Source organism: Tenrec ecaudatus, chromosome 7, assembly GCF_050624435.1.
Source record: "Tenrec ecaudatus isolate mTenEca1 chromosome 7, mTenEca1.hap1, whole genome shotgun sequence".
Classification (NCBI taxonomy): Eukaryota; Metazoa; Chordata; class Mammalia; order Afrosoricida; family Tenrecidae; genus Tenrec; species Tenrec ecaudatus.
In genome coordinates, this window is record NC_134536.1 from 32,180,363 (window position 1) to 32,324,541 (window position 144,179).

At 45.8% G+C, this 144,179-nt stretch overlaps 2 protein-coding genes and 1 non-coding gene across 3 annotated transcripts; all 3 read right to left on the minus strand.

Moving 5' to 3' along the window:
• Window positions 1-14,221: 14,221 nt before the first annotated feature.
• SLC35D3 (solute carrier family 35 member D3) lies at window positions 14,222-17,551 on the minus strand. Its single transcript, XM_075553903.1, has 2 exons — window positions 17,113-17,551; window positions 14,222-15,872 (listed from the first exon to the last, which is right to left on the minus strand). Exons 1-2 carry the CDS (start codon window positions 17,549-17,551, stop codon window positions 15,040-15,042), a joined length of 1,272 nt encoding a protein of 423 aa, XP_075410018.1. The 3' UTR covers window positions 14,222-15,039.
• Window positions 17,552-28,550: 10,999 nt separating this feature from the next.
• PEX7 (peroxisomal biogenesis factor 7) lies at window positions 28,551-116,403 on the minus strand. The gene is made up of 10 exons (XM_075554483.1): window positions 116,207-116,403; window positions 113,446-113,503; window positions 110,040-110,190; window positions 88,026-88,103; window positions 87,379-87,487; window positions 78,393-78,499; window positions 76,455-76,568; window positions 75,518-75,573; window positions 53,672-53,771; window positions 28,551-30,928 (listed from the first exon to the last, which is right to left on the minus strand). The coding sequence occupies exons 1-10, from the start codon at window positions 116,319-116,321 to the stop codon at window positions 30,854-30,856; spliced, it is 963 nt and encodes a 320-aa protein (XP_075410598.1). The 5' UTR covers window positions 116,322-116,403; the 3' UTR covers window positions 28,551-30,853.
• On the minus strand, window positions 80,575-80,681 carry LOC142453940 (U6 spliceosomal RNA). Its single transcript, XR_012785494.1, has one exon. It is a non-coding gene; the product is annotated as a U6 spliceosomal RNA (small nuclear RNA).
• Window positions 116,404-144,179: the final 27,776 nt, after the last annotated feature.

A 144,179-nucleotide genomic window follows, 5' to 3' on the forward strand; every position in this document is an offset into this window, starting at 1 on the left:
TTCTCGCCAGCCGACCTCCACGCACGCTGCACCAGGCCATCCGCTCCTCTGTCTTCTTGCGCAGACACTGCACGGCTGGCTCCTTAGCCAGCAGATTCAGTGGCCACATCTGATTTGTCCAGAGTAGCCCTGGAGGGAAATCGGGCTATCCGTCCATCTTCCATGGAGTTGAGAACCCGCTGTGGTTTCCAATTGATTCTAACACCTGAAGTGGTACTTGGATGACATCCATTGGAATTCTTCTGTCAGTCAGACAACAACTCAGTGCTAGACCACAGAGAGGGGCATCAGGAAGGAGGAAAGCAGAGAAGAAGGGGGAACACCTGCCTTTGTGGGGCCTGTTGTCTGCCCTACTGCCTCCCTTGCCCCATCACCACCTGCCCCCCATGTGATGATGGGATTTAAGAAGGCCAGGATGTGCTTGCATCCTGTTCATCATCTCTGATGATAACAGCAGCACTCTGGAAGGCTTAGGTCATATTAAGCAAAGTGGATTTCCCTTTATGCCATTGCAATGACTGTAAGTGCCTACAGAAATGGCCGCTTACCAAGACAGTAATAATGTTTATAAAATATATCGCAGATTTTGGAAGACAGCCACTAGGTGAATTGCAAAATGTAAATTCCTTCCCTTTTTGCCTGCCGCCCAATTCATCTGAAAATTGAACGGTATTCCTTAAGGGAAAGCAGGGAGCTGGCTGTTTGAACTGGGTTGCACACTCCGGACTGCTCCCAGGGTAACTGGGGCAGGAATTATTCATGAGAAAGAATGGTAGCCCTGTGGGAGCTGGGCCATCAGTGTGAAAGCACTCTCCATGCGTCTCCGGTACTTGAATCCTAGGCCTGACATATGTGAACTCTCACTAATCCAAAGCAGGAGCTCAACCCAGCAGAGACTGGCAGCAGTGGTGTTATAGTCAATTGACCAGTAGATTCACACGCTAGATGCCACAAGTGTGTGGTCAGCCAGCCCTGTGGAGCAACACCATCTCTCATCCATCAAGACATCCCTGATATATAAAGAAATTTGCACACACTGACCACAGGGAGCCAATTAGCCAGAAGCAAGCAAGATATTTGGTCCACTGCCCTGTGAGCCCTTAATTTACGTGCTATTGCAGATGGTATTTTGTCTCCCCCAAAAGACATGCTTAATGTCCTAATCTCCATACCTGTGAACCTTGTTTGGAAATCGGGTCTTTGAAGACATTATTGGTTAGCATGGGGACCGGATGCAGTAGGACAGCCCCTAGTATGAGTCGGGTCCTCATAAAATTGAAGAGAAAGGCAGCCATGTGAAGACAGAAGCACAGATCTGAGTCATCGACAAGTCAAGGATGCCAAAGACCACCAGTAATCATGAGAAGCCAGGAGAGAGATGGGGAGGGGAGCAATGGCAGAGGGCAGGGATAGTACCCATCAGAAATTCACCTAAAGCAAACTCTTAGACAGCTCACCCACACATTCCTGTTCCACAGATTCAATGTGCTTATCCCCTATGGCTTTAGCGGCATGTCGAGGATTCAGTAAGCCTTATGTGGCTTTATCGTCAGTACCTAAGAACCAGTTCAGACACATAGCAGCCCTCTGTACAACAGAACAAACCCTGCTGGGTCCCAGCACCATCCTCACAATTGTTATGGTTGATCCCATTGTGGCAGCCACTGTGTCTGTCAGTCTGTCCATGTGTGTAGTCACCATTGACATTGTTGAACAGGTATTTGCAAGGGAAAAGTCACTTGTCTTTCAAAATTCTGCCATGTGACCTCATTTCATTTCTATCGCCATATTTTCCAACAGCTAATCCTTCCTTTTTGTTTCCTCCTTTGGCATTTCAGGCCCCTGCAATTATCAATGCATCTTGGTTGCACACTCGATCCATTTCAGACAGAAGAAATTGGTACAGTTCTTCAATGTCATCATCACTAGTGGTTCATTAGAACAACAGTTGCATCAGTGGGATTTCCTTGTAGATGCATTGATATTATCCTATCATGGACCACGTTGTACTTCAAGACAGATCTTGAAATGTTTGTTTTGATCATGAAACTACATCATTCTTGAACTTGTTATCCCTGGCATTAAACCGTATGACTGCCTGACTCAAAATGGCCAATACCAGTCCGTTACAGCTCACTAAGGACTAGGATGTTGATCTTTATGCATTTCATTTTTGATTACTTCCGATTTCCCTGGAGTCGAACTTTGCACATTCCCTTTTCTAATTATTAATGGACGTTTGCAGCTGTATCTTCTCAGTTTGAGTTGTGCCACATCGGCAACTAAAGGTGCTGAAAGACTGTCCTCCATCTATCCAGCCAACTCCCCTTTGAGGAGGCAGCCCTTGCCCGGTCGTATTTTGGTCATCCATCACGATATCACACAATGTTCTCAGGTGATTCGTGAGGTCTCAGTGGCTAAATTCCTCAGAAGTAGACAGCTATTCCTTCTTCCAAGTCTGTTCTTAGCCTGGAAGTTCCACTGAAGCCTGTTTACCAAGGGTGACCCTGCTGGTATTTGAAACATGGCGGGCAGAGCTGCCAGCATCACAGCCCCACGCAAGCCGCCACCGTGTGACAACTGACAGATGCCTGGTGGCCTTTATTAGTAGGCCGTCATTATCACCATCAACAGCACCGAACGAGCAACACTATTTTTCAGGAACCTACAGAAAGAGAAACTTAGGAGAGAAACAAGTGGGAATCTTTCCCTTCTCATGATGGGATGCCACTGTTAAAGTGTTTTTGCTTTTATCTTGAATGGATCATCCAGAGGATCCAACATGCAAAAGGTCCACAATGTGTCTCCCTCTTGCTTGTGTATCACAGTCATCCATTTCCCCTCCACAGTGACAACCTTGATTAGCAATTCCTTGTTTAGTGATCCACAGTTTGTGCACATAACAACTCACCTTCCTTTCTTTTTTTTCTTGTACATCATAGTACATAAGAAGTACAATTTTGTGCCGCACACATTCCCTTGCCCTCTTTCTAAGGTCAACCCAGACAGAATGCTGCCTCATCCTTTCTAAATGGATGTAGGCGTTCTATTGTTTGGCTGTATCATAAATTATTTAGCCAGTAACCTTTAGATAGAAAGTTGGGGTTCTCGCACCTTTTGGTATAGCAAGTAATGTTTCCATCATCACGCATACACTGCTCCTGGTGTCTAGTTACATTCCTAGGATGCATTCCGAGAATGAATGGCTGGATCAATCAAGAGGTGCGTTTTTTGTTTGTTCGTTCTTTCTCACGGCAATCATTCAGAGGAGCCTGAGCAACCTGTGTCGATGTCCTGTTGTCCACTTGTGTAGGATTTCTGGTTCTTTTTTAAAACTCTTGATAAAATATGGGAAACATTGTCTAACTTAGTCATTCCTGTGAATTTCAGGCAGGAAAGCTTAGAATTTGCATTGCCCTATGGACAATGTTTGAAGGGTCTTTAGCCCTTGTGAAAGCAATACTACACATATAAGATGATTGACCATATTAACTGTAAAGAAGATACCAAAAGGAAGGAATGAACTATCCATAAATTGATATTTAACCAACCCACTGCCAACAAATCTATCTCAACTAATCCAAAATAACTCACTGCCATTACAACTTATAGTGACCCCATAGGGCAGAGTAGAATTGCCCTGTGGTTTTTCAAGACTGTAAATCTGTACAGAAGGAGAAAGCCTCGTTTGTCTCCTGAGTAGCAGCTGGTAGTTTTGAACTGCTGCCCTTGCCGTCCAATGTGTAACCCACAGTACCTTTCCTGAGTCATCCTATCACCCACTGCCAGTGAGTTGATTCTGACTCACGGTGCAACCTTATAGGACAGGAACAAAGTGCCCCGTGTGGGTTTCTGAGACTGTCGCTCTTTTACAGGAGTAGAAAGTCTCATCTTTCTTCCTTCTGATTCACAGTGATCCTGTGCAAAGTTTACTAAACGATAAATCTTTGCCGGAGCAGACAGTCTTGTCTTTCTCCTATAGGAGTGGCCTAGTGGCTTTGAACCACCTAGCTTTTAGTAAGCAACCCAGTGCATCTCCTCAGTGAATTGGTTTATAGTGTGTACGTAACAAGAATCCCTAGTGGCAGCATGTGTTAAGCGTTGGGCTGCTGACTGCAAGATCAGGGGTTCAAACCCACCAGTGGCTCCATAGTAGAAAGGTAATGTTGTCTGCATCCAAAAGGATTTCCAGCCTCAGGAACCCCAGGGAGCAGTTCTCCTCTGTCCAGATGGTACGTAAGAGTTGGAGTCGCCTAGACAGCAATGGGTTCGTATGCTTAATGACTACTTGTTGAACAGTGATTAAATGGTGGCTGGCTGGATGAATGACACAATAGGGGGGAAAAAACTCTTGCTTATCAAATAAATTTTGGTTTTGAAGGAAATTAACCACAATGTTTAAAATATATAAATCTCATTTGCTAAAGGCAAGGCATACACCCACCCCTAAATTTATTCTTGGCAAAGAACTACAGTCCCCCCATGATTTGCTTAGAAAAAGGGTGATTCTTCCCTAAGGGTTTATATCCTCCTTCCCCAGCACGTTGGCCTTTGTGAGCAAATTTGGAGTTGTTCTCAGTATGAGAAGGAAGGAGGGAAGGAGGGTGGGATGGGTAGCTAGAAAAGCAATTTTTCATTAGTTACAACATTTTGTACACTAACTTTCTGTGAGTTGAGTGTAGTGTGACAGAAAGAGGATGATGTGGAAATAACTATGGCTTTTCCATATGTAGGAAACACTTTGACAGCCCACTGATCCTTACTCAGTCTCTCTCTCTCTCTCTCTCTCTCTCTCTCTCTCTCTCTCTCTCTCTGGCCATTGAGTCGATGTCAACTCATAGCAACACTATAGAACAAAGTACACCTAGTCCTGTGGGTTTCCAAGACTGTAACTCTTCACAGGAGTAGAGAGCTCTTCCCCCACCCCAGAATGTCTGGTGGTTTTGAACTGCTGACCTTGTGGTTAGCAGCCCAACACATAACCACTATGGCACAGGCTTCCTGGTGGCCCTATAGGACGGGGGAAGACTATGCCAGAGCTTTCCACTTCTGACGGCCACAGGCTGTCTGTGAGCAGCCAAGCGCTTCAGCACTGCACCCCTAGAGGTCCTTGCGTTACAGGAAGTAGGCAGAATTCGCCTTGGAGAGGAGCTGCCTTTTTGTCTTAGAGAACACTGCTACAGTGCCTCTGACGATTTCTTGGGGAAACACATTGAGAACACGAGGATCTGAGGGGATTGGATTGGTAGCTTCCGATCTTAAGTACATGTTGTCTACTGCTTCCTGTGTTGGCTTTGTGTTAGCAATACCTCAAAAGAGTTCCAGGGGTCGGTTAGGAAGAGGAGTCTGAAAATGCAGCTTCCAGATGGTATAGGCAAGCTCCTGGAAGCAGAAACAGCCCTGGTTTCTTAGCGGTGGGGGCGGGGGCGGGGGAGAGGGATTATTGTTAGTGAGCACAGGGCTTCTTTTTTACAGTGATTAAAATGTTCTAAAATTTGATAGTAGTAATGGTTGCACAACTCTGTAAATGTCACAAAACCTAGAGAGTCAGCGGAATTACTGAGAGCTGAACGAAGTCCAAACATGACGGTGGGACAGGAGGAAAGTAAAAGGAAATAGAAGAAAGAACGAGGAGGCAAAGGGCATTTATAGGGGGCTAAATACAGGCATGTACATATGTAAATATGTTTACATATAATGATAGGGATATAATTCTATGTACATATAATATGTTAAGTATTAAGGTAGCAGACAGACAGTGGGCTTCTACTCAAGTATTCCCTCAAACCAAAAGTACTTTGCTCAAATAACCTGACATTCTGTGATGCTCACCTTCTGACACGATCAGCTGAAGACAAAATGGGTGTATAAGCTAATGTGGTGAAGAAAGCTGATGGTGCCCAGCTATTAGAAGATACAGCATCTGTGGTCTTAAAGGCTTGCAGAGAAACAGGCTGTCATCTAGCAGGGAAGCAACAAAGACCACATGGAAGAAGCACACCAGCCTGTGTGATCGCAAGATGTTGACAGGATCTGATGTCAGGTATCAGAAGATCCAAAACAAACAATCCTATCGATGCAAACGAGGGGGCCGGAGTGGAGAGCCAAAGCCTATCTGTGTTCAATTGGACATCCCCTCACAGAAGAGTCACAAGGAAGGGACGAGCCAGCCAGGGTGCTGAATAGCACGGATGAAACATACAATATTCCTCTAGTTCTTTAATGCTTCCTCCCCGCCCCCCGCTATCATGATCCCAGTTCTACCTTACAAATCCAGCTAGACCAGATCATGTACACTGGTACAGATAAGAGCTCTCGACATATGGAACCCAGGGCAGAATAACCCCCCAGGAACAGTAATGGGAGAATCGATACCATGAGGGTAAGGGGAAGGTAGGAGGAGACGAGGGAACTGATCGCGATGATTGACGTTTAACCACCTCCCACTCCACCCTCTGGTGACGAACAATAGAAACTTGGGTGATGGGAGACAGTGGATGGTGCAAGATATGAAAATAATAATAATTTACAATTTATCAAGGGTTCATGAGGGTGGGTGGGGGAGGGGAAAAAGAGGACCTGATACTAAGGGCTCAAGTAGAAAATGATTTGAAAAGGATGATGGCAACATATGTACAAATGTGCTTGATACAACGGATGGATGAATTGCTATAAGAGCTGTAAGCGCCCCCAATAAAATGATTTCTTAAACTAAAGGAAACTATAGAGTAGTACACTTAAAAGGGATGGATTTTATGGCGTGTAAGTTATACTTCAGTGAAACCTCTGTGCGTGTGTGTGTGTGTGTGTGTTTTCCCTAAGTGATCATGCTCAGAGCAGGAAGCAATTAGCAACGTTGGACAAGCTCAGCAAGTCCTCAGAAATGCTTGTGAAGGTCTGGGCTCTCTGCTTCTATCAGGCGAAGAAGTAAATTATTTTCTATTGATTCAGAAGGATGTGTAGCTTGAGGGAACTCGGTTATAATAGCAACTGAACCTCCTGCCCCGTCTCTGCGCATCATTCCTGCTGCTCTCTTGGTCCCTCCGCTTGATCAAAGTGCAAACCTCCACTCTTTGAGTGCACACACACACACACGCACGTGCGCACACACACGCACACACACAGGCGGGTTTGATCTGTGAGCGCAGTGCTATCCTCTACCTTTCTGAGGACAGCAGAGAGGAACGCGGAGGGAGCCTGGGTCTCGGACACCTTCACAGAGCGGCAGAATGAGCAAACCCTGGAAATGCGTGCTTCACATCACCATCTCCAGCCACAGGACATCAGATGGCGTGCGTACGTGGTTCTCAGGCACACAAAAGCTCACTGCCGGCAAGCCCGTTCCAACCACACTGAAGAAGCAGAATCCTGCAGAAGCAAAATATGTCGATCCTGGCGCCAGGCTACCTGGGTTTAGAACCAGATCCCAGCTTTGGAAGGTACCAGCTATAAGAACCAGGGCATGAGCTTACCCCGTATAGGATTGGGATAATATTATGGTCTGCCTCTTTTAAATGTTATTTATGTAAAACACAGCAGCAGTTGTATTGACATATAATTGACGCGCCATACAATTCAGTGCTTTAAAGAGTTGTACAGTCCTCACCGCAGTCAATTTTGGGATTGCCTACCTCTCGTTGTCACACGCTGTTGAAGTGATTCCAAGCAATACGGAGAACAGCACTGCCCCATGGGGTTTCCAGTGGCGCAACCTTCACGGAGGCAAATTGCCACGTATTGCTCCCGTGCAGCGGCTGGTGGGCTTGAACCACTGATGTTTCAGTTAGCAGTTGAGCACTTAACCACTGCACCACCAGGACTTCTTATAATCTGTCTACGGGTCCAAATATTACTCCCTGCCAGCGCACCTCTCGTCTGTCAATGGGGGTGCCTGTCATTATATCCCATTATAAGGTGGGCTATGTCAGCAGGGCTTCTAGATAAAGACGTGCTAGGAAGAACCACCTGGAAGTGAGCTCATGAAAACTGTGTGCATCACGGCGTCCAATCGCGGCGTGCCTGGCTCACCAAGCACCAAGGCCAACAGACGGCTCGCACAACAATCGCTTAGGAATGCTGTGGAAATGACAATGAATGGGGACGTGTCAAGCACGTAGAATTCTGCCTAGCAATAGCAAGCACGATGATAGAAGCTGCAAAAATCACTGCCAGCGAGTGAACGCCAGTCATCATGTCCGTCTAAGACAGGCGAGAACTGGCCCGTTGAGTTTCCCAGACTGTCACTCTGTATCGGACTGAAAATCCCTGTCTCTCTCCCTCAGAGGGGCTGGTGGGTTCAAACTGCTCACCTTGCAGTTAGCACCCCAATGAGTAATGCCTACGCCACCAGGTCACTGATATTAGTTGTTGGGTATTGTTATTTATAGAATCCTGTGCAATAAACAACAGTCCCCCAATCTCCAGTCAACGGCCCAAGAATGAACGTAGGAATAAACTGAATTGTAAACTGAAGAGGAAAAACTAGCAGGTGAAACCAGGCGTTCTTTAAGAGCTGGCGATACAAGGGGGACCCTGCGAGAGAACCGGGGAGGCATAGCTACTCATATCGCCTGAGATTCTTTGAGTGACAGGTAGCAGAGACGTCCCAAAGACTGTGTCTGCTGTAGCAGTGGCGGAATTAACTCGAGGTGAAAGTTGGCTTAATACAAGCGTCAAGAAGGTGACCAACTAATCTCTCTCTCTCTCTCTCTCTCTCTCTCTCTCTCTCTCTCTCTCTCTCTCTCTCTCTCCTTTCTCTCTCTCTCCCTTCTTGGTGCAGTTCTCTGCGCTGCTTCCTTTCCACGTGGCAAGATGGCAGCCTCCTGTCTGCCCCCCAACATCCCATTCTTGTAGATTTAAGTTTGCCGCTGCGCCTCACTGGGCATGTCCAGCTCCGATGGCCATCCCTGAACCAGTCACTGTAGCCAAGGGAAGGAGGAGCTACGGTTGGATTGGCTTGAGCTGCACACCGATCCGCATAAAGTAAGACGTGGGAAGGGAGGGATCCCCCAGGGAAGTCTGAGAGTCCCTTGCACTGGTTGCATTTCCTGATATTCTGTATCACACTGCCATCCTGCTAGCAGCTCACTTACAAAGTGCTGTTTAATCTCAGGGACAGGACAAGGCAAAGCAGGAGAGGAATGGAGCCAGAACTAGCACCAATGGTTATGCCTGTGTCTGCAGGAGGGGCGGCTGGGAGGAAGCAGAGTTTCAGCAGCTGCTGTGATTGAGTGCAGACTGACAGGTCTTACGTGGTACCTAGAGACCAGCAGCAGATGTGCCAGGACAGCAGACGTCACTGGGAGGCGAGCATGGAAATGATGGTTGGCCCAGCACGTACCTGGAGTAGGGCTAACAAGTAGTACCTAGAAGGAGAGATGTATGTTATGCAGAAGTCTCTAGATAGAGAAAGGGAAATGGATGCTAAGAATCTATATATGGACTCTTGCTAACGATGCGCTCTGGCCCAAGAGTCCCCACCCCGATGTTCATAGATGATCGCAATGGAGTGCAAGACAGTACCGGTTCTCAGCAGGCAGGGTGCGGGGACAAGCAGCATTGGGATTTTTGTTTTCTTTTGGAACTTTCTTTGTTAGTGTCTAGCTTCTCTGTCTTTAGAGAAAGTAAGCGTGCTTTTCTTTCGTTTTTTTAAAGCATGCTTGTCATGAATGTTAACCAGGCCCACTGTTTTCAGCTCCACTATGTAAAGAGCTTGGGAGTTCCTTACTCCCATTCTCACAACAAAACCGTAAGACAAACTAAAAACTCAACTTTTGTTGGAGCTACAGGTCACTCCAGGGAGTCATAGGTAAGACTCAACTAGTCAGAGCGGGAGACGGGGAGCCATCGGTGGGTCAGTTTAAACGGTAGTTCTGACAAACACCTGCAGGCTGAGTATGGGCATCAGGAGAGGGGGAACCCCCTGGAACCACAGTCTTGGGGAGATGCCCACATGGTCGTGGACTTGGTGAACTCTGCTAGTGGTGAAGAGCTGAGCAAGATCTCCATGAGGCTCTAGAGCAAGGAGGGGGCAGGGGGGGGTAGGGGAGAGTGATCATTGGGAAACATCCCCAGAGCCTTCTTCACAGCAGAGGCCTACCCCTCAGGGACAAGAACTAAACAGACCCTGAGCTCTGAGGAGAGGACATTTCTCACACTAGGCTGCTTGCCTTATGTAAAGGGAGAAAGGGGGAAAAAATAAAAGATAAGGAACAGTTGTGATGGCCACAGTCCTGGGAGACACATTCTAGAAGGCTGAAATTTATCCATAAGTTTATAGAATGCCGCCCCCCCCCATACCATGCCACCACACTAACAGTACAATAACAGTAGATGGTGGCTGAAAAGGAGCCCTGGTGGCAGAGTGGTTATGCGTTGGGCAGCTAACCACAAGGTCAGCAGTTCAAAATCATCGGCAGCTCCGCGGGAGAAAGACCAGGCTTTCTACTCCTGTAAGCAGTTACAGTCTTGGAAACCCACAGGGGGTGGTGTCACTATGAGTCAGCACTGACTCGATGGCAGGGCGTTTGCTTTTGGTTTGCATAAATGAAAAGACTGCAAAGCATAGACTCTAGGGAGGAGTTCTTTGGGAAGCCCGAAATCCACTGGGGTGAGAGACAGAGAGACCGGAGAGGAATGTGAAGCCTCTGGCAACTACAGGGATCTTTGTTGGTTCAGACTCATAGCAACCCCACGTTCAGCAGAAAAAAGCACTGCGTCGTCCTGCGTCATCCTCGCAATTGTTGGCAGGCTTGAAGCCACTGCTACAGCCACGACAGTGATAACAAGCGTAAAACGGAGCGCCCACAGTTTGCAAGAGCAACATGAACCTGACCCTACATCACTACTTACCTCTGTCCCTATAATGCACGCCATCACGTCTCAGTTGCAGCAAACAACTCATAAAGCATCCCAACTGGGCCAGGGGACAAAGGGCCTGGAGAGACAAAGGTGGCATCAGACTGGAGACCGATGCTGGGATTTTCAGGTGGGAATGTGTGACGACTGTCATTGACAGGGAAGGGCACTACGGGAACAGTGGGCTCCATGGGGGAGCAGGTGGGGAAGAAAAGCAGAGCGAGGAGCACCCCAAGACACGAAAAAGGAAATGCTAGCGTGTGGAGTAAGCCTCTGGTGAGTCCCCTCTGACCACAGAGCTGGGGTGTGGTAGCCTTGCTATCCTGCAGCGCGCCTTAGAAAATGGAGCATGGCAGACGCAGTAAGGTTAAGATTTGGCATCTTATCATTTGAGCTCCCTTTTGACCTGTTTTAAATATGTTTTAGTGTTTCATATTTTCTGCTTTGTGATTGAGGTTTTTCTTTGGTGTGGTTTTAGGGCTTTGGTTTTACTTTGTAAATTAAAAAAAATTCTGTATACGAAATCTAGGATAGATAAATATATCGAGGCAGTCACTGGATTAATGGTCCTTGAGAGTATGGCCCGGGAGATTAGGGGGAATTTGGGGAGCTGATAACAATGAGCACTAGAGGGAATAAAATGTTCTGAAATTGATGGCAGTGGTGATTGCACAATTCTTCTGAGGATTATTGAATTATATGGGTTGAGAATTATACGCCAATAAAATTGTTAAATAAATAAATTAGCAGCTGAGCATTCGCAGGGGGCGGGGGCAGGGGCAGCAGGGCGGGGGCGGGTGGTAAGGAAATGCCAGCCATCTAAAACCCTGGATCAGAATTGAAGAGTGCCTTCGATGGGCTCATCAGTGGACTGGAAACGACCAAGGAAAGAATCCAGGAGCTTGAAGGTGGGTCAGCAGACATTTCCCAAAGGGAAAGGGAAGCACCTGTAGTCAGGGAGGACTGCACCTCCTGGGGAGTTGCTATTAGGCCCTCTGAGGAGGAGTGGCTCCTTTGAAAGACTCACAGTCTTGCTAGTCCTTGTCAGTGCTTTCGCTCTGCACAGCAAGTCCAAATAACCTTAACACACGCTGTCAGCTGCGTAGTCTGGGGATACCATTGTGTCTGGCTTTGTGAGTGCCCCATGGCTCCTCAGTCAATAAGAAACAGCACCTAAGAGTCACTTGTCGGTGAAAAAGACTCACACTCTGGGCTGCTCACAAAAATACCAGTGAGCCGAGCCCCTCCAGAGAGAGCAGCGGAGAGGCTTAGCAATACCGACTTGCAGAAGATCAGTCACTGAAACCTCTATGCAGCACCATTCTGCTGTGACACACGTGGGGTCACCACGAGTCAGAGGTGACTCATCGGAAAGTGGGCTGAACAGCCATTAAGGGGCCCGCGGAGATCTGACCTCATGCTGTTGAGAGACAATGTCTGGCTGAGAAGTGACCAGTGTGAAGTGTACCTCTATCCTGAGGAGCTGATGTAGGAACAGCCTTGGAAGGGACTAGACCCCGATTGGGCAGGACTCACTCAGGGAGGGGGGGGGGGGGACAAGTGGTTAGAAATGAGCCACCAGTGGTGGTTATCCAGGGAATACTGCCCCAGGGAATCCCAAAACATCTCAGAAGCCGGAAGCAAGGCCTCACTTGGTCCCAGAGGCAAGGCTGGAGCTGGGTCTGTAGAAGGTCTGAGGGCTACTGACTGGCAGGGGCAAGGATGGAGAAGTCAGGAATCAGACAAGGTGTGACCCTGGCTTGTACCTTCTGTGACTGAGCCTCAGGTACTGACTCACCACCTGCCCTTGTCAAGTACTTGGATTTCTTGCTCCAGGAAGAGACCTTCCAAGTTTGGGACAAACCGGTGGATGTGGCAGAACTTCCACTTCTGATCTTCCAAGAACCTTCTCACACCTCCCTTGCCCCAATTTCCTCCCTAAACTCTCAGAACTTTAAACTTACTGCCTCCCACTTGGTTCTGACTCATAGCGACCCAACAGGACAGGGTAGAGCTGCCCTGTGGATTTCTGAGACTGTATCTCTTAACAGGAGTAGAAAGCCTCATCTTTCTCCCAAGGAGTGGCTGGAGATTTTGAACTGCGGCCTTACAGATCGCAGCCGACTACATCACCCCTATGCCGCCATAACCATAGCCCCCACGCGAGACATCGCCACCAGACCTCCCTGAAACAGTGCCCTTAAAAGTTTGTTACAACAGTTTTTACAGAGTCACAGGTTTAACTGAAAAGGACATTTTTTTTAGCGAAAAAAAAGAAACCAATCCCTTCTATCGATGTGCTTGGCAGCGGTATTGACGGAAGAAATGCTTTGTTCAGCTATGCTGCTTCTCATTACTTCTCAGCTCCACAGAGTTGCGATAGGGTGTTGTCTGGGGCCATACTGACTTTAAGTGAATGCTTATTTTAAAGACACTCTTACAACCCTTAGCCAACCATTTCTAGCTGCTGCTGTTCGAGGATCCCTGCCTCTTCAATCACTAAGAGAGGCATCTAAGAAAACAACCCACTGCCGGTGAAAACCAGGGAACTCGGGTTCATCATGACCCAGCCCAGTTACCCTGGCTCACCAGCTTGTGGAGCCAGGCTGATGGAGCTGAAGCGTCACCGTGGCTTTGTTTTGCTTTGATTTGGGGAACGAAATGAAAGCATCCGACATTCTGCTCCCATCCAAGAGTCTCAAAAACAAACTGACAATTCTGGTGAGTAAGCAAAGGACACTGGCCAAACAGCCCTCCTGGAGGGAGCAGGCAGGAAGCCTGCCCCACCGTGCTGTAGACTACCAAAGCACAGGCTCCACACGGCGAAGTGCAGTGCCTGACTACGAGCCACCAGGTTGGCAGTTCAAGCCCACCCAGAGGTGTCCTGGGAATAGAAGGCATGGTGATCCGCTTCCAAAGCTAACAGCCATGAACTCCCTATGCCGCACGGCTCTGCTCCACTCACCATGAGTCGGGATCCACCCCTCGGCGACTGGTTCGGCTCTGTCTAGTGAGAAGCCCTCAGCGTTATGGCAGTATTGTATGTTGCTTTTTAATGATTCTTTCCCCTGGAAATGTTCTTGATGTGGTGGTTGTACTTTTAGACCGTTTATTTACTCCTCATTTATTCAGCAAGGACTCAACGCCATGCCCCTCTATACCGTGTGCTACATAAAGACAGGATAAATGTCCCAGGAGTCTACAGCTGAAGCCACGGCACCCCTTGAAAGCAGATGTAAGTTAACCTACAGCAACACAGAACAACAACAAATTGTATCTGAAACACATTGCTAACAGCGAGCGCATACTTTATTTTGGCAAATTTAATATAGAAAAATATCCTAATGCGAATATAGCTGTTGCTCTTTTTGTAACATATTTGGGGTTGCGCAGTGGGCGGGGTCCCTCTTGTGACGGGCGGAGCTGCAGAGAGTAAAGACAGTGCTGTTTGCTTGAGAGAGTATGGGACACAGTAAGAATGGTTTCCTAAAAGCATGGCACTCCATCAGAAAGAGTATAAAGCAATGAACTAAACCAACCTTCAGATATTTTTGGAAGGCCTAAAAGTAAACTTTAAACTTCAGGATAAATGCTAAGAACTCAGAGTTACAAAACAGCTTTCACATTTCCTACGGACACATAATAGAATCATAGAGTATTACTTATTTTTTTTAAAAACAAACCGGAGGGAGAAAAACGAGAGTAAACATGATGTGTCAGCGGACTCTAAACAGTCAACATCGATTTGTTTCAATGGTGTGTGCTTTCCCCAGCTGTCGATCAAAATGCAGTCGACTCTCCTCCAAAACAAGTGGTCTGAGAGCCTGTGCAGCTGTGTCCTCATGTCTACACCCACCATCTTTGGAGGAGTGGCTGGGAGGGGGCGTGGACTTTTGGTACATGCATATATGTGGTTAAGGTAATAAAGACAAAAAAGAGATGAGCCGGGACCGGCATGCTGAAACCACGGGCCCCGATGTTAAGCACTGTCACGGGTAAAGTCACACTGGATAACTCACACAGGGGCTCATTTTGTGACTTGTGATTCAGTTTCTTTCTCTGTATTCCTTCCCCAGGCCTCCAAGAACGTAACTGCAGGGGAAGGGGGTCCCTCCTTGAAATCTATCTTATCTGTACCATAAAATGAATGTCCATACAGATGTACAAACATGCACTTCCTTGTCAAGGGCTGGGCAACTCCTCGCTGTCTATCAAATAATCCTTTTTCATATACTTGGTGCCCCTAACTAATCGCCACACGTCCAGGTAGGCATCTTTCAGCGACCTCTTGCTCATTTCTTCTGGATCCAGTGTGGTCTGCGCGCTCGGGGCCCCCAGCAGAGTTCCTCTGGGGCTGCCTCTCGCCTCTGGCCCACTCTGCTGAGAGGAGCCACCTGCAGCCTCGCCACCTTGTGACCCGCCATGCCCACCCTCCCCAGTCAGCTCCTCCATGACGAAGGGCACCTGGTCTCCGCTTGGCTGCGCCTCCTCCGCGTCCGGCTGCTGCGCCTCCAGGTCCTCATAGTTGCTTTGCTTTCTGGTCTCCATGAACTTGGCCACACAGTAAATGACAGACCCCAAGGTGTTCACCACGACCCCGGCGATAAACAGGGAGGTGGGCTCCACGTCGCTGAAGGCCACCATGCCCACCGTGATGGTGGCGATGCTCTTCACCACGCCCACGAAGCTGGTGGTCACGGCGGAGTTGATGTAGGTGCAGTGCAGCGTGGTGAAGTTCATGGCGCAGCCGATCAGGATGCAGGCCACGAAGATGCAGACCATGGCGGGGTCCTTCCAGCCTGGGAAGGCCCAGGCGTGGATAGCGTCGGTACTCGCGAAGGAGAAGACGACCAGCAGCGGCGTGGCGGAGACGGCGATGACGTACTGCGCCGTGAGCGGCCCGTGCTCCGTGTCCGCGCTCGCCTTCTGGATGAGCACCAGGTAGGCGGCGTGCACCAGCACCGCCAGCACGCCTGTCACGTACCCGATGGGGTCGCCGGTCAGGTCGCCAGCTCCTAGAGCGCGCGGGCGGGGGTGCAAAGGGGTGGGAGAGAGAGAGAGAGAGAGAGAGAGAGAGAGAGAGAGAGAGAGAGAGAGAGAGAGAGAGAGAGAGGGAGGGAGGGAGGGAGGGAGGGAGGGAGGGAGGGAGGGAGGGAGGGAGGGAGGGAGGGAGGGAGGGAGGGAGAGAGAGAGAGAGAGAGAGAGAGAGAGAGAGAGAGAGAGAGAGAGAGAGAGAGACCGAGACCAGGTTGGCATGGGTAGTCTCCCACTGAGGCAGCACATCGGACTGAAAAGTAGACGGGGTTCGCGCCCTGGTGCTACCCCCACATAGCCAGGGCCTAATTAGCCGCGCGATACTTCGGCAACGTGTATAAACTGGGGGAGTCGAGCGTGGTCAGTGCCCAGTGGGAGCCTTCCCTGCCCTCGTCCCCCAGCTGCCCGTCTCCCTCTGCCCACCATCTGGAGAAGGCAGATGCCTTCGGGATCGGGATCGGCGCCGTGGCTTGCTGGAGCCGACGCCGAGCCCCCCAGCCAAGTGCTACCCTCTGGACCCCGTCCTACTGCTGGAGGGAGGCGGCGTTCCAGCAGCCAGGGGCCTCCGCCACCCCCCACCCCCCACCGCGGGCAGAAGTGGGGGCGCAGGACTCCCGCCCCGCCCCGACACACCCAGACAGCTGGCTGCCCAGGGGGTCCCAGCTCGCTCCCGCTGGGGTCTCCTCGCTTCCCCGCCAAGTCCGTGGGGGCCCAGTCGGCCTTCCTCTGCCGGGTGCCCCCCAGCCCCGGGAGACCTCCAGCCATCAGGGCTCCCCGCTTGCTTTCCATCCCCCCTAAGCACCCTACCCTCGGTCGGACTCCCTACTGCACTCCCGCCGGGCGCGACCGCGGCAAGTTCCTGGTCCCCTCCTTCCGGCCGGACCTGGGTGGGAGGACTCCGTCCCCGGAGCCCGCGGCTCCCCACCCCGCCAGCAGGAAGGGGAAGCGGGAGACTAAGTTGCCCCGCCGACCCCGGGGCAGGAGACACTGGGAGCAGCGAGGGGTGGGGCTGGGGTGGGGGTCCGAGGAGGCGCCCGGAGCACAGGGGACGGTGCCACTGGGTCTCCTAAGTGCAGTCAGTGAGCCAAGCGACCCCTTCCCAAGGCTCCCTGCCTCAGTCTCCCCGTCGCGGAGCGAGGGCGGTGCCCGAAAGCCGCCCCGAGGTCTCTGCCCGGTGGGACCCGGTGGGCCGCCGGGGGTCGGCGCGGCTCCCGCTCTCACCTGCCAGAGCGGCGCCGCAGGTGGTGATGAGCACGGCGGCGAGCACCCCGGGCGAGGGCGCGCCGTTCTTGAGCACCAGGACGCCGATGAGCATGGTGACCAGGGGCAGGCAGCGCTTGAAGACCACGTACATGGGCAGACTGAGGCCGCGCAGCGACCAGAGCGTGAGGCTGGACTGCAGCGTGGAGAGCGCCGCGACCCCCGCGAAGGAGCGCGCCAGGCTCAGGCCGAAGGGCGGCACGGCGATGAGCCCGAGGCGCCGCAGCAGCTCCAGGCTGAGCGCGGCCGTGGAGCCGGTCAGGCACTGCACCAGGGTCAGGAAGGAGAACTGGTAGCGGCTGAGCAGGAACTTGAGCAGAATGTTGAGCGAGCCGGAGAAGACCCCGTGCGCGATGGCCACCAAGATGCCCAGCGCGCGGCCCCGGCACAGCCGCCGCATCGCGCCGGCCCCGGCGCCCCCCTCGGGTGGCCGGGCTCCGGGCCGCGCGGACGCGCCGGCGGGAGAGCGCGGGGAGCGCCGGGGCCGGGCGCCTGGGGAGCGCGGCGGGCGCGGGCGGGGGCGGGGGCGCGGGCTCGGCAGCGGGGCGTCCTCGCGGCGCGGCGGCTCCGAGTCCGACTGCCCCGCAGCTCCCGGGAGGGCGGCAGTCGCAGAGGTGCCGGGGGGCGGGGGGGACTCCGAAAAGTGACAGAGGTGGGGGTGGCCTGCGAGGAGTGGCGGGAATCCTAGCGACAGCGATTTGGAAGTAGGTGGGCGGGTGGCGCGGAGCGGGGTCCAGCGCAGTGTCCCGCGCGGGGAAGAGGCTCTGCGGCGGCGGGCAGCCCGGTGGCTGGACGCTCTCGACCGCGGCCGCAGGGCGGCACCGGGTCGGCGGCCCCTCGGATCCCAGCGGTGCCCCTTGGCTCTCCGCGGCTCTGGCTCCCGCTGCGCCCGCAGCCCCTGCCTAGCTGCCCGGAGCCCGGCGGCGCCGTTCGCCGAGCCCCGGGCCCAGCTGCGGACGGGTTGCCAAACCACCGTGCTTCTGGGCCGAACGTCGCCCGTGGATTCCAACAAGTGACCGCCCCCTAGGGATCTCCTCCCGGTGCCGCAGCGGTTCTGCCCCCACGGGCGCTCCCGACGTCGCCGCGGGAACGGGTCCAGCCGCCCGCCCGGGAAGCTAAGCTGGTCGGGCGGCGGGGTTCCGAGAGGCGCCAGGCTGGGGCCCGACGCCCGACCTCCTGGGTGGGTTTTCAGGGCAGAAGGCTGCACCGGGGTTCGCGCGCCGTGCGGGGTGGGTCCTGGGATCCCGCGCGCGGCCCCGGGGTGCTTCCTGGGGAGCTGGGTGGGGAGCTGAGCCTGGGGGCGGGAGCAGGGGGCACATTTGGGGCGTGAGATACAGATGAAAAATGAGACTTGGGGGGCCAGCACCCTGTACCCGAGACCGAGGGGCAAAAGGGACATCGCAGGTGGGGCCCTCATCTCTATCTCGACCGGAACCAGGGGGTCCGGTGGGCCACTGGACGGAGCAGGACCCCCAGAGAGACTGCATGGACATCCGGGGCCAGGCCTGCCCTGCACTTTCCGTCAGGCTGAGACATGGAGAGATCCGTGCTCTCTGAGCGAGCGGCCAGCTACAAGGCCTCCGCGACCTTTGCAGAGGAATTCAGTTCCCTGGAAAGTATGGTCAGGCGCATTATGGGCACAGCGGAGAGGTTCCCTCGGTGCGGGTGCGGCCAGGCCACTGCTAACCGGCGGGCACAGTTAGACTGACACTGTGGCTGCAACAGTATGCTCAGACAGTTGTGAGGGTGGCACAGGGCTGGGTGGTGTGCCATTGTCTATAGGGTCTCTGCGCATCGGTGCGGACTCCACGGCACCTGGCCACAAAAATAACAAATGTTGGCCAAGGTGAGCCCCATGTCGCAGCTCTCCCTCTCTGGTTGTTGGCTGGAGGCCACTTCTCTTACCCGCCACCTAACCTGTAAAGGCTGCGCTTATGGCCTGAGACAGCGTCCATGTCCACAAAGGCCCGGCGCCTACTTCCAGGCCCGATGTTGCGGCTGTTGAGACAGCTTGGGGCCATCCCTTTGGGCCTCCATCCGGGCCCCTTATAGGTGGTGGGCACTCGTGGTGGGAGAGAACTCGTTTTTAACCAGGGCCAAACACCCACCTTCCTTCCCTCTCCCTCATTGGTGGACCCTCATGAAATTCCTCCCAATGCCCCACTGTGCCAGCTTTCCAGGAAAAACACTGGAAGGCAGGCCACTGACAGCCTATGCTTCCTGCTCCCCGGGGAGTTCTTGAATCTATTGCTGGAAGTTGTAGTTTACACAGGATTACAGGTCAGTCTAGGGGCTCTGCTTCTCAAGTGGGGATGTTATTCCTTTAGGAAAGGACGAGGCCTGACACCACTGTTCAAGTGGTGTGTATGTATGTGCTATAAGTAGAGGAGCCCCAGTGGCTGACTGCGCTAATATTGAGCTGCTATCAAGAAGGTCAGTTGTTTGAACCCACCATCTGCCCTGTGCGTGAAGGATGAGGCTAATTCAGGGAGAGAAAAAAAATCCCTGAAACCCGAAGAGGCAGTTCTACCCTGCCCTATAGAGTCGCCTTGAGTGTGAACCGACTCAGTGGCAGTGAGTTGGGTGCCCTAACTTTATCCAAAGTAAACTCAGGCTTTACATTTTCATTTTTTGTAATTTTTTTAAATGAACTTTTCAAAGACATGCGCAAATAGCCGATGACTGCTCCTAGGGCCATTTCAATTAAGGGTTGGTGGCTTTAAACCATCTTAAGTTAATATAACAAAGGCTTGCTGTACAGGCCTAGCTTTAGTTAGAATGACTCACTGCTGCCAGAAATTATAATTGCTTCCATTTGTGATACTAACATTAGGTAAAAGATTTGGGGCTGATTCAGCTATCTCAGCCTTTTCATTTAGGCAAGAAAATTTAGCTTGATATTTGAAACCTCCGTGACATAAAACAGGATAAATTTTCTCCACGTTATTGCAAGTATTTCTTTTCCAATTAGGGCCTGAGTTTTCCTTTCTTCTCCTTTTTAAGGACATTTAACCTCATCTCCCAGTTACCGGAAAAGCTCCTGAAGAAAAATAAGGGCCTGGCGCATGGACAAGGCTGCAGCGGTGAAGGCCTGACAGCTACTTAACCTACAAGGTATGAAAGTACCCAGGGCTGGGCCGAAGCTCCGACCTTTGGAAAGACCCAACAGATATTATAGTTAATATAATAATATAGCTATTTTAAAATTATGAAAATATTCATAATGTAACATAAGAGTTAGGAATAACAATTAGTCCCTTAATTCATCCATTCATTCAACAAGCACACAGAGCAAGCGTTTGGCACGGGCAGGCTGCGAGCCACAGAGCATGTCAGGGTGAGCCCGCATCTTTGTGCTCAGGGGCTCACAGGTGGCGGTGAGGCGACCCAATGCGCAGACGCAAGCACACGCCGCGGCACTTTTGTGACCGGAAAAAAGGAAAGCATGCAGGAGAGCAGTGAAATCAGCTTGGGAGGGCAATCACGGAAGACTGGCCGGAGAAGGCAGTAGGGGCTTTCTTGAATATTTTATTAGTTGTTGTCTTGGTTACATCGCCCTGGTATGACAGAAATGCCACAAGTGGGTGACTTTAACATACAAAATTTATTTTCTCATGGTTTTCAAATCTAGGAGTCCAAATTCAGGATGTGGGCTCTAGGGGAAGGCTTTGGCTGTTACCTATGGAGGGAGGTCCTTGTCTCGTCTAAGCTCGCTCCCTAGCAGCCTGCCTGTGGCTTGCCCTGCCTTCCCTGCCATTTTCATCTCCTTTGTACCTCAGTAGAGATCAACTCCAGTCACACTCAGAGCTATTCTTGTCTCGTTACCTAAGGGAGATAACCCATTGCCACATGGGGGTTAAAACCAAAGTTACTGAGGTTAGGATGTACTGCACATATTCTTGGGGAATTCAACCCATAACAATGGTAAAGTTAATAGACAGTCTTCGTAGTATATGAAAGGAAAACAAACTTATTAAATAAGTGAACATACTATCTTCAATAACCCCACACAATTCCAATTTGCAGAGACTACTATAGTTACAAGTTTAGTGTAGACCCTTTGATCCTTTTTGTATACATATGTATACACATATAGATCTATCCCTGGGGGGGGGATGGAGCTTTCTACTCCCATAAAGTGTTAGTCTCAAATGGTGCATAAACAAATGTGGTGAAGAAAGCTGATGGTGTGCAGCTATTAAAAAATATATCATCTGGGGTCTTAAAGGCTTTTGGTTGAACAAGTGGCCATCTAGCAGGGAAGCAACAAAACTCACATAAAGAAGCATCTAGCCTGTGTGATCATGAGATGTCTACAGGAAGAGGTATCAGAAGTTTCAAAACAAGCAACCAACTTGATGTGAAGGGGCATCGATATGGTGGAGACGCACAACCCAAGATAATTGGACAGCCCCTCCCAGAAGGACCACACAGAAGGGATGAAAAATCCAGGGTGTGGTATGGCACCGATGAACCATATAACTGTGCTCTTGTTCTTTCATACTTCCTCCCCTATTGCGGTTTTTGTTTTACCTTATTAAGCATGTTAGATTTCTGTGTGTTCATTTGTATATTTAAGATTGTTTAGTGAATTAAAGTCAAAATAGATAACCCTTCAGAAACAATAACAGGAGTAATGGTTCCCTGAATGTACTGGGAGAGAGCGGGGAGGAAGAAGGGAAGGGGGAGCTGACAACATTGATGATTGTATAACTCCACTCAATGGGACTGATATCAGAATTATGTGTGAATGGATATATTGCATTGTGTTAAGATATGGGGGAAAAACTATTACAGGACAAAGAGAGAGAGAGAGAGTAAGGGTTCCTAGGGGGTATAGTGGTGGAGGGTGGGGACAAAAGGGAGCAGATATCAAGGAGTTTAAGAAAATGTTTTTAACCTGATAGTGTAGCAATTGTACAATACATACTGCTTGATGTGATTGAACTATGGAATGTTATACTATCTGTAAAAGCTCCCAATAAATTTTTTTTAAGTTAACGGTCTCACAAATCCACAAGGGTAGTTCTACCTTGTCCCATAGGGTCACTATGGGTAGGAATTGACTCATAGGCAGTGAGTTTATTGTTTTTTTTGTTTTAAATAGCTCTTCCTGGGAGCCATAGTGGCTATGAGTTGAGCTGCAAACCACAAGGTCAGCAGTTCAAAACCACCAGTCACTCCTCAAGAGAAAGATGAGGCTTCCTACTCCATAAAGCATTACAGTCTCTGACTCACAGGGGACAGCTCTACCCTATCCACAGGATCTCTCTGAGTCAACAAAGACTTGATGGCAGGGAGTATGGTTTGGGATACCTCTTCCCATTGTTTAAAGGTTTGCTATTTTTTAAATGCACATTGTGGTAACCAGTTTCTAAGATGGCACCCAATGACCTCCCGCTTCTTCTATTCACATCTCTGTTAGTCCCACCCACATTAGACCAGGCTAGGTCAGGGTCGTTTGCCATTTTTTTGAGACTAGTCTATAAAAGACAAAGCTTTCCATCTTGGGTTTATTCTAGGGCTGGGGGTGGGGGTGGAAAAAGACTAGATTTCAAAATAATTTATGGAGATACACTTATTAAGTCCTAAACAGGCCAAACAAGACAAAAACACATCATTAGGAAGAGGAGACCATCAATCAGCATGAGGCCACAATGGCGTCCAAGGCTTTGCAGAAACAAGGCTCTTCAATAGGACATGAGAGTCTAAGAGAAACCGTCGCCAACAACAACAGGCTTGATTGGCAGCAGATCAATACATGACAGTAGCAGTCAAGGGGCTATGATGGGGACCCATATACATTCCAGAGAGAAAATCTCACAAGACTGGTCAGGGCCTTCCAACCAAGGCAGTCAGGGTTTGACTTATGACCATGCAGACTCTAGTATGCCACATTCCATCAAAGACCTACCCGGGCAAGTCCCTAAGGGCTAGGCTGCCCTTTGATGGACTGGCTAGGGGAGTGGTGGTAATCCACTTTCCTATACACTCAGCCTGAGGGCCGAGCTGTTCATATTACTGGTCAATGGTCAGAAAGAACTCAGAAGATGAATCTACATGGAGACACAAAGACGCAGGGAGGGCTTTCGCGGAAAACCGTAGCCGTCCACAAAGGTAGCGCTCAGAATCTGAGCTCTATTACAGGCTGGCTCTCTAGGATTGCTGTCTGGGGGGAGCCATACTGTGAGCCCAGCCAGTGAGTCACCCCTGGTGAATGCTTGCAGCCAACAAGCACGAGTGACTTGGGGACTGACTTTTCAGCCCCAGATCACTGCAGTCCCAGCGGACCGCTAACTGCGACCTCATGAGAGACCCTGAGGTCGAACCACCCAGCTGTGCTGCTCCTCCACCCCAACCCACAGGAACTGACAGGTAGTAAATGCTTGTGCCTTTCGACCGCCAAGCTCGAGGCTGATCTGCTAAGCAAGCAGGAATCGATTGCTCATACACCTCTCCACAGCAAGGAATCCTTCCACGCCCAAATGAATAGTTCTATCTCAGTCGTTCAACTGAGTCTTCCACAGCAGAGCCTTTCTAAATGGGGACGTTAAGAAATAGCCTTGCAAAGGGCATTTATAGACATCTAAATACAGGCATGTGCATATGTAAATGTATTTATCTATGATGATGGGTAAATAGATCTATGTACATATATTCACAGGTTTAGTATTAGGGAAACATGGATATTGGGCCCCTACTCAAGTGCTCCCTCAATACAAGAACACTTTGTTCTAATAATCGGCATTCTGAGATGCTCACCTTCCCGACACGATCACTGAAGACAAAACAGGTGCATAAGCAAATGTGGTGAAGAAAGTTGATGGTACCCAGATTTCAAAAGATAAAACATCTGGGGTCTGAAAGGCTTGAAGATAAACAAGTGGTCATCTAGCTGAGAAGCAACAAAGACCACATGGAGGAAGCACACCAGCCGGGATCAGGTATCAGACATCAAAGAACCAAAACAAAAAATCATGTCAATGTGAATGGGGGGTGGGGGGTGGGCGGAGTGCGGCGTGGAGGTCCAAAGCCCATCTGTAGGCAATTAGACATCCCCTTAAGAAGAAGGGTCTCGGGGAAGAGACAAGCCAGGCAGGGTGCAATATAGCACTGATGAAACATACAACTTTCCTCTAGTTCTTTAATGCTTCCTCACCCCAACTATCATGACCCAAATTCTACCTTACAAATCTGACTAGACCAGAGCATGTACATGGGTACAGATAAGAGCTGGAAACACAGGGAATCTAGAACAGATAAACCCCTCAGGACCAATATTGAGAGTAGCCATAACAGGAGAGTAAGGGAAAGGTGGGGGAGAAGGGGGGAAACGATTACAATGACCTACCTATATCCCCCTCCCAGGGGATGGACAACAGAGAAGGGGGTAAAGGGAGACATTGGACATGCAAGACATGGGAAAATAATAATTTATAAAACATCAAGGATTCGGGAGGAAGGGAGAGGGAGGGAAAAAATGACAAGCTGATACTAAGGGCTCAAGTAGTAAGAAAATGTTTTTAAAATGATGATGGCAAAAAATGTACACAAGTGCTTGACACAATGGATGGATTGTCATAAGAGTTGTTCGAGCCCCCAATAAAATGATTTTTTTAAAAAAGAAAGCCTTGGAAATTTACTCATACATACTTCTCTAAATGTTTGAGGCGTCCTGGTGGCATCATGGGTTATGTGTTGGGCTGCTAAGTTCAAGATCAGCAGTTCAAACCCACCAGTCACTGTGGGAGAAAGATGAGGCTTTTTACTCTGGCAAAGAATTTTCGCCTCAGAAACCCACAGTGGTTCTCCCCTGCCCTGTAGGGTTGCTATGAGTTGGAATCAAATCAATGGCAGGGTTGTATTCTAAGTGCTTCGGGGAGGGGGCGGCATGGAGAAATCCTAGGCAGGAACTGTTGGAATAAAAGGTAATTTTTCATCGTGACAATTGTCAAAGAGCCTTCCAGAAGTATGTAACAGGTCTATCATAACAAATATTAGATATCAGCAGTATTCAAAATGGCTGCCAAACTGATAGGCAAAAAATGGCCTGTGGTTTGTGTTTGCGTATATTGTGTTATCAATGAGGCCTACTGTGACTGAGCATCTTTCTGAAGTGAACGGAACGCTCACATTTCCATGTGTCTACTGACATCTTCCTCCTGCTTTTATGCTTGGCCTTTTTAACGTGAGGTTTGAGCTCCTTATACTTTCTGCGTTATTAGCCTTTTGGTATATATCCTCTCAATATGCAGTTTTCACTGTGCTGATGTTGTGTTTTGCTATTTTAATTTTCTATGTTGTTGACCTTTTTGTTTGGTCATTTCACGTGAATTATAAGTGGGGTCAAGCCGAGAGCGGGTCACTCAGGCACATGGACTAGAGTGAGCAGAGATAAATTGAAAGCCTCTATTATCTGTATGGGAATTTGTGATCTGTTAAGCATTGAACTGCTAACCATAAACCCAACTACTCCACAGGTGTAAGATGAGGCCTTCTGCTCTTGACAAGACTGACCGCCCCCAAAACCCTAGATGGGTTGCCATGAGCCGAAACCGACTGGATCGTGATGGGTTTGGCTTTGAGTGTTGGCACACGAAGTGGGCGACATGTGGGGAGATGCTATGCTCTTTAGTAGAGGCAGGGATGAGAGCCCAGGCAAGCTGGGCTGCCTGGTTAGTAAGCTCGGCCGTTCCCCTGCGGGCTAGTGCAATCAGAGGGCATGTCCCATCAGCCTCCGGAAGCTGCGCTGAAGGCTCAGAGAACACAGAACCAGAAACAGACACACCGTGTAGGCAGCTGCTGCAACCATCAAAAGAGAAGCTATGATACGTGAGCTGGGACAGTGGGGTAGGGGTGGCGGGGACTGAAGGGAAGAGTCGGGATGGAGACGTCTTTGGGGAGTAAAGAGGATGGGTGGCAGTGATCTCTTCAGTGTGTGTGGAATAGGATGACCAGGGCTGGGAAGGAACACGGATGACACTTTGGTCTTCAGTGACGGGTCTGAGTGCACTGGCAACACGAACACGCAGGGGGAGAAGCAGATTTCATGAACGAGGCCGATTAGAAGGTCAAGAGGACAAAGGCACGTGGGAGACCCAGGGAAAAGGCACAGGATCCAGATTTGGTAATATTCGTTATATGAGCATCGATGCAAATAAACACAAGTGGATTAGCTCATCCCAGGCGAGACCTGGTAAGTATGGAATTCTGGAGAGCTCAGTTTTGGAAGAGCTAGACGACAGTTAAGATACACAGTTCTGAAGTGCCACATGCTCTCAGCCTGGACCATGTGGAGAGGATGGCCCTGGGCAGGATTACTGAGGCCGGACCAGCTTCTTAGTTCTTTAGACTTGTGAACTTGCTGTCAGTTCACTCAGGAATGATCAGATTTCACCCATCAGAAAGTTCTAAGTCTTGGCTATTTCTCACTGGGCCAATTCCTGTCATTCCTAGGGAAAGGAGACCATGTGGCTATGGGTTTGGATCCAGTTACACCAGACTTCAAATTCCAACTCCATTACTTTCGGCTGCTGTAACTCTGGAGAACCCTGGCGTCCTTGTACAGGAGTCTTCTCTTCCTCACAGAGAAGTTTCACAGCTGAAAAGGGATTGCAGATATAAAACCTCTCATACCGTGTCCAGACACCACGGAAGATGCTGAGCGACTGGGACCTTCATTCAGTCTTTGATGCTGTTCTTTCACTGGGTTTTGGAAGAACCTGGGGTTGACGACAAGAAAATGACGAGCACACCAGCCCTACAGGGTGAAGCGGAGCTACTCCCGAGGCTTCCTGACATGGAAAGTCTGTAGGGGAGCAGGCAGCCGCACTTCCCTCCCACGGAGTGGCTGGTAGGTTTGAACTGACCTTGTGGTTCCCAGTCTCATGAGTAAACAGCTAAACCACCAGGTCTCTTTGAAGAGTCTGGTAGAGGGATGACAAAGGACAATTCCTCCCAATCTGGAGAGAATGACAGTCTCCTCTAAAATCCAAAAGCTGCCGACCTTGTGAGGTCCCAAGAATACTAAAGTCTTCCAAATTCTCTTCTAGGGAAGTCCAGCTTTTCTGTCTACTTTTCCAATAGAAAAAAACAACTTGTCTAGAGAGAAAACTGCAGGGAACAAAGTAGATAAGCATTCACCAACACTCTTTCATATTGCCAGACAACAGGAACTGGAGTGGAGAAGTATTCTGAAGTCAGTATTATACAAGTCTACCATGTCTGAATGAGGTAAAAATCAAACAAGGGAGAAATTAAAGCTATGTGTTTGTTTCAAAGGCTACTTAGCAGATTATTTTGCTGGTGAAATCACTTGTATTCTAAATGGGAAATATATTCATCTGATGAACCAGTGTCAACTTGGTTGGGCTGTGATTCTCAGTGGATAGGCAGTGATATCTCAATACTGCAAATTGAGGCTTGAATTTTTTTTCTTGAATTCTTTAGGGTTCTTTCTTTTGGGTTTTCTATCTCTAGGGTGGGATGTAAGACACTCAGGAAAGTTACCCTAGAGCAGGGGTCCTCAAACTTTTTAAACAGGGGGCCAAGTTCACTGTCCCTCAGACCCGTTGGAGGGCCGGACTATAGCTGGAAAAACAAAACTAGGAACAAATTCCTATGCATACTGCACATATCTTATTTTGAAGTAAAAAATCAAATGGGCAAAAAAACACCCGGCGGGCCGGATAAATGTCCTCGGCGGTCTGCATGTGGCGCGCGGGTCCGTAGTTTGAAGACGCCTGCCCTAGCGTGTGACCTGCATCACTATTTCCCTTACTAGGGAGAAAAGGCAGGGCAGCCAGCAGGGGGGTATCTTCTGACACCACGAAGAGCCAGGCACTGAGCACATCCTTTGGACCCAGGGCCCTAGTGTGGATTGTACCGCCAGGAAAGAAAAGCTGGGAGTGGGCATCCTTAGACTCGGGGCTTGGTGCTGAGAATGTTTGAGACCCAGAGGAAGACGGCTGCTAGGCCACCTGAAGCTAACGGAGGAGCAGAATCTTGAGAGACATGGCCCTTCCACCAGAGTCAGCAATAGAAAGCCTTCCCGTCCAGCTGACACCAGAATTTGAACTTCTGGCCTCCTGAACTGTGAGGAAATGAAAGTCTCGGTGGAGCCGCCCACTTTGGGTATTTCTGTTACAGCAGCCCTGGGTAAATAAGACCGTTTGTAACTGTCAGTTACATTGTGACTACGATTCACACTGGGTAATTTTTAAGGTGGATCAGAAATTCTGATAGAGAACACTCACAGTAGATCCAGTTTTTCTTGGCCCGCATGTTGGTGGGCACCATCACGTCCTAGGGAGGAAAGCAACACAAGCAGCCAGCTCTACGAAATGGCATCCTGTCACCGCTCGAAGAAAGCGCTGACTCCTTACGTCACCAACATTCACTTACGAGGTTGCAGTGTCTTTTTATTGTGAGTTGTAATTTAATATCTCTACATAATATCATTCCACATTTCAATTACATCAAGTAGAATGTCCAGTTGCTACCACAATCCGTTTCCAAACATGCCGTTTCTCCACGGACCCCTTGACATTGTCTGCGCCACTGTACCCTGCTTCCCCGAAACCATTTTCCACTTGCTGTCCCTATAGGTTCATCAATCCTGGGTTTCAGACTGAAAAATGGAAAACCATTTAACATAACTGACCTCCACCGACACAACACCTCTGAGATACCTTCTACTATGAACGAACAAAACAATACAAACCAAAATTACAGAACATTTTGGAAAGCAGACCAGATCTAGCCCACGTCAGAGGGGATCTACTGACCAAGCTGTAACTGTTCAAGTCACAGTTGTGTCTTTGACTTCTCCACTCCTCTCTCCAAGCCCTATTCAGTGATCACTTCCATCCCTCCCCTCAAGTTCCCATGGGGGGCGTTCCCTGGAGGCTTATTTCCTATGACTTATTTCATAAATGACTCTTGGGCTCCCACTGCCATCCATCGCTTTCTGCACATCAGTTTATCACAATTTAGGCTCTGATACTGGCCCTTCCTTCAAGAATACTGGAATATGGATTCCAATCCTTCAGTGACTGATGATAGAGCACTTCTTCCACGTGGACTTAGTTGACATCTCCCCTTAGATGGCTGCTTGTTTGGAGACAAGTCTTTAAGATCCCAGATGCTACTTTATCTGACAGGCGGGCACCATCTAAATTCTTTGCCACATTTTGCTATAGTGCCCGTAGCTTGTGTTCCCTACCTGAAGGCAAGTTTGCAGCTGGACCATGAGCTTTCACTGAACTAATTGTTCTTAAGGTAGAGCTAGGATTTAGTCGGAGCCCAAAACCCATTCCACACTGTGTCTTCTTATTGGGCCTCTCAAAAACAATGTATATTGAGCTAAGGGCCAAAAGATTTTCATTTTTTTGGAGTCATTTATTCACTCCACAAAAGCTTAGCCTGGGATCAGAGTGCAGTCATCACCCTCTGCTCATGGGCACTGGACTGTGCATCTAGGCGGACTTTCTAGTTAGGCAGACAAAAATTTGGGGAGCATATCTTCCGCCCTGCCAGCAGATGGTTCATAGGACTTTGTGTACATTTCAAGTCCCATTTTTGTTTCTTCTTTATGTATTCTTTTGCTCCACTCTTTATCGTAATTTGTTTTGAGTTTTGTAAGCTATTTTTTCTGGAAAGGGAGGAAATATAAAAATTAAGATACTACACATATCTTTTAACTTACTTTTACTCTGATTTTTATGTTTATTTTGTTCTTTAATAATTCTCAGGGAGCGGGGAAGGAGTGGGGGAAGGGGAAAAAATTCTCAACAACTTGTTAAAATCAGTTTCTGTCATTTGGCAACATTTTATCTTGATGCTACATAAAAGTACTAAGTTACACAAAATTGCTTGTTTTACTAATTTTTCTCCTTTTCCCTTCTTTTTTTCATAAGCACCTAGAAATGCGCCCAGGGCCCTCAGGGGGCAGCCGGAGCTTTATTCAGCTAGCTTCGCGGGCCATTGTTGGAAACATTTATAGGTTTTGGTTCATGAACATTTTTTTAAAACTTGTTACTAGAAATTTAGGAAAAAAGAAATGAAAGGGCATGCGTACAATACCAATATTACAAGGGTAAGCTCTGCTTACAACATTCTGCATCTTTAACATCTTAGAGAGAATCTCGTTTGTTCTTTGTGTAGACACTTTTGGAGGTTCATAATATAACTGCTGAGGACAAGAGTAAATCAAATCTGTATTAAATCCCTGATGCTGAACCATACATATATTTATGTTATATATCACAGCATGTTTGCATATTATTATATTGTAGCATATTAGGGGAAAAACAATCTTTTGAGGCTGTCATAAAATGATAAGTAATCAGGAAATGCAGTTTATTTTGTTTTTTCTACCAATGACATTTGATTATATTTTACATTAAAAATGAAATATACCACTATCAAAATAATGCATAATTTCCCATATTTTAAACTATTTTACAATATAGAGGTTACATGTTAGTAGGTATTATAAGATGTACCCTAACATCAATTATTCCTTAAGATTTTAGGAAATATGGCTTAAATAGTACACTAAAGTCTCTATCCGTTGCCTCAAAACAGATTCTAGGATACATTTTTGCAAATTTAAATCTGATTAACATAGAAAATCATAAGGTCTCTGTTACAACAGGCAATTATTTCCTGCCGGGCAGTTCTCCAGTCTGGCCTGGGCTTCTCACGGCGGAGGAGCAGCAGCGAGACAGGCAGGATCATATATCTTTATCGTTTCATCCCAAGCACAGTCAGCCACCTAAAGCAAAGACAAGACAAGCAGGATCATCGAGATGCACACACATTCAAGTGCAGCACGGCCTCCATCCGTTCGAGGGGAGTAGACAATCCGCTAGTTGACATCTTTGTAACCAGGAAGAACGCAGGCACACATTTTGGGTAAGAGCTTTCCCTTTTTAAATTACATACATCTCTGGAATGGTTCTTGACCGAAGCTGTCTACAGCTTCTCCACTACCATCCACTCCCGTGGTGCTGACGGTCAAGTCTCACTCACAGAAACACCATCGGACAGGGCCGAGCTGTCCTGGAGGGTCTACAGGCTGGAATCTCTATGGGAGCAGACTGCCGCCAAGTTCTCCTGTGGAGCAGCGGCTGGATTGGAGCAATCCACCTAATTAGCAGCCGAGAGCTCCTCCCACCCTTCCCCGGCTAGCAGCCACAGGGACATCCTTTCCTACTTCCAGAAATAACTACTGCAACGATGCATTCCCAGACTGTGAACTAAGACCCGATGCTGCTAGAGATATTGGAGGGAGGGGGAGAAAATGGGTGCAGCTTTGCCCCCAAAGGACCGCTCGTGAGCACAGGTGTGGAACGTGCGCCAACAGAGAAACGCAGAGGCTGGACTAGGGTTCCCGTGTGTGGAGAGAGCCAGAACACCTCAGCAATGTGGTGGCCTGCGTGCAGGCCCGTGTCGGCGACAAGACTAAAAAACATACAAAGACATAACAGGGAATATGGCCCTGGTGTTCAGGAACTGTGGGCTAAAAAGAAAACTCAGCAGGCGTGTGTGGCAATGTCTCCTGACCAGGGATTGATATATACCTCTACTGTAGGGCACTCCTTGGACTAACCTCCCACCAGGACTAAATATACAGCATTTGCCCAGGAACGCCGCTCAGAAGGCGGGAAGGGGCAGGGAAGGCAGCAAATGGAAATGGGAAGCACCGGGCGGAGTGAGCAGAGCTGTGACGTGGTGGGTGTTGCTGTCAGATGCCGTGAGACAGAATGCATGCGACGTATGAATGGTGAGCTAGCTGGTTCGGGAAACATTCACCCAAATCCCAATAAACAGGTTAAAATGTTCCCTATATACTCGTACACAGGAGCCCCTGGGTCAAGTCAACAGTTCAGTGCTCCACTACTGACCAGTGATTGGCGATTCAAACCCACCCAAAGGCGCCTCAAAGCAGCCTCCTAAGAACAGGTCCACTGGACATAACAGACTCAGAGGAAGTGAACGACAGGGCAAACAATTAAAGCGATATTCAACATTCCACTTACAGTAACATTAAATCACACAATATTCAGCAGTAAATTTATCACAAGATATGTAAAATGTCCACACTAAAACCAAAAAAGAGTGCAGAGAGATATTTAAGAACTCCTCCATAAATGTAAGATACACCATGTTCATGAGTTGGAACACAATTACCATAATTAAGATGTTAATTCTTCCCTAAATCGTTTATAAGTAATTCAGAGCTCCATGAAGTTTTAAAAAATAGAAATAGACAAGGAAACTTAAAAATGTATGTCTGAATGCAGAGAATCTTGAATAGCTAAAATAATCATTAAACACGCACACATACACACACACAAACACAGCACAGCAAAATTAGGATATTGAATGTTTCCTAAGTTCATGACTTTATCATAACACTATAAAACTCAAGGTAGCACAGTGTTAGCATAAGGATACACAAGTAGATGAAGGAACTGAACTGATATCTGGAATAGACCTACATTAGACAACAAATTTTCAACAAAGGTACTAATGCAATTCAATGAGGGAAAGAAAGGTCTTCTCAGCTGATCTTTGATAAGGGCCCAAAAATATCAAATGGGAAGCAGATGTCCTCTTTAACAAGTGGTGCTGGAAAAAATGGATATTATTAACATGCAGAAAAATGAAGCAAGACCCTTATCTCACTCCATGCACAAGAATAAACTCAAGGTGGATCACAGACCTTGAAGTTAAACCCCAAACTATTAGGGCCATCAATGAGGGAATTGGGACCAACTTGAGAACTTTGGCGCAGGGAATACACAGGCTATCAGAAATAGGGAACGACACACACACAGAGGAGGCACAAATTGACAAATGGGATATACTGAAGATAAAACACTTGTGTACATCTAAAGAATTCACCAAGAGAGTAATAAGAGAGTCCACAGACTGGGAAAACATCTTTAGCAATGACACATCAGACAAAGGCCTTATTACTAAAATCTACAATATTCTGCTAGCTTCCAAAAAGAAAAAAAAATAACAGCCCACTTGAGAGGTGGGCAAAGGACTTGAACAGAAGTTTCACAGGGGCAGAAATCCGAATGGCCAACAAACATATGAGAAAATGTTCCCTATCTTTAGCCATAAGAGAAATGCAAATTAAAACAACAATGAGGTACCACCTGACACCCTCAAAGGTAGCCCAATTCAAAAAATCAGAAAGCAGCAAGTGTTGGAGGGGCTGTGGGGAGATAGGAACTCTCATCCACTGCTGGTGGGCCTGTAAGTATGTACAGCCACTATGGAAATCAATCTGGCGATACCTAAAACAGATGGAAATAGAGTTACCATATGACCCAGCAATCCCCCTACTGGGCATATACCCAGAAGAGGCAAGAAACAAACCAAGGCCAGACATCTGTGATCCAATGTTCACTGCAGCACAGTTCACAATTGCAAGGAGCTGGAAACAACCCAAATTTCTATCAACTGATGATTGGATTAAAAAACTGTGGTATATACAAACAATGGAGTACTACGCATCACTAAAAAGCAGTGATGAACGTATGAGGCACATAGCAGCATGGGAAGAACTGGAGGAAATCATGCTAAGCGAGGTAAGTCAGGCACAAAAGGACAAGCACAACATGAGCTCGCTGAGGTAAGTATTTTTAAAAAGTCCAAAAGGGGCATAGGGAAAAAGCTACTGTATACAAACATTTCTGGGGTGAAGACTGTGTAGTATGGCAGAGACCAGACCAAAACCAGGGATGCACATGGTAGACAACAGTGGAGGAGGTGGGGAAAGGAAAATAAAAGGATGAATATAAGGAAGAAAAGGGGAGCGGGGGCATGGGGCACTAACCCACCCAAGGGGAGGGTATTGTTTATATCTCCACAGGGAAAGTGGGACCAGACTTCAACCCAGTGCCGCAAAGTGTGAATGCAACATCACAGCGTGGAGTAGGGAACCAGTGGAGAGGTCTGGGAGGCTGGCCCCAGCACCAAAAATTAAGTGGATTCCTGCCCCATCCCCGAGAAGAATTTGTTTCAACGGACGATATTGATTCTACAGTTCCGGGAGAGGGGCATATCTGATCAGAGCACACAGGAGCAGATGAAGGGGGAGGAGGAGAGAGTGGAGTACAGCCTGGCCCACCAGGCCATGAGGATGATGTTCCTGATTAGAGCAGCCAGTCCACAGAGAGGACAACATGGCTGGCCCCACTATAAGACATGATGCCCTTCAGTGACAAATGGTGCTACAGGGGACAGCACCGGAGACACAGTGTGCAAATTGCACCTGACCAGATCCCACCACATGGGGGCAAGGCACTGGGGGAGTGCAGCGGAACAACAAAGGAATGGAGCGGTGGGGTTCCCGAGGAATGCTGAAACTGGACTTTGGGGCCAGGGCAGGGTGCCCCAACAGACTGGACTGGAGGGCACTCCTAAGGGCCAACAAATGATCCTTGAACTAACTACAAGCTTTTCTTTCTTGATGTGTTTTGTTTTGTTCTTTGTCAGTGGTTTGTTGTTGATGTTTTGTTGTATACTGCTGTTTTGTTTTCCTCTGTCTTCTTTTTGTGCATGTTATTATCTCCACAGGTCTGTCTAAATAAGACAGGCTGGATGAACAATCTGGAGAAAAAAACAATGGGACCGACAGTTCAAGGGGGACTTGGGATAGGGGGCGGTGGGGGTAAGAAAGTGGTGTTAACTAACTCAGGGACAAGGGAACAACATGGGATCCAAATTGGTGGTGAGGGGGAAGTGGCAGGCCTGGTAGGGAATGATCAAGGGTAAAGTTACGTAAAGAAGAGGTATAGCTGTAACCCAGGTGGGGACAGAGCATGATAGTGGGGCAGGAGGAAAGTCAAGGGAAATAGAGGAAAGAGGTAGGAGGCAAAGGGCATTTATAGAGGTCTAGAGAAAGACATGCACATGCAAATATATATATATATGAGGATGGGGAAATAGATCTATGTGCCTATATTTATAGGTTTAGCATTAAGGTGGCGGAAGGACCTTGGGCCTCTAATCAAGCACTCCCTCAATGCATGAATACTTTCTTCTATTAAATTGGCATTCTATGATGCTCACTCTCCCGACACAACTGCTGAAGCCAAAGCAGATGAACAAGTAAATGTGGTGAAGAAAGCTGATGGTACCGGCTATCAAAAGAGATAGTGTCTGGGGTCTTAAAGGCTTGAAGATAAACAAGTGGCCATCTAGCTCAGAAGCAACAAAGCCCACATGGAAGAACACACCAGCCTGTGTGATCACGTGGTCCCGAAGGGATCAGTTATCAGGCAGCAAAGAACAAAAAATCATATCATTGCTGCACACCTCCATGATACGATCGCCGAGGACAAACGGGTGCATAAGCAAATGTGGCGAAGAAAGTTGATGGTGCCTGGCTATCGAAAGAGATAGTGTCTGGGGTCTTAAAGGCTTGAAGGTGAACAAGCGGCCATCTAGCTCAGAAGCAACAAAGCCCACATGGAAGAAGCACATCAGCTGGTGCGATCACGAGGTGCCAAAGGGATCAGGTATAAGGCATCATCCACAAAAAAAAAATACCATAGTGAATGAAGGAGGAAGTGCAGAGTGGAGACCCAAAGCCCATTTGTCGGCCACTGGAGATCCCCTCACAGAGGGGTCTAGGGGAGGAAATGAGTCAGTCAGGGTGCGATGTAGCACCGATGAAGAATACAGCTTTCCCCCAGATCCTGGATGCTTCCTCCCCCACAACTACCATGATCCGAATTCTACTTTGCAAGTCTGGATAGAGCAGAGGTTGTACACTGGTGCACATAGGAGCTGGAAGCAGAGGGAATCCAGGGTGGATGATATCTTCAGGACCAGGGGTGTGAGGAGCAATATTGGGAGAGTAGAGGGTGAGTGGGTTGGAAAGGGGGAACCGATTACAAGGATCTACATGTGACCTCCTCCATTGGGAACAGACAACAGAGAAGGGGGTGAAGGGAGACGCCGGATAGGGCAAGATATGACAAAATAATAATCTATTAATTATCAAGGGCTCATGAGGGAGGGGGCAGTGGGGAGGGAGGGTAAAAGAAAAAGAGGACCTGATGCGAAGGGCTTAAGTGGAGAGCAAATGCTTTGAAAATGATTAGGGCAAAGAATGTACAGATGTGCTTTATACAATTGATGTATATATATGTATGGATTGTGATAAGAGTTGTATGATCCCCTAATAAAATGTTTTTAATTAATTAATTAAAAGAAAGGTCTTCTAACAAATGGTAGAACAATTGGACATTGCTGTGAAAAAGTAAACACACCTCAACCCCAACCTCACATCACAGAGAAAAATTAATTTGCGATTAATACTATACCAAAATATGAGTTACCTTGACATAAAGACTTCTTCAGACATAGGCAGTAATAACCATAAAACATTGCATTAGTTGGACTGAATAAAAAAAATAAGATTTTTGTTCCTCATTAGACAGAACATAGATGTATTCAAGCCACACAGTAGGGGAAAGAAACATTCACAAAACATATGTTTGACAAAGAACTTGCATCTGTAATATATAATTACTATGATCAATAATAAAAAGACTCAGGTACAAATGGGGAAGAGATTTTAGCAGACAAGTGACAAATACACAGTATATGAATGACTAGTAACATGAAAAAGTGTTCAACATCACACAACAGGAAAATATACCACAGTGGGATACAACTCTACACACTCCAAACCAAACCAAACTCACTGGCACTGGGCCACTTGTGCCTCCGTCACACTATGGACACGGCACAACTGCCTGCATGGGCTTCTAAGGCTGTGTATTTTCCTGGAAGCAGAAAACCTCATCTTCCTCCCTAGAAGCAGCCGGTGTATTTGAACTGTTGACCTTGTGGTTACCAGCCCAAGCCCCACCAGGGCTCCTTACCAACAGGGGCTAAAATGAGAGACGGCACCAAATATTAGCAGGGGTGTGGAGCAGCAAGGTAACATAGTAATAATCACTTTGGAATGTTTCTAATAAAGGTAAACATACACATTTCTTTTGACTCAGTGATTCCACTCCCAGATGTTTATCCCAAAGAAATGCAGTCACATTTACAAAAAGATGTATTCAAGGATGTTCATAGCAACTTTATTCATGAGAGCACAGAATGGAAAAAAGCAAAGTGCCCATTGATGAAGGGAAATGTGCACAGCAGAACGCGGCTCGGCAGTGAGGCGGGGACTTATGAGGCGGGAAAACCAGTCTGAAACAAAACAGCACATATTGTGCATTCAAATAAATGCTAACACATATAATTTCTTAAACTAATCAAGAACTTCACTCACTGTCATTGAGTCCAGGCCTACTCACTGTGACCCTATAGAACACGGTAGAACTGCCCCCCCTGAATTTCCAAAACTGTAACTCTTTATAGGAGCAGAAAGCCCAGCTTCCTCCTGAGGAGCTGATGGTGGTTTTGAACTGCAGACCTTGGGGTTAACAGCTCAGCATGCAACCACTACGCCACCAGAGCTCCTCAGACTAATCAAAGATAGGAAAAATTAGAACAGTGGTATTTGGTGGGGCTTTTTTTTCCCAGCTGAAGGTAGGGATGGGGGAGGCAGAGACTAGGAAGGGACGCGAGGGAACTTTTTTGGAAGATGCAGATATTTTCTGTGGTTCCGCATATGGATGACAAGTCTATCTGTTTCAATGTACATAAATGACACCCTAAAAATAGTTAACACAGTGTGATGATAGTGATTGAAGGATAAGGAAGTAGAGAAAGCAGTTCAAGTATGTTCATTTCATTTTCTAATATGTGAACTTGGAAGATACTTGAACTGCTCTGCAATAAGAAGGAATGAGAAATACAGGCAGGGACGAGGGGATCAAGTAGGAGAGGTTTTGACCACAGGTTCTTGCACACTACTCTCCATCTTTGAAAGGCTGAAAGTTACAGAGGAACCCCCAAGTTGTGACAAGTCTAATTACTTAGCTGTCACTACTCTAAGAGGGGAAGAAAAGTGAAATTCATCAGAAGAGGTTAACTTCTTAGCACCCACTAACAATACTTGTCCATAGAATTCAAGCTGGAGCCTAGGGCAGCAGAGACCTCGGCGTCAAACGTCTTCATGTGAACAGCACAGAGCAGGCTCCCCAAGACGCAGCTTTCCCTACTTCATTCTCTCCTTGCACCGGCTCGCACACTCAGACTTGGGCCTGGTGTGCAAGCCTTCACACGTCCTCTTCTACCCCCCCCCATGCCACCCCCGCTCTGGTCTGCCTGACGATGGTTCCTGCCTTCTCAAGAGTCAACTGAAGACCTTTCAGGAGACTCTGATGACGATGAAGAGGGCCGGGGTCGGGGTGGGAACTGGGAGAGGGGAGGGGTGGGCTGAAAAAAAGAAAGGAGGGATTTACATGGAAAAAATATGTATATATAAATAAAAATTACTTCATAGTGGGGAAAAAGCCCTCCAGAATCCTTAGCCCGTAGATCTAAATATCGATCGGTCTGAGTGGCTAACAAAGGAGGAAATGTAGGACTGAAGTGGGCTTGGAGTCTTTCATGGCACACAGCAGGTCCATTTCAAACATAAGGAGAAAACCAGCTGTGGTGTGGTTCTCTCTGAATTCATTCACCCCATTGCCGGCAAGTCAGTCTGACATACAGCAACCCTGTCCAGGGTGCCTGAGACTGTCCATCTCTATGGGGACAAGCTGTACCTTTCTCCCAGGGTTTGAACCCGTCTCTGTGGTTCGGAGTCTAGGACCCACCCACAGCACCACCAGGGCCCCTTAGTACCTGTCAGACTGACTGTACTTATTTAGTGATACATGTGTCTGCTCGTTGAGAACAGGGGCAGTCTTACTGAAACATAGCAGCTATTCAATACATCAATAATTATTAGCTCAATAATGAGTCTTATAGGTTTCAAACAAAGGGTTTTTTCATGTTCACGTGAGATTGCTGGGCCACAGGAACTGTGCCTCCCAGGAGCGCCCTGACAGTCACCATGTGCCTTGACAACTACTCATAACCCCGCCCCCACAGGACGCCAACACCCTTACAGTAATTTACTGCTGTCTCACTCGTGTATGGTCTTCCAAGTAGTGGGCCCTAACCAAGGTTCAGTGTGAGTACCCACGGGGGAAAGGATTAGAGAAGTAAGATGCAGGCTTCTAAGACACCCCAAAGGGCCAAACCCACGGCCAGCAGACTCAGAGCGCCCCTCCGGCACATGGGGTCCCCTGGCCGCGCTCGGTCCAGCGGCGGGCGGGGCAGCTGCTGCGCTCAAACCGCCAGCTCAACAGCTCGCAGCTGCGCACTGTAACCATTGCGCCACTTGTAAGGTGCGGGCAGATTTTAAATAAATTTTCAACACATTGACGCTATGCTGGCACCTAAGTCATGACTGCACACTGGAGAATTCTTGTTTCCTACGTGGCTACCCCAAAGGATGCGGTTCTGCTCACATTGCCAGGGTAAGCGCCATCTCTTCCACTCCACTCAGAACCTCCGCTTCCTTCCGGGAGCTAACAGGCATTCTCATAGCAGCCAGGGTCTGCGACCACTGTCTGCGCATGGAGACGAGAATCACTGGGGCATTCCCATAGCAGCCAGGGTCTGCGAGCACTGCGCATGGAGACGAGAATCACTGGGGCATTCCCATAGCAGCCAGGGTCTGCGACCACTGCGCATGGAGACGAGAATCACTGGGGCATTCCCATAGCAGCCAGGGTCTGCGACCACTGTCTGCGCATGGAGACGAGAATCACTGGGGCATTCCCATAGCAGCCAGGGTCTGCGACCACTGTCTGCACATGGAGACAAGAAGGAGTTCTTTGGGAGTCGGATGTGCAGGAACCCTGTGCTGTGGACTAAAAAGAAATCCAATATTTTTTCAGAAGCAAAATATTCTGGAATATTATTTCAGGACCCGCCCGTGGAAGAGTGCTCCTCCTTTCAACAGGAGAAAGGAAAAGAGGTCAGCAATCGGCACTCTTAAAACAGACAACACGCTGCCCCATTTTCACAGTACTCCAACACTGCAGTTTAAGTCGGTTGTTGTGGGAACTGGCAGAGGGGGGACAGAGGAGGCATGACTGGAGTACATGACCCTGCCGGGTGCTTTCCTAATCCCCCAAATTCCGCAGTTCCCCAGTAGCCTATTCTAAGTCAGCCGTATTTGAATTGCTACTTCAAGACTCAAGAAAAGGTAAGACGTGGCTAATGGCGGTATTTATGTTCTTGAGAGTCGCACCCCGTGGGGTTCTAAATGGGCCGAGGTGGCTTACAGATTAACCTACGGGACCCAATAAATCAAATGGTGATTTAAAGAAAAGATCTGTTCCACAGGGAACCGAGCAAATGGAGGTCAAGCTTTCCGGCCTCGGAGCCGAGCCCATTACAACTCTCGACCATAAATCAGGCTCTGATGTAAGGCAGCGAGGGAACACTGGTCGGCCTCCGCACGGCCATCACACACGGATGCAAACAATGTCTGCAACTAAACACGAACAGCACTTCCTGGTAGGTCTGGGGCTGTGTGTATCCTGCTCCAATCTGTATTCTTTGGGTTTGTCACTCTTTACTAAATGCTGCCTGCCTGTCTACATTGGTGCATGAGCAGTGGTTTCCTTCCTCATGAGACCGCTCCTGGGTGGAGCCTCACAGCTGGCAACACCCCAAATAACCAAACCCACTACCATTGATGCATTTGAATCATGAGGGTGGTCAGGAATATATGAAGTACCGTGGGCTGCCAAAAGAACGAACGAGTCTGGCTCGGGAGAAGTCCAATCAGAATGCTCCTCAGAGGCGAGGATGGTAAGAGTGCGTCTCACCTATTTTGGACATCTCATCCTATTTTGCAGGAGCAGCCTCTGGAAAAGGAAGTCGTGCTTGGTAAAACAGGGGCAGAGAAAACTAGGAAGGCCTGCGCCAAGATGGACTGACAAGTGGCTGCAGTTCTGAAGATGGCGTGGGATGGGGGATTATATTCTGTCCTTAGGGTTGCTACTCCATGACACCTAAAACCAACAACTGCCTGGATCTGGTGGATTGGGACTCTGTACCGGCACCAGGGCTCCTTCCAGACCACCCCAAACTATGCAAGCAGGTCACACATCTCAAACCAAACCAGGGGCTCTCAAGTGGATTCCAGCCTGACTTTAGAGAAGAGGGCGCTTGCAGGAGGACAGGTGACCTGAGCCGAGGTCTGCAGCTGGGGTGGCCTGAGCTGCAGGAAGGGCTGGAGAGAGGTGCTCTAGGCCATGGGAAAATGCAGGACTCGATGAAGCGCTAGGAGGTTGAAGTTAAAGGACACGGAATTACCCTAAACTTTTCTGATGAGCCTCTTCATCTCTTTTATGAATTCCCTTTAGGGGTTCTTAAAGGTTAACTGCCAAGGCCTGTCACAGTAAGAGGGCGCAGGCACGGAGCCACTGATGGGCAGGAGCCTCCAGGCCCCGCCCTCCTGCCCAGGGCTCTGCATGGGACTTCCTTCCCCTCCTCATCCAGGAGCCCCCACACAGAGCACTCCAGCCTGCTGCCCTCCTGAGTGTCCTTTCATCTGAGGAGGACAAAGCAGAAATCTTCCCAAACTCGTAATTGAAGTTGTCAGCATTACAGGAAAAAGATGGTGTGTCAACATGGAACAGTCTTTTCCTGCTCAAAATCAGAGTGCTTCATACTAACCATGCAAATAGACTCTTTTTGATCTCATGTAAACCCTGAAGAGAATGTTTTCATTGTCATTTTTATAAGCTGCTTGCCTTCTGGGGCAAGGACAAGCACCTGCCCAGTAGAATAGGAATCCGTTGTAGTTTTAATGACTGCCTGCTTAGTTTTGTACGACAGAATGGATTTTCCTAAGCCTTAAGAAAGGAGCCTGGTAGCGAAGCAGTGGACTATGAATTGAGGACCCAGGAGCCTTTCATCTCTGTGAGGATGGAGGTCTGGGAAGCCCCCAGGGGCTGCTCCACTCTGTCCTGTAGGGTGGCTCGGAGTCGGGATCAGTTCCATGGCCTTGAGTGTTTGCGTTTGAAGCTTTAAGTATTAACTGTCTGTGGTAGCATTCATGGTTCAATTTCTTTAGAGCACATGATGATGCCGTCTTGAAAAATGCCATCAGAATTTGCTATTTTATTAAGAAAAAATCTCAGCATTTGATAGGCTAGATATTATAAAAGTTATGAGAGAAACAAACCAAGTCAGTCAGGAGTTTATGATCAGTGTGCCAGTGGTAAATGACGTAACATTTGGTTTAACTAGAACTCACACTGCCATCCAGTCAGCTCTTACTCACAGCCACCCTGCGGGGCACGATAGAACCGCCTGTGTATTTACGAGACACTTTACAGGTATACAAAGTCTCATCTTCTTCCTGCAGAGCTGCTGCTGGTTTCGAACTGCTAACCTTGCAATTAGCAGCCCAATACATCACCCACTATGCAGCCAGGGATCCTCAAGATTTGGACTAAAAGCATGGTTCTAGAACTGCAGATTTCAGAAAACACCAGACTTTGAATGCATGTGCAATCTAGAAAATTAATTTATAATCTTTATCAGCTCTCTTCATATTACTGAGAAGGTAACATATCTCAAATGATTCTGATGACAGACCTAACAACACAGAGTCCTTCCTGAGACATCAGGGGACTGACTTACTGACGAGTTTCCCATTTCCTATTATCATCATGCTCCTCGGCTCAATTCTGTTGACACTGGCTTTTGCCTTTGGGAAATCTGTTTAATCGACTGTAATTATCTATGTGACATATGGCCTTTTTAGTGAAAATGAACAAATGGCATATGCAGAAGATGTAGAGAGGATTGAAAAAAATTACTAGCAGTCAACGATAAATTTTGCAAAAGCAGCCCAGTCATGATGCTGCAGTGTTTTAAATTATGACGGAAAGAAAGAAGCCTATTTTACTTTACTCTGCCCAGCTTACCTAAGACTGTGGCTTACTGTGTGAATCATAATGGAGCTTATGAAAAAGTAAGGAGGAAGTTGAATAATGCATTGAAAACAATTCTTTTCATTCATTCAGTATGTATTTAGCATATGTGCATCAGGTAGTTTGCTTTCATCCTTGGCACAGAACTGGTATTTAATTATTTATGGAACCAAGGGAGGGAGAGGCAAAGGGGAGAAGAGGAACCTGCCTGGGCTCTGAGAGGAACAAAGGAACAGGATGACTACAGTCAGAAGTCAGGAGAGCAAGGGGAGCAGTGGGAGGCCTCCTGAGAGAGCAAGCTATCAGAGAAATGCCCGGATGACACACAAGGGTAAGAAATACGATCACTAAGGAGTACAGATTATACTGACTCCTAAAAGCAAGATTACAGATTTAGACTCTATCTTGACATGGAATGGGTTGGCGACACGGCTTGGCGGTGTCTAAGCAAAGGTGACATGATAAAAATGAACCTTTAACTCTAGTGATTTAAAAACTAGAGCTGGGGTGTCACCTGTGTGGCAGAGGGCGAAAGGTCAGAGTTGCCACAGAGCATCAGAGAAGTGGCTGCTGGGATCCCCCGTGAGCAGGGCCCCTGAGAGCAAAGACAGTGGTCTCTGCAGTGACTGAGAAAGGCCTGACCAGAGTCAAGAGCAACAGCAGCTCACACTGTTGCAGGGGCGTGTTAGGACTTCCCTTATCCTGGTCGTTCTTCGAAAGGCCTTTGCCTGCACAACATGTAGTGCGCACACACACACACAGTTGTTACCATGAGAATGTAATTTTTCCCATTTTATTTTCTAACTGTTGAATGCTAATATCTAAAGTATTCATTTTTGTATCTCTGTTTTTATTGATTTTATTAAACTCTTAATAGTTTTGATGTTCTTGGGTTATACTAGCTGACAATCACATGAAGTATAAATAATAGAATGTCTACCTTTCTAAAACATGTATATCCTATCTTGTTTTCTCGTACATTACCAATTGGCTTTTCTAAACCATGTTGGTTAGCAGTGGTGATGGTGGTAAGTCTCATCCCCATCCTACTCTGCTGGATCACGGACATATTTCAGGTCCAAACCAATTCTGTACCATTAAGCCTCCCCCAGGGTCGCGTGTCTGAGAGAACAGTGCTCCGCGGGGCTGCCAGTGACTGTTTTGAAAGTAGGTCTCCAAGCCTTTCTTCCACGGTACCTCTGGGTGGGCCTGAACCACCAACCTGCTGGTTAGCAGCTGAGAGTATGAACTACTGCAGCGTCCAGGATGATCTCCATTCCAGGTCAAGGACTAACAAAATCAGATTTGTTTTCTGGAAGTCACTCCTTGGAACCAGTGTGTGGGAGATAAAAATGGACTAGTGGAAGGAGTTCAGAGATTGGTTAGAAGATGACTGTAGCAATCCATGGCAGAAAACCACAGATTAACAAATGTGGATCTTAGGTGGAGCTAGGTGGTACAGTGAGTTGTGTGTTGGGCTGCTAACTGAGAGGTTAACAGTTCAAAATCACCAGCCACTCCTTGGGGGAAAGAGTTTCATATCCATAAAGAGTTATCGTTGTGGAAACCCACAGGGGCAGTTCTACCCTGCCTTACAGCGCCACCATGAGCCAGAATGGACTCATGGCATGAGTCTGAGTTCAGTGAAGCTAGAAAGGCACAGTCCAGTTTGTAAAGATAATGATGAAGAACTGATAAACCTGAGCCCCAGTTGAACTTAGGGGACGCAGAGCTAAGAAAACTAGGAGACTCTAGATTCTAGTCTAGCCCTTCCATGAAACAATTGACTGGGTCTGAAGGAAGAAGATGTCTGCTCAGATCACACAGTCCAGGCATGCATGCATGGGGCAAGAGTCACTAGAATGAAATTACACAAAAGCACCGAGGACAGCTGTAAAGGAGTAAGGGGAGGAGTTGACTGTAGGAGATGCATCTGCTTTGGGAAGGATGATAAGGCAAAGAACTGGCAAAGGAGACAAAGAAATCTACAAAGAGGTTCGGAAGAAAGGCGGAGCATAGCAACCCTGAGGCATTAGGAGGGGAAGTGCTGAGTTGTTTGTTTGTTTGTTTTTGAAATAACAAAATTCTGCAGTTATTGAAGAATGAAACCTGAGGTTTTCACAATTACTGGTGATGTTTTGGGGCATAATTTCAAGTGACAGATGAAAGTTAAATGAATTACAGAGGGTTAAAAAGATGACCAATTTTGTGACATTAAAAAGAGCAGGTACATCTAATAGAAGAGAAATAAAAGTCTACTGGAAGCAAGATCTGGGCAGTACATCCAAATGACGGTTAGCCCCGAAGACCTACGAAAATACAGCCAGGAGCTAACTGCAGACAAGTGGAGAAAGGAACCGGCGAGAAAAGCAGCACTCTATTGGCAGGAAGGAAAAACAAATAGCAGTAAAAGGCTTTCGAAGGTTGTAGGGAAGTTCCCTTATCTTTTAATTCCACTTTTCCACAAAACATTCCACATCAATTATTTTGAGTGACAGAGCTAGAAGATGGTCACTTCTGAGGACCCCATGATGCCCAAAGTGCTCATGATAATGTACGAGGTTGGGCAAAGAGATTGTAGAGATAAGGCTAGAAAAAACTAAACGGACTTTGAAGTAAAGGTCCAAGAACACAAATACTGCTTTTTAAAAAGCTGTTGTGTGCCACATCAGGGTGCTTGCTTGGTTCTGAGAAGCAAGGCACAGTGGCCTAGAGAGAAGAAGGTGCGTAAGTTGGTGGGTGATTCGGCAACGGGACCCGAGAGGCAGGGGCAGAAGATGTTGGGTGTCAAGATTCTGGGAGGCGACCGCTGACCAAGGCAGGGCTGCCCCTCGGGGGAGGTAGACACAGCAGAGCTCGTGCATCTTGGGAGCAGAGTGATTCTCAGAACCTGGTCTGGGGAGTATTTTACGACTGGAGGAAAATCACAAGTGCTTGCTATGTAATTTCAAACTAAGCAATCACACAGTTATGAGAGGCCGCTCAGAGGAAGCAGCAGAGACTACTCCCTGAGGACACCGCTGCATCTGGTACATGTTCCTTTCAACTCGAGGTCTCAGACAGAGAAAAACAGACCCTGAAACGCCCATGACCTGTAAGGCCCACCCTCTCCCCAAATCTACGCTTCCATACTGAGAATTTAAAAATAGCTTATCTACTGTCATCCTGGACCTTGTTATCTGAAGTTGAAGGAATAAGGGTATGGATTAAAACGTGAGCTGAATTTGTAAATACCTATTATTTTTCACCAAAACATTGAGAAAGCCAGGGGTTGGTTAAAAACAGAGCGAGAGTACTTGCCTAAATTGGAACTAAAATAAAGCAATTTCTGCCAAAACAAAACTATACAAAAATGTCCTCTGTCCTCCGTTAAGGAAAAATCTTTATAGTACTTATATGTTCTTACATGAATAGACTAGTGCATTTACTCAAAGATTGTGTTTACCAAGCATTGTGGGGCCGCTAGAACATAACTTCATATATGTAGAGTAACTCAAACAATGAAAAATACACACAAATATAGAGAAAAACTGAAAAAGTAGTGACCTTTGGGAAGTAGGGAGAAGTCACCTTTGGGAGGAAGCATGAGAGGGCTTCTGGAGTGTTTTAACCTTCACTCGGGCATCGGCTGTACAGACACAACCCTGTTGTGACAATTCATGGAGCGGCTCACTTTAAATGTATGCAGTTTGCATTCGGCACACTATACACTTCAAGCCAAAATTTATTTCAAAAAGCAATGGGAATAAACAACAGAATAAGAATACAATATATAAAAGATTTATTTTTCGTGTGTTTTCAGATCATAAGTTGCTTTTTTTCCTTCCTTCTACTTAAGTGTGATTTCCCAAATTTTCAACAGGGAAAAAAGTTAAATAAACTTTATTAAAGACAACTATGGATTTAATTGCATCCTTCAAAATATGTATATGGGTAGGTTGTAATTCTCAGTATTACATAATTGTTTTCTATTTTGTGATCTAATTATCCTGTTTTATAAATCCTCATCTCTATGACGTAAATAACAGGGTTAGAGGCAATTGTATTAATGAGGCAGGATACAATCTATAGGATTAGGTTATACCCTGAGTCAGTCTCTTTTGAGATAAACAAGAGGGTAAATGGAAATTCAAAACCAATCCAAACTCACTGTCCGTGAGTCAGGGCTGGCCCACAGTGATCCCTGTGGGTTTCCAACTGCCGGCCATTTGGATTGCAGCCCAACTCGTAACTACTACATCACCGGGGCCCCTAGATAGAGACGAGAGGGGCCCCTGACTGGCAGGAAAGAAGAGCTGTGAGCAGCGTACTTCCCTGTGCTGAGAACTCCTGGTGCCAGGGCACATGCAGATTTCCCACAGATGCCGAAAGGAGGTAAGGACTGACCTTCCTCCAGAGCTGGCCGGGAAAGACAGCCTTCCCTTAGAGCTAGTGCGCGCAACTTGAACTTCTAGCCTCCTAAACTGTGAGAGACAACGGTTTCCACTTGTTTAACGCCCCCTCGATGGTGTTCCTGGGATGGTGGCACTAGCTAACCCAGACAAACATGGAGAGGCGATAACTTCAAATGAACTGAGAGTTTCTACTTAATGGAGGCTGAAAACAGAAATTACTTCTATGTAAAGTTGTACTCGGCTTATAATTGTCAAACAAACCAAAATAAATATCAGTGAACAGAGTAGAACTGACACAGAAAAGCACAAAACTGAGAATTCTAAAGATATATTAATACTGAAAACCCCAACTACAAACTGGTTACATTACAGATCTTGCAAAAAAAAAAAAGGCCTTGTAAACCCAGTGTGATAGTTAAAGTTTATTGTGCCAACCTTCCCAATAAACACATGTGGGATTAATTGAAGGGCGGAGAGATAAATGGCTTGGTGAGCCTCGCCTTTCTGGTTCTCTGGTCACTTGTTCTCTGATGGTCAGACCCGTGTGCAGCTGCCTTAGCTAGTTCCCTGCTTCAGCTTGCATGGCTCACTCCCTGCAAGGCATTCCCGAGGAGACATGGACCCACCCCGATGCAGCCCTAGGTGCTAAAGCAGCCACGTGGAGACCCCTGCCAGCGCTGAGATGTTTACACACTCACAGATTCGGCTTTCCTCCTGCATTCAGCGCTACTGCGTGTTTTTTGCGAGTTTGAGGAGGACTTTGTAGATCGGTGTCAGATATGTGGGCTAATGTCAGACTTATGGGCTTGGACTGGACTGGGTTGGGATGCTTTCTTAATGTACACTTACCTTTTATATAAAACTCTCTCTTACACATATGAGTTTCTGTGGATTTGTTTCTCTAGTCTACACAGACTAACTCACCTAGAAACAGAAAATGGATGCCAAACTTAGAAATAATACGGAAGTGAGAGAAAAGAGAAATGCCAATACTGGACAAATCACCAGATGAGAAAGAAATCAAAGAAATCTTCTGGGTGAAAGAAAACTTCAACCCAGTTAATGAGCGAGCAAGGAGTGTTTCCCAGCAATTACCTGTTCAGACTGACCCCAGACACTTACGTGTCAGGCTCCAAACTTTAAAGACAAGATCTTACAATCCATCAAAGAAAGGAGGTTGAACAGAGGGAAGTCTGTGAACCTCATTTTTAAGACCTTTAAGATGGGGAAACAAGAAAGAAGAGAATTACCCGTACAAGAACAGCACCCTCAGACAAATCTCTTTAAAGACAGAATATTTTAAGACACAGAAGACTTATAGGAATATCAGCAAAGTTCTCCAGCTGCAAAATCACTATGTAAGACAACAGGTTTCTGAAAGCAGATGGAAAGATGTCTTCTAGGAGACGAGAGAAGGATATGTGCATGTGTGTGTATAATAAAATCTCTTATTACTTACAGATGTACGTAATCTGATTTAAAAATCCTCTGCCCCCAAAGTTCCATTTTGTAAGATGGGCGTGTGTGGAGGATGATAGGATGTTGGTACTCCTCACACCCGGGTGAGAAATGGTCGTCATCAAGGAAGAGGAGGAGGTGTGGATGCTACCGCAGGCCCAGTCAGAGACTCAGAAAGTATGTCATACAATCATCTAAGACTGGAAGCAGAGGTGTGAATATATTTATATATACGATAGGGAAACAGACCTAGGTACATATATTTATATGTTAAGCATTAAGGAAGCAGGTGGACACTGGGCCTCTACTCAAGTACTCCCTCAATGCAAGAACATTTTGTTCTAATAACCCGGCATTCTATGATGCTCACCTTCCCGACACGATCGCTGAAGACAAAATGGGTACATGAGCAAATGTGGTGAAGAAAGCTGATGGTGCCCAAGCTATCAAAAGGCACAGCATCTGGAGTCTCAAAGGCTTGATGATAAACAAGCAACCATCTAGCTGAGAAGCAACAAAGCCTACATAGAAGAAGCACACCAGCCTGTCTGACCATGAGGTGATACCTATCAAAGACCCAAACAAGCAATCAGTATCAATGTGAACAAGGGGGAGGGCAGAGTGGAGGCCTAAAGCCCATCTATAGACAATTGGAGATCCCCTCACAGAAAGGTCACAAGGAAGAGACAAGCCAGTCAGGGTACAGTATAGTACCGACAAAACACACAACTTTCCTTTAGTTCTTTAATGCTTCCTCCCCACCCACTATCATGATCGCAATTCTATCTTACATATCTGGCTAGACCAGAGCATGTGCACTGGTACAGACAAGAGCAAGCAACCCACGGAATCCAGGACAGACAAACCCCTGAGAGTAGTGACACCAGGATGGTAAGGGGGAAGGTGGGAAGAGAAAGGGAGAACCTATCACATGATCTATATATAACCCCCTCGCAGGGGGATGGACAATAGAAAAGTGGGTGAAGGGAGATAGTGGTTGGTGTCAGACATGAAAAATTGTTTTATAAATAATCAAGGGTGAGGGAAGGAGGGTGGGAGGGGAAGGAAAAGAGCTGATACCAAGGCTCAAGTAGAAAAAATGTTTTGAAAATTATGATGGCAACATATGTACAAATGTGCTTGACACAATGGTTGGATGGATGGATTGTTATAAGAGCTGTAAGAGCCCCCAATAAAATGTTTAAAAATTAGTAAAATAAAAAAGTTTAAAATTAAAAAGAGAGAGTGAAAACATATATATAAGATGTGCTTTAAGACTGAGCTGTGCTCAAAGCAACCAGTCATTCCATCAGAGAAAGGTAAAGTTGTCTGTTCCCATAAACACCGACAGTCTCAGAAATCCCATATAGGGCTGCTATGAATCTCCACTGGACTTCAAAACACAAAGTCACCGGTTCAAAACCACCAGCCACTCCATGGGAGAAAGATGAACAATGAAGCCTTCTACTCCCATCACGAGTGACATCCTGAGACCCCACATGGGGTAGCTGAAATCTGTCCTACAGGGTGGCTCTGAGTGGCCACCGCAGGATGGTCGTGAGGAGATAAGATGGGTTCTCTTTGGGTTTGGTCCCCTGGAATTCAAAGTCCCGACTTTTGCTAAAAAAAAAAAAAAAGATTGAGCTATGCTCACTCCCTGCCCCCCACCCACCCGCCGCTAATGTATTATAAATCCTAAACCTGTGGTTATAATTCCATTTGGAGTGATATGCACTTTCTTTGTTATATTCATGAGACACTATTGGTGCAGAGTGTGTCTTAAACAAATCTTGCGTGTGATGTGAGAGTTTAGACAAGGATGTGAGCAAGCAGAAATGGAGGCAGATAGGTCCCACACACATGACCATCTCCAAGGAGCCAAGAACTGAAGCTGAAGACCAGGGACCCATCCCCAGAGTCAACAGAGAGAAAGATTCCGCCTAGAGCCAGCACCCTACACTCAGATGTCTAGCTTCCTAACTGGTTAGACAGGAGCACTGGCAGCCTAGTGGGTTTCATGCTGCACTGCTAACTGCAGGGTCCGCAGTTTGAAGCCACCAGCGGCTCCTTGGGAGAAAGATGAGGTTTTCTACTCCTGTGAAGATTTACTGTCTGGGAAACCCATAGAAGCAGTTCTACTCTGCCCTATAGACTTTCTGTGAGTTTGTGTTCTGGAGGTTAGACGGTGAAAAATTAAATTTATAATATCTCTGGGATAACAGAACTAGGAACTAAGACAGAAGCCTGTGTTTGGACCTATTGTGCTTTAATAGGCACATTATGACTTTCATTTTAACTGGAATCGAGAGCAAGTACAATTATTAAAAGCCATCTATAATGACTTTCTCAGAAGAGGAATTTGTTCATTTGACTATTTACATGAAAAATAATGCCATTTTAATAACTATGATTTAAATGACTGCTCTTATTACATGCTATTGTCATTGTGAAAGTGATTCTAATGATGAGAATTTCCAAGTTTCAATGATAATATTTTAAATCTTAATAAGTATCAAAAGAAATCAGCTCATTCATTTAAGAAGACAGAACTGTAAAATGGGATTTGCTTTTTGTTTAGCTTTAAAATTTATCATAAAAATATAATTCCTAGTCACTCTCTAGAATTTCCACATATTAAGTTTCACTGATTATATGAGTGGGCTCCAAAAAGTTTGTGGAGAAATGGAACTGAAAGAGAGTAGAGTTTTCCCCTGACTTTTTCAACGAAGTGATGAAGCCTGGAAACGCTCGCTTCTCTATGCTAGGAAATTTGGAAGATAGTTCCTTGCCCAACTGACAGGAAGAGATCCATATCTGTCCTCGTTCCAAAGAAAGGTGACCCAACAGAATGCCCAAACTATAGACCAATGTCATTGACATCAAGTAAAATTCAGCTGAAGATCATCCGACAATGGTTGGGAGCTATCAGAGGTGCAGGCTGGATTCAGAAAAGGCTGTGGAACAAGGGATACCACGGCGGATGTTAGATAGATTTTTTTTTTTTCGTGGCAGCAGAGATATGTTTGCTTGTGTTTCATCGACTGTCGAGGCATTCAACTGTGTGGGTCATAACCAACTGTGGGCGGCCTTGAGCAGAATGGGAATTCCAGAGCACTGCATTGTGCTCATGGAGAACCTGTACATGGATCAAGAGGCGGTGTGGGAACAGAACAAGGGAATACTGCATGGTAAAAAAAAATTAGGAAAGGGTTGTATCCATCAGGGTTATATCCTTTCTGCATACTTAAACTTTATGCAGAGCAAATAATCAGAAAAACTGGATTATATGAAAAAGAACGCACATCAAGATTGGGGCAGGTGTATTAACAGCCTGCAATATGCAGGGGACACACCGTGCTTGTTGAAAGTGAGGAGGGCTTGAAACACTGCTGGTGAAGTTCAAGGTTTGCAGCCTTCAGTATGAATTTCAACTCAATGTAAAGAAAACCCAAATCCTTAAAACTGCACCAATAGATATCAGCATGATAAATGGAGAATAGTTGAAAGCGTCAGGGATTATATTATGTCTTGCTTGGCTCCACAATCAATGATCGTGGAAGCAGCAGTGGAGAGATCAAATGACAGGCTACACCAGGTGAATCTGCTGCACAAACACTCTTTAAAACGCTGAAAAGCAAGGATGTGACTTTGACAACTAAGGTGTGCCTGACCCCAGCTCCCGGTCCTCTCAGTTGCCTCATACGCATGTGAAAGACTGCACCCTGACTAAGGAAGACCTCAGAAGAAATAGTGCAACGGAACAACGGTGCTGTTGAAGAACATTGAAAATATCATGGCCTGACAAAATAACAAACAAATCTCTCGAGAGAAGTACACGCAGACTCCTCCGCAGAGGGGAAGACTTTGTCTAACGTACTTTGGACATGTGATGGAGCAAGGCTAGTCCCTGGAAAGAGACCTCATTCTTGGCAGAGAAGAAAGGCAGCAACCAAGAAGGCCCTTATCAAGGCGAGTGGCACTGCGGCTCCACCCATGGGCTCCAAGACGAGGGTGACGGTGGGGACGGCAAGGAGCGGACGGTGTTTCCTCTGCTGTACAGCGGGGCTCAGTGCTGGAACTGACCCGAAGGCACCGAACAACAACACTGAACTCTAACAAAACAGAAGTGGCCAATACTACAGCCCCCAATATTGGCTCGGAGTCCTCCAGAGAGTAAGAGGAGGAAAATATAAGGGTTAATAACGAAGACATGAGACCTTCCCCCCTGTGTTTGTCACCTGAAGTCTCCCTGCTGACATGGGGGCAACAGCCCTGAGAGAGCAGTGTCCTCTCCCAGGTCTTGGTGAGGGACCAATGTCCTGTCCACGGTCTTAATGGGAGCACGGAGTCTCGGAGCACATACTCCTGACTCCCACCAAATCTGAGCAGGAGCCTCTGCCATTCCATCACTCCATTGCCACACCTCCCATGGAAATCGCCCTCTTCAAAGCCTGGCACATGCTAACGCTTTTAGAGAGGGTATCCTTTTCTCTCAGAAAAGTCAAACTTTCAAGAGAATAGATATAGGCGGGATTTCTGGACATTCCTTTCCCCCCAGCATTTCAGATGCTCAAGTTTTTAACAAAGGGGGTCATGTTCATTAAGTGTACTTAATGATCTCTGAAAGAAACCACTTTTGCGCACGAAAGCCATGCATGTCACAACACAGAGCTGTTCGGGAGCTGTCTGGAAGAGAGGACATCAGCAGACGGTGTCCATTACCTGCGTGGGGCTGTGAAGACTTAAGTCTAAGCCACAAGTGAACTCGGAATGGTGCTCCACTGTTTCAAGGAGAGGGTCGGCCTTTGAAAAGTTCCAGAACCTGTGAACATGAACAAAAAGAAATCATTGAAGTTGCTAAAATTCGCCCCCACTAAAAAAACCCTACAATCAAAATTTTTAAGCATAGCAAAGATAAAAGCTCAATTAATTCATAAATGCACACCCTACTACTATTACATGTTTTTTAAAGTGCTACATTCTATTATATCAAAATATAAAACCAAACACAAAGAAATAGGCAATCTCAATGTAGCCCTTCAGAGCTGTATTCCCACCATTATGCCTGGTAGGATGGAGGCCTCACAAATTTTACGTAAACATCTTATTTGTTTTTTCATAAAGAATGAGGCCCCTTGAGGTGAGCACCACCGCGCCTCTGCAGCAATTTCTAAAGGCATCCCGGCTGTACACGGGGACATTTACTCTAACGTCTGTCATTTTGAATACAATTTCCTTTCTTGACAACTGACAGGAAAATACTTTTAGGTTTAATTTACATTTCAACAGCAGTGCAAATCCTTTGAACAGAATCGGTTCCCTAAGAAAATCTGAAATTCTAAGCTTTCTCAGAGGCACAGCCTTTTCTGAAGGACTCCACGTCCGTGTAATTTCTGGAGTCAAGAGAAACAGAAGCGCATTTTCCTGGGGCAGCACTGACTCGTCTGTTTACCCTTGGCAGACGGAGGGTGAGGATAATTGTCATAATACATGGAGCTCGGAGTTTCCCTGTGGAGGAAAGAAGGCGGCCCCGGTTTCTGAAGCTCTTTGTACTGTCAGCTTTATGTGGCTCTCAACGCACCATCAGTACAGAACATTAGGAATGGCAGTGCCGTGGCCCAATTCATCCTCTCTGCTGAGCTCTAACCCCAGAGCACACTGCAGATCCCTCTGAAAGAGAGTAAACACACAGAACCAACACGCGCCGTTTGTTTAACCTGGTGGGATTGGTTCCCTAATAAATACAGAGCTGGCCCCATGAAGTTTGGAAAAGAATTGTTGCTATGGATAATCCGTTGTGTGGCTACCAGAAATACAATGAATAATTAGCTCATTTATCAGATTACTGCAAGCCACGGAATATTCAGGGAGAGTGATTTTATTTCTGGACATTGGCCTGTTCAAACACATGAGGGAGCAGGCAGGCGCCTTTCTCAGAAATCCTCATAATGTGCCCCACTATCCCGGCCTATTTGCTCCTGCAGGTCTTGTTGCTGCCAGTGTACTTGAGACGATTCTAAGCCACAGTGGCCCCGTGTGATGGAGCAGAAACAGCCCCGTTGGGTTTTCAAAGCTGTACCCTTAATAGAACAGACAGCCACATCTTTTTCCCAGACCTTCCCCTCTAGAGACAAAGAATTATACTGAAATCTAATTTTCACAATCTCCATAATGTTTACATAAAATTTGGTTGCTAAGACGAAATCATTAAATTTGCACTATTTGAAACAGTCAAATGTTATGTCCCAAAGAAATCCTTCAAAAGGTTTAAAAATATGCATTTAATATAGGAAAAAATAAAAAAGTGAGCTACGGGAAAATTAATGATAGGAAAGTTAGAACCTGCAGTGCATGAACTTTCAAACAAAAATACATTGTACAGACATTTGCAATAACACAAAAATCTGAGGTAAAACAGAACAAACACAAGTGACCACAGAGTGGTCGGCAAAGCGGCGGTGCGCTGGTAAGAAAGTGAGAAACGCTCAGGTGAGAACCCAGTGAAATGACCTAGAGCAGAAAGCAGCTGGAAGCCAGCTTTTGCTTTGAGAGGATTAACTCAAGAGAAAGAAACGAAGCTTCCATTTTCTTTTTTTTTTCTTTTCTTTTTATTTTTATTTTAACAATTTATTGGGGCTGATACAATTCTTTTCACAGTTCATACATATACATACATCAATTGTATAAAGCACATCTGTACAGTCTTTGTCCTAATCATTTTTTTCTCTTTTCTTCTTTTACATTTTATTAGGGACTCAAACAACTCTTACCACAATCTATACATATACATACATCAATTGTATAAAGCACATCCATACATTCCCTGCCCCAATCATTCTCAAGGCATTTGCTCTCCACTTAAGCCCCTTGCATCAGGTCCTCTTTCCCCCCCCCTCCCTCCCCATTCCCCCCTCCCTCATATGCCCTTGGTAATTTATACCTCGTTATTTTGTCATATCTTGCCCTATCCGGAGTCTCCCTTCCCCCCTTCTCTGCTGTCCCTCTCCCAGGGAAGAGGTCACATGTGGATCCTTGTAATCAGTTCCCCCTTTCCAACCCACTCACCCTCCACTCTCCCAGCATCGTCCCTCACACCCTTGGTCCTGAAGGTATCATCCACCCTGGATTCCCTGTACCTCCAACCCTCATATGTACCAGTGTACAGCCTCTGTCCTATCCAGCCCTGCAAGGTAGAATTCGGATCATGGTAGTTGGGGGGAGGAAGCATCCAGGATCTGGGGGAAAGCTGTGTTCTTCATCGATACTACCTCACACCCTAATTAACCCATCTCCTCTCCTAAACCCCTCTATGAGGGGATCTCCATTGGCCGACACTTGGGCCTTGGGTCTCCACTCTGCACTTCCCCCTTTATTTAATATGATATATATATATACATATATACACATACATATATACATATACACATATATACACATACATACACACACTTATATCTTTCTTTTTTTTGCATGATGCCTTATATCTGGTCCCTTGGGCACCTCGTGATCGCATTGGCCGGTGTGCTTCTTCCATGTGGGCTTATTTGCTTTTGAGCTAGATGGCTGCTTGTTCACCTTCAAGCCTTTAAGACCCCAGACACTATCTCTTTTGATAGCCGGGCACCATCAGCATTTTCTTAAACCTCAAGGAGAACAAGGGCCAGGAGCACCAGAAAAACCTGGAAGTAAGTTCATCCACCTACAGACAAGTGAACTTGGGACAACAGATGGGAAGAAAACAAACAAACACAGACCATTAGAGGGAAAAGAGGCAGCCTCTTCAACAAATGGTGCTGGCAAAGCTGGGTCTCTGTGCGCAGAACACAATGGGACCTAGACCTCACCCCTCACACAAAACTGAACGCGAGATGACTGAGGAGCTCCATGTAACTCTCAGCACTCTGGGGGTCAGTAATGAGAACACGGGCAAACTTAACGGCCCTGTTGCAGGACAAAGACTAATGATCCAACCCAACAAAGCAAGCACATGTAGCTGAAGACCAAAGAGATGACTGGGACACTTATGTGCATCCAAAGAGCCAAAAGAGAGCCTAAGGACTAGGTGAAATAGCTTCAGCAAGGAAACAATGATTAACAGGTGAGTCTCTAAAAGCTATACAAAACTACAAGACCTCCATAAGAAAACAAAATAATAATAAAAAAGAAATGGGTAGCTGGGGCACAGGGCACTAACCTACCCAAAGGGAGGGTACTGTTTCTATCTCCACAGGGGAAGAGGGACCAGACTTCAACCCAGTGCTCCAAGATGGGAATGCAACATGCCGGTGTGCATTAGGGAACCAGAGGAGAGGTCTGAGGGGCTGGCCCAATCCCAACTACTACGTGGACACCTGCCCCTCCCCCCAGAAGAATTTATTTCAAAGGACGGCACTGAATCTACAGCTCCAGGAGAGGGACATATCTGATGAAGGAGGAGGAGGAGAGAGGAGCACATCCTGGTCCACCAGACCTTGAGGACAATGTTCCTGATTCGAGCAGCCAGTCCCCAGAGAGGACCACATGGCCAGCCCCACAATGAGACATGATGCCCCTCACTGACCCATAGCCCTACAGGGGACAACACCAGAGACACAGAGTGGGAACTACATCCGATCTGATCCCGCCACAGCAAGGCAAAACACTAAGGGGGTGCAACAGAACAGCAAAGGGAACAGAGCCACAAGGTCCCCAGGTAATGCTGAAGGTGAACTTTGGGGCCAGGGCGTGGTGCCCCAACAGACTGGACTGGAAAACACTCCTAGAGGACAACAAACAGTCCTTGAACTAACTAACTAACTTCTTGTTGTGTTTTGTGATTTTTTGTCATTAGTTTGTTGTTGTTTTGTTGTATATTGTTGCCTGGTTTTGCTCTGTCTTGCTTTTGTGCATGTTATTATGTCCACAGGTCTGTCTAAATAAGATAGGCTGGATGAACAATCTGGAGGAGAAAACAACGGGACCGACAGTTCCGGGGGGACATGGGAGAGGGGACGTGGGGGGAAAGGTAGTGGTGTTAACAAGCCCAGGGACAAGGGAACAACAAGTGACCCAAATTGGTGGTGAGCAGGGTGTAGGAGGCCTGGTCGGGTGGGATCAAAGGTAATATAACCAAGAGGAATTACTGAAACCCAAATGAAGACTGAGCATGATAGTGGGACAAAAGGAAATAGAGGACAGAGCTAAGAGGCAAAGGGCATTTAAACAGGTCTAAATAAAGGCATGTACATATGCAAATATATTTATATATGAGGATGGAGAAATAGATCTATGTGCATATATTTATAGGTTTAGTATTACGGTAGCAGAAGAACATTGGGCCTCCACTCAAGTACTCCCTCAATGCAAGAAAACTTTGTTCTATTAAATTGGCATTCTATGATGCTCACCTTCCCGACACAACTGCTGAAGACAAAGCAGGTGTATAAGCAAATGTGGTGAAGAAAGCTGATGGTGCCCGGCTATCAAGATATAGCATCTGGGGTCTTAAAAAGAAACAGCGGCCATCTAGCTCAGAAACAACAAAGCCCACATGGAAGAAGCACACCAGCCTATGTGATCATGAGGTGTCGAAGGGATCAGGCATCATCAGAACAAAAAAATCTTATCATAGTGAAGGAGGGCAGGAGCGCGGAGTGGAGACCCAAAGCCCAATTGTAGGTCACTGGACATCCCCTTACAGAAGGGTCTCAGAGAGGAGACGAGCCAGTCAGGGTGCGATGTAGCAATGAAGAAACATACAACTTTCCTCTGGTTCCTAAATGCTTCCTCCTCCCCCGCTATCATGATTCGAATTCTACCTTACAAATCTGGCTAGACCAGAGGATGTGCATTGGTACAGATAGGAATTGGAAACACAGGGAATCCAGGGAAGACGATCCCTTCAGAACCAGTGCTGTGAGTGGCGATTCTAGGAGGGTAGAGAGAGGGTGGTTTAGAAAAGGGGAACCGATTATAAGGATCTACATGTGACCTCCTCCCTGGGGGGTGGACAACAGAAAAGTAGGTGAAGGGAGACATTGGACAGGGCAATATATGACAAAATAATAATTTATAAATTATTAAGGGTTCATGATGGAGGTGGGAGTGGGGAGGGAAGGGATAAAATGAGGAGCTGATGCCAGGGGTTTAGATGGAGAGCAAATGTTTTGAGAACGATGAGGGCAATGAATGTACAAATGTCCTTTGCACAATTGGTGTCTGTATGGATTGTGATAAGAGTTGTACGAGCCCCTAATAAAACGATTAAAAACAAACAAACAAACAAAAACAAAGACAAGTAAAAATAAGAGTGGGAAAGGACATGAACTGAGAGAAAAGAACAAATGCTAGGTAGAGTGTGGTGAGATTAGCACACTCATACCTCGTTGGTGAGTCTGTAAAGATGTACAACTATTGCAGAAAGCAACACGGTGCCTTCTCAAAGAGCTGGAAATAGAAAACCCATACGACCCAGCAATCCCTGTGCTGCATATCTACCCTAAAGAAGAAGTGGGAGCCAAAACATGAACAGACAGATATGCTCCTATGTTCACCGCAACACTGTTCACAAGAGCAAGAAGCTGGAAGCAGCCCAAAAGCCCATTGGCAGAATAATGGATAAAGAAACTTTGGTACAGACACAGAAGGAAATACTATACATCCTAAAAACGATGATGAAACCACGGAACACCTCGACATGAACGGACCTGGAGAACATGAGGCTGCTGAAGTTAGTCAATCACAAAGGGGTAAATCTTGTAAGAGACCACTGCTCCAAGGATAACAACCAAGCCAAAGAGCAGCAAACCAAAGCACACAGGTTCCCAAGGAGGAAGGGCAAAGGTGGGAAGATGGAACACCAGCCTAGCAGTGTGGTTAGATTTGGGTGTAAAGAAGGTATAGACAAAAAAGAAGAAGGTATAGACTTGGGTGTGGAGGAGGACAGAGGTCCCTAAGTGGAATCAGGGTATGTGTGGGTGGCGTGGGGAGCACAGAATATGGGCGTGGGGGCTGATAAGTGGTTTGAATTGTTGAATGCAGTGTTGAGAGTCTGAAATATAAACCACTCATCTAGTTCATAATTTAAAAGTTCATTGATTAAAAAAAGACCACATTGGTGAAGCAATTAAAAAATAACTAGGAAAATCAGAAGTGTCCATATGAATATTTATCATTTAAAAAATAATAAACCAAACTAGCTTGTCAAAACTATCAAATATCAAATGCAGCTAGGGTGTATAGAACTGTTACCATGAGGATTGGTCAGCTGTGCCATCCTCGTTGGGTTTAAAATGAGCCAACTCAGAAGCAGAAACGGGGCCTCACTTTCTTGCTCAGAAAGACAAGCCAGGAGCAGAAGGGGCATTTTGGATCGCTAGACCGCTGTGATGACCCTCCCGGAGTGAGAGTGTGGCATCAGACGAGCAGTGGCAGCAGAGCCAAGAGTAAGAGCATGAAAGAGTGGTGGGCTTCTTGACCCAAGGGATGCGGCGGGCTGGCTGAGTACCTGTGGGCAGGAGGCTCGCTTGCAGAGTGGGGTGCCGCCAGACACTTCATCAGGGGAGCTAGGTTTGTGGACAAACAGGAGCTAGAGTAGAATAACTTTGGGCTGAGACTTAAAGTGAGGGGAGTGTCTTTAGGGCATTATCCGCGGCCCCAAAGCAGCTTTGTAACATTGCCCAAAGAGGGCAGAAGTCAACGGTGAGGACCAGACAAAGAGGTGCTTCTGCCTGAAGATGCAACCTGAACATTTCTCATCCTGATAACTGCAGGGCAGGGAACTATTTAACGTGGTTCTTCTAGCCAGTCTCACTTCCACCAGACGACCTTTCCCTGCATGGCTCTTGTACGAAGGCTGAGAAAGATACTGATGGGATTTACCTGTGACTAATTATGAGCAGGATCCCTTGAAGTGCCACCATGCACCTGAGAAGCAGGAGAAGCGATCTCATTACCAGCAAGAGCCAGGAGTGGAGCAAAACTGCCAACAGAGCAGCAGCAGAACCAGGAGCCAGAGCATGGAAGAGTGATGGACTTCTCAAGCCACAGAGCAAGCCAAGCTGAGAGCTCTGGGCAGGAGGCTAGCTGGCAGAGTAGGTTGTCTCTGGACACTTAATTAGGGAAGTGGACTTGCTGACTCCCAGAAGGGGAATTGAGAGCCTTGGGGTGAGGCTTGCTGGAGTGCATTGGCTCTGCTGGGTTTGCTGATCCATAGATCTTAAGCTTATAAGCAGAGTGGTATGCCCTTTAGGCATTTATTGGTAGACTTGACAGAACGTTGTAATTTGTCCTGATAACACAGCTCAACCCGGAGCACTTCTCACTGGCATACCCTTTAATCGTGAATTTTGGCTTTGAGTTCTGTGGAGCCATTGCAATGGATATTTGAATCCAGAGAAATAAAATAAAGAGCACTAATTATACAAGATATTACAATACCTTCCCCCTAGTGAACCCTATACTCGTGAGTACTGTCTGCGAGTTGTTTGTCCACTGCAGCAAATTATCCAGCCCAGCTAAGGAGCACAGTGTGTGTGTGTGTGTGTGTGTGTGTGTGTGTGTGTGTGTGTGTGTGTGTGTGTGAGGGATGGTGGTTGTCAGCACTGATTGGTAAAGAAAGCTGCACGGTCGAGGCATGTCTCACCTCTACCTCCTGGGACTCAGTCTAGGGCTGATGTTGAGTTTGATTCTCACTCCTCACCTGATGTCTGAGGTCAGATGTTGCCCCAAATGGCATTCTTACAACACTTCCAGAATCTTTCTGTTTCCCCATCCAAGTTGCACCAGGAAGGGGTGAGCTGTCAGGAGGTGCAGCCAAGCGAGAGTGGGCATTTCTCCCAGACTTTCTGTATTTGCAGTCAGGGAGCGCTGTAAGTTCTAGACTCCCAGGGACCGTCATCAAACTGCCATTCAAGTGAGATGGGCCCCTTTTCCACTGGGAGAAACCAGGCTACATTTTATTATTAAATGGTCAAATAAGGTCCATGACTTTTAAGTGAAATGTTTGTCTTGGTCCAGCATATGTACTAGTTGGTGCCTTTTTGTCTCTTTGCTGATAAAATCACTGGCTATTTAAGCTCTCTCATAGGACATGGCTCCAATGATTAAAAAATATTACATAACTGAAGGAACATTTTTCACTCAAATTGGAAATGGAGAGAAACAATAACCATAATACAATGTCTTGGCTGAATTACTTTTTGCCTCTGACTCTACAATTTTTTTAACAAAGAAAGTATGCAGCCCCATATTAAATAAAATATCGAAACTATTTTAGAATTATGATGAAATTACTTTTTGACTTTACTTAAATGTAATTTGAAGCCTTTATACTAACACTTCTGAAATTCAGAAGATTAAAAACAATTTTATTTTCCTTTTTCTGTCGTGTTCTTAGAGTTTTCATGAGTTCTTTGTGTGTCATTCTTGACTATAAAAATGGATTGGGAAGTAATTCAAGTCTTTTACAACGCCTTCATGCACATTCGTTTTAGTGTGTCTTAAACAAATTACACTATTATAATTACCTCCGATAACATCGCCGAGTCTAGCAGTCCCTAGAGGAACAAGCAAAAACAAGAGCTTTTCTCTTAATTACTCATTCATTAATTTATGAGACCTACTATGTTGCAGGCACTGAGTCAGAGACCAAAACCATAACCGTGGCCCTCCTGCAGTTCCTAGTTTAGTGAGACTGACAAATGCTACCAAAACACAAATACAATTACAATTACCGAGTGCCACATAGGCACGGTGGAAATGATTTCCTGAAGACGAGACACTGAGCTCAAATCTGAAGACTGAGGTGGAGCCACCAGGCAGAGTAAATAGCCTGCTCGGAGTCAGCAGGGCACAGAGTCTGACTGAGGGTCCGAGGGGGCCAGGGACGGCAGAGCATTCTAAGTCACACAGGCCTGGTGAAGAATTTAGAATTTTCTATTAAGTATAAAATGAAGTCACTACAGGGTGCTAAGGAGCCGACTGATATGATCAACTTGTTCTTCTTGGAATACAAGTCAAATTTTACATTAGTTTTAAATTTACAGAAAAATTAATGTGGTGACAGTGATGAGATTTTCCCTTTCCCTCAGCCCCTGTGAACTTGGGGTGCACATGTGTCTGGCCCCCTCTGACTTCTCAAGGGGGCAGAAGGAGACTCATCATCAGCTTCAGCCTTCAGCTAACCCCTCTGAAGGGGAGGTCAGACATCCCACCTCCTTTTCTCCTCTACCTATCCTGACACGCCCCCTCCCTCCCACAGCAGCCTCTCCTCTTCTGCTGGGTTCAGCGATTCTTTGCTGTGGCCACATGGAACTCTCAGAAAATATTCATGGTTTTGAGGGTTCATTGGCGAAGTGAGCAAGTTACAACTCAGGCTCAGAAATGCTAAGGATATAGTGCTTTGGGTTCTAGCGCCTCTTCTCAGTCATGTCACAGACATGCTTCTCTCTGGTCCTCTGCCTCTCAGTCACGAGGCCCTTTAGCTTCTCATTTTATACTCAGTTGGATAGCAAAATCGACCAGTCCTCGTGTTAGAGTTTCAGACACTCTATTTGCATGTTCCCACCTGCTCATTTGGTGGGAATTACAAAAACTGGGTAGGAGAAGCATAATTTACTGTGCCACAAGCCCGTATCTTTAATGCCTCCCATTAATAGGGTCTCAGCTTTGTCTTTTAAGCGTGACCCTGCCATTATGAGAACAGCAGACTTACGGGGCTCAAGGGTTTGTGTGGGGAGATGAGCAGCCAAAATAGGGGAGAGAGGCAGCAGCAGCTTGTCTTAGAAAGGGACAGTGATGATGGGGAATGGCTGATGAATGGCTTGAAGATATATTTAGGAAGAAAAAAATTAGTAAGACTTGGTGATTAGCAGAATAGGGGAACTCATTAATGTTGAAGACCTTTCATAAAGGGTGGGGGGAGAAGTTTCTGGCGTCTACCACAGTCTGTACAAAACCAAAAACCAAACCAAGTGGAGTCGATTCGGACTCATGCTGTCATGTGTCACAGAGTGGAACGGAGCTCCAGGGCTTCCCGGCTGGCCTCTTGATGGACACAGATTGCCAAGCTTTCTTTCTGCTGAATGGCTTTGAACTGATCATCTGTCAGTTAACAGTCAAATGGCTTGTGCTACCCAGAAACCTCTACTTCTTCCATGCATGTATTTACTTATAGATCTGTCTCTGCCTGAGAGGGACCAAGCTCCTTGAATTCAGAGATAGCATCCTGGGTATGTCATGCATGTGTAAAGGTGTCTGGCATAAGGCACTCATTGTTTCATGAATGAATGAATGAATGGAAGGAATTAACTGATGCTATGGAGGGCAAGATGAATATCAAAAACTGATCTTATAAATACGGTGAAGAAATGCTACCCAAATGATGACTCAAGGACTCTTGATATGAAGAATTCAGGAAATATACATTCGTGGGTCTTGAAATGGGAAATTTGCATTGACTAGCTCGCAGGGGATCCAGAAATCTCTTCTCAAGGGGTGCTGCAGCCTAACTAGGCGAGAGCCACTGAGATGCTGGTCTTCCTAAGGCCCTTCCAGCCACACCCTTTGTGATGCATTCTACGAGAGGGTACCCCTCCAAAAGAGCAGAACCCCCCCCACCAAGGTAAGTCCCGTATATACTCGTGTATAAGCCGAGTTTCTCCGCACATTTTCTTTGCAGTTTTTGCGGTAAAATTAGGGGCCTCGGTTGATATGCAGGTCATCTTATACTCAAGTATATACAGTATTTAAATTTTTTTACAAACCAACCTTATCACTCTCAAAGTACTCTCCATTATACTTAACACATTGGTCAAATCTGCAATTCCATTCCTGGAAAGGCTTCTCAAACTCATCTGTTTGGATGGCAGACAGCACCTCCCTAGTGCATTGTTATGGTGGCAAAACCAGTCTGTTTGCCACAAATCGGGCCTTTTTTGTCGCACGGTTACACAATCTTTTCAGAACCTCTCAATTTGATTACAGTCTGACCTGGTGGAGCGAACGCCAAATGCACTAGGAGTCGACATTTTCATCCATTCTGGACGTTGACAGGCATCCAGAACGAGGTTTGTCATCAATCAACATTTCACCTTCTTTGAAACGAGAAAACCACTCGTACACTTGAGTTTTCCCCATAGCGCTGTCCTCGTTAGCTGTGTTCAGTATCACAAGTTTCTGTGGCATCTTTTCCGAGCAGGAAACACAATTTCACAGCCACATGCTGTTCTCTTGAATTGGCTGTCACTTACAAACAAGGTTTCAAGGGACACTGCTTTTACAAAAATATTCGCTGTGACCAGAAAGAACTTTCCCAGGCGACACCACTGGGAGCATTAACTCAGAAAGTTGTTTGATGCTCACCTAGCGGGAAAAATGCGTACTACAAAAGTTGAGCCCAATGGAGCTTTTTCTGTTTTTTTTGGGGGGGGTACCCACTTGTACATGATGGCCTCTGCCGGTGGTTATAAGCCCAGATTGGAGGGTTAAGGTGGTTTGTATTCTAAGTGTTTCCTTGGGGGCATGGTCTGCTGAAAGAAAAACCCACACCTCCCTCACAGCCACCCCTCTCTCTATAAGAGCCATCTGGGAAGCACAGAAGTTCCAGGGACCGTGAAGGGAGGAGAGCCACCTTTTGAACATGATTGAAGTGACAGAGGCCAAGCCCTGAGGTAGCAGTGGCGGTGGCAAGGGGGCCACAGGACAGAGCAAAGAGTCAGGCTGAGACCAGAGGCTGAGGCAAAGAGAACATGATAGACAGAACGGTAGTGTGGTGTCCAGACTATGAGACTGAGGCAGCGCAGTGGGCTGGCTTCCAGGTCCACAGAATCAGGGACCAGGGGTCACAAGGTTGAGAGGCTGAGGACTGCCGAGAGACTGGGCCACTGGCTAAAGACAAGGTGCTGTTGAGGACCAATATTTTCTGATCCTGAATGTTTCGTGATCTTGGCTGTGGTCACATGAGAACTTCCCTAATAAACCTCCCTCCTTACTGTGAGTGTTGGAATCGCGCTACTCTAGAACTACATCCGGAGGATCTAGATCTAGATCATTGCCACTAATACAAACTCCCTAACACACTGAGGCGCTAACCACTAGTGAAGGCAACACTTTAGGGAGGATCCAAATCTTAGAGCCCCAGAGCAGGCGCAGACATTCACAGGAAAAGTAGCACTGATGGTTTTAGACAGCTTAACTCAGCACGCCAAGTATCAGTGGCCGGCCGTCTCCCATTCCGCGGCTTAAACACAACAGAGAGTGCCAGGGGTAGCTCCAGCTTCCCAGGCATAAAGAAGAGACCCAGCCCCAAACTTTGCATAACTGTCCTCAGAAAGAAAGATGCACACGGAATGCCACAGCACAGTGCTTGCTTTTCTTATCCTGACTGCTGTGGGAAACACACACTTTTCAAAGTACAGAGCTGAATTGTCAGGCGATGTAGAGTTGGTGCTGACGCCTGGCAGCCCGGAGTCTCCACCATGCTCACGGGGTTGGAATGTTTGTCCATCTCATCAAGGGTGCCCCTCGTCTTTGCTGACCTTTTCTAGAGAGTGGTCTTTCCTGATGCCACGTCCAAATTAAGCAAGCAAGACCAAGTCTGGCCATCCCCACTTCTACAGAGCATTCTGCGGTACTTCTGCCAAGATTGCTGTATTTGTTCCTCTGGAGGTTCATGATGGATTCAACATTTCCCCTAACACGGTTCACATGCACCAAATCTTCTCTCATTCTTTCAGTGCTCAGCTTTCACAGCCGTAAGAGGGGATTGAAAAAGCCATGAATTGGGTCAGGCACACCTTACTTGTCAAAGAGGCATTTTGCTTTTTAACACTTAAAAGAGGCCTTTTGTCACAGCTTTGTCCACTGAGTACATCATTGGACTGCCTGGTAGAGACATCGAGGACCACTCTCCTGTGGGAGATGATGAGAGGTTCAGAGAAGGCAATCTCGATGTTGTCACTGAGAATGGCAGCCCCGGGCACAGACAACTGACGTGGTGCCTACTGCTTTCTTACTCAAAGGGGCTGTCATTCACCTTTTTCTTTCGGCTTGGCTTCCACAAGGATGAGTGGGCCAGTCTGGCATTCTCCCAGTAGCTATGACGAATTCCTTGAAAGTTCAAATGGACTAGAAGACAAACTATGTCTCCCCCAAAGTTCTCAAGCGACACAGAAAACTCCAGAGTTCACCTCAGGAGCCTACCTGAAAACTGACATTCAAAACCAACTCCTTGGAGAAATTACGAGCCACACTGAAGCTGAGCCACACTGGCAAGGAATTGAGACATTTTCATCTCTGATAGGTTTCTATGAGCACTAGGCGCGTCCGCTCAGTTGCCTTGCTATCTCTTCCACCGATGTCTCTCTCAGCTGACGAGCTCTTCTGGAAGCACCACTCAATGGGGGCAGTCAGAGGCTCCCGCCTTTTGCTATGAATCTATGGACTCATTGCTTACTTTATTGTCTGTATCCCTCTTGCAGGAGATTCAAAAATAGAAATTTGAAACCAGAAAAAGTTTTATAAACTTCCATTGCATGTCACTCAAAAACATTGTGTCAATTCTCATGGTTTTTTTTGCTGGTTTGTTTGTTTGCCTGGTTGGATTGGAGCAGTGCTTGTTTTGGGGGGACGAGTAATCAAATAAACTCTAAAACTGAAAAAAAAAATACTAGACTATTTTAGTCTGGGTAGTTAGTCTGGGTAGACTAAATAAATTCATAAACACACATATGTGTATAAGAAAGAGCTTTATATACAAAAGCAATTGAATATTGAGGAAATATCCCAGCCTAGTCCAGACCAAGTCTATAAGTTCAATATTAGCCCATATGTCTGATACCTATCTATAAGGTCCTCTTCAGACTCATAAAACACATTCAATGACACCGAATGAAGGACAATCACAGGCCAGTGGGTGGAAAGTCTTGTAGATCCAGTGGTGGTATAAGCACCTCAGCGCTGGCAGGGGTCTCTACGTGGCTCCTCCAGCTCAGGACACTAGTGTAGCTCCATGTATCTTGTCAGCTGCAATGTCTCCCAGCGAGTCAGCCTGCGTCCTGCCTCCAGTGAGCTATTTATCTCCTTAACGACTCCAAACAAGGTCATCAAGCTGACAGGCTAACCTCCACCCCTTCACTCTTAAGCCTCTCAAATTGACAACAGATTATGTAACTGCCGCAATGCCTACAAACTGAAGAACATTACTGCTGCCGGGTGCCAGTGAGTTGTTTTCAACTCTAGGCATGCCAGTGGGACATAGAACTGCCCCAGAAACCTGGCTGCATCCCTTGTGGAAGTCAACCACCAGGTCTTCTTCCTCCCTTGGAGTGAGTTCCACCACCAACCTTTCAGTTGGTAGCCAAGCAATTAACTGTATGCACCACCTAGACCTGGCAGATGCATTTGACAGTGTGCAGAGATGACTCAATCATATATATATAGAAATCATACCATGTCTATAAACTTTCAAGGTTGAATATGAGAAAGCTTAGAGCTGTGAATCTCTCTCAAAATGAATTATACTTTAAATTAAAACTTGAATCAGATTAATATTTTATAGGTACCGACTCCACTTCACAACAATACACACTAAGACCGGGTGCTGTACCAGTCTAGAGTACTCTGAAAAATTAAAGAAAACCATTAAGCTGATGGAAGGCTCACTCTGACGGCATTTATGGCTGTGATCCACATGGATGCAGAAAGACTTCCCGAAGAATGCCACATCTCAGAAAGGAGAGAGTGCACTCAGACCAAACCAAACCAGAAAACTCCTATCAGGATGGTTTACTGCTTATTTGAAAAGCTGAAGACCCCGAAGAGAATTTGGCAATAAAATTGCACAAAAGAAAAAGAAATTCAGAAAAACTCTTCCTTATGAATGACACAGTATTAATATCTCGATGTTAAGAATAGTCTGAATACATGCGAAGCATAACTGGACCAGAGCATAAGGTTAGTGAGAATACCCACACGTCCCCAGGAACACAAACGGGTGAGGTGAGCAGGACTGTGCTTTGGTCATTCATAAGCTCTATCACCATAAACCACTGTGTCCCCACATCTCTGCAGCAGCGCAGGGTCGCCGAGTAGTAGCCGAAAGGCTGGGCTCAGACATGCCCTGGTGGCTTCTGCAGACAGGCCTGGCACTCTGCTTCCTACGGGGGCAAGTGTGAGAACTCTTCAGAGCACTTCTTCTCTGCGCACTGGGATCGAGTGAGCCGCAAATGATTTGACAACTAACAGCACCAAGCACAGTCGCTAATTTAAGCAGTCCTGAAGGGACCACTGGGCTCTCCAATGGTGGCGTGTCTGCACCATTTGCCACTGCTTCCAGTGCTCTGCGGGCCAGAGGAGGACACGGTGGTGGCGGATGAGAGGACAGGGAGACAGAGGCTAAGAGGCGGTCTCTTTTCTGTTGACTGCACATGAAAGCTTGAGGTGGGGAAAAACAACAACAAAACTCCCATCAGAAGAAGAGGCCTCTGCAGTAGAGAAGTTCCAGGACCTTCCTTGGGCTCCTGAGCATTCCTGTTTTGGGCTCTGAGGAATCTCGTATCCTGAGAAACGCTCCCCTTTCCTACGGAGGCTGGCTTGAGATGGTTTCAGTTACTACTCTCTCTCTCTCTCTCACACATCCCTCCACCAGACACAGTAGTGAAAGAAAAGGGATTCTGCCTGTTTTTAAAGATGAAAACATGTTGTTGTTTTTTTAATTCTCTCTATAGGTCAGCCCATCAAGTCGAGTCTTTAAGGGTTCAATTTCAAATGTATAGTGCCGCTGTGTTTGAGATGGAGGTTTTAGGGCAGACCTCAAGGGCGAATTACTGCTCAAGCCTTCGGCTCTCAGAGAAGGAGCAGACAGCCACCAGCCGAGAACATGGCTTGGCGGGCTCAAACGAGGCTCACAGCAAGTGCAGACAGCTGAAGGGGAAAGACTGATGGATGGTGAGGTGCCTGGGTGATTCGCTTCTTCCTGTGCAAATGACAAACTGCACACTGAGCTAACAAACTCTGAAAGGCTTATTAGGAATACACAACCAAGAAAATTCACACAACAACAACAAAAAAACACCCCCCCCTCCTGCCATAATCCCCAAATCCTGTACCTCAGAGGCAATCACTAGAAATTCTTTCAGTTGTTTCTTCTAACAGTGTCCGCTCTCTTTCTAAATAATATGCCCCAAGAATCTACGATTTGTTTTTATCATTTTAGATCTTCTTTTGATTATCTACTATAGAAGATACGGCAAAGCAACATCTACATTAAAAACATAAATATATACAACAAAATCCACTCAGAGGCCTTATTGAAACTGTATAACAGAATTTTAAAAATCTATAAAGCAAATTAACGGGCAAAATCCATAAATCTGTTAGGTCTAATCAGCACAATTCAAAGTTCAAAGCACTGACTTAGGCTTAGCGTTCCTCAGCCTTTTAGGTCTATCGGCTTCTGCTTGTGCGTGCATTAGGTTATGAATCAGGCTAGAATTGGATTTGATTCTCAAAGAAAAAGGTTAGTATGAAATAATTCCAAAAATGTTCTGCAGTTATAAATCAAGGCATCTAAAGTTTAAAAAATTTTAATGTTTCTTTCTAATTAATGTATGTTGTTTTACTTTATATAGAAAATTATTTTCATTTTTCACTTGGCATTTAACCTGAAAAATTAAGCTATACTCCATGAAAAGATCTTTCCAGTATGACAATAATCAAGGTAAGATTTTTATAATTTACACAAATCCAATGGAAAAACTCTTTGGGGACATATAAAAGAACATGGAGCAGATCCACAGCAAATCAACAAACTTGGAAATTACTACTTCACATATACAAACATCTGAACCAATAGCTAAAGAAAACCATGAAGTTCAAAGGCATTTCTCAGTAACCTGCACAGTACAGTTAACTGTACGTTACTACTTCTATTTGTAACTGTAGTTAATGAGCAGACACCAGTCCAATCGCCCGCCCCCTCCCCCCCCCCCCCCCAGTGTCAAATGGCAAGGTTCTGGAATCCAGTCTGTATGAATCTAAATGCAATAGAGCCCCGGGTGTTCTCAGAAAACACGCTTTCTCAACCCCACTGGACTTTTCACTTCAAACTCAGTTTTATTAATGACTGCTTCAAGCATAAAGTGAAGGGGGGAAAAAACACATCAAAGCACCATCGTTGTCTGGCTTTTATAGACAGAGTGACCAAGAGGTACCCAAACAGTGCAGGGAAAGGAGGAGGGAGCAGGGCCACGTGACACTCTCAGGGGCTTCCACCCACCCACGTTCCTATCTATTTGCTCTCGCTGACCTTTTGTGTGGGTGCAGGGACGAGGTGAGGTTGAAATGAAAGGTTCACGAGACAGCCTACTTATGCAGTTACACTCTGTTTGCTTTCCCTGACCTTTTTTACGGGGAAGGGGGAGAAGAAAGAGAGGGTTGGACCTGCCGTGGGAATCTGTGTTAATAAATATAAGGATCTAAAAAGCCCGTCAACCACACCAAAGTTAAGACACTACATCAGGACAAATGCCCCAGCATACATGTGACCAAGACAAAAGCAATCTCAGGATCTGCTGCCTTGTTAAGATTACTTCGAGCCAATTGAAGATTGTTTCACCACATATGCTGGCTAAAGCTATTTCTCTACTTTACAAGTAAACGAATACCGTTAAATATCACATTTACAAGAAGGTATCAGTAAGAGACATCTTCAGTGTTCCAGGCAGCATGACCTGTTTGTGTTAATCCTTACTTTAAAACGACCTTAAAAAGATGAGGTAAATGATCATTTGAAGGTGCATAGGCTCACATTCACCCACATTTCTTACCTATTTACTTTTCTACCACAAATATGTCATCAATTTGGACAGATTTAAAATTCTTTAGGGCAGCGTTTCTCAACCTGTGGGTCGAGACCCCTTTGAGGGTTGAACAACCCTTTCACAGGGGTCGCCCAGTCTGTAACAGCAGCAAAATTACAGTTATGAAGTAGCAACAAAAATAATTTTATGGTTAGGGAGAGTCACAACACAAGGAACTGTATGAAAGGGTCGCGAACTAAGGAAGGTTGAGAAGCACTGCTTTAGAGGATAAACTTAATTTAATTCACATCACATAGGGTAACAAATCTACCAAAGAAGTACCTTTTCCACCTCTCCAATCATAACACACAATAATGGGCGACTAGATTTATTCAAGGCATTCTTATCCTTAGACTACTAAGGTTATTAACGGTTGAAAAGGAGTTACAAATATGTATGTACACAAATACTTTATAAATAACTATAAATATATATCACAAAACACACACACATCTAAATCTTTTACAAATGCTCTTGCTTTCTTTTTCATAGGGAAGTCGTGGGTAACCTGATACTGGAATGCTCACCTGTTGTTGTTTTTTAAATCATTTTATTAGGGGCTCATACAACTCTTATCACAATCCATACCTACCTCACTTGGGTAAGCACATTAGTACATTCATTGCCCTTATCAATCTCAAATCATCTGCTCTCCACCTTAGCCCCTGGCTATCGTCTGTTTCACAGAGAAGGAGCACACAGCACAGCGGTCTACCTGCTCAGCTGCTAACAGGTCGCTGGTTTGAATGCACCAGCGGCTGTGTGGCAGTGTGCTGACGTAAAACTGACTGCCAGCCCAGAAACCCTGCGGGACAGTCCCGCTCTGCACACGTGGGGCTGCCCTTCAGTCAGAATCTACCTGACAACCAATGTCAAAGGCAAATTACTAAATGTAAAGGGGTGGGTGGTAGTGGATAGGTGGCCCAGGGGTGGAGGCAGGTCTGACCTCTGCCCAGAGGAAACAGGCCTTGGGCTGGTGAGGAGTTGTTGGGTTCTCCTGCCTGTGCAGACAGAGGAGATCAGATATGGTTTACATGTCTTCAAATATCAAGACTAGAGAAAAAGGAGCGCATAAGAATTCTGTGCCTATGACCCCTTCTTAACGAATCCATTAAAAGGTGAACTTCATCAAACCAAGAGGTACATTTCAGCTAAAAAGATTTGTATATATGACTGAGATTAAAACAAGAGTGGAAACACAATACATTATATGATATGTGCTAAATGTTAATACCTTGCATGTTCCTACAAAGTAGAAATAAACAGAAAATATAATGGACTTGATAGTTTTTATCACTAAATATGACCAGAAAACATAAAAATAAAAATATGTGAAAATATATACACGGAGAACAGACACAATGTAAAAGCCAGAGCAATGACATTAGTTAAAATCAAAAGGCATTTAAGTTAAATTAAACTCAAATTAATTAAATCCAAAAGGCATTCACCATAAGTAGACAAACTCTTCGATGCTAAAAGCCTCAATCCACAATATGGAGATTATAGATGTGTATCTACCAAATAACATAGCATCTACCCTTAAAAAACTTAAAACTACAGGAGATGCAGAAAGACATAGATGGAAACAAGTGAGCACAATGGGACTTCAAAACCCTTGTAGAAAAATGGAATTAAAGTCACAGAATTTGTCCATGAACCTTTTGAAGACTCCTTGGATAAGGAGACAATAACAAGCACGGGGGCAGTGAATTATAAAAGGTGATTCTTCTAGCCAGAGTCTCTGTAACTCCCACCAAGTTACCTTTTCCTGACTGGGTCTAAGACAGCGGTTCTCAACCTTCCTAATGCCGCGACCCTTTCATACAGCTCCTCATGTTGTGGTGACCCCCCAACCACAAAATTATTTTTGTTGCTACTTCATCACTGTAATTTTGCTACTGTTATAAACTGGGAGACCCTTGTAAAAGGGTCGTTCGACCCCCAAAGGGGTCATGACCCAGAGGTTGAGAACCGCTGGACTAAGGTGTGGGGGAAGGGGAGAACACCGATAGGATTCACAGGTGAGTAACTGTTAAGAGGATACATGTGGTTATCATCCTGCTGGGTATAAAACGAGCCCTCTGAGAAGCAGGTTGGAATCTCACTATCAGCAAGAGCCAGGTGTGAAGCTGTTTTCTGCACCCCAGATCCCTGTGTAGGGACCCTTTTTGAACCAGAAGACACTGTGACATCAGTGGAGCAGCAGCAGCAGAATCAGGCGCCTGAGCATGGAGCCCACAAAGAAAGTAGAGCTGAGGGCTTTGGGGCAGGAGAATGAATGGCCCCTGGAGTGTGGTGGCTCTGGGCCCGTAATGGAGGACACGCACAGAGCTCACAGTACATGCCTCTGGGTTGAGGTTCACAGTGCAGCGGCATGCCCGCTGGGCATTTACTAGCAACCCCGAGGAACTTTTTGACATGTCCTGACTGAACATCTGTATCCTGAGCATTTCTCACCTGCACTGCAACCTATTCACTTCCTTAATAAGACCCTGAATCATGAATCTTGTCTGAGATCTGTGTAGCCATTGCCATGAATTATGAAAGTAGAGTGTTGTGTTTGACAGGACAACATGACACAGACCAAGTAAGCCAAAATATTTTTGTAAAATACAGATGATTTAAACAACATAATCAATTAGACCTTATGATTATAGAAAGAGCCCTAGTGGTACAATGGATTTGATGCCACTTTTGTTTATGGTTATATATTGATCGTTAAATCCTGAGAAGAGAGAATATAAGTTCTCCTCAAATGCACATGGGGCATTCACAAAAATTCATCATTGATTAGGTTCCCTAATCAAAATCCAGATAAAGATAAGGCTATCTACTCCCATACAGAGTTACAGTCTCAGAAACTCACAGGGGGCAGTCTACTCTGTCCTACAGGGTTGCTATGAGTCGGAATCGACTTGATGGTAGTGAGTAAGTGACCCAAAACACCAGTAAATTCTGTGAAACAGAAAGCCTACAAATATAACTTTCTGATTACATACAATATCTGGGAAGTATTGGCCTCTAGGAGGTAATCAAACATGTAAATACACAAGGGAGTAAAAGAGAATGAACCCAGTGGCCGGAGGTATACATACCCTATCCCCTCAACGAACCCATGGCCATCACTCGATTCTGACTCACGGCAATTGTACAGGACAGAGCAGGACTGCTCCACAAGGCTTCCAAGGCCGTCAGTTTGTACAGAAGCCGGACTGCCCCATCCTTCTCCCAGGGAATGGGAGAAACCACAAGTTCCAGCACCGACCTTCTGGTTAGCAGCTGAGTGCTTCAACCACTGTGCCACCAGGGTGCTGCACACGCATAAAATGTATGCACAGATGCCAAGTGCCTTTTCATCTATAACCAAGTTAGCCTCAAGAGTCATATAATCATATCTAAGAAGAAAACTTCCAAATTAAAAAAAAATAGCATTAAAAGATAGTCTTCTATGCAACCTTTACAGTGGAAACATGTTACTACAAGAACAGATGGGCTTTTTAACAAGATTCAGGAAAAAGACTTTTAAACAGCGTCTTGGCTAATATTCAAATAGTAAAGAATTTACTCATATATGTGACTGGATCATGGAAACAGGAACAATGTAACATTAATCCTACTGGCAAATATTTAAATGTGCCCAGCTCACATTATTTTAATATTAGTACGATAAGCATATTACCTTTCATAACATATGAAAATGTTCCTTGTATTTCATCATGAAACCTACCTTACAGTAAAGTCGTAGGAGCAAGAGGCCAGCACAGAGGCATGGAATGGGGAAAACTACAAAACAAAGGGGGAGGGGGGTGTTTCTGAGGTTAGTTGCAATGACAACATGCCACTTCAAATGGTCAAGTTCATTACACTATAGAAACTTAAATTACGCTTTCCTTATATATTCTGCTCCTTAAATATCCATCTTCATGAACAGCAATTATGTTGACATTCTCCCCCAAAAAGCATCACTAAGACCCAAAATAGAAAATCATATCAATGTGAGTGAGGGGGAGGGGCAGAGTGGAGATCCAAAACCCATCTGTAGACAATTGAACATCCCCTTACAGAAGGGTCACAAGAGATGAGCATAAAATTGGCATAAAATTCAGCTGTCTCATTAAAAAGAAGTATCATTTACTTTCACCCTGAATGAGAAGAAAAATAAAACTGAGCGATGTCACTTAGTCAGATGTATTCCACAGTGACTTAGTAGAACTTGTCTCAACAGAAGCAACAGCGTGAACTGAAGTGGCCTCGCAACCAGGTAAACTGTTTTGGAAGCAATCCCCACCCCCTCAAAATTCATCAAGTCAGGGGAAATAAAATTAACCCTATTTCTATACCATTTCCAATAAAGTAAAGAGAATTTCCCTAGGAATGGAAAACTATGTAATATTAAGAGTTGACCAGGCATGACGGAATAAGGGAACAATTTTTAGTTAACCCTAAGCATTGACTATCTGCAGTATCCCAGTTGTCACTAATTATTCAACTATTTTACCTAATTTTAGCTTTCAATATTCATTATCATTAGCTGGGTAACAAATACATGCGTAGAAAATTCATTAGGCACCAACCCCTAAACACTAAGTGGTGTTTCACAGAAGTTTCCAATATCCCTATTTATAAGGAAGATTCTATACACAAAAAGAAAAAGGAAGACTTACTTTGACTCTCCTAATAGCGTACTTGTGACCAAGAAGTTCAAACACGGGCTGCCGTACATTTCTCAAGTCCCAGCCTCTCAAGCTACAGTCGACTGCCCCTGTCACCAGCAAGTTCTGAAAACAATTCAGGAAAAAGAGCACACTGTGGTATCTTTTCAGGGAAGCAGTACCAATATTTTCCTACTGGAAACAACCGCTATTTCTCCAGTAGTTACTTACTATGAACCCAGGAGTTATTCTTCAGAAGTTCCACAACAAGAAAGAAATTAAAAACAACAACACTGGAAAGCAAACATTCACAGGGCATGAGGGAAAACTCACTGTGCTTTCTCTGCCAGAGACTGCCACACACCAGGGACAGGCAGTCCTTCCCGACAGGGTAGTGAGTTGGCCACCTCACCTTTAGCAGGATTGAGTAGCTAAGACAGGCATCCTCAAACTACGCCACATGCGGCCCGCCAAGGACATTTATCCGGCCGGGTGTTTTTGCTCCGTTTGTTTTTTTACTTCAAAATAAGATATGCGCAGTGTGCATAGGAATTTGTTCATAGTTTGTTTTTTTTTAAACTATAGTCCAGCTCCCCCATGGGTCTGAGGGACAGTGAACTGGCCCCCTGTTTAAAAAATCTGATGACCCCTGATCTAAGACATAAAAAATCATATCTGACTAATAAGCTCAACTTTCTTAAAGTTTCAACATGACCTGAAGTTTTATCAGATATTGGGGGGGGGAGAAGAAAAAGAAGAAGCCAATTAATTTAGGGATGTTTAAAAGAGCAAAGAGCATAAATTAAGTGTTTGTGCATTTTGCTACATCTAAACCAGCCATCCGCCCCCCCACTAAGTCTCATGGGCTCAAACTTAATCGTAGCTGAAAATTTATGCAAATAGTCAGGTTTTCTAACTCTGCCACCTAGAGTGCTGGTGGCCCCCCTGATCGCCAGGCTGAGGGGGCCAAGTGCTGGTCCACAGCTGCCCTTCCCTCGTCACCGAGAGCCGACGCTCACTGGTGGAATATGCTGGGCTTAAATATAAGCATATATAAAAATTTTCAATGTTTACAACAAATATGTTAAAAACACTCTCAGGTACCAAGATTTTTCAAATTCCTCAAAGTAAAACAGATAATCTGACAACTTCCTTCTGTTCTGTGGAAGACTCATGCATGAGAGGGATTTATGTGAACCACACGCAGCAGCACTAAAAGTGTTATCTGGATAAAATACTGCATAAAAACGGAGTACATACTATGCCTTCAACTATCTTATTTCTTTTTTTTTAAAGAACTCTGCCAACGCACTTTTCTTTAACTTTCACTAATTAATTTGAAACTGGGAATTTTTGTCATCGCCCACAGAGCACCTCAGGTGCACAAATATCTATCAACCCTTTATCATCCATTTCTAATCCATCTGCTCCTGCGGTGAGCTGAAGCTTTGCAGAGACGTTACACATGGACACTGCTATGCTACAGAGGCATGAGACTTTATTTATCAGGCTTCGGGGACAGATGAAACAGACAATTTTAAAAACCTGATGAACTGTCAAATTAGAAATCAAGTTGTAAATAGTTCAGCAGTTTAACTAGCAAAGTGAAAAATACGTGAAAGTAAAGGTGGATACAAAAATGGCGGGGTTAAGAGCAAAAAGAAAATAAGAAAAAAACATAAAGGGTAAAGCTGGTTCCCAAAACAAACAAGTACAGCTGCCCTGCTGAACTCTGAAAATTTCTGGTCCATCTTCTGCCTGTTTCATATGCACCTAAATCCAATTGATGCTAATGCAGGTCACTCACAGTCGTCAATTAGGATGGAAAGGGACTGAATGAAACGTAATCATCCAAGAACACAACCAAGATCCACACAAAGATCAAATAAAATCTGAAACACTGTAATTGTAGGAGGAACTAGGCAGCTCGGGCTGGAGCCACCACTGTACCTCATTGTACTTGCACCAGTCGCAGCTCAGAATCTCCGCCTGATGTGCTGGGATCACGACTCTGACTCCTGCTGCCTTCATATCCCAGATCCTCAGCGTCTGGTCACCTGGTGAGAAAACAAACACAACTAAGAAGCTGTAAGAAGGGCTCTATCAGGGTGGGGTTAAAAAGAGGAGCTTACACCAAGCATTTTCAAGTAGAAAATGTTTTGGAAATGAAGATGGCAACGGATGTACAAATATGCTTGATAAAATCGATGTATGGAATGTTGTAAGAGCCCCCAATAAATTATTTTTTAAAAACGGGGCTCAATCTCCTTCCACCACTCACATCATTTGGATAGTCAGTGATATAAACGTGCCCACAATGATCAATCAAGTATAGCTACACTGCGCTTGTTGCTCAGACACACTTACATCTATTTGAAACTATACTACAGTGCTAAGGCTACCCAAAGTGATGGACACATCTCCTGGACCCCGCGATGAGACAAGCACAAGCAGCCAAACGTAAACCCAGTGCATGTCCTTCAAGACGGAACCAGGCCCTGAAAAATCTTCATCTCTTGAACCTGAATGTTTAACCAGCACCTTAAGTCAAAGGCATTAATTCAAAGGCCATCCTTATGCCTTGTCCATCACATCATAAGAGTATGTAAATGATTAAAGCTAGCGAACTTCACAGTGTAGACACAGAGGTTTCAAAACTAACTTACTTTAGCAACAACATGGATGGACCACACAAATGCAATGTGAGCCAAGAAACCAGACATAGAAGCATAGCACTATGCAGCACTGAGCAGGAGGCCAAGCAGTAGTCAGCCCGGGTTGCAGGAGAAGGTGGTGATTAGGGTGAGGGGGGAGGGCTGTGATAAAGTTCTGTTCTTGAACTGAGTAAACAATGGCTAAACAGATGTGTTTGCTGTAAAAAAATTTAAGCTGTACCCTTAAGATCAAGCACCATTTATGTACAGTATACTTCAGGAAAATATTTGAATGCTATAACAACAAAGGATGGGGGGGAGGGGTAATGACTATTCCAAGCTTCACTACCACAATATTGTGTTCAGCACCTATATTCATGTATCATTAAAAAAACATCTCTGCTAGGCCTGTGCCTTCTTGCAGCTAACTGAAGCCCTCTACAGAGCGGAGAATCCCACTTCCGCTGCACACTTCCGGTGATTCCCATGCAGGTAGAGGAAGAACTGCTGGCCAAATGGCACGCTGACTCATTCAACTCCTCGAGCCACCAGGACATGGCTGCTTTCTCTAAGAGCGCTGTCCAGCCATGTGGCCTTCCACTGTCGGCCAGCCGGTTGCCAGAGACCTGTGATGGCACTGAGCCGCCAGCTTCCCTGAGGGGTACCAGATCTGCCACAGCAGCACAGCCAGTGTCGGGGGGAGAGAGACGTGCTGGCTGCTCCTTGTGGCTAACTCCAAATCGCAGCCAGTACGAGAACCTGGCTGAGAGGAATGAGTGGAAATCTCGAAGCAAAAACTGTGAAGTGGACTGGGTAGCAAAAGCAAGCAAGCTGCGCCCCAGTAATTGAATTTCTTTAAAATGCCAGATGCCTATCGGATGCGAAGTGACTTTTGCCATCGTGGAACAGGGTCCCCTGAACCCACACGTTTAGGCATGGCGACGACTGACGCAATTGTATGGGGTCTGCAATTGCAGTAATTCCGTTCACATGGCTCACAAGAAAGCTTACTTCAGATTCATCCTCTTTGTGGAAGCAGCTCAAATCTCCTTCCCATCTAACCCACGTCACTTAGAAATAAGAACTCCGTTTTAACATAACGATCATGAACAGCACGAAAGGCCATGGCCTTGTAGAACTCGGCCTTGGAAGTCCGTGCTCATTTGCGTGTGCCTTAGCTCAGCTGACGATCACACACTGGGCTCTAGAGTCACAAACACTGCATAACCTGCAAGATGACTAAATTCCTGGGGCAGCCTAACGTTTCTATTCCCATATATTATCTTAGAATATAAACTGCTTGAAGTGGTTGAAATGACAAAATTACATTCCTAGCCTATATATCTGCCACGTGGTTAGGTAACATAAGCACATCTTGATTGCCTACTACATACGCAGGAAAATTCCATGAACTCTTCACTATATCTTTCCATGAACTTTTTAGTTTTTATAAATCTTTAATCAGATATAATTAAGTAAAAATTAGGGAGCACTTCACAAATTTGCATATCATCCTTGTACTGGGGCCATGCGAACCTTCCCTACATCCTTCCAATTTTAGTATATGTGCCGCTGAAGCGAGCACTTCCATAAACGTTTAGTAGTGTTGCAAGCGTTTACCATGAGAAACAAAGTCCGCCCATTCCTCACTTACCGGCTTCGCTTCGGTTAGGGCCCAGAGAGCAGGTTGTTAGACAAACAGATGAGTGTTATGCAAAAAGAGAATGACATCATACCCTAACTTCCAAACCACGGAGAATCAGGGCCCAGCCAAGTCACATGTACCTCTAACCATCACAGCTGTGGTCACTCTGAATTCCCACTTCAACATTCACTGTTGCCAGATACGCGTCTAATGAGCCAAGTAGTTGGACAGATGTTTTACTGTTGTTATAAAGGCAAACTTCTGGGTAAAAGACAATCAACAGAAGAGGAGTTGTGTGTATATTACAAGGTTAGGGGCCACAACGCAAAGTTGGCAGTGCGAGGAGTACTGCACCGGGATGAGGAGATGTTTTCAAGCAAGCACTGAGACAAAGTAAGAGAACTCACTGTGGAAGGGCCTCCGTTAACTTCCTGACACAGCCAAGGAGGAGGGAAAAAATTAAGACGTTCTTAAACTAAAGAAGCTCTTTCCTATTTGAATCTGGCACTGCAATCATTCGGTGGACTCTAAGAGATGAACACATTCCCATGAAAGAAATTCCCATTACATCAACCGAAATAAACTACTGATGCAGCATCTCAAAACAGTGTTATATCATAGACCAGCATAGCAGTTCACAGAGAGGGCTGATCCCTAGATACAGCAGGGGTGACTGGGAGGAAAAAAAAAAGCCAGAGCTGTGACCCACCAGGACAGGAATGGAGCCCAGAATTCTGCTGTTTCCTAAGCCCCACCCACCCATGATGATCATCTCGGCTTTAGATGCATGGGACTAGTATGTTATTACACACCATTCAATCCAGATTTAACTTGGAACAAATTCCTTACAACTTAGCTGTTGGATAAACCCACCCTCCCATCCAGGGCCATCAAACTGTTTTTGACTTCCAGTAATACTACCTATAGGGTTTCTGAGGCTGTGACTCTTCACGGCAGCAGACAGCCTCATCTATCTCCCGTGGAGTGACTGGTGGGTTTGAAACGCCGACCTTACAAAGTTAGCAGTCAAATGCTTACCACTACCAGGACTCCTGTTCATTCTTCCAGTGCACACAGGCACTGCAAAGTCCATTGTTCATATGTGCTCGTGTCTCTCCCATGTCCCATCCCTCTGCCTCCAGCTTCTCACCTCTTTATCCTTGCTTGTTCTTAAGGTATAGCATCAATGCTGTTTCTTCAGGGATGCGTCTCTGGCCACCAGTCCAAACAGCTCAAGAACCCTTCCATGTATTCCTGCAGGATCCTGGACACACGCTACTAATAAGAGGTCATCTTTATAGGGCCCTGACTTGGTGCCGAGCACTCGTCCAGGCCTTTTTGTACACATTAACTCACGTAATCCTCCCCCACTCCATTCTTCCCTCCCTGTTTTAGAAATGAAGACAGAGACTAACAAGCACCAAGGCACCCAAGAAGCCAGTGGTGGAAGCACTGGGCAGTGCGGTCTGTTGCCCACATCCCGAACCGCTGCCGTGTCACCGCCCCTCAAAGAAGTTCTCACTCTGGAGGATGGTCAACTTCTTGGTCTTTTATTTCATATTTTTTCTTAGTGTGCCTCTTGCTTACTGGGATGTTAAGCTCTATGAGGCTCAGACTCCTGCCTGGTTTCATCTTCATTGTATTTGCAGCTCGCTTCTTTTCTTTAAGATCATTTTATTGGTGGCTCTTATACCTCGTTACAATCCATACATTAATTGTATCAGACACATTTGTACACATATTACCATGGTTCTTTTCTAGACATTTACTTTCTGTTGAGCCCCGTTCCTTCTCGCAACCAAAATTCACCTAGCATGCAGTCATTGTGAGTTTGAACTAACTCAACAGAAATGAAGCAGCAACATTTTGTTAATATGCTAATAAGATAGTTAGTCACCTTTCTTATTGTTCTGGTAGCATTATGCCTCCCAAATGTGTATTACAAATCCAAAATCCTATGCTGGCTGTTACAATTCCATTTGGGAACGGGTTTTCTTTATTAAGTTGATGAGAAATATGTATTGTTGTTATTGTTGTTAGGTGCCATCTAGTCAGTTCTGACTCATAGAGACCTGTGTACAAGGAAACAGCCCAGTCCTACACCGTCCTCCCTCTTGTTCTTATATTGGAGCCCAGACAGCCACCACATCAATTCAGTTCTTCCGGCCTTCTCCCTCTGTCGCTGCCCCTTCTTCTTTACTAAGCACGATGTCCTTCTCCAAGGATTGGTCTCTCCTGATAACATGTCCAAAATATATGAGGCAAATTCTCACCATCCTTACCTCTAAGGAGCATTCTGGCCGTACTTCTTCCAAGACAGAAGTGCTGGTTCTTTTGGCAATCCGTGGTTCTTTCATTATTCTTCTCCAGCACCAAAATCCAAAACCATCGATTCTTCTTCGGTTTTCCTTATTCAGTGTCCGATTTTCACATTCATATGAGGCAACTGAAATGTCATGGCTTGGGTCAGGTGGACCTTAGTCCCAAAGTAATACCCTTGATTTTCAACAGTTTAAGGAGGTTATGTGCAACAGATGAGCCCAGTGGAATGTGTTGTTTGATCTCTTGACTGTTGCTTCCATGAGCATTGATTGTGGATCCAAGCAAGAAGAAATCCTTGACAACGCAACCTTTTCTCTGTCTCCCATGATGCTACTATTGGTGCAGCTGTGAGGACCCGGGTCTTCTTTTCACTGAGTTGTCATCCACACTGAAGGTTGCAGTCCTTGATCTTCACCAGCAAGCGTTTCAAGTCCTCATCACTGTCGGCAAGCGATGCCTGTGTCAGCTGCTGAAGCTTATTCACACTGGGTGATCCGCTGCCATTTGACACACCAGTGACATAGCTTCTGGCATCGCAGCAACACACAAGCCACTGCAGTGCGGCAAACTGACTGGGAAGTGGTGAGAGGCAGTGTGATGGGGGTTTTATCGTGAGCCAAGCTCTTCTGAGCTATGAAAGAGAGTAAGAGCAGAGATGGGGCAAAACTGATGCCAAGCCACATGCAGATCTCCAAGGAACCAGGAAGCTAAAGATGACACCCTGACCTTCCTCCAGAGCCACAAGAGAGGAAGCCTTCACAGAGCTGGCACCCTGCATTTGGACTTCTAGCTTCAGCTGTGAGGAAACAAATCTCTGTCTGTCACAGCCACTGCTTGAGGCATTTCTGCTGCGGCGGCACCAGAGAACTAGGGGATTCTATAGCAGCAACCCCAAATATTCCAGTGTTTGACTCTATGAGGCTATATGAAAGAGCTATTCCTCCTGGGAATGTATTAAAACAAGGCGAGCGAGGAGAATTTGCTAGCAAGCTCATTTGGAAGTAAATGTTGGAGTTTGTTTGGGAAGTAGATTTTCGTTTTTTACTAGGCTCAATGGAGAGTCTCGGAGTTTGCACAAACTTTGATACTGCCCTACAATCTCTTCCAATATTTCTGCAGAATGAAAAACCTTAAATACTCTCAATTTTATTAAGCAGACTCATATTTGAAAATCTCGAGAGAATATGCCTAAACGGTGGCAAATGTTTGACAAGCTGACCTTCCCAAACCATAAGAGTTGGCCCCCAAATGGCTTTACTGAATTCAAATGCCAGTTCTCAGGAACCATTGTAAAAATTCTGCATGTCTGCTTTTAGGAACATTGTACTCTGTAGTTCAGAGTCCAGGGCCTCCGGGTCTGGTTTTTATGGAGTGCCCCCGTGATTTGCTTCGGCTATGATGTGCAGACCTTTAGTTCAGTCTCAGGTCCCGGGAGTCCACTTGAATCCTGATGGTCAGTGGTTAAAATGCTCAGCTGCTAACCACAATGTTACCAGTTCCATCCCAGCCGTCTAGGAAACACACCCACATATACAGCGACACAGATGCTATTTCCCATGGTAGAATTATTAGATTTTAAAAATAAAAATGTTTGCATAGTACCTGGTGTAGCTGACACATTCAACAAAATGTTAGTTGTCCCCATTATTATAATTTCCATCAGTCAGAACAGAAGGGCTTATTCAATGAAACAATCACAACCACGGATAAGCCATATTGGAAAGTTACAAGGTGACCTCATTTCTTATTCTGAAATAAATTCCCGGTGAGCCCAATATTAAATTTAACTGCAAAACTTCTAGAGGAAAATGTAGGGGACTGTTTGTATAGACCTGGGATGGGAAAGAATTCTCCAACACAAAAGCCTGTATGGCGCTTTTCTAACTTTCTGCTGGCTCCGTAAGCATCGTCCGGAGACGTTCATTCTCTCCGAATTAAAATGGAAAACTACGAAAACCTCCCGTGGCCTCGACTGGGTTCCCGGGACAGTCATTTGTCACCCGTGCTAGGTGACCAGCTTCCTTCGTTCTCCCTTGCGGGCTCCGTTACTCCCAGTTAGCCAATGGCACACTTCTCGTCCCCGGGGTCAGGCTTCTCAGTCCTAAATGTACCTGCTCACTTGGCAGTCTCACATGTGAACGAAATGCAAGCTCTCTCTTCCAGACAACTTCCTACTGCAATGGTCATACCACCATCCACAGACTGGTCCTTGCTAAGGGCCGAAGAACCACTTTACTTGACCTCTCCTACATCATCCACATCCTGCAAGGCTCGTACATCAGTACGGAAAAACAACGCACACGCATCTCTCAGAAGAAACAGTGGGCCAAAGACATGAACGTGCAACTCACAAAAGAACTGCAGTGGCCAATTAACAAACTTTTTTTTACTTCCCTAATTATCAAATATGCAAATCAAAAGAACAATTAGATGCACCAGATTGGCAAACATTTGAAAGACTGAGGAGGTACATCTGTTTACCATTTTAGGGTCCAAGTCTTTTAATAACAGACTTCTCGTTCCCAATCAGAATTAACTGATGCCATCGAGATCCTAGCTGTTCTTTCATCCAAAAGGTAATACACTGGACTATGAGGATTTGTATGAATATCACAATTAAAACTATCATCTGCTCTGTCGAACCTTCACCGAATTCATAATAAGAAGCTTAAAATAAATAAATAATAGTGTGCTCAATGGAGAAATAAATTTGCTGACTGGAGATTTTCTGGCTCATAATTACAAAAGCAATTTTCCTAGAGGAGTTAAACAAAAATGGGATTTAGAACTATATGCCTATAACTGTAAGTACAAACATAACTAAGGAAATGTAGTTTGTGAAGATACTCTCTTCCCCAGAGTAGTCTCCATAAAGATCTTTCATTTTCGTGCCATGTGTTCGAGAGTGGGTCCAAGAACTTTTCTTGCAGAGTAAAGAAGGTGGTAACAGTGATTATCTCAGGGTGGTGAGGTGGGAGGCGTTTATTATTTGGCATGCTTTTCTGCCTTCTTGAATTTTCAAACTCTGTTTACAGTCAGGATGGGGATTATACTATTTCTGTTTTTTTCTTCATAAATATATGGGACTTGTCTTAATTATGAGACAAAAATGGTGATATTACTTTATCAATCACCACAAATATTAATCAGCATATTATATATTCTATGGAGCCCTGGTGATGTAGTGGATTACGAGTTGGGCTGCTTACCACAAGGTCAGCAGTTCAAAGCCACCAGCAGCTCCAAGGGAGAAAGATGAGGCTTTCTACCCCCATAAAGAACTGCAGCCTTGGAAATTCACAAGGACAGTCCCACCCTTTCCTATAGGGTTGCTATGAGTCAGAACTGACTCAATGGCAGTGATACATATCCTCTATAAATATATACTGTAACTGTTACTCAGTCTTACAAGCCTCGTTCTGATGAACCAAGGACAAAACCACTTAACGAAAGCAGTTCTGCAGCCAATAAAAAGAACTAAACTGGCTCTCAATTTCACAGGACCTATGAGAGGGCTTCAAAAAGTTCGTGGGAAAATCCTATTCTCTTTTAATTCCATTTTTGAGGAACTTTCTGAAACAGCTCCCCACCCCACCCCCACTATAATCAACCAACTGGTAAGCGGTCTAACACACACCAAACTTGCTAAGTCATGCATGATGTGTTCTATCTAATTCATACTAGGAAAAGTCATGGTACAGAAAATATTACACAATTCCTCACTGGGATCTGATATTCCATATTCTTATCACATAAACTGTCATTCCAAACATCAAAGGAGGTTCTGTTACTAAACTCTTCCATGGAACATCTGGAAAACAGGAGGGAGGCTAGGCTTAGGGACAGTGAATTAAAGAGAATATCCCTGAAAAAATGGATGATCTTCCAAGGAAGGCGTTAACAATGTGCTAGACATTCCACATGCATTTAATATTCACACCCACCTCAGGCGGTGCCATTATTAACCCCACCTTGGCCAGGAGGAAACTTGCCTGAGGCCTCACAACCAGTGAGCAGCAGAGACAGTAATGTCACTCAGTACAAGGCCCACACCATGGCTGGTTCTTTGCCCGCTGCCTCTCGCCTCAACAAAAAAGGGGCATGTTAAGTCAGATTGTGAGAATCATTCAAAAGTAATCCAGGCCTCCATTAGTTCTTGTCAAGAAGTTGGTAATGAAAGTTTCAAGAACACAAGACTAGTAACAGAGTTCTGCTTTCTCTCTCAGCTACACAGCGCCATCTACTGGGACATACAAGGCCACCACCACCACCGTTCACTAAAACGATGGCTTTAGCTGAACACCTAAGTACTTACCTGAGGCGGAAACAAAGCAACCAGGGATGTGGGGAGACCAGATTGTGCTGTAAATGACACTCTCATGGCCTCTGAAAGTATGCAGTGACTTCCCAACAGTTGGATCCCACTAAAAATAAATCAATTAAATACTAAATAGGGAAACATTCAAACATATACATTAAAATATACTATACTGCAGCCAATGTATGTAAATATACATACGATATACCTAAATATTTCAAGGACTTTTGGAAAACTCTACTGTTATATAAAGCAAGGCCATATTTAAGGGGTCCAAATAATTAATGCTGCAATAATTACTGTTTTATAGTCAAAAGATTAATAAACTTCACCACCATGGAGTCAATTCTGACTCAGAGTGACCCTATAGGCCAGAGTAAAACTGTCCCTCTGAGTTTCCCTTGGAGCCCGAACTGCTGACCTTGAAGTCAGCAAGCCAACTCATAACCTATTATGCCACTAGGGCTCATTATAAGTTTTAGTGATTGATATATATATATATATATGTTTGTTTGTTAAAAAAGATAGCTGTCCCACTGAACAGCTACAATGAAAGTATGTTTCCAAAGAGCAAAGGATTCCATGGGAGCTTTGGGGAAGAGAAAGGGAGAATGTGTATTTAAAAACAGTCAAGGCTGACCTACCAGTTTGACAGTCTGATCCCAGGAGCCAGACACCACAAGCTGTTCACCTCTGGTTTGGCTCCAGTCGACACTATAAACCTGAAAACATTTTAAAGTGTCACTGAGGAAGCAAGAGTGTCAAGTTCAAGATGACATTTCCCCTCTTTTTCACAGTGCCAAGTACACCTCACTCTGCTGAAGTCTCGGGGAGTCCTACCAGCCTCAACTGGGTGCTTGAGACATGCAGAGCCCCGCACCCAGCACTCACAGGGGCTGTGCTGCACTGCAACCAACTTGTACAGAAAGTGTCAACACCTTCTTCACTACAACAAATGATACACATTCTTATGCCAACCAACAAACCACTGTTTGCAGCACCTTGAAGAAATGTCAAGGCAGATTAGAAAGTTAGTCATCTGAAAAAGCTTGCCCAGACAGTGTTTAGCAAAGAGCATTAAAATTCAATTAATATCCACATCTGGCCTTTCTTAGAGTAAGCTCCTAGGAACCTGGTGATCCTTTCAGATCTCTAGGTAAACAGTTTGATGTTCTTTGGAGTCTCTAATCTATGCCTCCCTACTCTCAGTGAACCACTGCAAAGGAACCCCGTGAAAAATCATGAACATTTTTTTCTCATTTTATACAAAAGACTGGCATCTTTACAGTATCTAAAAACTGCCACATCTTTCTTTCGAGAAGTGGCTGAGATGGATTCAAATGGCTGGCTTTTCTATTAGCAGCAGGCTCGGAAGCGGACCTTTACGAGCACTTACTGTGTGCCAGATACTGTTATCAATGCTCAACACATTTTCTCTTACTGTCGGTGTGGTAGGTTAAACATTGGGCTACTAACCGAAAGGTCACAAGTTCAAATCCACCATCCACATCTGCTCCATGGGCAAAAGATGAGGCTGCTTCCATAAAGATTTCCAGCACTAAAGGGCATTTATAGAAGTCTAAATAAAGGCATGTGCATATGTAAATATATTTAGATATGAAGATACAGAAAAATCTATGTGTATATATTTATAGGTTTAGTATTAACGTAGCAAATGGACATTGGGCCTCCACTCAAGTATCCCCTCAATGCAAGAATACTTTGTTCTATTAAACTGGCATTCCATGATGCTCACCTTCCCGACACGATCACTGAAGACAAAGCAGGTTCATAAGCAAATGTGGTGAAGAAAGCTGATGGTGCCCAGCTATGAAAAGAAATAGCATCTAGGGTCTTAAAGACTTGAAGGTGAACAAGCAACCATCTAGCTCAAAAGCAACAAAGCCCACATGGAAGAAGCACACCAGCCTGTGCGATCACGAGGTGCTGAAGGGATCAGTTATCAGGCATCAAAGAACAAAAACTCAAATCATTGCGAATGAGGGGGAGTAAAGATTGGGGACCCAAACCCATCTGTATGCAACTGGACATCCCCCTACAGCAGGATCACAGGGAGGAGATGAGCCAGTCAGGGTGCAGTGTAGCAACGATGAAAGATACAACTTTCCTCTAGTTCCTAAATGCTTCGTCCTCCCCTCCTCCCAGTATGATCCCAATTCTACCTTACAAATCTGGCTAGACCAGAGGATGACACTGGTACAGATAGGAACTAGAAACACAGGGAATCCAGGACAGATGATCCCTTCAGGACCAGTACTGAGAGTGGCGATACCAGGAGGGTGGAGGGAGGGTGGGGTGGCAAGGGGGTACCAATTACAGGGATCTACATATAACCTCCTCCCTGGGGGAAAGGGGGTACTGATTACAGGGATCTACATATAACCTCCTCCCTGGGGGACGGACAACAGAAAAATGGGTGAAGGGAGACGTCAGACAGTGTAAGATATGACAAAATAATAATAATTTATAAATTATCAAGGGTTCACGAGGGAGGGAGGGAGGGAGGGAGGGAGGGAGGGAGGGAGGAGAAAAATGAGGAGCTGATAGCAAGGGCTCAAGTAGAAAGCAAATGTTTAGATGATAATGATGGCATCAAATGTACAACTGTGCTGACACAAGGATGGATGTATGGACTGTGATATGAGTTGTATGAGCCCCCAATTAAATGATTGTTTTTAAAAAACACAGAAACAAAGTTACAGTAACCAAAACAGTCTGGTACTGGAATAGAAGACATACACACTAATAAAGTCCACAAATGCATCCATACATCTATGGTCAGCAGGTTTTCTACAAGAGTGACCAGCCCATTCAATGAGGTGGAGGGGGGAACGTCTCTTCAATAAATAGTGCGGAAACAGCTGGCTCTCCACATGTAAAAGAATGAGCCGATGGACCAACACTTTCAACACAGCATGTGAAATTAAATCAGAAGGGTTAAGGTCTTAAACATAAGAACCAATGACATAATTGTAGAGTGTAGTCTAGGACCTAGTTGTTAACAATGAACTCAGTCAGACTCAGCAGGGAACGTGCAATCAACAGAAGACAAAATAGATTAGACTTCATCAAAATTTAAAACTTTGTTCATCAAAATACTTTACCAACAAAGTGAACTGGCAATCTCCAGCATGTGGAGAAACATTTGGGACTCATCTATCCAATAAGGGTTTATCGCCAGGAAAACAAAAAGAACTCCTACCACTCAGCAACAAGAAGACAAACAGCTCGACCCCCAAATAGGCGAAGCCTGGAACAGGTGTTTAAGCAAAGAAGACCTCAATGGCCAATAAGCACGCACGAAGATGCGCAAACTCATCAGCTTGGTGTTCCAAAGGCACTATGTCAACAGGCAGAAAGCAGAGCTGCAAACAGCAGCAGAAACTCCCTAAAAAGGCATCAACTGGGACTTGGAGCCACCCTACGGGTTACGGCTAGTGAGCACTGCACGCTAACACCCCAGTTTTGTGCCTGGGGACTGGCAATGGCATTGGCATTAACAAAACTGGAGCACTGGCGGAAGGCAGATAGTGTATCATTTTAGACATACTGAGTTTGAGGCTACAGCCAGGCAGCGGAGTGGAAATGCCTCGGAGGAACAGGGCTTGGAAGCTAACCTCCCAGCTATGAAAAGAGCTCACAGCCAGAACAATGTTTGGGGGACAGCAGAAAAGGATGGACAGGTCCCTTGACCCCAACCTCATGTGAATCCACGCATACATTCAACAAAGATGTACTAAGCACCTACTACGTGCAAGGCACAGGGGATATGTTAGATGAGAAGACAGATGAAATCTCAGCTGTCTAGAGTTTTATATTCAAGTAAGGGAAAGACAGGCTATCTATTCCAAAATTGGCTATATATTCCACAGGCTATATATTCCACAATTTCAGATTATGATAAAAACCAAATAAACATACAGATCATAATCAAGAAACCCCGATGGAGCTCAGCTCTACTCTAATATCCGGCATCTCCAGGAGTCCCAATCCTCTCAGCAGTACCAAATTCCCGATTCCCCACCCCAGATTCAAGGACGCCTTTCTCGCATCACTCCCCATGCTCACAGGTCTAACCACATCTCCAACTAGAACACCAGCCGCAAGCCTCTCGGTCCCCTAGTGAGGGGCTCAAGGACTCTCGATGGGCAAGGACCACGTCTGACTCTTTCGGCTTCTCAGTGAGTGTCGGAGAGCAGATGACACACAAGAACCGTCCCAAACCCATGGTCTGACTCATCGGGGTTCTACTGAACAGAACAAGACTACCTCGTAGGGCTTCCAGGGCGGGTGGTCAATCTGCTTGAGGCAGACGGCCACATCTTTCTGCAGAGGGGCTGGTCGGTTTGAACGACCTGTGTCCCACCAGGCCTCCATACACACGGTATGAACAACCAGCCAAACCCACTGCCCTGGAGTTGACGCTAACCTGTAGCGATCCCTCTGGACAGAGCAGAACTGCCCCCATCGTGCTTCTAAGGCGGTCAGTCATTGGGAGAACAGATTGCCACGTCTTTCTCCGGCTGCGCGGTTTGAATCATGGTGGGCTTGAATTGTGGCCATTTGAGGTTAGTAGCTGAGAGCTTAACTCGCTGTGCCACCAGGGAGCTATACACAGCAGTGGCAATAAATAAATGTCTGTGATATGAATAAAAGATCAAAGAAAACAAGTCTGAATAGAAACCACATTTCACATTGGTCTTTTACATCCCTTCCTGATTCCTAACCTCCCTCTCCACTCCCACTCCACATACTGAGCATGGCAAACGATCAGACTGAATATTAAGAAAAGAATTTGCTTTGCAAGCAAGGTTCTCTAAAGGCCTCTCTTCTGAAATGACTGCTGGCAGGGGTGAAGAAGATTAATTGGGAAATTGAAGAAAAGAGTCACCAAAATCCAAAAGAGCACGGAGCAAGATTTTGTACTGTTTTATGAAATCTGAACCTCATCAAAACCATAGTATGAAAGGACAAATTTTATTACGGAAACCAATTCCCAAAGAGCTCACTTTTAATCTCCTCTAAAGCACTGCCCTTTTTAAGTTGGCCTATTTAATTAAGAATCACCAAATACAAACTATGTCCAGAATTTTCACACTGGTCTGCATCAATAAAGAGGAAAGGGACATGGACTTCTAATTCCTGAGCAATTAGAAAGAAAGGGCTATGTGTTTCTCTCCATGTGAAACTTCAGCTTTTAAAAACTTTTTCATTCTGGAAAATATGTTGAGGGCATCAAAGTAGGAAGAATAGTGTAATACATCTCTAGCACATACTTTCAATCGCCATCAGCATCTTGCCGATCTGTCCGCCTTACTGACTGACTGCTGGAGGCTTTTACCGTCAGACCATTTCGCTCACACATACTTCTGCAATACTCCTAACAGAGAAGGGCTTTTCTGAGAGTTCGTTTTGGTTTTTGTTTCTGTTTCGGTCTGTGTGTTTTGTAGGAGTACAAGGCCATCTTATAGCTAACACAATTCACATCTATAGTAACATATTCAGCCTCCTGTCTCAAAGCTTTCTGTCAGTGGGTTCACATGTATCAGAATCCAAACAGCATGCACATCTATCATTTGTCTCTTCACTCTCATCTCATCATAGGGGACAGCCCCTCTACCTTTTTGACTTCCCTCCCTCGAGCCATTTATTTGATGAAGAAACCGAGTCACTGAGCCTGTAAGCGGACCCTGCATTCTGAGGCTGACCCGCCATTTCCTCAAGGTGGTGTTTAACTTTTCCCTCTAGCCTCCTTAATTCCTTGGAAATTGGAGCTACATCTAGAGCTGTTTCCCAAAGTAGGTGATACTACCACCTGGAGGTGCTAAAATGATCGAGGGTGGGGGTCGCTGCAAAGGCAGATACCAACACTTTATCAGAGAGTAAGGGCTCAGAACAAGTTTTTAATTACCAAGGGGGCACTGAGTAATGTTTTCTGAAAAGGGGGCAGGTAAGCCAAATAAGTATAGGAGCCTATCAGTCTAAAGCTTGATTAGATTTAGTTCAGTTCTATTTTGTTTTCAAACTTCCTACTGTAGAACTCAGTGGCTATAACAAGGGGCTCAAGCACTAGGACAACTGTGAAGCTGGCACAGGGCCAGGCAGTGTTTCACTCTGCTGTGCATAGGGTCACTAGGGTTGGAACCGACCTCGGTGGTACCTAAGAACAACATTGTGTGAAGAAGGATACAAATTCTGGTGGCTTAGTGGTTACACATTGGGCTGCTAGCCACAAAGTCAGCAGTTCGAAACCACCAGCTGCCCCCTTGGAGACAGACATGGCTTTCTACTCCTGCAAAGAGTTCTAGTCTCAGAAATCTACAGGGGCAGTTCTACTCTGCTCTGGAATCCACTCGAGTTTGAAGTTTATGAATGTTTAGAGCCTGGGTTCCCAGCCTTGGAGGTTGATCATTGGAATCATCTGGGGATCTGGTACAACTACAGATCCCAGGGCTCTGCTGCAAATGGAGCCCAGGGATGGATAATTTCACCAGGTCCTCAAGGGATTCCTCATTAGCCAGGTTTGGGAACCCAGGGTTTAGAGGACGCGCATGGTGACCACAGGTGTGGACAGTGGGTCTTCGCTATTGAGACTGTCACAGACTGTGACCTTCTAGAAGGCTGTCTTCACGGCACCTTTGGGTGGGTTCCAACCACCCCTCTTTCAGCAAGTGCTGGAGAACGGTGCCAGGGGCTGCCCGGGGCTACCAGTCGGCCAGGTTAGCACCCACTGAGGAGCCTTGCAGAGCCATATTTCACCCGGTCACTAACTGCTGATCTTTACAACGGTCATTCCTTCTGTTTTCATTGACTGAAATTCTTGTATAAAGAATTTTCATTAGAAACTACTTGATTATCCCACAATAACAATAAAGCAACTAAAAAAACACAAAACAACCCAAACCACTACTATGGAGTTGATGCCAACTCACAGAGACCCTACAGGACAGGATAGGACCGCCCTGTGAGTTTATGAGACTGTCACTCTTCACAGAAGTACAAAGCCCTGCTTTTTCTCCTGCAGAGGTGCTGGTGGTTTTGAACTGCTGAACTTGCTACTACATAATCACTAGGCCAACCAGGCTCTCTTAATAAAGGAAAGGAAGGATACATGTTGTGGGTCTTTACCTCTATTTGGGGCTTTGAACTAGTTCATTCTGGTTCAACCCCCTGCTGAGAATTAACTTCCCAACCCAAACTCACTGCTATCAGGTAGATTCCAGTGAGCTTATAGGGCAGAGTAGAACTGTCTCTGTGGATTCTAAGGCTATAAATCTTTACAGGAGTAGAAAGCCTGATCTCACCCACAGGGGGGCAACTAGTGGTTTTGAACTGCTAACCTTGTGGGTAGCAGCCCAATGACTAACCCACAAAGCCACCAGGGCTCCTTATTTCCATCCCAGGTCAAAATCTACATTGTAACTAGATCCCTAGCTAATCCCTGGTGATACCTGAGGATCTGTTACAATGTAAATTCTAATTCAATATATTTGGGGTAGAACGGCAAATCCTCAGCAGAGGCTCAAACTGGAGTGAATTGGTTCAAAGTCTGGATTTTTTTTAACACTTTATTAGGGGCTCATACAACTCTTATCACAATCCATACATATACACACATCAATTGTATAAAGCACATCTGTAGATTCTTTGCCCTAATCATTTTCAAAGCATTTGCTCTCCACTTAAGCCCTTTGCATCAGGTCCTCTTTTTTTTCCCTCCCTCCCCACTACCCCCTCCCTCATGAGCCCTTAATAATTTACAGTTTGTTATTTTGTCTTATCTTGCCCTATCCGGAGTCTCCCTTCACCCCCTTCTCTGCCTTCCATCTCCCAGGGAGGAGGTCACATGTAGATCCTTGTAATCGGTTCCCCCTTTCCAACCCACTCACCCTCCACTCTCCCAGTATCGCCCCTCACACCCCTGGTCCTGAAGGTATCATCCACCCTGGATTCCCTGTGCCTCCAGCTCCCATAAGCACCAGTGTACAACCTCTGCCCTACCCAGTCCTGCAAGGTAGAATTCAGATCATGGTAGTTGGGGGGAGGAAGCATCCAGGATCTGGGGGAAAGCTGTGTTCTTCATCGGTACTACCTCGCACCCTGACTGACCCATCTCCTCCCCTAAACCCCTCTGTGAGGGGATCTCCAGTGCTGACAAATGGGCTTTGGGTCTCCACTCTGCACTTCCCCCTTCATTCACTATGGTATATATATATATTTGGGGGGGGGGGATGATGCCTCATACCTGGTCCCTTTGGCACCTCGTGATCGCACCGGCTGGTGTGCTTCTTTCATGTGAGCTTTGTTGCTTCTGAGCTAAATGGCCGCTTGTTCACCTTCAAGCCTTTAAGACCCCAGACATTATCTCTTTTGATAGCCGGGCACCATCAGCTTTCTTCGCCACATTTGCTTATGCACTCGTTTGTCTTCGGCAATCGTATCATGGAGGTGTGCAGCCAATAATATGATTTTTTATGCCTGATAACTGATCCCTTTGGGACCACGTGATCACACAGGCTGGTGTGTTCTTCCATGTGGGCTTTGTTGCTCCTGAGCTAGATGGCCACTTGTTTATCTTCATGCCTTTAAGACCCCAGACACTATCTCTTTTGATAGCCTGGCACCATCAGCTTTCTTCACCACATTTACTTGTTCACCAAAGCCTGGATTTATTGATCAATTTTCAGAATAATGAATTGGTTGTCCTAGTAAGCCTCAATGATGACCAGAATTTTAAAATTCATTACTATGCCTTGTAACAAATGAAAACATGTTTGAGTGTGCGATGTTTTTAATTTGCTGCTGTTACTCTTTTAATGTTCAAGTTGACCCATGGTTGGCCAATGAGAGCCCCTTGCAGTTGTCTCTTCTTAATTTCTGACATGACTCCATCGCTTTCAGGCTTTTAGACACAAGATACAGGTACCCAGGATTCATCTTGTATATTTCCTGTCCAGCCCTGGAATCAACTGTTTCTCCAAAGTGCAAGGCTTCAGACCAGTGCACTTAATTCCCTTCCTCTGGCCTTAAACAAAATGTGAATTATATACAGATAAATATATACGTAGTAGATACACTGCTCTATCAGTAGTTCCACTTCATAAGAATTGGCCTGCAGGAAAACCCAACAATAGCTGCTAGGTTTCAAATTATTTAAAATTAACATATAAGATTTCGCCAATCTCCTAACACATTTCTTAATAGGTTATATATAAAAAAAAGTAGATATGGGGTTCTAATTCCTTTTCTCTGAGTCACTCACTAATGTGCTTTCGAGCCTGGTTTGGTGGTTGGCACCTACACCGAGCATGTGAGAGGCAGATCCAGGAGCAGCAGGCAGCCAGCCATCAAAGTCACTCTACCTGAGCACATTCCAGTAGTGTGTCCACCCGCTTGAAAGCTGTCAGGTGAGAGAAATGGCCTGTGAGTGTCCACTTTGCAAGCTAGAACACTCTTTATGAAGGATTTTTAAACTCTGCATTTTGGAACACTTACTAGTATCCCCCAAATATAGGTACCACAAATCAATGTAATGAAGCTGGAATACACATTGAGGCAGCGGCTTCCAAACACTGCTGCCCTTTGGAATCCTCTGGGATTTAAAAAATCATTTTAATGGGGGCTCGTACAGCTCTTATCACAATCTATACATACATCCAGGGTGTCAAGCATATTTGTACATATGTTGCCTCATCATTTTCAAAAGCTTTTCTTTCTACTTGAGTCTTGGTATCAGCTCTTTTTTTTTTTCTCCCTCCTCTGGGTTTTTTTAAGCAACATTGCTGCCTGGCTCCAGTGCCTAGACATTGTGATTTGATTGTCATGGGATGGGACATGGGCAGCAAGAGTTTGATTAAGCCCCCCAAGTGATTCAAATACATAAAGTTTGAGAACCACAGAGTTAAAACGAGCACTTCCTACATTCTTTATTTCAAATACCTAAATTATAGTCTAGTTCCATCTAACAGCTGAACACCTGAAGAAATGGCTTACATGGAAAATGGATTTTAAAACAAAACAAAACTTGTCCATGCAGCTACGTGCTGTTTGCTACCCACAGTGTGTGTGTGGCCCCAAGTACACAAAATTGATCTTGTTTCTTCTGAACTTTCTAATCACAGAGTCCAAGCCCCCTAACCAGGCCCTCCAGGCCCATCCGGACATGGTCCTTACTGCTCGCTCCAGCTCATCTCCCACTGCTCCACAGCACGACGTGTGGCTTCCTGAACGCACCACGCTTCTCCACAAGCCCACAGCTCTGCAGCTACTTTTGTTAGAAACAAATGGTCTCTGCTACTTGGCCTGCCCCGCAAACTCCCAAACTCCCACCATCCAGCTCCAACAGCACATCTTTGAATGGCATGTCATGTATCTTGTCCATCAAGCTAGCAGATGGCTTGCTTACGTGTCCCAGAACCACTACCACCGGTCAGCACCTGAGTCTTACTCAGCCTTGCATCTCCCAGGACCCCGGAAACCACGTGTTGGACACATGCAGTGTGCGCCAGCAATGACATGGCTGACTCCATTGAAGGTTAAATGTTAGAATACTAAAACAAAGCTAGCAACAGTAAAGGCATAAGAATTCAAAACATAAGGATAAAACGTATTGACGGATATTACATCATGTTGGTAATAATCTAGAGAGATTATTGATCCAAATGACACATGGTATGTTGGGATAGTTTTGTGCCAACATGGCTCCCTTAGGAACATGTGGGTGGAGGTTAGCCTGTCAACCGGGTTACAGCATGACTGGAGGCCAGCCTCCCTCTCTCTCTCTCTCTGCTTCACCTTCCTGATGACCAGCTCAGAGCCACGCTGATGGCAGCCAGAGCCCTGGAGATGTGTCCACTGCCACTGGATCTACAAGACTCTGCCCACACGGGCCTGTGATCTTCCCACATTCTGCATCATTGAGTATGGCTGTGTGAGTCTGAAGAGGGACTTATGGACTAGTATCCGATTTGTGGGTTCATATCGGACTTACAGACGTGATTGGACTGGGCTAGGCTGTCTTCTTAATATATAATTGCTCTTTGATATAAAGCTTTTTTATACATATATGAGTGTCCCTGGATTTGTTTCTCCAGTCAACTCTGTCTAACACACACGGTTAGATACTATTTTCCCTCGAACGACCACTTTAGGGGGTAGTTTTAAACCGCTCTCTTGAATTATTAATAAGGAAACTGTCCTGTTGTCGTCTACTCCAGAACGAGCAGCTGAGCATGACTGGGTGACTGCTGCCATCACATTGATTCCCATCACAGCAACCCTGAGGGACAGAGCAGAGCTGCCCCCGGGCTCCAAGGCTGCCACCCTTCCAGAAGCAGCCTGGCTTATCTGTCCTCTGCCCACCTTTCGGTAGCAGCTAAGCATTCAGCCACTGCACCGCAAGCGCTCCTCCCATGACTAAGCACACCAACGGAAAAAAATGTGGCCAGTCCAATCGTTTCCTCAATTTTACACAGAGAAGAAAATATCCTTTCATATGATAAATCTGTTGCACAACTGTAAATCTAAAGGCATTTCCAAGAGGAACAAACTGTTGAGAAATGCATACACGTTTGTTCTCATGAGTAATTTTTGTTTGCCTTCCCGCCCGACAATCGCTGAAGACAAATGGGTGCATAAGCAAATGTGATGAAGAAAGCTGATGGTACCAGGCTATCAAAAGATATAGTATCTGGGGTCTTAAAGGCTTAAAGATAAACAAATGGCCATCTAGCTCAGAAGCAACAAAGCCCACATGGAAGAAGCATATCAGCCTGTGTGATCATGAGGTATCGATGGGATCAGGTAGCAAGCATCAAAGAACATAAATTCATATCATTGTGAATGAGGGGGAGTGAGGAGCAGAGACCCAAAGCCCATCTGTAGACAAATGGACATCCCCTTGCAGAAGGGTCACATGGAGGAGACGAGCCAGTCAGGGTACAGTACAGCACTGAGGAAACATACAACTTTCCTCTTGTTCTTTAATGCTTCCTCCCCCCAGCTATCAAGATCCCAATTCTACCTTACAAATACGGCTAGATCAGAGGAAGTACACTGGTACAGATAAGAACTGGAAACACAGGGAATCCAGGACAGATAAATCCCTCAGGACCAATAAATGAGAGTAGCAATACCAGGAAGGTAAGGGTAGAAAGGTGGAACCGATCACAAGGATCTACATATGACCTCCTCCCTGGGAGATGAGCAACAGAAAAGTGGGTGAAGGGAGATGTTGGACAGTGTAAGACATAACAAACTATTAATAATTTATAAATTATCACAGATTTGTGAGGAAGGGGGCACGGGGAGGGAGGGAAAAATGAGGAGCTGATTGATACCAAGGGCTCAAGTAGAAAGAAAATGATTTGAGAATGATGATGGCGACAAATGTACAACCGTGCTTAACACTATGGATGGATAGATGGATTGTGATAAGAGTTGTGCGAGAACCCAGTAAAATGATTTTAAAAAGAAAAATATTTGTTTTGTTTGCAGCTATCATTACAGGTTCATCAGTTATCATCAGTAAGAAATGATTGATTCATTCTTTAAGACAAGCAAGCTCTTAATCATATGGCACCTCTTTACCATATAGTGCACAGTTATAATACATTTTATCCACAATAGAATACTTAAGATACAGTCTTTATGTGAAATGATCGAAAATTCTAAATGGACCAAATATTTAAAAACAAAACAACAAAAAAAGCCTCAGCAAATAAGCAAGCCTCTCTAGCTGGCCATGAGGACAAAATTTAAATATTTTAAAAGCTGTAATAGACTGAAAATTAGAAACTAAATGGAATCTGTTCAATTGATTGTGTGCCATCTCTAAAGTGACTTTTGACGACTTCTCCGCAGCAGAGTGCTGCAAGTCATGAGGCTGAGAGGCAAGTTCGCAATCATCCTCTCCTCTCCTCTAAACCTCTAAAGTTTGTATATTCTTCTATTCCTATTACAGATTCAGCAGCAGGTGAAACCTCCTGAAAAGATGGAATGGCCTTGACTGTTTGACAAAATGGAATTTGATTCTTGCGTTGACACTAAATTTAGAATCCATGCACCTGGATAATGTTCGTCTGCCTCTTTGTATTTCCCCAAGACCCTCATTCCTCAAGGCCGAGAAAAGGCTTGAAAGTTTGATTTCTGCTTTTTGCTCCAGCACCTTTTCATCTGACCCTCGGGGAATGGCGTGCTGCGTATTCCCCAGGCAGCTGTCTGAGTGAAATGAGTAAGTGATGGTTTCTAACTTGTTTTCAGTTTTACTAAACCCATAAAAACAGCTATTAATGATACCTGGTATTTATCTGGCGTTGGCTCTTCCAAGCACTCATATCCAACCTGTGACATAAACACTAATATTACCTTGGTTTTACACAGGAAAACACAAAGGTTTAAGAAAAGTGTGAAGTTTACCCAAGGTCATGTAGAAGGTAAGTTACAGAGTTGGGACTGAAACCATCCGCTAACCCTAATTCTACATAGGATTGTCCATGGGAGGCAACCTGGTGGCGAAGTGGTAACATGTTGGGCTGCTAACTGCAAGGTGAGCGGTTTGAAACCATCAGCCGTTCCTCGAGAGAAAGACGAGGCTTCCTACTCTCATCAAGGGCTGCAGTCTCAGAAACGCATAGGAGCAGTTCTACGCTGCTGCTCCATAGGGCTTCTGAGAGTTGGTGTCTATTTGATGACAGTGGGTTTCATTTCTAGCTCATCTTCCATGGGAAGAAATGAACGACTGCTCACCAATGAACCATTCATTGTTGCCATTCTCATTTTGTAAGGTAGCAGGACTCAGCTATTCTCATTCATGTATTTGTTTACTCTTCAGTTCCCTGTTTGTCACCCTGCACTGTGTGACCTGTTTTTTGGAGAAAGACTAAAGGTCGGAGAAGGTGGTCAGGGTTGGCTCCACGATGGCTCATCCCCCAGCCCTCCCTACTAGATCTATCTGCCGAGGGGGCTCCAAGGACGTTTCCTCAGTCTTAGAAAGAGACTCGACACAGGGAGCCCTCCCTTTTCTGTCTCTCGGTCTTGCAGGGTGAGGAGAAGACACTTAGCACTATGCACAGCCATCTTGAGACAGCGAGGGGGCCAACCTCGGAGGGAGAGCTACCCTCTGAGCCCCGGAGAGGTGTTGCCAACCCCAGAGTGAAGCACACCCGCAGTCACCGCACCGCCATCGGCTTGCTTCTGTGAAACAATGCGCTGTGATTTCACGACTGCTTATGCCAGTTTTCATTTGGTTGTTTGCTATGATGCTAATAGCCCGAGGATCCTAACCGAACCCACACTTTTAATCAAAAAGCGCACTAAAAAAATAAAAGTGGGGGCAATATAGAGAGAGATTATACATGGGGGAAGGGGATGTCAGAGAAAGGAGGAAGACCCTTGACAAGATGGACGGACAGTGGCTGCAACACTGCGCTGAAACAGAAACAACTGTGAGCACAGCAAGGGATGGTGCAGTGTTTTGCTGTGTTGGACTATGAGTCAGAACTGACTCGATGGCCCCTGAGAGAGCGAGACAGAGACAGAAACAGAGAGAGGGAAGGTGCAGGGTGGGGGGCTGCTTTCTACTCTTGTAAGATTTACCATCTTGCAAACCCACAGGGGATAATTCTACTCTGCCCTATATTCATTATGGCATTATGAGTCAAAATCAACAATGACTTTGGTTTTATAAATGTATATTTATATATACATATATGTATATTTTTTAGCAAAGTATCAGAGCTAATATTATGAACACCCAATTTGTAGATGGCAACAGAGGGCAGTGGGAACCCAAAGCCCATCTGCAGAGCATCAAGTCAGACAGCTGATGGCAGATCCTCTCTAGCCATAGGCAGGGGCCTTAAACAGCCTTACTGTCATGCAGAGACCACGGTAATCTTGATCCTGCTGGAACGAACCCCATACTTGGCTAGTTGACCTCCCTATAGATCCGACCTTAATTGGTTCTGGGTGCAAGTATCTCTTTCTTGGTCCATGTCATAAATTTCTTCCCTGGCTTTTTGAATGTTGATGGAGATTGTTTCTTTCTTACTCATTATTTGTATTTTTGTCTTTATATTATTATTTTATTCTTACCACCTTAGTTCGATTTTGTTTTTATTGTTTCTGCTTGGTCTCCCAGTTGGTGAAGCACAGGAGTGGATGAATAGTGATAATAACTGATACAAGGGTTTGTAGGGGACCCAAAGGTGGGGGTGGGTGATAGGGAAGAAAGGGGATTTCAGGAATAAATAATGAAGGTGGGAGAAGGAAGGACTAATTGTGATTACATGACTCATTTTAAAGGTGATTTAACTATGGGTAAGAGAATGTTCTAGAATTGATGGGGCAATCATTGTGCAATTCTCTTTGATATGAGTGAACGATTGGACTGTATGATATGTAAATTATGTGCCAATAAAACTGTTGGGGGACCAGCCTCCCAGACTTCTCCACCGGTTCCCTCCTCCACGCCGGGATATTGCATTCACACCTTGCGACACTGGGTTGAAGTCTGGTCCCACTTTCCCTGTGGAGATATAAACAATACCCTCCCCTTGGGTGGATTAATGCCCCATGACCCCACTACCCTTTTCTTCCTTGTATTCATCCTTTTGTTTTCCTTTCCCCACCTCCTCCACCATTGTCTACCAGCACCATAAATTAAGTGGATTCCTGCCCCTCCCCCAAAAAGAATTTGTTCCAAAGGACGACATTGACTCTGCAGCTATGGGAGATGGACATATTTGATCAGAGCACACGGGAGCAGATGAAGGAGCAGGAGGAGAGAGTGGAGCACAGCCTGGCCCACCAGGCCGTGATGATGATGTTCCTGAGTAGAGCAGCCAGTCCACAGAGAGAACAACATGGCTGGCCCTACTATGAGACATGATGCCCCTCAGTGACTAAGGGCGATACAGGGGACAGCACCGGAGACACAGTGTGGGAACTGCACCTGACCTGATCCCACCACACCGAGGCAAATCACTGGGGGAGTGCAGCGGAACAGCAAGGGAATGGAGTGGCAAGGTCCCCAGGGAATGCTGAAAGTGGACTTTGGGGCCAGGGCGTGGTGCCCCAACAGACTGGACTGGAAAACGCTCCTAAGGGCCAGCAAACGATCCCTGAACTAACTATAAGCTTTTCTCTTGTGAACTGTTTTGTTCTGTTCTTTGTCAGTGGTTTGTTTTTGTTGTTTTGTTGTCTGGTTGTATACTGTTGCTTTGTTTTCCTCTGTCTTGTTTTCGTGCATGTTAGTGTCTCCACAGGTCTGTCTGAATAGGACAGGCTGGATGAACTATCTGGAGGAAAAACAACGGGACCGACAGTTCCGGGGGGACTTGGGGTGGGGGGGTAGGGGGGGTAAGGAAGTGGTGTTAACAAACCCAGGGACAAGGGAAAAACATGGGACCCCAAATGGTAGAGAAGGGGGAGTGGCAGGCATGGTGGGAAATGATCAAGGGTAAGGTTGCTTAGAGAAGAGGTATACTCTAGCCCAGGTGGCAATGAAGCATGGTAGTAGGGCAGGAGGAAAGTCAAGGGAGATGGAGGAAAGAGCTAGGAGTCAAAGGGCATTCATGGAGGTCTAGACAAAGACATGTACATGCAAATATATATAGGAGGATGGGGAAATAGATCTATGTGTCTATATTTATAGGTCAAGTATTAAGGTGGCGGAAGGACCTTGGGCCTCTACTCAAACACTCCCTCAATGCATGAATACCTTCTTTTATTAAATTGGAACTCTATGATGCTCACGCTCCCGACACAACGGCTGGAGCCAAAGTGGGTGAACAAGTAAATGTGGTGAAGAAAGCTGATGGTGCCCGGCTATCAAAAGAGATAGTGACTGGGGTCTTAAAGGCTTGAAGATAAACAAGCGGCCATCTAGCTCAGAAGCAACAAAGTCCACATGGAAGAACACACCAGCCTGTGTGATCGAGTGGTCCCAAAGAGATCAGTTACCAGGCATCAAAGAACAAAAAATCATATCATTACTGCACACCTCCATGATAGGATCGCTGAAGACAAATGGGTGCATAAGCAAATGTGGTGAAGAAAGCTGATGGTGCCCGGCTATCAAAAGAGATAGTGTCTGGGGTCTTAAAGGCTTGAAGGTGAACAAGCGGCCATCTAGCTCAGAAGCAAATAAGCCCACATGGAAGAAGCACACCGGCCAGTGCGATCACGAGGTGCCCAAGGGACCAGGTATAAGGCATCATGCAAAAAAAAAGATATAAGTGTGTGTATGTATGTGTATATGTATATATGTATGTGTATATATGTATATATATATCATATTAAATGAAGGGAGAAGTGCAGAGTGGAGACCCAAGGCCCAAGTGTCGGCCAATGGAGATCCCCTCATAGAGGGGTTTAGGAGAGGAGATGGGTTAATTAGGGTGTGAGGTAGTACCGATGAAGAACACAGCTTTCCCCCAGATCCTGGATGCTTCCTCCCCCCAACTACCATGATCCGAATTCTACCTTGCAGGGCTGGATAGGACAGAGGCTGTACACTGGTACATATGAGGGTTGGAGGTACAGGGAATCCAGGGTGGATGATACCTTCAGGACCAAGGGTGTGAGGGACGATGCTGGGAGAGTGGAGGGTGAGTGGGTTGGAAAGGGGGAACTGATTACAAGGATCCACATGTGACCTCTTCCCTGGGAGAGGGACAGCAGAGAAGGGGGGAAGGGAGACTCCAGATAGGGCAAGATATGACAAAATAACGATGTATAAATTACTAAGGGCATATGAGGGAGGGGGGAATGGGGAGGGAGGGGGGGGAAAGAGGACCTGATGCAAGGGGCTTAAGTGGAGAGCAAATGCCTTGAGAATGATTGGGGCAGGGAATGTATGGATGTGTTTTATACAATTGATGTATGTATATGTATGGATTGTGGTAAGAGTTGTTTGAGGCCCTAATAAAATGTAAAAGAAGAAAAGAGAAAAAAATGATTAGGGCAAAAAAAAACTGTTGGGGGAAAAGAGCTTAGCCTGCATAATCACATTTCCATTAGAAATTAGGCATATCACATTAAGAGGGACACTGAGAAGTAGGAGAGTATTCAAAAGAGAAAGGCATCATGGTGGCCCCATGAGTTAGCACTGGGCGGCCAAACACACAGTCAGCAGTTCAGGCCCACCAGTGGCTACCTGAGAAAAAGATGAGGCTGCCTCCTTGGGCAAAGCCGGAGTCTTGGAATTGACCTGATGGCAGTGAGTGGGTTCCCAGGGGAGAGGGTGCCAAGACAGAGAACGCTTGCGAGGGCAGGCTGAAGGGCGTCCCAGCGCAGTCAGTCTGGCAAAGGTGAGACTAATCGGAGCATGGGGGCTACTGCCCAGAGCTCTTCTAGAAGAGAGCCCCTCTGCTTCAGAAAAAGGAATCTCAAGGAATAGATGGTAGTTTTGAAAATTAGATGTCAACTCTAAACAAACAGTTTTCTAAACATTAAAGCAATTTGAAAGTTAAATAGAAAAGCTCACTTTCACTGGGATAAAATAAAGGCTGAGAGACCATCCGCCAGGGTCATTCTAGAACATTTTCCACAGAGATTGAGGCGTACTTCCAGGAGGCCATGTGCTTCAGTCAGAGGAGTCTGGCCTTCCATGCAGACATGGCTTTGATTCCTGGCCGGTGCCCCCCATGTGCAGCCACCGCCACCTGCCAGTGGATGCTGTGTGGCTGTGGTGCTCAAGAGGTTTCAGCAGAGCTTCCAGGCTCAGACAGACTCGCAAGAAAGGCCTGGTAATCGGCTTCTGAGCATTTAGCCAATGACATCCCTATAGCGCGCAGTCCTGGCAGCTGATCGTGGGCAGGACACAAGACCCAGCAAATTCGGCGTGCACTGGGTCACCACTAATCAGAGGTCAGCTTGACAGCAGCAAACAAGTAATACACACAAAATGCTGGATGTATATGAGGTGATTTGAAGTGGTGCATACATCTATTTACAAATGCAATTATATGGCATTTATTTTATATATGTGCTATGTTACATCTGTACTTATGTGTACATATATTTATATATGCACGTGATATAAATAAAAGTGTACATATTTAATAGCCATCAAGCCTGTGGGTTCATGAATGCATCTAGTCTTACTCGTTAACTGACAGATGACATTTGTAACAACAGTGAATCTATTTTGTGTATGAGTGGGCACGTGTGTGGCAGTGAGGAATGCCAAGGCAAGAATAATGTTAGCTGGGATGGTTAAGGTTGTGTCAACTTGGCTAGGTCAAGATTCTCGTGAGTCTCTATTTCGTGATCTAATGTGGACATCCTCTGTTTTCAAATACCACTTTCAAATGACAACTTCCTCTTTAAAGAGGGGTTGCTAAGTGGGGAATGGGTGTATTGCTGTTTTGTGGTTGCACTAAGTGAGGGATATGGTGGGCACATCCCACCTTCACTGCTAACGGCCTGGTAAGAGTCAGCATGAGTCCAATTCTCCAAGTGTGAAATGGATCCAGCTCACACGTGACCAGAAGGCCACCTGTCTTTAGACTGCCAAACACTCAAGCTCCAGTCTGCTAACTCTCACTGCCCCTGTGGGCTCAGACTCTCACACAGCGTCGCCCATGTTTACAGCTACATTCCAGTACAGCCAAAAGGCACACAAATGGAGAAACACTCGGAGTAGAATCTGGGAAGGGTCACAGGCTGGTACTTCATTCTATACTCTTGTGTTCATGGTCACCAACCAGGAAGCTCATCTGAACTTCAGGGCTCAGAGTCTCCACGGCCTCACCATGTGATCAAGATAGACTACATCATGCCTCCTGAGGCAGAGTCCGTAATGAGCCCCCAGGCAGTCCCTCTGGGTCACTCAGCCCCATTCTTTAACCCTAGGTGTTGATACAGCTTGAATGAATCAAGAATCTAAGGCCAAATCGCTTTCTGCAAGGGCCTTCATAGGTATAAAGTCTCCACATTGATTTAGAAAAAGCATAAAGTTAAGTACGACACAAATAGTGTAAGGAAAACACAAAGCAAAAAAAAAGCCATGAAGATGCTACAAAACCATCTGACTTTGGCCATGCTGCTTCCATGGAGTTTCTCCCACAGAACATGCTAAAAGCGGAAGCTCCGCCTTTTTAAGGTGTCTTACCAGTCAGCGATTCGCTGAAAATACGGTAAGTTGTAATTGCATTTATTCAAAGAGCTTCCACAATGAGAGGGGAAGAAGAAGGGTTCATTCCTCTCAGTAATAGCCTTACCAATGCTGGCAAGTCTGGCACATTCACACACTTAATCTCCCATCACCAACAAGAGAATGTTCTTGCAGGTTGGTGAGTGCCGCGTCGATGTCAATGGGTAGCACCCTGCAGGCCAGCGAACTGCCCGTAGGGTTTCCAAGACTGCTCTTGGTCAGAGCGCATGGCCCGACCTTTGCTCCCGTGGAACCAGCTGGTGGGATCGGCTGCCAACCTCGGGGTGAGCAGCACCGGGGCTCCTTCTCCTGCAAGTATTAGCGCTTCCTGAGGTCCTTCTACGGGCCAGTGGACCCTGCAGGTCTCTGAATTCTTTAATGTGGCTTTTCTAGGCCTGGTCTCTGTAACGCCCTTCTCCTGATTGATGGGTCTGGTGGGAAGGGGAAGGAAGACACTGACAGGATTCAGTTGTCAGTGCTTGTAACACGATTCCCTACAAGTGCCAACCTGCTACGTTCAAAATGCATCACCATTTGAAGCAGGAGGGGGCCTTCCTACGAGTAAGAGTCAGGAGTGAAGGGCTTCTCTGGATCCCGAGATGCCTGCATGGGGAACCTCCAGGACAGCTGTGACACAGAGGAGAGGGCGAATCGGAGCATGGCACGCAGCGGTGGGCTTCTCAGTGTTTTAGGGCAGGAGGCTGGCTTGAGGATATGAGTGCTTGCTTCAGGGAGTGGGGGACTTGCTGACTCACAGAGTTGGAGCTGAGGCTTACTGCAGTAGGGGCGTCTGAGCACTAAAAACGAGGAACTGCGCGCCGTGGACCCGCAGAGTTACTGCGGCGTTGCATGCCTGTGGGGCCTTGATTAGCAGTCCTAGAAGCACTGTGCAGCACACCCTGACAGAACAACATGTCCTGCGCATTTTTTCTCATCTGAATTGCAAGCTGTTAGCTTCCTTAATAGATCATGAGAGCGGAAGCTGGGGGGAAAAGGGGGAAGTGATCACAATGATCTACAGATAATTACTTCCCAGGGAAACAGACAAAAGAAAAGTACGTGGAGAAATCGATCAGTGTAAGACATGGGGAAAAGTTTTTATAAATTATCAAGGGTTCATGGTGGGGGGTGGTAATGAGCTGATGCCAAAGGCTCAAGTAGAAAGAAACTGTTTTGAGAATGATGATGGCAATGTATGTACAAATGTGCTCGACACAATGGATGGATGGATGGGTTGTGATAAGGGCTGTACGAGCCCCCAATAAAATGATTTAAAAAACAACAAGAATAATGAGCATTACCCAAGAGCACTGTCTACAAGTTGTATGTGGCCCAGCCGAACAAAGTGGAGAGTGGTGGGAAACAGTAAGAAAAGAAGGCAGTGCTTGTGTGGGACAGAACAGCACAAATCTGGGAGCCCATCAGCACGTCTTCACTGGAAGGATTTCATTACGCAGCAGCCTAATGGCGAGACCACTACGGCATCAGGGCTCTTATATTAAAACACAGTCATATATGCGTAGTGGTTACGCATTAGGCTGCTACCCACAGGATTGGTAGTTTGAAACCACCAGCAGCAACCAGAGAGAAAGATGAGGCTTTCTACGCTCATCAAAGAGTTACCATCTAGGAAACTCACAGAGGCAGACCTACCCTGCCCTGGAGAGCTGCTATGAGTTGGAATTGACTCGATGGCAGTGGGTGAGTGAGTGATGTTTTAATATAATATCAAGCCCAATGTATAAATTACCAAGGGCACATGAGAGAGGGGAGAGCGAGGAGGGAGGGGGGGAAAAAAAGAGGACCTGATCCAAGGGGCTTAGGTGGAGAGCAAATGCCTTGAGAATGATTGGGGCAGGGAATGTGCAGATGTGCTTTATACAATTGATGTATGTATATGTGTGGATTGTGACAAGAGTTGTATGAGCCCCTAATAAAATGTTAAAATAAATATAATATCAAGCCAGGACTCTTGAAGCAACATAAAGACAGGCAAGAATTATCTAGAGAAACTGATTTAGAGCTGAAACCTCTTCAGAAGCACTGGCTCATCCTGAACTTGATATTCTTGCCCCAATATATTCTGGAAATCCTCAGGAGTCGGCGGAAGCCCGCAAGACAATCTTGAGCTGTTCTTCTGAAATGTCCGCCTACTTCTCTCTTAAGACGCTGCGTGGTAGACTCAGCCTTAACAGCCTGGAGAAAGTGGCAGGTCTCTCTGGAGAACGCCCAGCGGTGCTCAGCGGGAGATGCTCCTGCTGACTAATGAGAAGCCTGACCTTGTCTCTTCTTTCCTGGCTCCTTAGGCCACAAGTATTTTGTCTGAATAAGCAAATACTAAGTGACACAGAACATGTGTAATGCCCTGAAGAAACTAACTGAAATTTAAATTACTGTCTCTTGAAGACATGTCACCATCTCCAAATGAATTTCGATTAAAAAAAGAAGGAGAAATAAAAAGGCCCGCTTCCTATCCTACCTCCTGGGTGTGTTCTCTGTAGACCTGCAGCGGCCCAGCGGCTTTGGCGGTGTCCCAGAGCTGCAGCGAGCCATCGCCGCTGCAGGTGACGAGGATGTGCTCATTGTTCTCACTCCACGTGACGTCAAACAGGCCATCGTTCCAGTCAAAGCTACATGAGGGAAAGTTTAAAAAATGCATAGTTTATCAAATCTTCTTCCACGAGGTCTCGTGATCGTCATGACCAGGGAGCTAACAAGAAGCAAGTGCTTGGGGGATGAGGGAACCAGGTCAGAGAGGTGGCAGCTGTAGGGCCAGGCCACACAGTAAGAAAGCTGCAGAGCCAGATCACAATCCACTCTCCCGCTTGTAAATGTGACCATGAGCTACAGGAAGATTTGCTGCCGAACCTGGGCGTTGACCGGTTGGCGTGGTTTATAGGATAGACAGGCAAGGACTTGGAAACACTAACTGAGATCAATCATTTCAACGTTTCCCATAAATCTGTCATCTGTCCATGAGCAAGTACTAATCTTCTGATGAAATTTCCTTTCCAGGTTCTATTTTTAACTAAGGCTGACGGAGGCATTAATAAGTCCAACTGTCCTAGAGACAAAATTCCCTCTCTAAATGGTTGATTCCGACTCAGCGACCCCACAGGACAGGGTAGAACTTCCACTGTGGATGTCAGAGACGGTCACTCTTTTCTGGGAATAGAAAGCCTCATCTTTCTCTTGAGGAACAACTCGTGGTTTCGAACCACTGAGTAACCCACTACGCCACCAGGGCTCCTCAGGCGCAGATCAAAAGGGCACGACGAGGGGCTGGAGGGACCACAAAATGGTCAACTTGTTCCTGAATGAGTGGAGCAAAACTACATCGAAAAGAAAGCAAAGGGTGGGGGAGGGGTGGGGGGTGGGGGTAAGGAAGTGGTGTTAACAAACACAGGGACAAGGGAACAACATGGGACCCAAAATGGTAGTGATGGGGGAGTGGCAGGCCTGGTGGGGAATGATCAAGGGTAAGGTTGCGTAGAGAAGAGGTATAGCTGTAGCCCAGGCGGGGACGGAGCATGGTAGTGGGGCAGGAGGAAAGTCAAGGGAGAGGGAGGAAGGAGCTGGGAGTCAAGGGGCATTTATGGAGGGCTAGACAAAGAAATGTACATGAAAACATATATATGAGGATGGGGAAATAGATCTAAGTGTCTACATTTATAGGTTTAGTATTAAGGTGGCAGAAGGACCTTGGACCTCTACTCAAGCACTCCCTCAATGCATGAATACTTTTTTTTATTTTAACAATTTATTGGGGCTCATACAATTCTTTTCACAGTTCATACATATACATACATCAATTGTATAAAGCACATCTGTACAGTCTTTGCCCTAATCATTTTTTTCTCTTTTCTTCTTTTACATTTTATTAGGGACTCATACAACTCTTACCACAATCCATACATATACATACATCAATTGTATAAAGCACATCCATACATTCCCTGCCCCAATCATTCTCAAGGCATTTGCTCTCCACTTAAGCCCCTTGCATCAGGTCCTCTTCCCCCCCCCCTCCCTCGCCATTCCCCCCTCCCTCATATGCCCTTGGTAATTTATACATCGTTATTTTGTCATATCTTGCCCTATCCGGAGACATGAATACTTTCTTTTATTAAATTGGCACTCTATGATGCTCACTCTCCTGACCCAACTGCTGAAGCCAAAGCGGGTGAACAAGTAAATGTGGTGAAGAAAGCTGATGGTGCCCGGCTATCAAAAGAGATAGTGACTGGGATCTTAAAGGCTTGAAGATAAACAAGCGGCCATCTAGCTCAGAAGCAACAAAGCCCACATGGAAGAACACACCAGCCTGTGTGATCACGTGGTCCCGAAGGGATCAGTTATCAGGCATCAAAGGACAAACAATATATCATTGGCTGCGCACCTCCACGATAGGATCGCTGAAGACAAATGGGTGCATAAGCAAATGTGGCAAAGAAAGCTGATGGTGCCTGGCTATCAAAAGAGATAGTGTCTGGGGTCTTAAAGGCTTGAAGCAAAAAAGCTAGCTCAGAAGCAAAAAAGCCCACATGGAAGAAGCACACCAGCCAGTGCGATCACGAGGTGCCAAAGGGACCAGGTATAAGACATCATGCAAAAAAAAAAAAAAGATATATGTATATATATATATATGTGTGTGTGTGTGTGTGTGTATGTAGATATATATACCATATTGAATGAAGGTGGAAGAGCAGAGTGGAGACCCAAGGCTCAAGTGTCGGCCACTGGAGATCCCCTCATAGAGGGGTTCAGGAGAGGAGATGGGTCAGTCAGGGTGCAAGGTAGTACCGATGAAGAACACAGCTTTCCCCCAGATCCTGGGTGCTTCCTCCCCCCAACTACCATGATCCAAATTCTACCTTGCAGGACTAGATAGGGCAGAGGTTGTACGCTGGTGCATATGGGGGCTGGAGGCAGAGGGAATCCAGGGTGGATGATACCTTCAGGACCAAGGGTGTGAGGGGCGATGCTGGGAGAGTGGAGGGTGAGTGGGTTGGAAATGGGGAACTGATTACAAGGATCCACATGTGACCTCCTCCCTGGGAGATGAACGGCAGAAAAGGGGGGGAAGGGAGACTCCAGATAGGGCAAAATATGGCAAAATATCAATGTATAAATTACCAAGGGCACATGAGGGAGGGGGGAGCGGGGAGGGAGGGGAAAAAAAAGAGGACCTGATGCAAAGGGCTTAAGTGGAGAGCAAATGCTTTGAGAATGATTGGGGCAGGGAATGTGCGGATTTGCTTTATACAATTGATGTATGTATATGTATGGATTGTGATAAGAGTTGTATGAGCCCCTAATAAAATGTTTAAAAAAAAAAAAAAAAGGAAAAACCCTGGAAGCATTAAACACAATTCTTAAAAAAAAAGAAAGAAAGCAAAGGGAAAAAAAGCAAGCAAGCAAAGAAAACGTACACAGTACATGAACTAGCTCACATTTGTATGAGGTGTAAATTGTATAGTGTATAAATGCGCGGCAAGAAAGCATAAAACCCTGCGTTTAGGGGTGTATGTGCTGCGCTGCCAACCACAAGCAAGGTCAATAGTTCAAACCCACAAGCTGTTCCGAAGGTGACAGATGAGGCTTTCTGCTCCCCTAAAGATCTGCAGTCTCGGAAACCCAAGGGGCAGTTCTACTTCACCCATCGGGTCATTCTTGAGTCAGAATTGACTCCACGGCAATGTAAGGATACTAAGAGACAGTTTGTAGAAAAATGACACCATCCTTCAATGGCAAAAATAAGTTCTATGCTATGCAAATGCTCGCTTACTATTGCCAATTAACACACTTTATTTAAAATCGGATTCTACAGGGGCATAAGCAGCACCAGAGGACACACAGAAGTGTAGTAATCAGAGCCACCTTACCTTCTAAAAAGCCTAAGGCCCGATTCCGTTTGATCCACTACGAGCAGGGTTCCACAGCCTAGAGAGCAAAGGACACTCATCAAGGTCATGTCATTCATTGGACACAAACCCACCTGGAGGCCACCTAGCGTCAAGGGGGCACTGAGCACTTAAATTTTACTACAGATTTCTTCTCAAAGGTATGGGAGAGTGTAGAAAAAAGATCGGGGCTGTCCTCTCTATTTCTGCCTCTCCTGTGCTTCAGTCATGAGTCAATACACCATCTCAACTGTGAATGGCATCCAGACACACAGCTCTGAGAGGTCCGAGTCCCTATCTCTAGCTAGAGCCCTAGTGGCCTAGTAAGTTATGCAGTGGGCTGCCACCTACAGAGTCGCTAAGAAGTCTTCGACTCTCAACTCGGAATCGACTAGATGGCAGGTGGTTTTAATTTTATTCTGCAGCTCACATTCCTGGCTGGTACAGATGATCAACACAGTGGGCTGTTATTCAGAAACAGTAATGGGAGTAAGCATTCCCTGAGGATACGGGAAAGGGGGATGATATCAACGATGACTGTATAACCCCACTTGAGGGGAATGAATAACAGAATTGCAGATGAATAGATCTACTGGATGGAATAAGACAGGGCAAAATAATATGTAATCATGTTTCCTGGGGGGGTAGGGTTGGGGAGGGAGGGGATAAAGGAGCGCTCTTATCAGAGTTCAAGAAGAAAATCCTTTGAAACTGATGGTGGTAGCAATTGTAAAATTATGTGTGATCGAACTGAATTATGGATTGTTATACTATCTAAGAGCTGCCAATAAAATATTTAAAAACAGAAACAAAAGTTGGCAGTTCCAAACCACCCATAAGTGCCTAGAAAGAAAGGTCTGGCCATCTACTTCCCCCAAAACCAGGTACTGCAACCTCGGGGAGCAGTTTTACTCTCACACACCGGGTGCGAGTCAGAAGAGACTTGATGGCAACTGTGTGGTGTTTGGTTTGCCTTCTTTTACTCTGTGGCAGGGAACCTGTCAGGTGCATATGCCTCCCAAACAGGTGTTTTCGTCCTTATTTACAGATGAGAAACCTGAGTCTCACGGGCCCCAGGATTGTGCTCCTTCTGAAATCACCACCCCGCCTTGTCAATCCACCTGAAATGCATCTCTGCATCCAGCTTGTAAAAAAACGATGAAAGAGGGAAGATCTGGTGAAACCGACCACATACTTGATGAGAAAGCGCTGACAATCGTCTACCAAAGACAATTTGTTTTCCTAAAATGATCAACACTTATTTCCCCTAAGTTACATTTCATTTTATAGTGAAGGGTGTGAATGTGAAAACTTTTCTATGAAAACATGACTATGTTTTTTAATCTGACAGTGTTCCACTGCTATGTATAAGGCTTTCATACCACAGACTGCCAAAAGGGCAAACAAATCCGTCTCAGAAGTAAGGTCCGAATGCTCCTTTAGAAGTAAGGGCAGCGAGGTTTCATCTTGTGACTCTGGGCATGCTATGCTGTCAGGAGGTACCAGACCCCGGAGAAGGGCATCAGGTTTGGTAAAGCAGAAGGGCCGTGAAAGAGCTGGATGGGCACAGTGGTTGCATCAATGAGCTCCAGCTTGGGAACCATTGTCAGGAGGGCGCGGCAGTGTTTCGTGCTGTTCCGCATGGGCTCACTATGGGTCAGGACTGCCTCGATGGCACCGAACAACAGTATTTTTTGAATACCAATTCTTTTTGTTGAGTTTTAAGGATTTAAAGTATCAGTACTAACCCAAGGATCTTTAAGATTCAATCCAACTGATGGATAGCTATTGGAAATCAAAGTACAAATATTAAGCTAATGGGGGGTATACTTTTTCCTCTGCTCTGAGGTCAAACAAAAAAGTACTGACAGCAAATCTGCAACCCCACAGCCCCAGCAGGTCAACACGGATATGAACTTCTTAAATGCAAAATCAAGAACGAACCCAGGAGTTTCTGTTTAGCCCCCCCTCCCGTCGTAAAATTTGCATCCCTAACAACTACCTTGGGGAATCTGTGTGTATTCCTCCAAACAAAGCCCAAAAAGCAAACTCACTGCCATCGAGGCAATGCCGACTCACAGCGACCCTGTAGTACAGGGTCCTATGAGTGTCAAAGACAGTAACTGTTGACGAGAGTTGAAAGCCCCATCTCTCTCGTGGAGCGGCTGGCGGTTTCGAACTGACAACCTTAAAGTGTTAAAAGTACAACGCGTACCCACGACGTCCCCGGCCAGAGCTGCTTAAATGTCACGAGGGCACTGTGGGGCCCCGTCCACGCGCCGCGGAGCGCAGACCGAGGGGCGCGAGCAGCTGACACTGGCGTGGCCCGGTGGCCCGCTTTCCAGTCCTGTCGGTCCTGCTGCACCGGCCCGTCCGGCCGCGGAGCTGCAGCGGAGTCAGCTCGGTCAGAGGGAAGGCAGATGTGGGCAGCTAAGCCCCTCCGACCTCGCGCGCCCACACCACAACCGGAGCGTACGGGCGAGTCCTAGTGGCTACGTATGGGGGGCGGGGGGCAACTGCAAGGTCAGCGCTTCGAAACCTCCAGCGGCTCCGCGTGAGAAAGAGGCGGCTTTCCACTCCCGGGCAGGGTTACGGTCTCGAAACCCACGGAGGCCGGCGGTCCTATCCTGTGGGCACTCCATGGCGGAGGGAGATCGCTACCAAGCGCCCACCCGGGGCAGCTGGGGAAACGACGCCCTCGGCGCGGGGCCGCCTCAGGCCGGCCCTCCCCGCCCCGCCTCACCCGCGATGCCGTAGTGCTGGGCGGCGGCGCAGGCCAGGCGGGCCGGCAGGTACGGGGAGAACTCGGCCGCGTAGCCGTGGCGACCGGGCACCCGCAGCGTCCGCGCCGCGCTCATGCCGCCCGCCGCCCCGGCGAGGGAGCACTTTCCACTCGCAGGCGGCCGGTTCGCGCTCGGCGCAAAGCCACGGGGAACCCGGAAGAGAAGGCGGAAATGAGAGGCGGGGCGCCCGGAACCATGGATTCCGATTGGTCGGCGGCAGAAAGGGCGTCGACGCCGCGGAGCCCATTTTTGTTGAGGGCAACACAGAAGGATTTTCGCGGGCTGCGAACTTCTGAACTTCACCAGGCTGGAGTGTGTGACTGGAGGAGGATCGGGCGGGGCTGGGAACATGTCTATCAGCCGCCACCGCGGGGTGTATGTGGTTTTGATTTATTCACTGACTTCTGAAGGACAACAGGTTGGAGGATTTGCTTGAAGATTACAAAGTCTTAAAACTGGGTAGCAAGTCCAAAAAGAAATCGAATGCTGCATTAAACAAGGCAGTTTGAAGGAATGTTACATTAAGTGACAGTAGAATTAAGGAAAAAATTAATCGCCATAAACAACCAATCTTAAAACGTTGTCACTATGTAGGTACTTTAATAATGTTAAGAACTCTGCCAATGCTGAGGCTCATTAAACTAAGGTGGACCTGACCTAAGCCATGGTATTTTCATTGGCCTCATATGCATGGAAAAGTTGGACATTGCACAAAGAAGACTGGAGAACCAATTCATGGCGCCATAGCCTGGGTAGGATACTCCTGTGTAATTCACCTGCCAAACCAAGGCAGTCTTGAGAGTGAAAAAAGGGTGTGTGGTGTATAATTAGGTCAAAAGCCACCACCCCAAAAAAGAAAAACCAAGTTGTAGGGTCGCCGTTACAATAAACTGTGCTCAGTTATAAGCATGTTGGTATTCAAGAGCAGTTAAGGTGGGACCCGTGGCCTCAAGTGGACTAGAGTCAGTGAAGAGAAAACATGGAATTAGCTAAGTGCAGTCACAACACTGTGGTGCTATGACATCCATGCAAACGTGATTTTCAAGAGGAGGCGGGGAAAGGGCCGGAAATGGTTGAGGGAAAAAGAAATGTAAAGGCCAGTCAGGTGGCATCCTGGTTTTTTGCACTCAGGTGTCACAGGTCACACACACACATTCCAGGCCCCTGTGCAAGTCTGACTGGGCCTGGGAGTGTGCATTTCCATGCCATCCTTGGGCCGGTGCTTTTCCCTGCATGACCCACTCAAAACAAGGATCCCAGACCTAGCTGTTACGTAGATTTGTTCGGCTGCATGTAGAATACCTAGAACTGACTCGCTGACACCTAACAACCACTACGACTTAAGAGTGAGTAGGATCCACAATAGAGTTGTCAACTGCCCCTTTGTTTTTGTTTTTTACACAAAAGCAAGCTGCCACTTCTTCCTCAGAAGGATCGAACTGCTGACTTTCAGTTAGCAACGAACTGCTTAACCTCTGTGTCACCAAAAAACACCCCTGCTTTGTGCCATCCGGTAAAACCCTTCCCAGCAGGGAGCAGGGTAGAGTTCCCTCACTTCTCCATACTGGAGAATGTCACCTCGCTCCTCCTCTCCCTAGTTGTCATTACATGCTCATCTCTCCCTTAAAGACACATCGAAAGTTGTTTAGTGGCTTTAGGCTTTCACCAGAGATTATGAGCAACTTCTGTGCTAGCCCTTTAAGTGCCCGAGTCCAGGGTCTAGCTACCAAATTGGAATGAGGAGAAGGGAAGACAGAAAGAGAACACAAATGACTGCCTTAATAAAGTATCCTGCCGTACTGTTATTGAGCCAAATTAAATTAGGCTTCAACGATCATTAATAACAAATGATAAGAACATAGACATGTAGAAACAAAGTGGGGCATGTACTTTCTTTCAACCCTACCCCACCCACCCTACACACAAACCCAAGACTCAAACCATCCCCTGGAAACATGAAATGGGACTCGGGAGCCTCACCACCCAGATGCTCTTCAACCTGGTTCAGACCTTTGAATCTCCATGGGGGAGGTTTTATAACACAGATTTTCATGATCCATGGTTGGGCTGGGAAATCTGGTTTTAAGAAGCCCCTGTGGATATGTCTCACTCGGAAGTCGGAGGAGTTCTCGCCTACTTCACCACAAAGAAGAAAAACACGTTTGGGGAGAACTGCTTCGTACTGACGGGAACTCTGGGCAACAGGAAGCAAGTACTGGTGCTAAAGGGAGACCGTGCTTCAGGAAGAGAATTATGGAATTCCTCCGAGTTTAAAAAGCATTATTGTTCTGGCAGGGCAGGGCAGGGCATGGGTGGTGCAGAGGTAGAATTTTCAACGTCCATGGGGCACTCCGGTTACATTCCTGGCCGACGCACTTCGAGACCAGCTTCAGCCTGTCTCGGTGGAGGTTGTCGAGTTGCTCTAATGCCAAAAGGCGCCCTGGGGGCACCGTGTGTTATATGTTGGGCTAGTAACTGCAAGGTCAGCTGTTCAAACCCAGCAACTGCTCTGAGGGAGAATGTGGGAAACTGAGGAACGGGAAGAGAGTGTATGCAGATGGATTCTTCATTCTCATGTTTTAAGAAGCCAGGCAGGCTGGGCTTCTGGGAGTAGAGGGAAGCCTTCAGCCTCGTGAGTTAGAGGAGTCACAATCACATTCTCATAATTAATATTGTTCCCCACTATCCTCCCATGATAGCCCTGCCTTAGCGTTACCTCTTGCAAGCACGTGGTTGATTGCTATCTAGCCGGCAGCTTTAACTATAGGAGCAGGCATGTGTCTGTTGCTCCCCTGGCTCTGAAGACAGCCACACCCCCTATTTGCCCCCAGCACTGACTGATGTTAGGTTACTCCTTCAATGAACTCAGGGACCTTTAGGGTTGGGGTACAGCCCACTTTATTACATATGTGGTTACCTGTAATTAGGGGGGGGGGGTTTGCATGCCCTGAGAGTATATAAGACGTTGTTGGAAATTCAATCTCTCTCTCTCTCTCTCTCTCTCTCTCTCTGTGTGTGTGTGTGTATACAGACCTGGCTCCCGAAGTCATGGCTGAGGTGAGCCCTTGCATGCTTTAACTTGTCTGATGTCTCTTTAATGCACCCTTCAATTATACAACCGTCCCCCTTGGGCCCATTCGGTTGTGGGGGCTGGCATCCCACAGGAGCAAGATGATGCTGTCTGCTCCCTAACAGATTTATAGTCTTAGAAATCATCATTAGCAGTTCGGTTCTATATTACAGGGTCACTATGAGTCAAAATTAGCCTGATAGCAGTAGGTGAGGTTTATGACACTGAACAGGTTTCAGTCGGTGATACTTCCAAACAGAGACAAGAAAGAAAGACTTGGTGATTGACTTTTGAAAAATCAGCCAATGAAAGCCCTATGGATCACAATGGCCCAATTCACCAGCCAACCTGAAGATGGCATGGGACCAGTGTTTCATCCTGTTTGGCGTGAGTCAGGCCCATTGGACAGCAAGTAACACTATCACTCATGCAGCATGGAAGCCTGATGGGCAGCATCTTCATCCTGGGTGGGGTATAGAAAGGCTTTTCCCCAGCTTGTCTCCCCAATATATGTCATACCTAGGACACTGCTTGCAACACTTTGTAAATACTGGTAGCACACTTGGAAGCCAGCTGGTTAGAAGTTATCTCCCTGAAGGCATCAGCCATCCAGAGCGATCTGGTCCACCTTAGGTGGGGTTCACACCCTACTGATAAGGATAGTGATTGTTTCCCTGGAGAGCTCAGAAAGTCAAGCCAGCAGCTCAAGGACGATCAAGACTAGGTAGGCTGCCATGCTGAATCTAGGATCACCCATCTTGTCACATGTGTACCCCTAATCCCTCCTCTTCCTATTGCATTTACAGCCCTAGATCATCACCTCCCATTGTTGTATTGCCTATGGTACTATCCCTTCCTGTGACATATGTTGCTACCTGTAATCAGGGGCCTTACATGCCCCCAAATATATATAAGCCTTGGTTAGAAATAAATCTCTCTCTCCTCCCCTCTCCTCCGCTCACACTCTGCATGCACCTGGCTATGGGGATCATGGTCGCCCAGGAGGAGAGCATGCTGCAATAAAATGTGTCTGACTCCTTTATTTGCCTCTCTCTCCAATCTCTCTTATTCTCTATGACTTCACTATAATCTTTATATGGGGCTGATTTACCCTGATGATCCTGAGCCCAGAACGAGCTCCAAACCTGTGACCACGCAGGAAAGTGATGAAGAGTAGAGACTATAGAATGAGCTACAGGCTGGCTTCTGACCATCAGTTCCATAAAGATACGTCTGAGAATTTGATTCCCGTTACAGCCTCCACTTTTAAACATTTTGTTGGGGCTTGGGTGAACTTTCACAGAGAAAACTGGTGCTCCATCCTACAAGCCATGCACTTTGATTTATAACATTGATTCCAATCTCTACAATGCGATAGCGCAGTTAACATTTCCTTCCATTTATCCATATCTCGCATGCCTTCCTCCCCTCTGCGATTTCTCCCGGAGCAAGTGCTGGTTTTGGGTCATGTAGGGGGTCAGTCTAAGTGTGGGCCTCATCTCTGTGTCACTAGTCAGCTCACAGCCCTGCCTGTTGTTGGACTGAAACAAGTATGAGCTGAATGGTTTGGGGTGAGGGGCTGGCTTGCAGACTGGGTGCCTGTGGGCACTTGATTAAGCTGGGTTTGCGGCGATTTAACAGGTGACAATTCAGATGAGAAATGCTCAGGACACGTCATGAAGTTCTTTTGGGGCTGCTAATAAATGCCCAAAGGGCATGCCACTCTGCTATAATCCTCAGCTCTGTGGGTCAGCAAAATCAGCTCCCCCAAACTAAGTGCCACACCAAGAGGTATGCCACTCCACAAGCCAGCCTCCTGCCCCAAAGCACTCAGCTTTCCTGGTTCTCCTGGCTGGGAAGTCCACCTCCCTCTCTCATGCTCTGGCTCCCAGTTCTGCTATGGTTCTGTGTCTCCTCTGACACTCAACTGGTGTCAAATCGGTCCTCTTGGAACTTGGATGTTCTATATACAGGGATCTCAGGGTCCAGAGGATATGCCCTACTCCTCACTCTAGCTAATAGTGAGATTCCCCCCCCCACCCCCTGCTCCTTTTTCTTCTGAGAGAGTTGATGGTTTGCTCAGAAGGATAACAATCCCAATGATTCCAGGTAACAGCGAATCCTATCAGCATCTTCCCCCACCTTCTCACCCAAACCCACCACATCATTTGGTGGAAGTCCCAGAGATGATGGCAAGGAAAGTCACATTAAACAATCCACTGACAATGATGAGACAAAAGACATGACATCTGCCCACAATCAATGATGAGAAGGCAGAGAAACTCAAGGGTCAGAAACAAGCCAGGTGAGGTGGCAGTGGGGAGGGTGATGACACATTGCAGGGACAGCAACCAGTGTCACCGAAAATACCTGGGCATCAACTGTTGAATGAGAAACTTAACTGTCACGTCAACTTTCACCCACCACTCACCAGCATGTGAGGAGAGAGGGCAGAAGCCAGCAAGCTAGGGCGACACTGGTGCGTACCGGACCATGGGAAGATCACCAAGCAGCCAAGGAATGGAAGGGGAGAAGAGACAAAGGCCTCTCCCCAGAGCTGGTGCCCTGAATTCGGACTTTCAGCCTCCGAAACGTTGCAGAAATAGAGTCCTGTGCATTTAATCCACCCGCGTGTGTTATTGACGTCGCCAAGAAAGCAAAACACCACCACGATCCAACAGTGGCACAAAAGGACTGACTTGTAGGCTCCAAATCACAGTTCACACACAGGCTGCCGCCGCTCAGTTTTTCACACAGAGTGGTTGGATTCCAGGCTGAACAACGTTGTACTGACTGACCGATGGCATAGCAGGAGCACGCGCAGGGTCTTTAGACTCACCGTGACGGCCAAAGAGCACCCCAAGCCAGACAGATGACCAGCCGTGAGTGCCCGCACCTACCAACGGCACAGATCTAGTTGACTGGTCCAGAAAGTTCCGACTCTGGGTCGCCTCCACACACGAAAGTTTGGGGAGGAGGCACTTCGTGGGAATAGACTGTGTCATGCTTTAATCTGAACACGACCTTCCACAGTGGTGGAGATCCTTCTAAGAGGTGTGATTTCACTTCAGGATGTTAAAATATAAATGGCAAAGATGGAGGCATGTTGTCCTATCAGAACGTCAGGGATAGGGGCATGAAATAAGAATAAAACAATGTGTATAAAGGGCCGGGAGCCTGCTGGCAGGACCTTCCCAGGGTCAAATATGAGCCCATTAAAATGTTAACAGAGAGTATAACCCATTGAGTGCAATACAAAGTAATGGAACTATATGAATAAATAAATAATGGGAGCAATGACAAAGTTTTTCCTTGTCGTGGGATTCCTGGTGCATTGTGGTTACTTGTTGGGCTGCTAATGGCAAGGTCAGCTGTTCAAAGCCACCAGCCACTTCCAAGGGAGAAAGACAAGGCTTTCTACTCCCATAAAGAGTTACAGTCTCAGAAGCCCACCAAGGCAGGTCTACTGTGTCCTGTAGGGGCGTTATGATTAGGAATCAGCTCCATGGCGGTGCTGGGTTTGGGTAGGGGCTTCCTGTTAGTAAAGGCAGAGATGGTGATGAATGCTGCACACTTGCCACATTAATACTTATTTTAGGCAAAAATCCTTCTTGGCCGTCAAAGCTAGCAAGAGAAAGAATAAAGAAAAGCGGGATACCATCTTAAGGGGCCTCCCTACAAGACCCTTCTAATAGTTACGGTTGCTGTTAGCTGCTGGCCGTCAGCCATGACTCTGGGAACCCATACCCAACTGAGGGAGACTGCAGCACCCCCAAGACGAGTTGGCGCCTGGACCATCGCGATCCATCAGATTGCATTGGTGGGTTTTCAGAAACAGATCACCTAGTGGTCTTATTTCCTAGTCAATCCGAGCCTAGAGGCTCCTCAACAGGAAGCTTGCTCAGCAACGTGCAAGCCTCTACTGGCTGGTGTTGGTTGCACATGAGGTGCAAGGACGGGCCATTGACATTGGGCCTCCTGCAAGGAAAGTGAAAATTCTGCCACGGAACCAACACCGGCAAAGGTGTTACAAGGGTGAATGTTGGATTTTCCAGTAAGGTAGCCTAGACATCACCACTTCCAACCAGTGATTAAACACCATCAAAACCAAAAAGTCAAATCAATGTCATGCCCTTTGATCACCTGAGAAATGCAGATTGGAGGGACAGAAGTTTAGGAACATTCTAAAGAAAAACTGACTTGTACGCATCAAACAATATCAAGGTAATGCAGACAAGGAAGAGTGAGGAAATGCTGACAGTTAAAGAAGACTAAAGAGACTCCAAGTTACTTGCTTAAGAACCTGTAACGTGGGATCCTGAGTTGGCTCCTGCATCTGAATCTTTTTTTAAATTAACTACAGAAGAACACCACCACCAAGATCCACTACCATCAAGTCAATTCCGACTCAGATGCACCCTCAATGGGGTTTCTAACACCTGTCCGTCTTTTCGGGAGCAGACTGCCCAATTTTCCTCTTGGAGAGCAGCTGGTGGTTTGAACCACCAACCTTGTGGGTTATCAGATGAATATCTAACCCACAGTGCCACCAGGGCTCTTTGCTATAAAAGGCATTGTGTTAAACTGGGTTGACTAGAGAAACAAATCCAGAGACACTCATATGTGTGTAAGAGAGAGCTTTATATCAAAGAGCTATTTTTAATAGTTTTATTAGGGGTTCATACAATTCTTATCACAATCCATACATACATCACTTGTGTAAAGCACATTTGTACATTCATTGTCCTCCAAAGATCTATTGTACATTGTGAAAATACCCCAGCCCAGTCCAGATCAAGTCCATAAGTCCAATAGTAGTCCATATGTATGATACTAGTCCATAAACCCCTCTTTAGACTCACACAGCACATTCAAGGATGCTGAATGCAGGAGGATCACAGGCCAGTGGTGGATCCAGTGGTGGTGGAACCATCTTAGCCCAGGTGTGGGTCTCCATGTGGCTCCTCCAGCTCTAGGGCTCTGGCTGCCAGCATCATGGCTCCATGTGGCTTGTCAACAGGAATGTCAAGCAGAGACACAGTGTCCTGCCTCCCCAGGGAGGAAGACAAGAGTTCCCATAACCCTCAGGAGAAGGCCATTCCCACACACAGGCATCATTGGCTATGACCTGATTGAAAGACTAGACTTCACCCCTTCACACAAGCTGACAGGAGATTACATACCTGACACAGGCATGGAAGGACAATTGGGAAAAGTTGAGTAAGGTCTGTAGACTAATTGATAGGTTTATATCCAGGTTTATCTTCTGATTTTAATCATACTTGGTTATGTAAGAGAGTGTTCCTATTTTTAGGAAATCTACATGTGTCCTTAAAGGTCAAGGATACCATGTTTGCAATTTACTTGCAAACATTTTTAATATGCATAGATTAGTAGATAGAAAGATGAAAGGCAAGTACAGTCAAGTGTGAACATTTCAGCAATCTGTGTCAGGGATGCATGATACTTCTTTGAACTGTGTTCGCAACTTCTCTGCAAACCTGGATGGATTTCAAATTAAAAGCTACAAAGAAAAGTCTGTGCATTATAAACACGACAAAGTTTTGTTAGTGTTCTTGAGTAATTAATGTTCTTAAGTAAGTTGAAGAATCATGCAAATAAATATATGCTCTTCAATAACATTGCCTCTTGTTCTTCAATACCCTTCAGAGAGAAAACTTCCAAGAAGCTAAAAAATTAAGTAAAACACCCTCTCCCTATCTTACTCCCATGTGCTTGCCTACAGATTTCTAGTGAAGGACTCTTGTTTGCTGCACCCACCCGATCTGGGGTGCCTTGTAATATTGCCCCTCTTACCCCACAAGCCACCTCTGTCCTCCTTCAAACTTTCCACCAAGGCTGAGTTATTCCAGAAATTCTCACCATCCCTAAGACCTCCCTTGATAAATTTGAACAGAGGCTGCATCAACTAACTGTCATAACCATTACAGTCACTTTCCTTATGTCCTCCTTTTTCAGGAAGGGTTGCAATCCATCTTTACTGGAAACTTTCATGAGTGAAATATTTATATTGTAGCTGTTATTAAGTTCTTGATTTTGTTTTACTGGCAATGATAGTGACTGTGTATTAAAAGTCCCTCCTTTGGAGTTGGGGGCAAGTTTATTTACCACTTGGTACTCTGTTTTCTCTTCTAAAATAAATAAGCATAATCATTTCTGGCCCTCTCCGTCTTTTAATATTCCTTGATTCCAAGAGTTTCAATAGAGAAAATTTATATCAATAGAATGTTCTCCTTATTCAAAATCTCTGGATAGTTGGGGACAGTTAGCATACTTGACTACTCACTGGAGGATGGCTGTTCAAGTCCACACAGAGACACATGGAAAGAAAGGACCAGCCATCTACTTCTGAGAAGTCAGTCACTGATAACACAACAGGGCACAATTCTCCCCTGACACATGTCAGGTTGAAGTCAGTTGGAATCTGCTTGACAACAATGAGTTTTGTTTTTTATTCATACAAGGACCAACAGGTGGGAGCCAAACATTATCCCAACACTTGAATTCTACGTTTCATAAACAATCAAACCAAAAGACTTAATGGTCTCCCGTGTGGATGTGAGCCTCTGGGTGGGCTCAAAACCACCTCTCGGTTAGCAGCCAACCAGTTATTCAATTGCATGCCTTGGGGACTCCTCCATAGACAGTAGAAATTGGCTGTTAGTGGTGAGTTGATTTTAGATAGTGTGGTAGTTACATAACCTGGTGCCAATTTGCAAAGGGATGGAGTCTAGCCTGTCAATCAGGTCGCAGCTTGATGACCTCATTTGGAGGCTCCACTGAGATAAATATCTCACTACAGGCCAGATACAGATAGACTCTCTGCTTTGGCTTTCTGCTGACAAGACACATGGAGCTACGCTAGAGTCCAGGAGCAGGAGGAGCCACGTGGAGACCCCTGCCAGCATTGAGATGCTTCCACTGCCACTGCATCCACAAGACTTTCCACTCACTGGCCTGCGAGCTTCCTGCATTTGACGACATTGCATGTGTTGCATGAGTCTGAAGAGGAACTTATAGACTGGTATCAGACATATGGGCTAATATAGAATTTATGGACTTGATCTGGACTGGGTTGGGTTGTTTTCTCAATATACAATTGTCTCTTATATAAAACTCTTTCTTACACACATATGAGTCTCCTGGATTTGTGTCTTTAGTCAACCCAAGCTAACACAGGTAGCTTAACACAGCCCGCAGTGTAATTTAGAAAGAACTTCATGCTGAGACTCATGCTCCTCCAGATGTAGAAAGGTCATATATAGTAGGAGGGAGCCTGGCAGAAAATGACGGGACGGGTAGGACACTGGGAGAAGTGCAGGACTTAAAGGCAGTAGAGGAAAATATGGTTCGATACATAATCCTGCAACAATGCTGATCTACAAGTAGATGCCTGGACAGACACACAGACTGAATGAGTGCCAGGAAGAGTGGGAGTATACCCACAGGTACATAGAGGTTTGGCAGAACATATTTGTACAGAAGTCATTACCTTTGCTGCAACGACCCTTACGGATGTGGTGGAGCATACAGGAGGCAAAGTTATGAACACATCTTAGCCATAACTAAACCAAACAAATCCTTGGTCCTGGGAGCTCAGCGATATCACTTCATGGCACATCAAGGTCAGTTGGTATAACACAGTCCACAAGGACAATGTCCAATATTCTACTTTGGTGAGTAGCAAGAGAGCACTTAAAAACTCATGAGCAACCATGGAAAATTTAAATATTAGTCTGGTATCAGGAGGAAAGAAATGAACATTGGAGGCACACTGAAACTGTCTAATAAATAAACAGACCAGCAACCATCAATCTTCCCACCCCTGAGACCAGAAGAAGTAGATGGTGCCCAGGTACCACTATTACCTGCTCTGGAAAGGATCCTCATCTTGGAGAGAGTGGTCAGGGAGGCAGGGGTCGGGGAGAGAATGGGAGACGTGGATTGAAACTCAAAATAATGAAAGAAAACAATCTTACTGGTTGTCTATAGAGAGGTAGAACCCCAAGGTCTAGAACCAAACCCATGACTATGACTTACTTTTAGCATTTCACAGCAGATAGGTCAACAAGGGGAAATAGCATTCGTGAACTGAGTGTGTTAGTAGTTAGTGGGTAGACTAGAGAAACAAATTCATAGACACATGTGTATAAGAAAGAGCTTTATATGCAAGCACAATTGAATATAGAGAAAACATCCTAGCCCAGTCCAGATCAAGTTCATAAGTCCCATATGTCTGATACCAATCTATTGTGGGATACAGAAGGATTTCTCTCAAGCTGTCTCCCCCAAATATATGCCAGACAGCTGCTTGGGAATGACTATACTTGGAGGTCATCAGAAGTAGGTCAGGGGTTATTCCCCCCCCCCACCCCCCCACCCCCCCGAGAGCTATCAACCATCTAGAGCAAGCAGTCACCACTGTTTATCCCACAACAAATAGGACCCACTCCCTTCTGATAAGGATAGTTGTCTGTTTCCTTGTAGGAGACCCCAGAGAGGTCAAACCTGCCCAAGGATGGCCAAGGTTAGGTCGCCATCTTGAATCTTGGGTCCGCCCATCTTGTCACATGTATACCCACAATCCCTCTTCCTATTGCGTGTATGTCCCTAGACCACCCCCCTCTCATTACTATATTACCTATAGGACAGCCCCTTCCAGTGACCTATGTCCTCACCTGCAATTAGGGGGCTTGCATGTCTCCAGAGAAGATTAAAAGCCTGGGCTAGCATTAAATCTCTCTCTCTCCTTCCACATGGACCATCTAGCGGGGCAGAGGTGAGCATGCTACCATGAATTGTGTCTAGCTCCATTTAATTCAATACTTCACTTCTATCTCTCATGCTCTCCATAACTTTACTATGACCTTTACTTATTATCGCCGTACAATTGCGCCTACCGGACCTGTAATGATGTGCTAGGGGCTGGCTTACCCTGACAATCTATAAAGTCCTCTTCAGACTCATGAACACATGCAATGATGCCAAATGCAGGATGCTCACAGTCCAGTGGGTGGAAAATCTTGTGGATCCAGTGGCATTGTAAGCATCTCAGCGCTGGCAGGGATCTCCACGTGCTTCTCAGCCTGTCTCCATGTGGCTTGTCAATGGCAGTGTCTCCCAGGGAGTGAGTGTGTGTGTGTGTGTGTGTGTGTGTGTGTGTGTGTGTGTGTGTCCCGCCTCCAGCGAGCTACTTATCTCCGTTGTGCCTCCAAATGAGGTCATCAAGCTGTGACCTGATTGACAGGCTAAACTCCACCCCTTCACTCTTAATACTCAAAATGACACCAGATGATGTACCTGCCACGCTAAGTAAGCTCACCTTCAACCATGTGAGATCTAGGGGGCAGTGTTAATTCATGGACAGGGCTCAGAAGGGCCATGAGAGAAAGGGGAGTCGGGAAGGCAGGGCACCCAGAGAGGAGGTGGGATGAGCCACATATGTATGAGCGGCTGAATGTAAGACTGATGCTCTGCTGTGTAAGACCTTACCCAGGTCACAGTAGAAGTTTTTGTTTTTACAGTAGAAAGCTAATGAAGTACTCCTACATCATTCCTGGAAGGAGCACGGCCAGGGCGCTCCTGAGAGGCAAGGATGGTGAAACTTGGTCTGGCGTTGTTTGCACAAGTTGTAAGGAGAGACCAGTAAAGTAGAGGGCTGTGAAAAAGAGGAGGGCCCTCAAGGTAGACTGAGACCATGGCTGCAACAGTGGGCTTAAGACTAGGAACACTTGGGAGGAGGGGGAAGGATCGGGCAGTGTTTTGTTCTGTTGTGCCTAGGGCCGATGCGGGTGGCACTGAATTGAGAGCATCTAACAACAACCCCCAATTAAAAACCAATCCAAGTTAACTGCCACTGAGTGCGTGTCCACTCCTAGCCCCCCTGTAGGACAGGGTAGAACTGCTCCTGTCGGTTCTGAGACTGTCACTCTTTAAGGAAGTTGAAAGCCCCATCTTTCTCCCAAGGACTGGCTTTTAGTTTCGAACTGATGGCCCTGCAGTTAGCAACCCAGTGCGTAACCTTTGTGCCACACCACTAAAAGAGAAGAAAATTTGACCTTAAAACAATTTTCTCTAAAATCTTACTGTTTGTTCTTTAAACTCTTCATCCAGGTATTCAGAGCAGGCAGGCGTGTCTTGGTGTGTTGTGTTTTCCAGTAGTAAAGGAATGCACACACATGACTTGAACCAATATTCAAAGGTATATGCAGTGCGTAGTACGTCTCTCTCTAATTCTAGACTCAGTCCCCCTGCTTAGGGAATAGTGCTCTGCTTGATGAAAAAAAAGCCATGTGCAGATCCAGGGGGCTTCAAGGAGTTCGTGGGAAAATTCTGCTATCTTTTAGATTCCATTTTCCGAACATTTTGGCCCCAGTTGCTACTTGCATATCCATAAATAATGCTGAAAGAATCCCAAGGAAACTGGTTGCTTTGGTCGCTTCCAGCAAGATAAAGGGGGACATTCTGAGACAATGGGGAATGGCCCCTTGCTAATCCCTGCATGCTGTTTTTTGCTTTGTTTTTGATATATGGAAAATATTTTTAATTTGCCAAGAATTCCATTTACTTGGATCCACAATCAATATTCATGGAAACAGTAGTCAAGAACACAAATAATGTATTACACTGGGTAAAAGTGCTATACAAGATTTCTTTTCTTTCTTTTTTTAAAGATCATTTTATTGGGGACCCTTACAAAGCATAACAATCCACACATCAATTGTATTGAGCATATTTGTATTTATTTATTTATTTGCGCCTCTGGGTAAGTTTGAACTGCCAACCTTTCTGTTAATAGTCAAGCAGTTAACTATTAGTGCTATCCTGAGGATCTATATTGAGTATATTTGTACATATGTTGCCATAATTGTTTCCTAAACATTTACTTTCTTTTTGAGTCATTGGTATCCACTCCTCTTTTTTCCTCCCCCATGACCCCTTGATAAATGATAAATTATTATTATTATTTTCATATTTTATACCGAGTTCTGTCTCCCTTCCACCATGGTTTCTGTTTTTCATCCCCCTGGGGTGTGGTGTGGTTAGATATCAATCATTGAGACCGGTTGCCCCTTACCCCCACCCTTCTCTCCCTGCCTTCCCCCTACCCTCCTGGTATCACTAATCCCATTTCTGACCCGGATTCTGTGAGTTGAGAGCTTATATCTGCACCTGTGCACATGTTCCAGTCTAGCCCACAGTGAAAAAGGCAGGGCTGGGGTCATGATAGTGGGGGTGAGGAAGCCTCAAGAAGCCAGAAAAATATTGTGTTTTTCATTGGTGCCATACTACGCCCTGGTTAACTCATCCCTTCCTTGTGACCCTTCTGTGAGGGAACCTCCCATTGTCTGCAAATGGGTTTGGGGTCTGTTTTTTGTATTTTTTTTACTTTAAAAATGTATGTAATATGCATATCCTATCAGTTTAAAATAACATCAGCATGTATTCTGAAGACCATCCTATAGTCACACAGAATTCTAGCTTATGCTTTTAAACTATAAAGAAGATTCTTTTTTTAAAAGCATTTTATTGGGGGCTCTTACAACTCTTTTTTTGTTTTGTTTTTCTTTCCTTATTTTCTTTTATTTTTTTAATCATTTTATTAGGGGCTCATACAACTCTTATCACAATCCATCCATCCATCCATTTTGTCAAGCATATTTGTATATTTGCTGCCCTCATCATTCTCAAAACATTTGCTTTCAACTTGAGCCCTTGGTCTCAGCTCCTCATTTTCCCCTCCCTCCCTGCCGCCTCTCCGTCATGAACCCTTGATAATTTATAAATTATATTATTTTGTCATGTCTTACACTGTCCAACGTCTCCTTTCATCTACTTTTCTGCTGTCCGTCCCCCAGGGAGGAGGTTATATGTAGATCCTTTTAATCAGTTCCCCCTTTCTATCCCACCCTCCTAATCTACTCAAATTACATGTGTTTAATTTTACCCAAAATCATATTGCTGGGAACTGGCTTTGGAACTTAGTATAAGTGTAACCTTGAACAAGTCATTTCACTTCCACTCCCTTATCCACTGAGTATAATAATCGTCTCTGGGGCTAGTGGAAGGACTTAATGAGCTAAATTATGCAAAGAGCCTGTTATTGTGCCGGACACATAAGGAAGACTCGGTGCAGTGTGGATTCCTCTTGGTTTTTTTTGGTTAGGATATCTGACTTGAAAAAGTCAAGTAGCTGCCCACCATGGAAAGAAACAGGGGTGCAGTTAGGGTTGTTATTAAGTACTCTAGTTGCTGCCTGTGGCCCTGAAGAAGTAAATCTTGAAAAGATCAATAAATATACGTATGGCCATGGAGTAGATTCTGAGCAACCGCATAAGAAAGAGTGGACCCCCCCCTCCGACCCTATCCCCAGGGTTTCTGAGGCTGAACTCTTGATGGAATGACTAGCATATATGCTGTATTAACACTAGATCTTTATCTGTCTCAGCCACTGCCATCTGCCAAGGACTTGGTGCATGTGGGCATTCAGTATGTAACACTGAGAGAATGCAGCTTTATACAATGCCTCCAACTCCAAGGTGCATTTGTATTGGGCCCAGAAGAGGAAACTGGGAGGTGCAGGAAAGCCACATCCCGGGCTGCTCTTTCTAGGGCACAGATGTGTGAAAACCAGGAGGAGTGGGAAGGCTCAAGACCAATGCCACGTGCACTGTTTTAGGGTTCCTTTGTGCTCACGCAGCGTGCTTTGGCTCAATGGAAGTGGAGCGCCATTGGGCAGAGTGGCACATTCTCAATGGAAGATGAGCGCCATTGGGCAGAGTGGCACACTCTCAAGTCCTTGGAAGGGAGACCGTCAGGATCAGGTTCACGTGGTGGCAGAGAATTGGGTTGTACGTGACTCTAATTGGGGTGATAAAGATGCCACACACATTGGAACATTAGCATAGGATGCTTTTATTTTTCAATGACCACCAACTATTTTTTTTGTATCTAATCCACTTCACGTTAAGTGGCTTGACTATTGGCAGAAACACCAGAGTCTCTTGTGTACCTCCAAAGCTTGAGCACTCATGTTGTCCCAAAGGCTGGGGATTCAGAAAAATAAAAAACTGGTGGGGATGATGCTATGGAATTCACACAAAAGCAGGTTATACTGGTGTGTTAGGCCAGGTTGACTAGAGAAACAAATCCAGGGACACTTAGATATGTATAAGAGAAAGCTTAATATCAAGAAGTAATTGTATATTAGGAAAACATCCCAGCCGTCCAACTTCAAGTCCATAAGTCTGATACTAGTCCATTAGTCCATCTTCAGACTCGTGAAGTCACATGCAATGATGCAGAATGTAGGAGGATGACAGGCCGGTGGGTGCAGAGAATGGTGGATCCAATGGTGGTGGAAACATCACAAGGCTCTCACAGGTCTCAGTGGCATGGCTAACCAACAGGAAGGTGAAACAGAGAGGGACCATGTGGGGGCTGCTTCCAGGGAGAGAGAGAGGAACTTCCCAGAATCCTCATGAGAAGGCCATGTCACAAGGAGGCATTGTCAGACTGTGACCTGAATGACCAGCTAGCCTCTACCCCTACCCTTATTTATCAAGCTGTTGTGCAATTATGTAACTACCACAACTGGGTAATTCCTTTCAGATTAGAACTGCTATGAAGTCAACCATGACTCACAGTGACCCCACAGGACAGAACAGAACTGCTCCATGGGGGTTTTGTAAATCTCTACAGAAGCAGAGGGTGTCATCTTCTACCAGGGAAGCTGTTGGCTGCTGGGTTTGAACCACCAACCTTTTGGTTAAGCAGCCTAATTCATAACCCATTGTACCACCAGGACTCCTTCAGACTATAACTAGCAACTGTAAATCCCTGTCAATCCAGCCTGCCTGACTTCCTCTCTGAGTAGACCTGTGCTCCTCGGGGCACAGATATGGTTAAGTCCAGGACTGAGGTCCTCATGTGTCTCATCCAGATACAATGTAGTCCCACTGCACCTGCACGTGGCTGCATGTGACTCGGGCCACACTAGTCAGGGGTTGGACCTTGGGACAGTCACAATTGTCTTCCGCCTGGAAAAAAGATACTGAAGTCCTAATAAATGGAAATAGAACATCCTCAGAGTAAGTGCCAGAGGATGGGTTCTTCGGGTGGGAAAGTCCTTGAACTGTGGATGAAGAGGAGCTGCTTTTTCAAAGTAGAGTCAGCGGTGGTGACATGAAACAGGTACAACTGGTGGGAGCGGAGACTTCGGGATTTTCATTTGGTGGTCAGGCACAACTCAAGGTAAAAATTAATTGTTGCAAAAATCTAATCATCAGAATTTGTAAAGTCTGAACTATGACAATTTGAAGTCATCCAAAATTAAATGGAATGCCTAAAGACCAATATCCTAGGTGTTCGTGAGCTGAAATGTACTGGTATGGGCCATTTTCAACCAGAAAATCACATGGTTTACTATGTGGGGAATGACACAATCAAGAGGAATAATGTGACATTCACAGTCAAAAAGGACATTTCATTATGTATTTTGAAGTGCACTGCAGTCTGTGATGGGATTATAGCTATCCACCTTTAAGGAAATCCAATCGATACGACTGTTATTCAAATTGATTCACCCACCATAAAAGCTGGTGAATTCTACCAACATCTTCAGTTGCATTATTGACCATTGGGAGGCAAAAGTTGGAAACAAAAAGGAAGGAACAATAGTTGGAAAATATGGTCTTGGTGATGGAAACAAAGCTAGAGATCTCATGAAAAAAATTTGAAAGACCAAGATGTGTTTATAGCAAATACCTTTTTTCAACAAAACAACAGGATTTCTCCAGATAGAATATACTGAAATAAAATGGGCTACATCTGTGGGAAGAAATCATGGAGAAGTTCAAGACCAGCAGCTAAAACCAGGCCAGGGGCTGATTGCGTGACAGACTATCAATTGCTCTTATGTGAGTTTGGGTTGAAGCTGAAGAAAGTAAAACAAATCCAAGAGAGCCAATATAGGACTTTGCATATATCCCACCTGAATTTTGAGAACATCTCAAGAACAGATTTGCTGCGTTGAACACAAATGACAGAGGAGCTGTGGGAGGACATGCAGAACATTATTCATGAAAAAAACCAAAAAACCAACAAAAAGCTGTGGATGTCAGAAGAGACTCTGAAACTTGCTTTTAATCATAAAGTCATTAAGACAAATGGAAGAAATGATGAAGTCAGAGCTGGAGAGAATGTGCCAAAGGGCGGCCGGAAAAGACAAAGTAACGTATTACGATGAAAGAGGCAAAGACCTAGAGTTACAAAACCAGAAAGGAAGAACCTGCTCTGCTCACCTGAGACTGAAAGAGTTGAAGGAAAAAAACCTCAAGCTTGGAGTTGCTATAGTGAAAGATTATATGGGGAAAATATTGAACAATGCAGGAAGCATCAAGAGAAGATAGAAGGGATTCTCAGAGTCACTGAATCAAAAAGAACTAGTTGAGATGCCACCATTTCAGGAGGCAGTAAATGAGCAGAAACCAGTGATACTGAATGACGAAATTCAAGCTGCACGGAAAGCATTAACCAAAAGCAAGCCTTCAGGAATTGATAGAATACCAATTGAAATGTTCCAACAAGCTGATGAAGCACTGGAAGCATTTAGTCATCTATCCCAGGAAATTTGAAAGACAACTACTTGGCCAACTGACTGGAAGATATCCATATTTTTGCCCAAAGAAAGGTGGCCCAACCAAATGATCAAACTATAGAACAATATCACATGCAAGTAAAATTTTGCTGAAGATCGTTCAACAATGTTTGCAGCAGTACATGCACAGGGAACTGCCAGAGGCTCAAGCCAAATTCAGAAGGGGGTATGAAACAAAGGATACCAGGGTTGATGTCCAAGGGATCTTGACTGAAAGCAGAGAATACTAGGAAGATGCTCACTTGTGTTTTATAGACTATGCAAAGGCCTTTGATTGTGTAGGTCAGAACAAACTATGGATAGCCTTGATAAGAATGGGAATCCCAGAACACATCATTGTGCTCATGAGGAACTTATACATGGATCAAGAAGCAGTTATTGCATGATTTAATATCAGGAAAGTGTGTGGAAGGGTTGTATCCTCTCACTATATATCATTCAATCTATATACTGAGCAAATCGTCAGAGAAGCTGGATTATATTAAGAAGAATGTGGCTTCAGGATTAGAGTAAGGCTTATTAACAATCTTTGATGATACTTCAGGAGAGATCTTGAAATGTCCTTTTTGACAATGAATGTGAATTATTTCTCTTGAATCTGTCATTCCCAGCATAGTAAACCATATGATGTTCTGAGTTAAAATGGACAGTGCAGTCCATTGCAGCACACTAATGCCCAGGACATCAGTCTTTATGCATTCCATTTCATTTGGACAACTTTCCATTTTCTTGCTTCATACTGCATACATACCAGTTCCAATTATTAACAGATGGTTGTAGCCCTTTCTTCTCACTTTGAGTCTTGCCCAGATGGCAAATGAAGGTGCTGAAGACTTAACCTTGAAGGCTTTACTTGATCCTAGCCATTGTGGTTGACTCTGTTTGCGAAAGCAGCCCTTTCTCAGCCATCCTTTGCCAGCGTTCTGATCCGTAGGGTTCATGTTCTGGCACTGTGTCTAACAACGAGCTGCTGCTTTCCGATGAGGTGCTCAGTATCTGACAATGGTCTGCTTCTGTCCATAAGCATTTCAGTCTCAGTCCTCCAAAGCGGAGAGCCTGCTTCTTATTTGTAGCCTGTTCTTAGTCTGGAAGTTCTGCTGAAATCTGTTCACAATCTCTGATGGGATTTGAAATACCAGTGACATAGCTTCCAGCATCACAGCCACATGGAAACCTCCACAGTATGACACATTGACAGACAGACAAGGGGTAGCAGAGGGTCTTTAGTAATGTTTATTATCAATGTTAATTATAGAATAACATGACAAATATCATTATAAATGTCTTGAATATAGTCTGTCTTAGATGATAGGAATATATAAGTTTTATAGAAAATGGTTTTGTAAAGTCTTCCTCTATTGAAGGAAGCATGATTAGTAACTGCGCCTTTTAGATTTTAATGTTTCTCCTCCTTTGCTTTTTTATTTCATTCTCAAAAAAGTTACCGACACAGGTTTATAAATATGAACTGCCACAATATTGCAGCTGAAACACCCAAACGTTTGACAAGATTAGGGACTGTAAAAAACACCATCAGCGCAGCACATGTACAAATGTGCTTGACACAATAGGTGGATGTATGAATTGTGATAAAAGGTATAAGAGCCCCCAATAAAATGATGAAAATATAGCAACAACAACAACAAAACATCAGCAGCAACAGGAGCATGTGTCCGTAGCGCAGTGAGGAAAGCAGTCCCCGGATGCTTCCGTATAGCTGGGTGGAAAGGGCAACTCTAACAGCCCATTAGCAGTTTCAGACTTAAGTTAGCACAGAGTTTTAGCCTTTGGGGTATATGGATTCATGTAAACTGGGATTATAGAAGTTATTGTTGCTGGTATAACTAGCTATAGAGACATTTTTATTGGCAACAAACACACATTACTGTTGCAACACCACACAGACATTCTATAGAGGGTCATTTTGGAATGACTCTGACAAGGTCATGATGTATGACCCTCATGCCCCACAGTCAAGTGGTGCCACCAGCAGGGTAATCTATCCTAGAGTTTATGACCAGTATTTACATGTTCTGGGAGTCCTGGGGGGGATGAGGTTAAGCATTTAGCTGCTAGCTGAAAGGTGGGATTCAAACCCATCGGCAGCTCCATGGGACAAATGACCTGCCGATCTGCTCCTGTGAAGATTTGAGCTTAGAAAACGTGATGGGATAGTTCGACTCTGTCCTTTAGGGTCGCTATAGGTTCCCAAGGATTCTCAGTAACATCAAGAAATGCATGTTATGGCGCAGTGAGATTATTTTGTATGCCTCTTCTATGCGTGTCTTTGTGACCTACACTGAAACACGACCAGAGGGGATTGGACACATCTGTCATTCTGATAGAGGGGCTGAAAGAGCCAGACTATTGTTCATCAAAATCCTAGAAATATAGGATAATTTAAGATTTAATTTGTTAAAACTCCAAAATGTAATGGTCGCTGGCTTGCAGTAAGAATTCCTTTTCAGCCTAGTCCCTAGGGCCATCCTAAATGAGGGGAGAGGCCATTTAGATGCACAGTGGGGCATGAGCCCTCAGGGGACGGTGGTCTGGGATGGGGATCTGCTTCTTCTTCACATGGTTTCATGTCCTGTGATCTTTGCCAAAACTGCCATCATTGCAAACCCTGCTTTTGGTCACAGACTTTAAGGGCAGTGGTTCTCAACCTTCCAAAGGCCGCAACCCTTTCATACAGTTCCTCATGCTGTGGTGATTCCCAGCCATAAAATTATTGTCATTGCTACTTCATAACTGTAATTTTGCTACTATGATGAATCATCATGGAAATATCTGATCTGCGGGATGTATTTTCTTTCTCTTTTTTTGTATAAGAAAGCAAGACATAATTATATATCAAGAAAACATCCTAGCCAAGTCTTTATTAGTCCGAGTTGACTGGAGAAACAAATCCAGTGATACTCATGTATGTTTAAGAAAGGTCTTTATATCAAGAAAACATCCCAGTCCAGACCAGATCAAGTCCATAAGTCCGATACTACTCCGTACGTCTGATACTAGCCCATAAATTCCTCTTCCGGCTCACGCAGCCACACGCAATGATGCAGAATGCAGGAAGATGACAGGGCAGTGGGTGCAAAGTCTTGTAGATCCAATGGCGGTGGACGTATCTCTAGGGCTCTGGCTGCCATCAGAGTGGCTCCAGGTGGCTCTTCAGCAGGAAGGTGAAGCAGAGAGCGTGGACTACCTCCAGTGAGCCATTTATCTCGGTTGACCTCCAATCAAGCTGTGGCCTGACTGGCAGGCTAAACTCCGCCCACACGTTCCTATGGGAGCCATGCTGGCACAGAAAACCTAACTATCACAAAGCCTACCTCGAGTCCATAAGTCCCTCTTGAGACTCACACAACCACATGCAGTGATGTAGAATGCAGGAAGATCACAGGCTGGTGGGGGCAGTCATGTAGGCCTAATGGTGGTGGCTTTGGCAGCTCTCAGAGTGGCTTGCCAGCTGGGTTAGTCTGGGTTGACTCCTGGATGGCCATGATCTTACCAGCCAGGTCTGCGCACAGCGTGGGCCTAGAGGGCAGAGGAGAGAGCAGGAGAGAGAAGCAAGATGTATTTTCATTGTTACAAATTGAACATAATTAAAGCATAGCGATTAATCACAAAAACAATATATAATTATATATTGTGAAATATTTATTTCTAATGACAAATAAATGAAATTTTGTCTTGAAGCATGGTGTTGCCTGGGTACTCGTATGTGGGCCTATCTGCATGTGGGCCGACCTGCCTGGAGACGGATAGAGGAGTGGTGGCTCGTTCCTCAGACCTTCAGAAAGATGTGTTTTCCGGTGGTCTTAGGCGACCCCTGCGAAAGGGTCTTGTGAACCCCCCCAAAGGGTCTTGTGAACCCCCCCCCCAACCTGCGACCTGCAGGTTGAGAACCACAGCTTTAGGGTATATAACCTGCTTAAATGTCCCTGGAATTTTGAAGCAGTTTGGAGGTAGAAAACCTCATTGTTTCCCTCTGTTTCACACTTCAGAATAAATGTAGAATTTCTCCAATAAACCTGGTCCCTGTCTGGCTGAAACAGTGACCGGCAATCCCTCTTTTCCCAGCATCACTTCCACAGTGTATACAAGTGAACCATCTCGGACTCAGGAAGAGAGAGAATCCTGTGGCCATTAAGAAAGAAGAGTCACCGACTGAGCACTTGAGATCCCGCTCTGAAGTGGTTAATGGTGGGCTTTCCAGCCCCTGGAACCATGCTTGGGCCGAGTGACTGTGGCTGAGAGGTCAAGTACCAGAGAGAGGCCTATCTGCCAGCATGGCTGAGAGAGGCAGTGAGGGCAAAAGAACTGTATCTTAACGTTTGATAACCTCCTTGCCTTCCTAATAAATCCCATCATCATGAATTTTGTCTATGAGTGGCCATCACAATGAGCTGTTGAACCCAGCCGAGAAGTAGAGGGTCCCGGGCAGGATGATGGGTGTCAGAATAGGATAAAGAAGAATGGAGGATCGGGGCATGCCTGGCCTCTCTGCTTTGTGACAATCGGCTGGTATGGAGTTAGCGCCTCTCTTCTGAAGACAGAAGAGATCAGACGTGGCCCCCAGCCATTTCCTCACATTATACTTCCTAGCACTTCTGAAGCTGACCCAGTTTTAAAGCATTTATTGAATGACCGATTTTTTTTTTAATTCCAAGAATGAGTGCTCTTGGTCACAAAATTACTTCATGAGATCTATGGGTATTTGAATCATTAAATCCCATTTCGGTGGTTGGGGTCTGGAGGGGTATCTCAGAGTATGAGGCCTCTGGGGAATCTGATCGGTACCCTGGCTGTGAACTGCTGGCCTGGGTTTGCTACAGTGAGCAGAAAATGTGTTAGGAGCTTCTGAGGATAGCGGGCCACCAGGTTCATCTTTCAAGACCATAGCATTTCCCTCGAGAGAGAAGAAATCCAAGGCATCACTTTGATATTAAGCCATATAAATATGAATTATTAAGTCGATGGCAAACTTAACGACAAAGAGAAGCATCAAACATAGACTCATTGTCCTCAGCCTCAGTCATTGACTCTTACTAGTGTCTGTGGAAGATCTTGGAAGCACAGCTTCCAGAAGAAGGAAGAACAGTGCTGAAACATGGCATTTTAATTCCAAATCTGGCAGAGCAGGCTTTTCCTGACTTCCCATCATTCCACTTCTAAAGTAACATTTAAGGTAACTTTATGAAGTGCTCAGATGACCTGAGTGTGGGCCCTTACACCAGGACAAGAAGGTAAGGGTCAGAGGATTGTCACCTGTTATTGTCCTAAGATGCTGCAGAAAATTACACAGGCTCTGCATCGGAATCTGTGCTACTCTCTGTGTGACATTGTCTTATGTTTGCCTCTGGGCTTCCTTACCTAAGAAGAAGCGACGTGTGGGATTTGTACGTGAAATAAGTAGCAGAGTGATGATGTTTATTAAGTGATTTTCTTACCAGAAATAGCCCTACAACACACGTAACCACGTCATTATTAGACAATGAACTTGGCACTAGTTGCAGTGATAGTAAAGAGCCGACGTGACTGATAGCCTCTCTTGGGCTTACAATTTGTGTTTCTTCAGGCATTGATTATAGGGGAGGAAAATAAGGTCATGAAAAGAGAAACATTGATCTTTTGATTTTGTTTTAATTCGTTTGCTTATTTTTAACCGTCTCACCGACATAAAATTGACATTTCGTACATTCCAGAAGTTCAATCACGTTCGCGAGAACTGTGCAGTCATCACCACCTCAGTCCATTTCAGGACCTTTCTTCTTCCTCCCACTCGTTGCTGTTAGGTCTCCATGTCCTGGCGACCGCCCCTGGAGATCCATTCATCCAGTTGTTGTCTCTTTAGGTTTACCTAACATGGGTTTCAATACAGACCATCACACACAACCAACACAAGGGACAAACGAACAGCTCAACAATGACAATGAAACGGACAAACACCTCAGCAGAAAACAAAGCAGAGAGGTTAAAAACTGGAACAATTGTACATTGGCTCAAGAGGGAGATCAATAACAGAGTGTCACATATTGTCATAACCACAGTGGCAGTAATCCACCTGAGAATGTGTTCTTTCTGATGACAAGGCCTTTGCCATCTGGTGCATACTCCGAGGGAACTCACCAGAGACTTAATCTACATGGGGGACCCAGTGAATGGGTTTGGGCTTTCATTTCATTTCATTTCATTGTCATCTGCAGCCTTGTGCAAACCAGACTTCAGAATTTAAGGTCTGAGACAATTTCCTCTTTCGGATTTGGATTTTATAATTTATAATTCTTGGATCACATGGACTGGTACGCTTCTTCCATGTGTACTTAACTGACATCTCATGTCAATGGCTGCTTCTTTTTAATACAAGTCTTTAAGAAACCCCAGATGATATTCTTGGTAATATCTGGGCACCATCTGCTTTCTTCACCACACTTTGCTGTAGCACAGTCAGATTAGTGATCCTATCTTCAGCGATCAATTCATGGGGTCAGGCATTGAACAGGGTCATGCCACAAGGACTAATTATGGCTTCGATTAGGGCTATCACTGAATGCAAACTCAAAAATCCATTCATATACCTATAGTTTATATATGTCCCCGGTTCACTCTCAAGACATCATTTTAATTTTATTGAAGGACATCATAAATTGTCCCTATGGGCCATATGGTAGTTGTATTGATATTACCATTATTTAGCCAGTGGTATATAATTTAAACACTGTCAATAGAAAGAAAGTATACATGTACAGGACAATTTTTAGATCCAAATACATGGGTTGTGGATTTATACCAATGAATAATTTAGGTGACTGGACACTATTTTCACCAACAATGAAGATTATAGATAGGATGAAACTTTCAATGATGCTCGTTCACAAAGGCAGAACTAGGCTGTGCATTCCACTAAGAAGGCAAAGGGTGTATAGCATATCCATGGTAGTCCTGATTCGTCCCTTATTTTAAACCCAAATCCAATGGCTTCCACATCCGTATCCTCGGGATAGAAGCCAGCTGCTTCTTCCCGCACGGAGCCATTCCAGTCTTAGGCTCATGGGGTCTCTCAGTGTCTTTCATCTCCACGATGTGTTTAAGATAAAGTCCACTTCACATAGTGCGAATTCCCAACTGGATCCTACTGCTGTGGCCAATGAAGGAAGTTGTAGGGAAACATTAATCTTGAAGGGGAGTGATCAATAGACTTGTATAACAATTTGGCATTTTGTGGGGAAAGGCAGCCTATTCTAGGAGCAGAAACCCTGTTCTTTGACAGAGACCCAGCAGCGACTGTCCCTTCCTAGGCTCCTCTCCCCTCTACTGGCTGCCAACAGGTCCAGACAGACCCCACTTCCTTCCTTCCTTCCTGCAGAGGGAACTTCTGTCCTGTGCTTATTGTGAGTTGGCTGTCCTGTTGCTGAACAAGAAAAATACCTTTCACCTCTGTGGGACTCACAAAGCTCACTGACCTCTGTTTTCATTCCTGTTTTATGAAAAAAGCGTTCTTGTTTTGCTTTACTTTCTAACCTCCTTTCCCCAAGACTCTCACTCAAGTCCGAGAATGGGCGAGGGCTGAGGAGAGGTTCGCACTAAGAGAAGGGGAGGTCAGGGGAGGACAGCACAGGTCTGCAGTGAGCCATTGCAGGGCTTAAGGCAAGAGTTCAAACGGGGGCCTTCAGACCATGTAAGTGTATGCAACTATTTTAAACGAATATACTCATACTCTGAAATACATAGGGTTTTTTGCACGGAGAGTATACTTGACTAATATGCTTACACAAAGACCTGGGAGAAAAGGTTTGAACAGAGACGAATTGAGCTTCTTGAAGAATTTCACTCGCAAACGTGGTGGCCCAGCGAAAGTGCCCTTCCCTTGCCCTCCCCTCCCTGCTCTGCTGCTGTCATACAGACAGGGCTGTTACACCTCAGTCACAGCAGGCAACCAGAGCTCCGGAAAGTAGGTTCTGCGAATGGGTTTGAAACTGCTTGGGCAGAGAATCCCTAGGTCAGGTGCTCGGCTGCTGAGAGACTTGGCTGCTGAAAGAAAGGGTGGGAGTGTCATGGGGTGAGGGTTGGGGGTGGAGGGAAGGTTTGGGCAGCAATCTCTCCTTAGGGACTTCTCTAGGCATGCCCGGATGGAACTTGGGATACCAAGGTCCCCTGATCATGAGCCACATCCGACCTGCCTTATCAGAAGACTCTGAGCTCATCTTGTCATCTCTTCTGTCTAGTATAATGCACATGTCCCAATCATGACCCTGCACGCGACGGTCCTGTATCGATCTGCTGTCAATCACGCTTTTGTGACAGTTTCCTCTGCCCTCCCATGTCCGATTTAAGTTTCTGGTTCTCTGTCAACCCTTAGACACCATTACAACCTTGTACTAATAATTTTCTTCATCCAGATGGTGTCCGTTTGTCTTGTCTTTTCTTGTGTAAGACTTAACAAATGTTCTCCTTAAATTGCATTTGAGATTGAGGGTCTCTTTTGAACCTAAAGCAGAAGAAAGTCCCGGTTATCTACTTCTCAAAAAAAAAAACCGTCACTGAAACCAGTTCTCTATGCAGCACAGTTCTCCTCAGGGAAACAGGGCATTGCCAGGGGCCAGCGTTGACTCGATGGCCACTGGAAGTGGTAGGGTGCCCAGGGAGCGAGCTATGAGGGGCACATCCTGTTGGCCCTGTGATTAAAGGACTGCTAGAGGAGGGCCACAACTGGGACCCTCGGACAGGCAGGGTGGATGGCCAAAGCCCTGCCCATCTAGACAGCCATGCTGGGCACTTGGTGTGGCCCCTCTCTGGAATTGTACGCCCATCTCCTGCCCACTCTCATAATAATTGGTTGTTCATGCTTATTTTCCTTGAGATAATTGACCTGTATCTGTCCGTCACACACGGAGTCTCCTGATGCACCCTCCCCGGAAACTTCCAGAGCTGCCCAGACATGGCCAGATTTTTAATAAGGACACCCACCACATCATGTAGATAACAGTGCAGACCAACAGCCACAAGCTAACCCACTCAGCTCCTCGAGGTCATACCTTTCAGGCAGAGCTCTACTCAGACTGAGATGGTTTAGATGAGGTGTTTTTTTTTAATCATTATTAAATCCTTTTATTGGGGGCTCTTACATCTCTTATCACAATCCATACATTCATCCATTGTGTCAAGCACATTTGTACATATG

What these genes read in the sequence shown, in the direction of transcription:
- SLC35D3 (XM_075553903.1), bottom strand. Translation starts at nt 17,551, where the DNA reads ATGCGGCGGCTGTGCCGGGGCCGCGCGCTGGGCATCTTGGTGGCCATC. An exon ending in CTGCGGCGCCGCTCTGGCAG is followed by an intron (nt 15,873 to 17,112) that starts GTGAGAGCGGGA and finishes CGCGCGCTCTAG; the next exon opens with GAGCTGGCGACCTGACCGGC.
- PEX7 (XM_075554483.1), bottom strand. Translation starts at nt 116,321, where the DNA reads ATGAGCGCGGCGCGGACGCTGCGGGTGCCCGGTCGCCACGGCTACGCG. An exon ending in ACAGAGAACACACCCAGGAG is followed by an intron (nt 88,104 to 110,039) that starts GTAGGATAGGAA and finishes AAATGTTTTCAG; the next exon opens with GTTTATAGTGTCGACTGGAG. An exon ending in GTCTTCACAGCCCCACGCAG is followed by an intron (nt 30,929 to 53,671) that starts GTAATGGACACC and finishes TCTTTGCTTTAG; the next exon opens with GTGGCTGACTGTGCTTGGGA.